Below are 144,179 nucleotides of genomic sequence, written 5' to 3' on the forward strand. Positions count from 1 at the left end.
AGAAGGGGCATGGGATTTAACCAGAGGACAGAGAGCAAGTGATGTAGGGTAGTTTCATAACCAAAGAAGCTTTTTTTTATTGTCCCTGAGAATAAGTCACTGAACTAAGCTCTGCAAACCGTGGCTTAAAGTAGGTGTTCCCTCCTACCATTTGGCAGATAAATAATAATGGTGTTTAGTTTTGTGCGCAAAAATATGTGTCTGCATGCATCTCAAATCCTTGAGTGATTAGCTAGAAGGGTGTGGCTGTCGTCCTGCAGGCCAACATTAAAGCGGCAATGACTATATTCAGGGCCTGCAGTCAGAAAATGAGCATTACATTGGTGCTACCTTCACAAATGTTATCTGCAGCTGGAGTTTAGAGGAAGTGAAGACAAGTGAGGAAGACAAACCACACCCCTGAAAACCACAAGCACAATTCAATTCTAAGCATGGGAGGAGTACAGCTACAATACTACCCACAACAAATTCTCCTGAGTAGTTTAAAAACTTTTGAAGTTGACTGATGAAGGACAAGCCGTTAAGAAAGGTATTCCAATATTGCAGAACTTTACTTGCAAAGATTAGGTTATCTTTCGATTTCTCCCCACTCTTCCTCTTTCCATACAGAGTAGAGGAACTCATTGGAAACGTGCAGCAGCCAGCCGCCAGTGTGATACCAAAAGCACCAGGCCACACTGGCAGAGGTCCCATCAGGCCGTTGTCCTGGGAACCACACCAACAAACACGCGTTTTGGCCGGCTAAGACAAATCTGTCATACACATTCTTGCACAGACCAGTGGAAGTTTAAGCCCTTCTTATTCTGCAAATTATGACACTGGTGACTCATGAGAAACAAGTGCTGATTATCCTCATTTGCTGGTGTGGTCCTGACAGAACCTGTTTCTTTGCTGCTGTAAAAACAGTCAAATTTGCTACAATTTTTTTTGCAAAACCTGACAACCCTAATGCTTCATAAAAAAGAAGAACAAGCTTCATTACTCATTATTTCTGTGACCTAACACCCATTTCTAACCTTTCCTCCCAGGAAATGTAAGGAATTTTTGCTGAGTGCAGAAGGAGTTGACAGAAGGGCCGGGAGGTCTCATCTTTACAGAGAAGAGGTCATAAAACCTGCTTACACTCTCTGTCCTTGCCCCAGGGCCCAAGTGTTGCCAATAAAGCTGTGAGGATCATATGGTTGTAATGAAGTGGTGGGAACCAAAGTGGCCATTACAGCCCAATTAAGCTGCCATCAGTGTCTAATGGAGGCCCTAGACCTAGCTCTTACTGAAAGCAAGTATTTACACGTACCCTTCGAAGCTTGGATACTTTGACTGACAGTGTTTGTAGCTGATCATAAATTACAAATCACTGCTGCATTACGTATGTGTGTTGTGTGAAACATCGGTAGAAGCAGAGTCATATCGATGTCACCTGACCTGTCTGACGGAAACCTCCGTTGTGCTAAAGCAAACATCCTGAGGCCCCTGCAGCAACGCACTAAACACCAAATTTTCCACAAAACAAATGCTGCCATGATAAAAAAAAAACAAAAAAAACATATGAAACAGAATGCATCATCTTGCAGTAAATGCAAACACGCACTTTATGACTAGCTTTCATATTGTCAGTTTCAGTGGAAAAGACACAAGGTCATTAAGCATGCTGAGCCAAAAAACTCTAGGACATCTGTAGAATAATGCTAGCTAATCTTTTGTTGCTCTAAACACAGCAGCCAGATGACTTGTGAACACCAGTGCTGTCTTTGGCAAAAAGAAAAATCCAGTTTGTTAACCAGCTTCAATGGAAATATTTGTTTTCCATGTCCTAACTGACAATATAAAATATTTACAAGAAATACTTTGCAAAAATATATTCTATGAGTAATACTAACCCCTAAACATTTCAGTGACAATGTAGTGTACGCATGTCTGCTCGAACTAGGAAGAAGTGCATACAAGCAGCAAGAAAGTCCATGTTTTAGAAGTATGAATTGAACAGACTTGAAAACTATTCCTAGTCTGCTAGTTGGTACTTATGTTTGTGTTTATCTTGTAAGAGTACACACTGATTATTCATGGTACTACCCTTGTTATACAGCTTTTGGCATTTTCAAAGGATGTAGAAATGATCTTAACGTGGTCATGAGAGGCTCCTTAAAAAGTAGGACATGTGTTCCCATCAGCAGTTTCTCCAATATATCCAACAGGCAAACTATATTTTCACTTAATCACAGAGCATTACTCAGACATATTCGAGTTTTCATTTCTGAACAGCAGGGCTTCTATTAGGCAGCTTGAATAAAAGCAACCAAGACTTTTTTTAACTGCTGGTCCCAAGCAAAGGCAGACTCAGGAAGTTACAACTGACAGCTCAGCATCAATTTAACTATGGCTCACAAGCAACATGCAACATTCAAAAAGAATTCGCAATTCAGCTGTACATCTCCGCTGCCCTTCCAAATGCCATGCAAACTATCGTGTGGCTCTGTTGTTGTTCCAAAAAGAACAGCAGTCGGGACTTCCTGTTTTGTACATTTCCCCCCCACATTTACTGGCAAGGGAACTGAGGCCAGCAACTTAGTCTAAGGGGTGAACGTATAAACATTCATGGAGAATACCACTGAGCAGAGGGAGAATTTTTAACACTTGAATTGTAAGCCTGAGTTTCTTGCACATTAAAATAAACTTCCTATTACATTTTTCTGCTTTTAGAAGTTTACCAAAACTTGAAAATGTTGTGTCAACCACCAACTACATTTACTCTTGAAAAAACAGAGACATAGAAGATTTAAAATCACTTTTTTAATAAGACATTACAATGACATTGTTCTGTACATGGTACCCCCAGTCAAAATAGGAGTAAGAGCTGCACCACAAGGTGTCATTCAACATTTCACCAGTAAACAGCTCCCTCTGACTGCGTGACAGATGGATTCTGATGTAGGGTTAATGTACTTTCGTACTCATGCTACAGATATAGGCTATCATATAATGTCCCATTGCTGAGGCTAATCAACTGTGGTATCAGATTGAGAGCTCAGAGCTGAATGACATTCCTTTGGAAAGATTGAGTCGACTGACTATGCATTACCCAAAAATCAAAAATGCATCCCGACAAGCATGTTTTAAAGTTACTGGAGGCCTATTTGTTGAATATTCAGCACAATTAGGTATCAAGACATGACACAAAAGGTCAATCAGTTAAATATATAGCCCACAAAAGGGTATTGAGAGGGGTAACAAAACATGTCCAAAGTCATTATTTTCCCTCCTCTGATGCCCCAACTGGTGAGAATGAAATGTAAGCATTGGTTTAATTTTTTTTCCTCAATACCATTGAGAATGAATACTTTTCATCACAGTACTGTCTTGAAACAAATGTCAAAGTCCTCCATGTAGGCTACATAACATTAAAGAGCTCACCTTAGAAGAAGAAGAAAAAAAAAATCCAAGTTCAATGCAACAGAGACCGAAGAACCTTGAAACAAGCTTTAGTCCAAGAATTAAGATAAAAACTTCAGCTTCATTAGAAAAATTATACAAAACAGGAGAAAGAATAGGCAAAGGCGGTGATTTCTGTGGCTTCAACCTTAGGACCAATTAACTCAATATTCATCAAGCAAGCCCCAGAAATAATGAATGTGATATAGGCCTGCTACAGAGTACAAGCAAACTTTAAGCCGGCAAACCCAGTTAGAGATAAATTAGTCATGGGGTAAACATAGTATTAAAAAATAAATGGGAAATAATCAACTTTTCTTAACCATACTCATTTTGAGAAGTTATTTGTTACTTGCAACTTTATTATAGTTTTGACCTAAAACAGTCAGCAACTCAATCATTAAGATTTGTAATTTGAGGTTAGCCATGTCAAGCCCTCATATAGTCCATCACCTGTGGTCGCACAGGAGGGCTGAACATACCAATTCCTATCTCTGATACGGGTCAATCCGAGCTTCTCTTGGATTTCGTGTGGCTTCATGGCATCCGGAAGGTCTTGCTTATTGGCGAATATCAAGATGATGGCATCCCTCATCTCCCGGTCATTAATGATGCGGTGAAGTTCCTGCCTTGCTTCGTCGATGCGATCCCTGTCCGCGCAATCCACCACGAAAATTAACCCTTGGGTGCCCGTGTAGTAGTGTCGCCACAGGGGGCGAATCTTATCCTGGCCTCCAACATCCCATACATTGAACTTGACGTTTTTGTAGGTCACAGTTTCCACATTGAAGCCGACTGTAGGGATTGTGGTCACAGACTGTCCGAGTTTCAGTTTGTAAAGGATTGTTGTCTTTCCAGCAGCATCAAGTCCAAGCATCAATATTCTCATCTCCTTGTTGCCAAATATTTTTGAGAGCATTTTCCCCATTTTGAACTCTTGTGCATATATATTCTGTGCCTACTGAGAAAAGTTTCTGATACCGTCTTGGTAATTACTCACTTAAGATTACAACTTCAGTTTTTATAATATCTTCACTGGTGAAAACATGACTCTGAAGAGGGACTGAAGGTTAGAAAGTCAAAAGTCCTTAGCCTTTGCAGTACTTCGGGACTTCTCGTTAAAGTCTGTCAGGATCCTGTTGAGAGCGGGGACATTTACCTTCAGTAAATCACACGGGTTTCGGGGCCTATACACAACATGGCACGGTGAGGTTAAGAACTTGACACCAGCTGTTGCTGTGCGTTCATTGCATTGTGTAAAACAACACAAAGCGGTGTATGAAATCTGGGCAGAGTCGATTTAAAAAGTGAAGGGAGTAGACGCTGTGAGTATATAAGGCCTCCCTCGAAAAGCCGCGGTGCTTGTGAATTCCTTGTGGTGTCTGTGTCTGGCGGTCCTCTTCACCGGGTGCGCCCTTGTTCTCTACCAAAGGAGAAAAGCAGCTTTCTGCGGCTATTCCATCAAGCGCTGTGCCGGGAAACTTCGCCGTGTGGGAAGGGACGACTTCGAGAATAACCTCTGTGACTCAGCAGCACATGTACCCACTCGCGTAACTCCTGTCCCCCCTGAAATGAGATTCGGTGGGAGGGTCAGACATGAAAAATTAGCTAGCTATCGCTCGTGGTTGTTTCACACAGGTAGTAGGCTAACATTAGCTAGCTTGTTGCCTGCCTAGCTAGCTAGCCGCGAGCTAACTAGCTAACGGTAGTTAGCTCCAGAAAACTAATCTTATCTGGACGAATAATACACACGTCAATGACAAAATGTCTGGGACAAATCTTTATCGGTTAAACGGTTAATTCAAATATACGTTACCTACCTCTTATCTACCACTCCTTTCTCCAGAAATACACCCAGCTTTCGCCTTTCTCCTTTGAGTGGAGCTGGTCGCAGTGCTGCTACACCGGAAAGGTGTGGAGCTGCATTAACAGCCACTTCCTCCCGTCTGCTTCATTCAGCTACTGCCGCCTAGTACAACGCTGACTGTCTGGGTCATGATGATAAACTATAGACAGTATTATAACGCCGTTTACAATCAAATTTCACTTCTGAAATAAAAATACGGCGCTGTTTTCTTTTACGCCGTAAAGTTAACAGTAAATTAGCTAATAACAATTAGGGTAACACCGCAACGTTATTCCTTATTCCAAACTGTTTCCAGTAACGACATTAGTATCACGTTATATATGAAAATGGTCTTTGGAATGAAAATATGGAAATACATACACTGAAATACACTCCATGCCTAACATGTTCAGTTTCCAATGTTTCTATCTGATAAGTCTACTGACACTGTAGTAATGTTAATTAAAGTAATGTAACACCGCCCCCTTGTGGCTGTTTAAAGTTACTATCCAAATATGTGATTGGCAATCATTTTGTGCAGTTCTCTTTGTCTGTCCTCTGTTGTGTGTGATGCAGCAGGACAGGTGTTTTACTAACCTTTGCTTTGCTCGTTGCTGCTGCCATATAACTATGTGGAGAAAAAAAGGTGTTGCATTTATTCATTGGAGTTATATGCAAACACTAGTGAACCAGCATGCATCCACAGTGCACCGCTGACATCTGTCTGCACTGACAAATGTACCTAAACCTTTAATGAAATAGTTTATGAACGCAGAGTGATTTTAGTAGACGTTAAAATCAACTCGTACACTTTAAATTGTCTATAAAATAGTCTAGGGCAGCGGTCCCCAACCCCCGGGCCTCGGACCGGTACCGGTCCGTGAGTCGTTTGGTACCGGGCCGCGAGAGTTGAGGCTCAGGTGTGAAATGTATGGTTTTCAGGGTTTTTTTTAAAATCAGTTTTCAGCGTTGTTTTGTTATCGTTTTTATCGTTAACTCGGTTTTCCTGGGTCTTTTCACGTGTGTTATGAATAAATCTTCTTTTTTTCGGTACCGGTACTAGTTTTATTTTGTTGTATTCATCCGCGACACCTTAAAGGCCGGTCCGTGAAAATATTGTCGGGCATAAACCGGTCCGTGAGGCAAAAAAGCTGGGACCGCTGGTCTAGGGCACAGGTGTCGAACTCCAGGGCACGAGCGCCGGAGTCCTGCAGGTTTTAGATGTGTCATTAATCCAATACAGCTAATTTAAATGATTAAATGTCTTGAAGTTCTCCAGAGGCCTGGTAATGAACTAATCATGTGATTCAGGTGTTTTGACCCATGGTGAGATCTAAAACTTGCAGAACACCCGCCCTCGAGGCCTGGAGTTCGACACCCCTGGTCTAGGAGAACAATGGTCATTTTTTAATTGTAAAATGAGCAGTGTTTAAAGCCGTAGTAACTCTGGAGATTTGATCATTTGCCCTAACTGTGTAAGTAATCAGATCCATGGTCAGGCAGGTGATTCAAGAATCCCATAGTCGTGTGAAACAGACCTTAGACAGAACAATGTTTGTTAGTAAAGGTCACACGAAAGCTTGCTTGGGGTTTAGCAATCAAGAAGGAATGTCTGTTCAAATATCAACTCTTTGGGCAAGACTCCAAATACTTTGCCTGCAGTACAAAAATCACTGTCACAAAAGAAGAAATCACAATGGAAGAAACCCAGTGGGAGTAGCATTCAGGGAAAAATGAATGAGTAACACTTTATAAAAATGTCACACCATTAACTATTAAGGCATTAGTGAGTCTCTAATTCATCATTTATAAGGCATTACTTCTCTCTAGTATGAAATTTATAAATACAGATAAAAAATGTTTATATTTTTCTGCATGTCCATTTAAAACAACCCTATAAAAAAGAAAAAAAGAAAAATTAAAATAATAAAATAAAGTCAAGATGGATATTAACTATAAAACTATACAAGAATTGCTGTGTCAAAAATAATGTAGCAGTATTTTGGGAATCCTGATTTTATTTACGTTATGGCTATTAAATATTGCTATTTATTGATTTAATGTGGCTGCATCCTTGTTTTACAGGCTGGGGATTGTAAGATTCCATGGAAATGCCCATTGATTTGGGATTCTCCATAATGAAGGAGAACCACTTCTTAACCAGATCACCTCCTTACCCCAAGGAACTGCTCAGAGTTTTCACTGAATGTGAAGCGGGAGGTGATCATCCACTACTTCTTTCATTTAAGCCGAGTTCACCTAATGTGAAAGCACTTTGGAAATGAACGTGACTGGACTTATCTGACTAAAAGTAGCTAACAGACTACAAAGCAGAGGAAAGTTGAACTTCAGGAACGAGCTAAAGAAATTCCAACAGCTGAGAGACATTTTCCTGCGTTATCAGTTTAATGTGATGGATGCTTTGTTTATGGTGTTCACAATGGTTGTGAAGCTCTGTGAAATATGCAGTTTTGTTTGTGAACACTATATTCACCTTTTTTTAAAATGAAGCAGCTTCAGTATATTTAAGTTAAATTACCCTGTGGCTCTAACTGCTTGGTGTATCTTTCACTCTTAAACTCCTGTTACTAAGTTAGACTCTGGTCCGAACTACGCTTCAGTATTCTGCAAACCTCGGGTGGGTTATGTTTGCGTCTGGCACTAATTATTTCTATGTTCTATATCTCTTTGTGGGTTTTCTGAATCATTTTCTGTTGTGAGTATAGCCAAGACTTGTTCAAGTCTTAAGGTACTTTCATTTTCATTTGTAAATGGTTTATAAGGCAAAATAGTCCTCACTTTAGATGAGGTCATGCAAATATACTTAATTAATAACCAGTAACTGTGTGAATTAATGATTAATTACAATATGAACTGAAGTATTTATCTTCTCCACCCATAAGATCCTGGTGTACTCAGCAAACCTTCAGACAAAAAATGGTTCAACCCAGGACAAATTGGGTGGACCTAAACTCAAGCTGAACAGTGTTGTGTAAGAATTGCAATGCAGTGACGAGTGCTCACACCACAGACACATGCACCACATAGCAGAGCCAGGACCTCAGGACTCAGTAGCACTTGAAGGACAGGAAATATCCTTAGAGGTTACTAAATGTTCACAGTATAGAAAGAGAAGACAGTTGATTTGAGAGAGATGAGTAAAGATGGCCGTCTATGTCCACTGTGAGTGGCCAGCACTGAACACAGGTTGTGGTCTGTCATACTAACTATCAGTTGTTTATGACATGTCGGCTGTCTGGCACCTTTTCTTAGGCAATTCAGCTCCCACACACACCTTGACCCGTGCGACCTTAATAAATTGCGTGATGACAGGTTGGGTCAACCACCTGCAGGACCACCTTCAAGGTAAAATCAAGGTAAACACTTGGGTTAAATATCCAGTCCAGTTGCCTTCAGCTCAAACACTTAACCCTTTAATGCCTGAACCAGAAAATTATTCACAGATTTTTTGTTTTTAAATAGAGTGTTTCTTGAACCTTCTCTGTATCATATTTGCTACATCCAGCATTTTACTGCTTAAAAATGTATTGTGCAATTTATTATTATTATTAATATTTAATAATTCTCTAATTAATTCTTATTCTCTTCAGTAACTTTTCTGAATACTTTATGAAGCTGTTTCATGTTTACTAGTAAGTTATTAGATTTAATTTATATAACACATTTTAAACCAAAAATCTTTACAATAGAAGAAACAAGCTATTTACACAAAGTAACACAACAACTTTCCTCCAACCACGTTTCCAGAGATCAGCTGCTTCCAGAAGCTTGACATACAGGTCTGTTTTCAGCTCAGGTTTCAAGATAGTCACGTTGATGCTTGTCTGAGGTTACTTGCGAGATCATTCCACAGTCTCGGCAAAGGCACACGCAAGACACTTTACTGTTTTGATTACAAACAGTGACAATTTATACCACACTCTCTAATGCACAGAGAGCCACTGGAGTAATCTGTCAGTAATCTGGCTGCAGGATTTTGGACTAATTGTAGACGAGCAAGAGATGACTGAATAGCTCCAGTATACAGTGCATTACAGGAGTAGATGCAACAGAAGTATCATTGATTCTTTTCAGATGGGTTCTAAAAATAAAGATTTTATTCTGAAGATTGTTCTGGGCTGAAAGAAACTGCAGTTCACCACAGCATTATGATGTGTGTCAAAGATTATCCCAAAGCTTTTAACCTGTGTTTTTATAGCCTTCCCTTTTTTCCAGTCAGTCATTTTATTTATTTATTTATTTTTTAACACAGACTTTGCTCTTATGACATATAAAGTGATTATATGTCAAAGGCCTGATACTAGGGTATTTTGTTAAAACATCGAGATAACAGACATCATGCATCATCACAAATTTATAATAAATGTACATTTAATTTCAGTAAGTGCACACTTCTTTTACAAACGAGTTTTAAATGTAAAAAAAAAATAAAAAAAATAAAAATAAAAAAAAGATGTATAAATTTCATGATGCATGTATATCTATTGCCCCAAACAAAAAACAAAAATTGCACAAATTGGAAAAATTGCACAAAATTATCCAGAAGGCAGAAAACTGAGTTGTCTGGACTCCTTGACAACACAGAGTGTCCTCCCAATGATCATAGGAATCTACCTTCATGCATAAGAGTCAGAAACTATAAAACAGTAAGCATTTTTTAAATGAACTCAAAATGTTTCTTCTTTAGCTCTGAAACCAAAAAGTGGAGAGTGCCAGGTATCCTTGTGGTTGACCCGTAGGAAGTTGACCCTCTATTAATCATGTGCGTTATCACACTCACTGTTTCAACTTAAAAGGGCCCGATTTGTCTATGTCAGATAGTGCATGCTGAAATAACCAAATAAAATATGTAGTGAAAATGTCAAGCTAATGTCTTTCTTCTTTTCTATATTGTACCCAAAACAAAGCTTCACATACAGGTTAACATGCAGCAAAGGCACCTTTCCGCATTTATGAGCCCACATTGTGAGAAAGGTGCACACAGACATTTCCCTGAAATACACACATGCCAGAGGGTGTTTCTCCCCCCATGCGCCTGCAAGGAGCTTTACAAGGAAGTTGCCTGCCTGTATTCTCTGTGCTTACTAATTCAGGCCTCTTGAGCACAGTGAAAAAACAAACTAAATAAAAGAGACAACTAAATAAAAATGGCATAATAATTAGTTCTCAGGCTGTTTGGGTGCATTTTACTGTACTGGTTTGAGTACAGAGTTCCTAAATTAAATAAACAGGTAAAAGAAACTGTGTGTGGATGGATAACATTTCAAAAAGCATTACAATACATTACAATACACAATAATTGTAATGGTAAGATTTCCTTCCAATATACAGCTACTACATGTAAGAATTTTTTTTAATGGTAAAAGGTCTAATTGTTCTGGAAGTTATTATCAGAACAGCTTTTCTACACGTGGAAATAATTGTTCAGGAGATTCAAATGCATCGTATGAAAATATATAAATTTATTATGTAAACTGCTTCTTATCAAGGTGAGAAGAGCGACAGCAGTTATCATCAGCCTTGTTCTGAAAATCTTATCTCACACAGGTTTATAGACCCACTGTGCAAATAGGAAAACACAGTTTAGCTGCTATTTGTCCTTGGGGCCCTCATGGAGCCAAAATGAAAGGGATGACAAACAGAAGACAGGTCAGTGTACTTCAAAAGGATCGATTAGGTTTGACCTTTTACAATTCCTCCCTAAAACTGCTTTTGTTTTGTTTTATTCCATTAGTTTGAGCATGCAAGCAGCGGTCATTTAGGGAAAGCAGAAAAGTTTCAAACTGCTTTGCATTTGGACACTGCTTCACCTCCACACACCCATACACAGAAACACAAAAACTTTTCCTGGTAGTACAAACATTAACCTTTTTGAAGTTAACACACTCTAAGAGTACTAAAATAGTACCACACAAAGTGCTTTACTCCAGTAACTACTTTGATAGTGATATGAAATGTGCATCTGCAGCTTTATAATAGAAAAAGATCAGTTTCAAGCTGGTTTGACCCAGAAGATTTTTAGTGTGGCGTCAGGGATTTTACTGTAATAATATGAAATGACAACTTATGTTGTATACACATAACTACAAGGTTATAAGGTTACATACCATATTTTATGTAACTATTATTTAGGTATTACAAAAGCCACCCTCACAAATGTACTCTACACTCAAGAGACACAGTATATTTCAACAACTTTATTGCAAACCGTTAAGTAACAACGTAAGTTAAATCGCCAGCATGATACATGTTGTAACGCAGGAACAGGAAAAGGGAGTCAGAGTGTCATTGTACTCGCAATATTGGTTGCTATGGTTATAATTCATAATTTAATCATAACCGTATCAGCCAAATAAAATATTTCCATATAAAGATATGAACTGCCTATATGAAAAGCGAGAAGACCACATATATGGGATGGGCACACGGTGTCCGGAGACTGTCCATAAAGAGTTTACATTTAGGTCATTCTTTACCTTTTCTACAGAATTCTTCACTGCGTAGAATTTGTGGATCAGCTTAAATAAAAATTCCTTGAACAAGGACCAAAACTTTATTACTGTCATTACTGCTAAAAGAGACACGTGCAGAACACGCCCACCTCATTGACGTCAGAGTGTGCGATGAAAATTGAAGACTCCGAGAAGTTGAAGAGTTTAAGTGGGTGGGGAAATTAAAAGATAACGGTAACAATGCGTCCCTCCTCTGTTTACTAAGCCGTTTTAACTACGATGAAAGCCGCTTTCCGTGTATAAAGGCAGACGAGGCTCATGTAATCCTGCTAACACTAAAGAAACCCGGGTTTTGAACACTTTTCTTAGCTACCGTATTTAAAGAGACAGCGCCGGGGCTTTCGAAAAGCATCATGGCGGACTCCAGCACCAATGGCCTCACATCTCTCGCCCGGGCTTTGTCACAACCATCTCTGGATCTGATAGAAGTGAATGATGTTTCCCCTCCACGAAGTCTTCAGCTTCATCCAGGACGAAGGAGAAAGTTGTCCAGTTGCAACTCGATTGAGAACGCCGACCTGATAACCTCACCCTGCGCCGCGGAGGCGCGGGTCCTCGTTATCAATACTGGAGGAACTATCGGCATGACTCTTCATGACGACGGTAGCTATGGCAATCATTGTCATCAATTATTCATTATTGTTCTCTGTAGCAGTTAGCTAGCATAGCCGGTGGCTTCCTCTTATTGCATGTTTGCATGTGGGTCTGAACACGAGGGGTGACAATCTGCACGTGCATCCGAAAATAGCATTGGGGAAAACAGCTTACCCTACACAGCTGATGCCATGTGCGACTGGCGACCTAAATAAACTACACCGGTGTACACATGAGCAGACTTTCTTGGTCTCGGTCTTGTGAATGAACATGAAAATGAAGATGCTAAATGAAGCTTGGTTTTAGTGAAATGCAGAGACGAAAGTTGAGAACAGAAGTATGTCTTTACTCTATCTGCGCATGATTCAGCGTTTTATAACAGACTTCAGTTTCAAAACAGGAGAGTAGCCAATGCAAATTGTACTGCAATGAAAACAGGTTCTCTCAATGAATAACCGGATGTTGACATTAGTCACTGTGTAACATCTGGGGTATTCGGACTTCGCCACCTGTCCCTATTTTTCAATCCATAATAAGCGACCTACTCATGTTTGTGGTTTATTCATTGCTTTGACATTTGCAATACAACTAAATATTCTTATATGTTATGGCTTTTCTAAATAAGCTGAAATTGCCTTAACTATATTTGGACAAATACTTTTCATAACTTTGTACACAATAGAGTAGATATGAGAATGATACAAGGCCATGCATGTTCTGGTAGCAAAGACAAGAAAAAAAGCAGCCATAAAGCCATTTAGGCGAGGGTCATCATCCACACTTGTATTATACATATATTATACTTATAACTAAATAGAGCCCAACAATCAGAGAGAACTCATAAAACAGAGCGCTAGATCAGTCGCAATGTACAGTAGATCAAGGTGGTTTGTTGACCAACTGAGATATTGACAAATGATCACAGGATTTATACCACAGCAGAAAGATCTTTTCCTCATCTAATCTCTCCCCACACCCTGGCGTTCTCCCAGCTCAGGCTTCATCAATATTCATGTCACTAACACCCCAAACCAGTTTTTCTTCAGTTTTTCAACAGATAAACAAAAGTTAAATTAAATACACTCTTTAGACATTACAATTAAGAATAAAATTGTTTTATAGATTTTATATGACACTGTTATACTTACATCAAATAATATAACTATCCTTCATTGTAGCATAGTAAATGACTGAACTGTTTTCAGTGCCATCACACTGCTTTCATTGTGTTGTTTTGCTCGGCTCATGCTTCCAAGCCTTCTCCATCACTCTAATTCTACCCTTTCTATTTTGAACCCAGTGAATAGTTTGGAGCTTGTGATGAAGGTCTCCCGAGGTCTTCTCTTAATGGCTGACTTGGATAATGATACGGCTGCCTTCTGGAGAGTCTTTTTCATTTACATGGATTTTCTGAAGTGTTTTTCTTTGTCATGGAAAAGATGCTGTGACCATTCACAGCTATGGCGATCTGTGGGGGGTCCAGGCCTTTTTATTATTTACAGAGCTGACCAGTGTATCCTTTTTTCTTAGGATGTCCCACACTTTTGATTTGGCCACTTATAATATCCCCATTGTCTCTATGATGTTTTTTTGTTTTTTGCAGCCTAAGGATGGTCTGGTTTTTGAATCGAGAGCTTCTTTGATTATATATTGTGGGTTTTATAGCAACTGCTTCCAAATACATTATGCCGTTAGAGCCGTAATTACTGTACTCTTCCTACAGTTTGGATGTAAACAGCCTCAAATTAAAGCTGAAGGTATTACTTTAGTCATATTTTAAGCCCATATTGGTTGTAATTGTAACTTGAATATGTTTTGATAAAAGGCTCAAACAACAAAAATTGCATGGACTTAACTGTAGGTCAGCTCCCTTAATATACAGTGTTATGAAAAAGAGTTTTCACATGACTTCTTTACAGCCCTGTGATAATGTAACTGCACCCTTGTTGCTTCTGTACAATTTAGAGGGAAACTAGGAGCCACTGCTGACAAATTGCACTTGATTAATTGATCATCATGAAGTGCTGGTGTGGAGGATTAAGTTTGTGTTAACACAATATGAATGATCTTAGAGAAGAAATTTGTTGCTGCCCATCATTCAATCGGTCCATCATTCTATAGTAAGAAAGATTATTCACAAGTGGAAAACATTCAAGACAGATGCCTGGTTCCCCAGCAAATTCAATCCAAAGTCAGACTGTGCAAGAGAGAAATTGCAAAAAACCCAAGAGCTACCTCTCAGATGCTACAGGTCTTAGTTAGTGTGTTCAATTTTAAGTTTGTCTGTACAGTATAAAAAGGCTGAACAAATATGGCTTTTTTGGAAGGGTTTCCAGAAAAAGAACATGGCAGTATAGCGTAGGTTTGTCAAATTCAATCTGAACAAGCCACACGACCTCTGGAACGATGTCCTTTGGACAAACCAAACCAAACTGGAGATGTTTGGCCATAATCCAGAGTGTCACATTTGGTGAAAACCAAACAAAGCACATCAACCCAAACACCTTACCAACCGTTAAGCACAGTGGTGGAGGGGTGATGATTTGGGCTTGTTGTCCACTCACAGTACGTAGGCAACCTTTCAGTCATTGGGACAATCAGGAACTACTCTTTATACTAAAGTATACTAAAATCAAATGTGAGGCCATGTGCCGGACAGAAATGGTTGTTAACTGAAATAGGATAATCATCACTTATTCAGATTGCCAGTTTAAAGCTGTATTATGTGTGTGAGTTCAGTGTATGTGTTTATTTTGCTTGACAGTTAAGATTGCATGTCCATATTATATTCTGTCTCCTAACCTTTGTGTTATTGTTTCTAATAGTACATTTAATGTTGTCCTTATATGTTAAACTCAAGAAGATCATGTGTTTTTAAAAGTGTGCTTCAAGTGTATTTCCAGCCGTAATGTTATTTTTTACAGTAACCACTAGGGTTCAGTATGAGAGTGTTGTTGTGGTGTTGAGATGCCAGTATATCCACTGTGCTCGCTTTCTATTAATAGTAATCCCACTAAAAGCAAACTGTTAAACATTAAAAATCTCTGTTGTTTTTCTGCTCTTTAACCCACAGTTCTTGCCCCACAAGCCAATGCTTTTGTGAAGAGCCTGCGTAAGCTGCCCATCGTCCATGATGAGACGTATGCTCAGCAGACCCGCATGTATGAGTACTATGGATCTGACACCTTGGTCCTGCCGTAAGTGCACCCATTAGTCAACATGTAGATATGTATATTTGTATTTAACAAAAAGAAACCACATGCTGTACTATTGGTTGCCATATGTATCAGAGGAAGACTACATGTTTAACTGTGTTTGTAATATTTTAAACATGTTTCCTTATACTTATTTGAAAACAGAAAATTAACAGTATTTTCTGTTGTCACAGCCATGAGGCATGAGATTGTTTAGCTCATATTTTGTCTTCAATATTAGCATCTTGTGAGGCCTGTGTTACTGACAGAGCAAAAGTAGGTCGACAACAAAGAAAAGATCGCTTGTAAATTTGTAATGTTGCTTATTTTGAACTAAAAGTTTGAAATCCTGTGTGTTTTTTTCCCCTTATACCTAATTTATTACATTAATTATGTCGTTCATTTAACTCGAGACCGTGCAATGTACAGTGCTTTTCCTGAATGGCTAAACCTGACCGCTGTTTGGATCTTTATAGATCCAAACTTTGTGTTTATAGTATGTGCAGACCATCCTCAGGACAATGAGATATAATGTATTTCAGGTGTTTTTGCAAGAGCATTCGTTATGCAGGCTAAATCGCCTCACATCTTGTATCTGCTCAAGATGGTAACTGCACACAGTGCAAGATATGTTTCTTATCTGGAAAAGCAGAGACTGAAAATAAAACAACTCACATTCCTATTAAGAGATGCACTTATTTTTATTACCCTTAACTGCTTTTGTCACTTTAACAGGAAGCCAGCGCCCCATCCCGACCTGCAGTTTCACGGGTGTTGTAGTACTGGTTGCATTGTGTTTGACTTCTCCCTGCTTGAGATTGGTTTGACGTCTCTGCTGTCCTTAACACCACATGCTTGGGTGTGCTTCCCTGATGGGAAGTGCATGCCCACGTGTCTTTCGGCAGTTGGAAAAAATGTTGCCTAAAGTAATTCTGTGTCTCTTACTCCGGCTAATTTTGAACTCTGTAACTAACAAGGCAGCGGTACAGCGTCTCGTTCCTGATATAAACAAAAGATAGATTGCAGTGTTGCATGTTTAACTTTATTTCGTCTTGTTTTCTGATGCTTGTGTGCAGTTAAGTGAATTGGGCTCTGAGCCCATTGACATGCCCTTTAGGGTCTTCATCGTAAGTAAAAGTAGCCTTTTCCAGAGACACTAATTTCCTCACCGCCCTCATGTTGACTGCTATTATGAAAGTGGGTTTAGTCCTATATTATAGTAAAGATATCAAGGTATATATGGCCCTTGAAATGGTAAGTATTTTCTAAAGATAGGTTGTTAGAACTCCCTCTTATTTTATTATCTGTGAGACATATATACATATATAAGCCATCTTCTTATGTTTTTCATTAATATTCTACTGATTGAGTGTTTTTAGGTGTTCAGCACGTCTTAACACTTGCTCATCCTTGAGTTTGTAGTGTTCATATCAACTGAATTAAACTTACATGCAAATTTAATAGGTATACTGTTGATCCTATGCAATAGCTGATCCTACGTTATTTCAGAGGGGAATTGGTTTATTGATTAACTGAAAAGCTTTATTCATGTGATGTCGAGAGGCAATGCCACAGGGCTGTTTGCTTCCACCTCCAACCTCCTTCCATGCATTTATTATTCTGAGCATATAAAGTGTCTTAGCATGGGTATGGTAATGTGTGGCTTTGCTAAACCTTAGGGCACACTGCCAGATATATGAATAATTGGTGATTTGAATAGTGTTTCTTTTTGAGGCACTTTTCTTCTAGAAGATCGACAACATATGTTCTTGGGTCATGTGTCGACTTGAGGCTAATTAGAAGAGTGTCTATAGGACCCCTGCTTGGATGGACTGGGGCTCACCCGCTCTTCCCCCTGCTGTTCCATTCACCTCCTATCTCTATGTTATAAGACTGCCCTATGGTAATGTGGGGGGGTGTTCTATGGTGTTTCTTTAAAAGGGAGATTAAAAAGAAAATCGCTTCATGGCCTTTTAGTCAGTCACGCTGCCTTACATGGAGCATGGCAGGTGGGGCTGTGGGACGCCTGCGTTAAACTCCACTTACAGGCAGCATAAATATGTATGCAAGACTCCTTCCCTATTATTTGTAATGAAAAATAAATACAGGCGTTTTGCTCATACATGATACAAGTCACCAAAAAACCTTCAAAATATATCAGATAAGCTATCTTGTATCCATAAATGTATTTGAAGTGTTCAGTCATGTAGCTGCGCAGAAAAGTAGGACTGTGCTAAACAAAAATGCTTAACTTTAAAGTGCTGCACTGTTTAACTTATGTGACTTTGCCCCTCCCTTTTACTCTTCGAAAATTCTTTGTGTGTGTAAACCTAAAACAGGTTTTGGCGCCCTGTTGCTCAGACAGAAGGCCCAGCTAAACAGACTTTGAAGTCAGCGTTTTTAACATTCCCTTACGCTTCTTTAAGCTCACATTTCTCCTTTAATCAGAACCTGATCCAACTTTTATTAAATGTGCACCACAATACATAATACGTAGTGATTTGTCCGAGTAAAGTCTTTAATCGCTTGTTAACTGCGTGAACTTTTGGAGTTGAATATTTGCTCTTGGAACGACTAACACCGCTGCTTTAGTATTGGCTGTATAATCTGTCACTGTTTAGCTTTGTGTAAATTTCATATAGAGGATGCAGCTCATAGATAAACTGGACTGTTTTCTCTTTCAGACTGAGTAAACAAAATAAGAGGATAGTCTACACTATCTTGGAGTATAATCCTTTATTGGACTCTTCCAATATGACCACAGATGACTGGGGTAGAATTGGAAAGGACATTGAGGTACTTGCTACTCTTTTTAATTTGTTGTTGTGGCTTTTATATTACTTAAATCCTGCTTTTAAAACCTATCTGGCCATTTGAAATTATCTCCATTATGATCATTTTTTTTTCTTATTTCACCCCAGAGAAACTATGAAAGCTACGATGGTTTTGTGATTCTTCATGGCACAGACACTATGGCTTACACAGCCTCTGCCCTGTCCTTTATGTGTGAGCATTTGGGCAAACCGATCATTCTCACAGGCTCACAGGTAAGAGCTGCTATCCTCAAGACACTAACTAACCAGCAAATAAACAAGTGTTTACTGCTTTGTTAAAATGAGACACTTTCTGTCTTCAGGTACCCATCTATGAGATGAGGAATGATGGCAGAGACAATCTACTTGGGGCATTGCTAATTGCTGGACAATTTGTCATTCCTGAGGTGAGATAAAGAAGATGGCTTATAGCTGCTAATTGACTGCAAACCTTATTAGAAATGCTGGATTGTAAGAGAGAAACTGACTGAATGTAATACCCTGATTACCAGTTGTTGCTTTGTTTTCTCTTAGTTCTGTTATATGTTAGTGAATGTTAGTGAATTAATGAATCAAGAAGTAAATAATGAAGGTCATCTTATGAACATGCATTTGTTAGGTGTGCCTGTATTTCTACAACAAACTGTACAGAGGGAATCGAGTGACCAAAGTGGATGCTGGGAGTTTCAACGCGTTCTCATCTCCTAACTTGCCCCCCTTGGCCACTGCTGAAGTGGATATTGCAAGTAAGTAACCAATAAACTGCTTATGTAGAAAATAAATCACTTTTTTGCTTCTAAAGGATTATTTTTTAATGGAGTTTCTTCAACTTTCCACCAGTCAACTGGGATACAGTGTGGAGGGCAAACACCACAGCAAAGTTTCAAGTCAAGACTGAGCTGAACCGCAACGTAGGCCTGCTTAGGCTATTCCCAGGAATCACTGCGTCTACTGTAAGTTTCAGGGAAATATAGTTTATTTAACTTTTTATGAAAGTGGTATAAAATGTCCTTTTGGTTTAATGCTACTGGTGTAGCCTGTGAAGTGGACCATGGTTGTAATTTTGGAATATTTACCAGATGTTCTGAAGCTACCGCTTGTCATTAGGCTTATTTGGATAGAAGAATAAAAATTATAAAAACTAAACAGCTTGCTCCATAGAGTGCCTCACTAATCACTCAGAGCGGCCGCCCCGACAGTTGTGTATAACTTTAAGTCTTAAATGCAACCTTGTACAACCTTACAGCTAAGGTCACAAAAAAATATTAAAACACTCATAGCACCATAAACAAACAGCTAGCTTCATGTAACTCAGCAGTCGTATTGTCTCCTCCGATGTTGTCCTTTTAAGCATGAAAGTCTGTTTTCTCACATTTTGAGACAGCCTCATATGGCTGCTTGAGGAACTGCAGCATTTGGACTCGAGCCTTGGCTTCATTTCTAAGCCTCAGAGGTTCCAGCTTGCTTACGCTGTTTCCAATTAAAACCAAATGACATGCAGTCAAGTGATGAAATGAGTATGTTAAAATTGCCAGCATGCTGCAAATCTTTAAGCCGAGAAAGTTGTAATTGCCTGCTTTTTTTCTGTTGTACTAAAATGTAGTTGAGATCACCTGTTCTTCAAAGGTAACAGACTGTTGTTTTGTCTGCAATAAAATATAGTTAACTTCAATTTAATTGCGCTATTAGCCTTCTTCTGTTACTTTCCCAGTCATGTAAGCTGCCATCAAAGCTCAAGCCAGAGAAAGATGAGACGGAGTTATGGGCCATGTCCAATCACCCTGTAAAGAGGGAGGGTTGCTACAGATACTGTAACATTTAGCTGCACCTCCCCCTGCAGCGCCTGCTGGGGGAGCGACTTTACTGTCTCAATCTGCTCCCACTGCCCAACTCTGCTATCAAGGCTTTCTTACAGCCTTTAACTGCTTTTACGAGGCACCGTTTTGATTAGGCACTTGGCTCTCGTGTGTCCGCACTCTGCAGTACGGGAGCTTCATTGGTAATCTGCGTCACACCTTTCTTGTCAAACTGCTTATCGCATCAAAAAATACTGAGTGAACCTGGAACTTTTAATGTCACCTTCTTCTCGCATTTTACGGTAACGGCCACGAACTTGCCAAGTGACTTTATGCTTGCTAACACCTTCAGATTAATTGCTCTCCTTTCTGCCATTTGAGTCATCTGCCATTCTAGTCATATGCCATGGCTAATGATGTGGTATAGGGCTTCCCAGTGCCAACCAGCCAACCAGTGACTGAGATACTCTGGTTGCAGAGATGGCACCAGATGGGCTTTTAGGAGAGTGAATGGGTTGCATGGAGTTAAAGGGGCTGCAGGAAAAATAACACGGAATACTAATTTCTCATCTTGATTCTGCACAGTTGAGTAGCCAGTTAAGATGGCCATAAATTTTGGGTGTTTATAACCTGAAACTGCGCTCATCTTTGTCCAGGTAAAGGCTTTCCTGCAGCCACCCATGGAAGGAGTGGTCCTGGAAACCTACGGCAGCGGAAATGCCCCCGATAACCGCCCTGACCTCCTGGAACAGTTAAAGAAAGCCACTGATGCCGGTGTCATCATCATCAACTGCACGCAGTGTCTGAGGGGGTCGGTGTCTACATCCTACGCCACTGGCAAGGTAGTTCATGACACTTGGTACAGTTTTGTTAATATGTTCAGTTTAGTTGAGTTGGAGAGAGAATGAATGAATGAATCAAGTCACTTATTCCTGTGATTTATACTACAGGTCTTGATAGAAGCCGGCCTGATAGCTGGAGGTGACATGACTCCAGAGGCTGCGCTGTCAAAACTGTCCTACGTATTGGCCAAGAAGGAGCTTGATCTGGAGGCGAAGAAAAAGGCTGGTGGCACTTTCAACACTTTCTTTTCTATAATGTGGAAGCTACAAAGTGCTAAAAGATTATTATGTTTTTGTGACTCTGTCCAGATGATGGCAGAGAACTTGCGAGGTGAAATGATCGCTGACTTGGCAGGAGCCAAACTGTGCCTGAGTGACAGCCGTTTCATCCAAGTCATTGCCAAGTCTCTAAGCGTCAGCTGCAAAGAGGTAAGAGTAGCAGTACATTTCCGCAGACTTTCAGCTCTGGGGCTAACTTTAGGTTATTAGGAGCTTGTCATTTTGCCATACTTGATACTTTTCATATTCAGAGAAATTGCGGTTTTTAAAATTCTTGGAATCTGGTTTCAAAAGGAGCTGGAAGCCATCCGAGATGCTCTGACTCCCACGCTGGCATGCGCCGCTGCTAAGATTGGTGACATTGAGGCCTTAAAAGCTCTAAAAGAAATGGTAAGCAATCCTACGACCTTCACCACATGCTGTAAAGTTAATCATTATTTCCTGTTTTTGAGATCTCCAAAAACATTTTACCCATTTCTTTCCTGGCCATGTTTGGCTGTAAGGTCATTGAACTTCGGTAAACCTTTCCCACTGGTAGATTTTCAAAACATTTTCAGGGTCACACTTCCATTTTGTATTAGAGCGGTGTAGTAAACACGGAGGCCCTCAGACAAGCAGAACTAGAGGACAGACTGGTAAGGCAAGCCTAGAGTTGTCTCCACAGTCGCATGTACATGTCTGTATGTGGATTGACTGGTATGCAACTGCTGCCTAGATTACCTTGCAGTTATCAAAAATATATTCAGCCCTTACGTAAGGGCATTGGCTTCTTTTCACTCATTTTCGGTCCCATTCTTGTTTATTTTTATTTTTTGTATATTTGTTAAGCCACTTAACACTGACCCATGAATCATTCAAGCATAAAAAACCAGCAGATGAACAGTATTGGAAAGTCATGTCCTTAAAAAATAGTAAAGTAAATCCAGCAAAAACCTTTCAGTTGATGATCCCTCTAATGTTCACTGAAGGCTCTGCAGAAATGGTCTCAGTAGAAGGGTGGCTGTCAAGCAGTCATTCTCAAGGAAAGTAAGCAGAGAAAAAGGACTGAGATATACCACATTAGACAAGAAATTGAGTAAAAATCGGTAACAGCAGGTCTTATGAAGTGATCAAATTGAAATCTTTGGTTCAAATCATTGTCGGTATCTATAGAGGAGATCAGGAGAGAGCTACAGCAGTGAGTGAATATAGCCATCTATATAACATGGTGGATGGTGACGTTGTCAAAATTGATGCAATTATAAACACAGAAATGTACTGTCAAATTTTGATCCGATGTAATACTATCTGGAAAGCATCAGATTGGCAACGGCTTCATTTTTTCAGCATGACGGTGATCCCAAACACACTGTCAAAGTAAAAGCATACATGGATAAAGACAAACAAAAAAACAGTGGAACACTACCAGGCATGGGCTGGCCCTCTCAGAGCCCAGACATTAACATTACTGAAGCAGTGTGGGATCATCCTCACAAAGAATGGAACAAAAAGCAGCAAACATCCAGAGAAGAGCTTTGAATGTCCTTCAAGATGCCTGGAGAAGTATTCTTGAAGACTACTACTCAAACAGTTTGTCACTTTAGATCCTCAGATGAGTGGAAAAAAAATCAGCCACAGATTTGGCATCGCCCAGTGCAGTGGTGTAAGGCTTTTGGATCATTCTAGTTGTACACTCAAGTTTTAGTCTTTTTCATGAGATTTGTTATTATTATTTTTGTAATTTTGTTAGGCTGTCTGAAACAGGTTTCTCTTGTGATTGAGCAATTGAGTCTCACTGGGATTACCTGTATAAATAAAAACAAATAAACAAAAAGAACAACTATAGATTAGAAATAAAATCAATACATAATCTCACCACACTAACTTTTAAACCACCAGCACATACACTGATTATTTTCCCTTTCCACAGGGCAGTAACTTATGTCTGGGGGACTACGATGGACGCACACCCCTTCATGTTGCTGCCTGTGAGGGCCACCTCAAAATGGTGCAGTACCTACTGAGTCATGGAGCTTCAGTCCACGCTAAAGATCGCTATGGCGACACACCCCTATGCAATGCTGTGCGTTTCAGGTAAGACTTGTCTTGTTTCGAAACAGTAAGGGGCAGTGTGTCTGTCTTTATCTGGCTGTTAAAGTAATATTGTCATTTATGAATTTGCTAACACAACAATTTAGATTCCCCCTCTTGGCCATAAGACATCTGAGGATCTCCTGCAAATATGTTTAATAGCTGCTACAGAGAGGACTTCATTACATGAGCTGCTGATAGGTTCTGCTCAAATGGCAAGAAAGCAGCAGCAGCTGGGGGGAGGGTGAAACCAGGAAGGGGCTCATAATGGAGTTTAGAGGCCAGGCAATAATTATAAACTAATTAGGCTAATTGTCATCTGACAATTTAGGCAGTGTTTATTTTTACCAAAGCTGTATTTTTAATTTTGTGTCATTCACTGAGGTTGCTCTAAACGTCTGTCAGGGAATAGCCAGGCGTAATATTTCAGGGCTATGTTGAGCCTCAGGGTGAAAACGTTGTATGTGTCAGAGCTGCGACAAATGGCTCGTCTCTTTCAACGGTTGGTGCTGCAAGTGTGGACTTGTTTCCTTTGTGATGGCAGAGGGATGCACTGGAGCGCAGACACCTGTTGTTACACTTCCTGTAATGTGCTGCACAGCTTGGGTAGCTATTCCCCTTCCTGATATTTTCACTGAAATGACAATAAGTAATAAAAATGGAGTTTTAAGTTGCTGTCAGGGATGTGTGAGCACATTGTGAGCCACATTTCATACTGTAGTAAGAGCCTCATGCCCATATAAGGAGAGGCAGAGAGGACAGAGAGAGAAACCTGAAAGAAATGTGGGGAGTGCCCTCTGAACCAGTCCTACCAGCTTGCTCCCTGGTTCACTGATGAGAGTTACTGGCTTCTTTATGCTCCGCAGGAAGTTCCTAATAGCTTCTCTGGCTGTTGCTCTCCATACAGCTAAACAATTAGGCATAAAATTGAGCTCTTAGTAGCTTACTCTGTTGCTTTGTCGCACAGTTCTTATTCAGAAAGTCTGCGGGTCAGTTGTGGAAACTTTTCGGCCTTTGCTTTTAATGCACATTTCTTGTCACAGTGAAAATCACTGCAGGTGACTCCTGCGTGGGCGGCTCTTTGCAGGGGACAACAAACTTGTTCGTACTTGCCAAACGATGATTACTGCCACACTGACTCTTTCGCTCCAAGTCTAAATTACAGTGTCAATGAAAATGTTGTTTAAAATTAGCATTATATCTTTCCCCTGAACTGTTAATTACACTTAACAGGTAATTATGTCTGTTTGTTCTGATTCAAACGAATATGCTTATTAAACATAAGCCCTTTTTAAATGAGATATAGGCTCTCTGGCATCTCGCTAAGTGAGGGAGATGGAGTGCCCGAGCATTATTTGGTTCACGTGCAAAGGACTTGTCACACTTGTTGTAACAGAGATTATCATCATTACTTCTCGTGAAGTCTAGCCAAACTTCTGAGTATTTCGGCCCGTCATTAATAGCAGGGTCTATGTGCGTGCGCTGCAGCAGCTGCTCTCGATTGGACACAAGCACCGAGAGGGGAAGATCTGACTTTTCAATTGGGAATAGCAAAAATGCACCATAATCTAATGAGAGATTTATAGTCACAATGTTGTGTTATGTCATTACATTCCTTGAAACTTGTGCCATGTGGAATATGTTACTAGCTCTGTCGTTTAAGGTTTGCAAACATTACAGAAAAGTGATCAGTTGTGATGCCCTTTTATTAATAGAAAAAAGTGCATGTGTGAAAGGTGATATACAGTAACAATAACTCTCTGATTACATGCTCTCTAACTTAGACGCAAGGAAGTTGTGAAGCTGCTGAGAAAGACCGGAGCCCATTTCTCCAGACATGAGTTGGAGGAAGCAGGAACTGAAATGTGCAGGTCAGACACATTAAAAAAAAAAGGAAGTATTGAAACAATTGTACACAGCCACAAAGTTCTTCATCGCTCCACCGTCACTAATGACCCATCCTACATAGCTGACACAGGTACAACCAGTTGTCCCACTCTTACATAAACTGTAGGAATGCTCCCTAACAGCATAGCTTTTTCTGTTCTCTATCTGTAGTGTCAGTGAGTACGTGTCACACTGGCTGGCCCAAGTTGTTGGGTATTTTTTTCCTTTCTTCCTTTTTTTTTTTAATCTGCCCGAGACACTAAACAGGTTTTGTTAAGACCGTTCCAATTTCCAGTTTCAGGAACACACCTTTCATATGATAAGCATTGCATGTGTCACTGTGAAGATAAACCTCAAGCTCCTGTGGCTCCTGTGGCTCATGTGGCTCAGTAATACTGTATGTTCCACTGATATGCTTTTGCAGTCTTTCCACAAATTTCCTTTACACAAGCTGTTCTTTGCCCAGTGTACATTATATTAATACTGATTTTGGAGAAATGAACCCCGTTGCTGTAATAATGCTTTTACTTTGTGTGCGTCAGCCTGGCAGCCAATGGTGACATGGATGGTCTGGAAATCTGGAGCCTTGCCGGAGCAGACTTAAATCAACCAGGCTATGACGGGCAGACTGCAATTCAAGTGGTGGGTTTGTAGTAAGGCATCTTTCTATTTTATTAACACTTAGCAGTTCACAAAGTTACAAAAAACCTCTCCATCATTGCCTGTCACAGGCCCAAGCTATCGGCAAAAAGGATGTGGTAGCATTTTTGCTCCGACTCATGAGCAAAAAATCAAAGGTATGCTCTGTTTTCTCCATTTTTCAGCTTTACTCTTCTGCAGGGCCCGCTTGGTTTCTCTGTCTATAATTTTCTCTCAATTACTTTGTTTAATTCCAGAAAGTATTGGGTGAATTTAATGATGATGATGATGAGGATGATGAGGAGGAGGTAAATAAGATGTAGCCCAAGTGTGTGTGTTTCCCTGTGTCTACATTCCCCATACTCAGCATGAGATCAAACCCTGTGCATGACTGCATTGGCTCCCTTTTTTCTTTGTCTACAATACCTTTTGCTTATTATCCATCACGACCTGTTGGCACTGGGTTGTGTGTCCCAGTGCAAAGTGCTAAAGAGGAATTGCATACACTTGGAATGGTCACCAAATTGGGTGGGAATAACGTGCCGAATCTACAGAGAAATGGCTCTGATCTGGAAAGCCATTGGCTAGCATGCTGATTGAAAACCTGGGGGAAGCGGGCTTTTTTTTGTGGGTCTGGGTTTCTGGTGTAACCAGGACATCCAATAGAAGTATATTTTAATAATTCCATACTTCCTGTTCAGTTGTAGTTTACAAATAGATTCCTTTTGAAAATCAAATTAAAACCCTAAATTTATGTCAGGTTATAGGCGATTATGTCCACATAGCATTTTGGTCAGTGCACTCACTCTTTGGGTCTTCACACACCTTGTTCACCTGCATGTACCCACCCCTGCTCAGATCCCATTGGTTGAACTGACACACAAGCTCCTAGTGCCAAAAATATATTATATTATAACCAGGTTGACTGTGGCTCAGGACATAGAGTAGGTCATCTGCCAACTGGAAGGTTGGTGGTTAGATCCAGTCTGCATGTCAGATTAACCTTGGGCAAAAATGAGCCGTGCGTTTGATTCATTCATGAGAGTGTGAGTGTTAGGCAATGTGTTTAGGTATAGAGAAAAGCACTGTGTGAATGTGTGTGTGATTAAGTGCATATGGCTTGTAGTAAGAAAGCGCTTTGAGTGCTCACTTAGACTAGAAAAGCAGTATATAGGGAGTAGTCCATTTACCAGTTATATTATTTTTTATATATATATCTATATCTATCTATATATCTATCTATATATATATATATATATATATATATATATATATATATATATATATATATATATATATATATATATAGAGAGAGAGATATATATATATATATATATAGATATATAGAGATATATATATAAAACGCCAATAATTACAATTTGTAATACAAAAAGAAAAACAAAAAACCACAGCACAGATAAAATGCACAACCCTGAAAAAAGAAAATCTCTTCAAAGGGTTAGGCAGCTGGATAGCATTTGGAGCAGAGGATCGCAAGTTCGATTCCTGCCTGTATCCAGTAAGGGTCCTAAGGCTAGACCCCCTATGCTAAGCGAGCCTACCGCAGATATGAGCGAGACAGATAAATATGAAGGCATGCCGGCTCGGACGTCGCCCGGATCAACAAGGTCCGCGTCAGGTGTTGAGGAATCAGGGCACCCTGACGAGAAGTGGGCTACTGGAACAAGAAGGCATCGGTGGGCAAGAGACGAAAACAGGGCGTTGTTGGAATGCTACTACGCAAGTAACCCTGGCGGAAGGGGCTACATGAATAGGATGAGGGAACTGTGGATTCTTCGATACCCAACATCCACAATGACGACGAAACAACTAGTAGCTCAGTGTTCCAACATTCGAAAGAAGGGACTGCTCTCACAGCTAGAGATTGACGAGGTACAACATAAATGCTACGGCAAGGGGGAGCCAGGACGCCAGGTCAGGGGGGAGATATCATCACCCCACCCGAGATTGGGTACCAAGCCCCAAGTGCGATAGGAGAAGGATTGTTGAGTGCGACAGGAACTGACCTGAAAGATAGGATCATGGCCAAGCTTGAAACCTGGACCCCCCGTAGCCGGTTACCAAGATTACGTGAAGTACCCTCAGAAGGTCTGCTAGATGATGTTAATGCAGCACTATGGACGATACCTACAGCCACGATTAGCGAGACTAACAAGCTGATCTACAATACGGCAGCAGTGATCAGTGAGATGCTTGGCTACAAGTTGAACAGCCACAAGGGGCAGTACCCTCCATGGAGAAGGAGGCTAGAGGCTAAAATCAAGGCAGCACGGAGGGAGGTCAGCCAACTATCGGAGTTGCAGAAAGGCACAGTGAAGAAGGTGCCTAAGAAGTACAGCAAGCTGTCCGCACCTGAGGCCTTGGAAACTGCCAAGCAAAGACTCACAGCCTTGGCCAGCCGCTTGAGGAGGTACACCAGAGAGATAGAAGGCAGGAGAATAAACCAGCTGTTCTCCACAGAACCAGCAAAGGTGTACTCTCAGTAGCAAGGGAACAATAACAGAACAGCACCACCAAGGCTGGAGACGGAGCAATACTGGAAGAGCATATGGGAGAAGGACGCAACCCATAACGGCAATGCTCAGTGGCTAGTGGATCTGAAGGCAGACAATAGCAACCTCCCTGAACAGGGTCCAGTAACCATCACAGTGGCAGATATCCAAGAAAGGGTCTCTAGTATGAAGAGTTGGACAGCACCAGGCCCCGACATGGTTCACGCCTACTGGCTGAAGAAGCTGACTGCACAAATGAACCAGCTGCTAGTTGACGAGAGACACCCGGAATGGCTAACCGAAGGTCGGATGGTCCTGATCCCCAAGGACCCCAAGAAGGGACCGGTCCCATCCAACTACCGATCCAACTCCTCAGTACTACATGGAAGCTCCTGTCAGGCATCATATCGGCTAAGATGAACAGACACATGGGTCAATACATGAGCGGGGCACAGAAAGGGATTGGCAAGAATACCAGAGGCGCAAAACACCAGCTACTGGTAGACAGAACAGTCAGCCGAGACTGCAAGACCAGGCTGACCAACCTGTGCACTGCCTGGATTGATTACAAGAAGGCCTATGACTCGATGCCCCACAGCTGGATACTGGAATGCCTAGAATTGTACAAGATCAACAGGACCCTAAGAGCCTTCATCAGGAACTCAATGGGGATGTGGCGTACAACACTAGAGGCCAACTCCAAGCCCATAGCACAAGTCACCATCAAGTGCGGGATCTACCAAGGAGATGCTCTGTCCCCACTGCTGTTCTGCATAGGCCTGAACCCCCTCAGTGAGATCATTAACAAGACTGGCTACGGATACCGACTACGGAATGGAGCGGTTGTCAGCCACCTCCTGTACATGGATGACATCAAGCTGTATGCCAAGAGTGAACGAGACATCGATTCACTGATCCACACTACCAGGATATACAGCAATGACATCGGGATGTCATTCGGGCTGGAGAAGTGTAGTCGGATGATAACAAAGAGAGGGAAGGTAGTCAGAACTGAGGGGATCGAGCTACCAGAAGGCAACATTGCAGACATAGAGGACAGCTACAAGTACCTGGGGATCCTGCAGGCGAATGGGAACCATGAAGAGGCCGCTAGGAAAGCTGCAACCACCAAGTACCTGCAGAGGGTCAGGCAAGTCCTGAGGAGTCAGCTGAACGGTAAGAACAAGATCCGGGCTATCAACACCTTCACCCTGCCCGTGATCAGGTACCCAGCTGGTATAATAAGTTGGCCAAAGGAAGAGATAGAAGACACTGACATAAAGACAAGAAAGCTCCTTACCATGCATGGAGGGTTTCACCCCAAGTCCAGCACCCTGAGGCTGTACGCTAAGCGGAAGGAAGGGGGCCGGGGACTGGTGAGTGTCAGCACCACAGTCCAGGATAAGACAACGAACATCCAAGAATACATTGGGAAGATGGCCCCAACTGACCGAGTGCTCAGTGAATACCTCAGGCAGCAGAAACCCAAGAAAGAGGAGGGAGACGAGGAACCATCATGGAAGGACAGGCCCCTGCACGGTATGTACCACCGGCAGATAGAGGAGGTGGCTGATATCCAGAAATCCTACCAGTGGCTGGACAAAGCCGGACTGAAAGACAGCACAGAGGCACTAATCATGGCAGCACAAGAACAAGCTCTGAGCACAAGATCCATAGAGGCTGGGGTCTATCACACCAGGCAAGACCCCAGGTGCAGGCTGTGTAAAGATGCCCCAGAGACAATCCAGCACATAACAGCAGGATGCAAGATGCTAGCAGGCAGGGCATACATGGAACGCCATAACCAAGTGGCCGGCATAGTGTACAGGAACATCTGTGCCGAATATGGCCTGGAAGTTCCGAGGTCAAAATGGGAGACGTCCCCCAAGGGTGATGGAGAATGACTGAGCTAAGATCCTGTGGGACATCCAGATACAGACGGACAAAATGGTGGTGGCTAACCAACCGGACATAGTGGTGGTAGACAAACAGAAGAAGACGGCCGTAGTGATCGATGTAGCGGTTCCGAATGACAGCAACATCAGAAAGAAGGAACACGAGAAGCTGGAGAAATACCAAGGGCTCAGAGAAGAGCTCGAGAGGATGTGGAGGGTGAAGGTAACGGTGGTCCCGTGGTAATCGGAGCACTAGGTGCGGTGACTCCCAAGCTAGGCGAGTGGCTCCAGCAGATCCCGGGAACAACATCGGAGATCTCTGTCCAGAAGAGCGCAGTCCTGGGAACAGCTAAGATACTGCGCAGGACCCTCAAGCTCCCAGGCCTCTGGTAGAGGACCCGAGCTTGAAGGATAAACCGCCCGCAGGGGCGCGCTGGGTATTTTTTTTGTGTGTGTATATATACATACATATATATATATATATATATATATATATATATATATATATATATATATATATGTATATATATATATATATATATATATGTATGTGTATGTATGTGTGTGTGTGTGTGTGTATATATGTGTATATATATATATATATGAGAGAGAGAGTAAAATGACACATTTGAAAATCATTTAATCATTAATAGAAGTAATCAGGAAAAATGTTCATGAGGATAACCTGCTTCCTTACTGAGAAGACTTTTCCCTCTGGCTCTGAGAAACTATAACTGGCAGCTTTACCAGACTAAATAATAACTTAATCATTGATTAAAACGAGCTAATTGCCAGCTTAATTTGTAATCTGCTCACTTTGAAAAACAACTATTGCATGAATTTGAGCCAAACGTGTGTCAGACCCGTTTATCACCAGAGATACATCAGATAACATCTGATCATCTGTGTGTGTAATTGTGGTTGGAGATGAAGCGTTTTATTGAATTCTGCTGAAACACCAGCCACCCTTGCATATTAATCCTGTCTCTGTTTGTCCCCGTGGCAGAGCGGAGTGATCCAATTCAAGGCTACCCCACCGGCACTGTGAGCTGACGCTACCTGAACCAACAAGAACTGTCCTCTGTTGGCATCCATTTAACTGCCGAGGCGTTCTCTGCACAATGTCCGGCTAATTTTCACAAAATTGCTCTCTTCTTGAATGTCATCTGATTGCATGTGTTCTTCAAAGCCATCGCTGCTGCAGTCTTCCTCTCCAAAAATATTAATAACACAAAAGATTGTGTAACCGCTGAGGGCATGGTGCCCAGAGAAAATAAGTGGATGTATGTACATGAAGTTGTTGCAGACTTGTCTGTGTATAAGGAAACTGGTTACAGTGCTGATTGTTTTAATGAAATGTTTTATTTCTATGTATGTAGTAAATATGATGTCCGATCAGGGAATTATGCCATTTGAGCAGAACCTATATATACACACGAACATTACAATATAAAGTAGTATTTTCTCCTTATGTAGCAATATATGTGTCATAGCATAATATCTGGATGTACAGGGTACATTCACAGATTTTTATGCTGTTTCTTTTATAGTGACATGCTGCAAAGTCTCAGTTCAAATGATTCTGGGGATTTTATTTTATTTTATTTTATCTTGGATGGTGTCCAATTGTACTACCCATGCATTTCAGCCAAAGTATACCTCTGCTCCCAGAGCTTTTCATTTCCTCCTGCTACAACAGGTATTTCAGAAACCTGCAGTTTACCTTTGCAACTCATCCAGCGTGTTTCTTGTTCCGATTGTTGAGCCTGAAGTGTCACATATCTCTTTCTTTAAGATGGAAAGGGGAAATCCAGAGTATTGTGTGAGACATAAATGCTTTAAAGTGTCACGGTTTCTGTTTTCCTTAATGTGTTTTAAATGTCTTTTCGCATTCTTTACATTTGTGATCACAAATGAATAACATTTACTTATTCGTTACTTTAGTTAAACATGAGGAAATGTTAAACATTGCTACTCCTGTTTGGTATTAACTTTACTGAAAACCAATCTGGGTAAAAGTCGTTCACATGTAAATGCTTTGTGATTACGTGTGTGTGCATATACATCTTAGTTACTTTAAATGTATCCTGTTGTTTCCAGTGCTGCTGTTGCCTCTGCTGTCCGCTGCTGCAAATCAGAAACTCTGGGAGATTTAGTTTGTTCTATGGATGAAAAAAGAGGCAGAAATAAATTTCTTCTTTCAGAGAAATGTCTCCTGTGATTGCTCCCATGTTGCACAAAAAAGAAAAAAAAAAATAATACAAAAAAACACATGCACTGCTCCATGCCTGATTCTTGAGTAGTTATGACTTTTACATGATTCTTTTGTATGTATTCATGCTGGGCCTTTGTTGTATACTACACACGAAATGTGACATGACCAATAATTAGGCTTCACAAAGCAGGGCGGATAACTCTGAATGTCAAATCTCACACCACTGAAACAATAAAATATTTTAAAAACTTAAAAATGAAATTACAAAACAATTTTTAAAAAAAGGCTGGAAAGTAAACGATTTTAAAAGGCAAGGTTTAGTAAAAGCCTCATCTAAAAACATAGTGGGGTTTTTCCCCCTATTTTTTTTTTTTTTTAAAGAAAAGTCAAGTGAAACGGAGTCCCTCTGATCCAAGAGACCACTGAAATGCCGTGTCTATGAAACTCCCATCTATAATTTATCTCGTGCAGGCCATTCAGTGATTTAAAAGCTAGTAATACAATCTTAAAACTGACAGGTAGCCAGAGTATCTGCTCAAAATAGGTGTTACATGACATGAAACCCAAAGACAGCCCTTAAGCTCACACAATGTAAGACTTTGTGAGATAATTGATAGTTTCATCAGAAATTAAACAAACTACAAAGACAAAGATAACATGAAATTCCTCATGTTCATGTGATAGGAGTTGCTATCTTTGTCTTGAGCGTGGCTGCCCCGTCGTGCTCCTACTGGTGGAACCCAGCTCATCCGGTTGGACCTGCACGGGCCTCATTCCTGTCTGAATGTGAGGCTTGTACGAACCAAGCCCCAAAACGCTATATAAAGAGCTCTTAACCCTGCAGTTAGTCAGTCTGGACTGGGATGACACAAAGTAACACCACCGCGAGGAAAGAAGTATCTCTAGGTGAGTCTTCTCGGCGCACTTTGGCTGAAACCCCTTGTTAGTTTTTGCGTATTTGCTCTCCATCAGGCCCAGTGTGAAATCTGCTGTCGTGATGTGTTTGACTTGAGCCTTAACTGAAGGATTAACAGAATCTTACTCTGTCTGTTGTTTTTTTTTCTTTCACTAGTGAGATCAACAGTTTAGATGACGGACCTTGCTATGAAGACGTGCGTAGTCTCTCTGATTAAGTGGTTCTCAACAGTTCAACAGTTCTTTAACAAAATTGTGAAATGTTTAGGACCACTTGACCAGTACGACAAATGCTCCCACCTTTGGAAAAGAAGCTGCACTGTTCTCGAGTGACTCTATACCAGAAAGGCCTAACGTTTGACTTTTTTTTTTTTTTTTTTTTTTTTAAACAACAGAGTGAATTGCTCTGCTTTTCTTCTTCCTTAATGCATGCCTTTGTCTCCTACTCTCATTGTGCCCCCTTGTGTTGCAATCACACCTGCAATCCAGGAGCTGCGGGGAGCTGTAAAAATCTTCAGGGTTCAGTAATTTCATTCTGCTGGCGCACATACAAATTTTTTAACAGCTCTGCTGCTCCTGCTGCTGTAACACCCGTCTTTTTCACTGCTTTACTGTTGCTGCTGTTCAGAAGTCAATAAAGAACCATTTGTCTCTGATGGGTCTGCGTGGGATTGTGTACTTTACGTCTGGAGGGATGGTCGCTGTCCAAAGTACTGAAAATTGCAACTGTGGTAAATATGGAAAAATCACATCTGTTGCTATCTAATTTGCCAAAACAGAGAAAAATAATTGCTGGTAAGACATTTTAATCAATGCGGATAAATAGTTAAGCGTGGGGCAGCTATTTCCACATTTTACTTGGTTTCAGATCATTTTTCCTGGGCTGTTGTTTTCCCCTCTGTATTATACTGATTAAATCATTTATTAGTCTAAATTAGTTAAAAAAAAAAAAGCCTCTAAACTCAGATAGACTTAATTAAAGCCACAGGTTTGCATTCAGGTCTCTTATCTGCTTAAAAGTTTGATGAGAAAACCAAAGCTAAGGACTCACAATCTGACACAAGTAAATCCAAATGCTTTTTCCCAGGGAAGGGAACAGGCTACTCTACATTGCATAAATCATTCATGAAACCACTGTGCAACATTTATTCCCCCTCTCCTTTTTAGACAGCCCCCTTCCTTTTTTTTCTTTTGATCTCCTCCATGCGCCAAGAACTATCAATATTTGCTAAACGTTTCTCACAAAGCCTGTCCGTGCACCGGGAGAAGCTGCAGATCGAGGTCTCACAGTCAGAGGATAAGACATAGGAGAGGACTTAATGAGATGCCCAGAGCGATTTCCCTGTACGTGCGCAAGGGCAGCAGATGTAGCAGCACACGAAGTCCCAGGGGATCCCGTCTTTGGAATTTCATCAGCGGCCAGAGGAGACTCAACCCAGACCTCCTCCAGAGGGGAGGGCTGGGTGACGGACGTGGTAAATCATCTTTACTATGAATTGCAATTATTGCTCTTCTCACAACCCCTGTCTCTCCATCACACAAAAGAAGGTGTCTGTGTTTGCTTGCGTGCATGCGTGCGTGCGCAACAGCGGGTGTGATGAGTTGCGTTGTTTTGGGGACAAAACAAATGATTAACCCCCCTCTGCTTTGCTGTCAAGTCATAATTGTTGCACCAGAGTCACTCTTGATCTTCTCTGCCCTCCTGAAAGACGAAGAAAAACTTTACTCCAGCCGCCGCTCTCTCCCGGTGACCTTGCAACTTTCTAGTAGTCAGATCAAATACGTCACACTTACATTCACCGCCACTGTGAATAAAAGTTTACAGCATTTGGGCTCTGATACTAATGAGCTAAACTAATAAAACGATTAAAGGTAAAGATAAATTTCACCCCAAGATATGATTTCCCCTCAGCTATTTAAGTTAAAGGAACAATTCACAGATTTCAACCTCAGCCAACAGGTGTACTGCTGTTTCCAGTGGCTTTGAAGGCACCTTTTAAAACTCAGAACTAAATAAAGCTAATCATGTCATAGTCTTATACCACGGAGCCCAAAATACCGCATACCACACCAGCTTGTGGTGTTTCTTAATTTAAACTGCACTCTCAAGTGCAACATATAGCCTATCAAATATTTGTTTCTGCTCTTACGGGCTTAGGTGGAGACACTTAACCCCATTATATCAATTTAATCCAAAAGAAATAATGCGGATTCTTACAGCTGTAACATTCAAAAAAACACACTTTGTCAATTTGAATTCAGTTTTCAACAACAGATAGAAATGCGAGCCAGTGTTTCGGTGAAACCACTACGGGTGCCGCGTTTCACAGTGACACGTTGCTCACCGAGGAGCGGCTCCATGTGCATGACATCATCACTACAGTTTGTTTCCGTGCAGTCCAGTCTGAGAAGAAAAACTGGTTTATAGTCATAAATTAAACCCGGGCAGGACAACGCTCTGATTATTCTGTTTTAACGCCTGTTTTCATTCTAAAAACGAATCGTCTCTAAATTGTTTTTACTTTTGTTTCTAAAAGACAACTCATTACTTTTATAATAGGTCCGCTGGATCACAGGGAAATCACCCACTGGCCTCATTCTTAATCTCAGTATCTTATCCGCAGCTTGCTCGAAGAGTTGAGGCTATTCGCTGAATATTGATTGGCAACCATGCGATCTTACTCAGTTATAACTGTTAGTTCCATTTTTAAGCAGCAAACACCTTAAATTATCAGGAATTTCAGACAGCACTCGAGAGATTTTTCCGTCTTGGACATCTCACAGGAAATTTGAGCTGATCTGATTTCGATACAGACTGTAATAAAGTAAAATCAATCAAAAGCTGATCTGTTTCAATCCAAACAAAACTGGCTATCGCTGCAGATAACCGTCATCACAGTAAACAAATCAAGTGCCTCATATTTGATTATATCCCAGACTGGCTTCTACAGCAACACTTTAACCACAGAGCCGCGGTACATTCTGCTGCAGGAAGATTATAGGAACATTATATATGTATATAAGACAAACATATAACATAGAAGCTTTGATTGGGTCGTTACTGCAAGCCCCTACATGAATAATACAGGAATATTACAGGGGGACTGTCGTTAGGGGTTATAGCCGGATTGTCATTGTGTTTTACGTGTTCGTCCAGGAGGATGACAACGACGCACCAGCAAATCGGCTATGAGAACAGGTCATCTCTATCTGAGGGGAACAGAGAGAGAGAGAGAGATGGAGAGAGAGGGAGGCTGAGTGAGGGGGAGAGAGGAAGGGAGGGAGGGGGAAAGGAGATGAGATGAGAGCGCAGCAGATGCACAAGGTGCTCCTTCTCTCTCAGACCTGCAACAGCACTCAAAGATCATGGATAATCTTCCTCAGGATGGCTAAAAAAGTGTTTCAGTGGATATAAACACCTTTTTGCGCACCGGATGGATTGCAGTGCTTGTTTCCCTCCCTCTTATTGGGCTGCTGGAAGTCGTGGCTATTTTACGCACACGTGCGAGCGCTCAGCTTGAATGACTGAATGTCCGGATTAAAAAAACCTTTGGATCTTTTTAGGGGGTACGAGACATATGAAATAGATGGCTGTAAGAATCAAATAGGTTTTCCAGGGAGTGGAATATTTTCTAGGGTACACTTGCAGCCCACATGGCTTTACCAAACTCACCGGGGTCTCCCGAAGCTGGGAAGCCCAACCCCAGTGTCATAGACCTGGGGACATTCTTCGTCGACTCGGACATTATATTTGGGTTTACAAGTCACCTGCTGAAGAGAAAAACAAAGGTAAGAGTTTTCTCAAGGGATGTTTGAAACAAACGCTATCTCAAAGAGCATGTTCTTGCTGGAGCGCTGTTTGCACAAGTGGGAAACAGTGACGAGCCAGACAAATGATGCGCGTTTGACGGCTCCTGTCCGCTATTCAGGACCGTGAACAGCACCTCGTAGCATCTGCGATCCCTGTTAACCTCCAGCTTCATTCACTGATTTCAAGAATCTCCAGTTTTCCGTATCAATGCTTTCTTCAACATTTTGCAGCAAATAAAAGTGCCTTAACTTTAATTCTCTTTAACTGCTGTTAAAGTAAAGGAGGAAAAATATAAGGCTTGGCAGACAATTCAATGACCACTCACTAACATATTTAAATATGACTTATAAGCTGGTGTGGAAAAAATGTTTATTACATGGTGTATTGTTTAATTTAAGTCTTAATTTCCAAATAATAAATCTTCCAGTGTCTTTTGACAAGCCCCTTTCATCCCCGAGAAATGTTGCAGCCGACGATAAAAACATATATTGGAGGTTATATTTACGTTTAAAACGTCACCTTTGGCTGATATGGCTTGTGCAAAAAAAGTGGAAGAGAAAAAAGTGAAATAAATTAAAATCTTTTTATGGGGAGAGCAAAAAGAGAAACCGTTTCTTATGTACAGGACAGCAGGGCATGTGGCCACTGTCGCTTACATCACCCGCATGAAATATTCAAAGTTTACCAATTAAATATTTAACCGTGGAGAGCCCACCCTCTTCAGTTTGAGAGATGGTGTTCTGTATTTCTGACGGAGGATGGCGCCAGAGTAACATCAGCGACACGCATCTCTGCTCCCGGACAGGCAACAGTTGACGGTGCACCCTGAAAGTGAATACAGCACAAAATCCTACAAGAAGATTCATATTATCATTATCATTCATGTAAGATGTTGTTTTTGAAAGCGCGTAGTTTAATTAAGCTCCAATTTATAGATTTATGTAGCCCTAACTACCAATTTTACTTTGTTATGTGACAAAATTCCCCCAAATAACAGACTGGGTGCTTTAAAGTGATTAAGGCATCTAGTGTTATATTTTTTATATATAATATCTTTATATCTCTTAAGATACTTTTACATTTAACACAGTTGTAAAACTTTAAAACTGTACTCTGGGGTATGGATATTTAAATCCGCGTATGATAAAGTGAAGAGAGCAAGCTGAGAGAGCAACTACTGAGATTTTCAATAAAGAAATAGTGGAAACGTTTTAAATTAGTATAATATTCGATCACGGTTCACTTCACAGACAGCTCATATGCCGCATGAGCAGGAAAGTTTCTTTATCCCTCCCATTCGGAGAGTAACACCGCCTCCTGCGCACGGCTGAGTGCCCTCCTGTACCAAAACTCCTCCACAACTTTGGAGCTTCATGGGGCGCACTCACAAGTTGCCTTCGCTCAGCCGCCGCCGGTCCGGTGCGATGTGACAGATGACTGATAACCTTCAGTCCGGTCTTCGGTGCAGCCTATGGCTCGGTCTCGCATTTTTCAGCCACAGTATCCGTGAGTTTCAAGACGTTCTCCTGAAGGTGCAACCTTGAGTTGGGAGAATGAGCTCCCCTTGGGGCAGTTCAGCTTTTGATGGTGGAGACCATGACAACCGCTTGTTCACTGTAAGTGTCTCCCTGCACAGGGTTAAAAAAAAACTAATTTGCTTATTCTTTAATACAGTTTGCATTGTTTTTATTTACATCTGCTTTGTGAGGTGCGCACTTGAGCAGGTGCTCTGTATTCAAACGGGTTGTCAAGGTACAGGCAAAACAGTTTCACCGTCACAGTTGGACGCTTTTTAAGTGCAAACTGCTCTTTTTTGAAACCTCAAAAGTTAACGAAACCTTTGCTTGTTCCGAAGGTGGAGGGATGTCCGGGTGGAGAGTCTCCCGCGACCCCCAGGAAAAGACTTCACTCCGCGGAGGAAGCGCAATGCAGCAGCCGACCTCCTCCTGAGGGCGCCGGGTCGGTTCCCATCTCCGAGTCGGAGGAGAAGGGAGGCTTTTGCCAACAATGCCAGAAGAAAGTCTCAGAGCTGAAGAAACAAGCGCTAGCTCTGGCTGACCAGAATTCACTGAAGGTTGGTGTTATAATTTGTAATCTTTGCAATCTTTTAGCCCATTCTGTTGCTCATATTTTAACTTTTTTTCGTTTGCATTGAAAAGTACTGTGATCACCTAAGTTGCACTAATGCTTTACAGTAATTCATGGTAAAATTTTCATAAAAAGCTATCAAGCAAGCAAATTATAGTAACTATTACCACAGAATAGTGATAAGAGCTCTGAAATGATGCTTGTGTCCACCTGCACCTGCTCTTCACATTGAAACATGAACAGTGAAATTAGATCCAGCTAATGTTTCTGACTGCACCAAGAAAGCTCTCACAGTCCACTTGCAAAGTTGTTTATTGCTATACTTGACTTCAAAATGCTGGCTCTGGATGTGAAAATGGAAGCTTTTGAGACTTTGAAAGTGGCCTATTGTTTGGCTAAACAATGCTTATCTTTTTATTTTGCTGCCTGGTGTGGGGGGGTCGAAGGGGCCGAAACATGCAGGCCCCGCTCACGTTGGAGACTGAGGAGGAAGTTAAGTCCCAGTCGACCTTCGCTGTGCATTGAAAGTGTTCCTGTGCTGCTGCTCCCACAATTCCCACCGCTGTTAAATATAGGCCCTGAGACCACTGTTGTTGTGGCGCGCTGGTTTTGCCCCAGGGTCGGTTCTCCTTTGTTGTACCATTTTAGAGGGAAAGTCTCAAAGTTAGATTGGATTACTGCTCTTCAAGGTTCACCCTGAATACGCCTGCACCTGATGTTCATACAGGAACAGAATACATAAGGGAGAAAGAGACATTTGGACAGCACCTGTGCTCCAGTTTGAACCACCTGTATGTGTGGTCTAATCTTTAAAGGTGGTTTTGAGTGTATCAGATCTATAGTCAGGTTTCAGGTTAAGTCCACACATTAGCCAAACCCTAACTATTATTATCTGCCCTGGGAACTGACCTCCCCTTTTTTAGTGTGGGACCCTCCAGCAGTACTTTGTGGCCTTCAACAGGTGCTCTGGGCTGAAGAAAGAGACGGAGACTTCCTCTCTGCCCCGTATTTTGCACTTGTTGATGGCTAAATTGCGCCTTAATTCCGGGGTGGCAAACAGTGATGGCAGGGTGCTGTTATTGTACCAGCGTTATGGTATGGGTTTCCCCTAGGTGAAGGATAATAAAGCCATTGTCTTTGTGAGTTTGAGCTGCTCACCTGTTGGGCCTCATAGGATGGATGCAGTTATGGATGATCGCTTCCAAATTACTTCCTCCATGGAGGGAAGAAGGTCAACACGGTTATTCAGGTGGCCTGCTGGGATACCTGCTAGAGTTCAGCCAGTGTTGTGTCTGCGGTCGTCATGGGAAAAATGAGTGCGGAGACTGTTTACTGAGGTCACACTTCCCCTCCCTCCCCATCCGCCCGCCGTCCCGTTTTTGAGAGGAGGAAGTCAGCTTGGTCCCCAGGCATCCCTCTCCCCCCCCTTCTCTGCCGTAGACTTATTGTTTGAATACAGTAGTAGTAGTGAGTAGATAAAAATTCAAGGAAAAGTTTTTGGGTCAAGTGAATGTGCTTTCAGACATGAAGCCACTGGAGGGAAAGTTGACTTTTCACACACAGTGAAGTCCAGACAGCTTTTGCATTTTCCTGTTTGGGTCTAAAGGAACAAGAAACTCAGGGAAGTAAAGCCCTTCTCCCCTCCACGCTGTTGTTTATTGTGGCTCTGTGGAGCCCAGTGGTGTAAGTGGACAACTGCAGCAATGCAGATGTTTTTGTGCACAGTCTACTTGCTTTCAATGTTCAGCAGCAGCAGCAGCAGCAGCGATTTTTGCATAATATTTACAATGAATTTCTGATTATAACCATTTTATGACATCACGCTAAGGGGGTCAAGCCTAAATTAACTTTTCTGAAATTGGGTCCTCGAGCTACTACCCCTACATTTTAACTGCCTTGACACATTTTATGTTATTCAGAGAGAAGATAATGAAAAGTCTCGTGGAAAAGTGCCCTTTCCTGAAAGGACAGGTAAAAAAAGAAGAGACACTGACAACCACCAGACTTTATTTAATCAAGGCACTTCACCTGCTTAATTTGCATAATTAAAACCTACAATAATGAATGCCTTGACTAGAGAACAGCAGAGTCTGGATTTGCTAATTCTAGCATGCTTATTGTGGCTGGACACAGCAGTTAGGTGAGGTATGACACAAAGTAAAACGATTGCTTGAATCTCAGTTTCAAAGAAACCTGTTAATTTCTTACTGTAAGCTAAATTAGCCAGCTTTCGGCTAAAGCTTAGCACCATATGGAGAGGTGAGGTGTCAATTTCCATCTAGCTTTCAGGAAGAAAGTAACTAAGTGCATCTGCAAAACCATTAAACTATTTTTAAGATCAAATATAAAAACTGTTATTTGCAAATGATGTCTATGACTTTTGTACTTTTACTGATAATATAAATTTTGAGTCGTGGACGTACTTTAAATATTTCCATTTTCCAAACCATTGCACTGAGGTTTCACTGCAGGTCAGTGCTGACAGACAATCATAAATACAGATGCCTATGAATGTAAAAACCAGCCTTGGACCTTGTGGAGTGCACAAGTGTGCTGACTGCTTAACAGAGAATGTCCTGCAGGCCTGTGAGGGTTTGAAGATTTGGATTAAGATGAACTGTTGGTGGCTATTATTGCAGCCAGGCCTCACCTCTGCCATGAGGGAACTGAGACACTGACCTCTGCCTCGGCCACCATACAGATCAAAGTATAATGAGCAAGTGAATCAAGTTAAATCTTGTTGATAGAGAGCAAACCACAAGCTAATCAAGAATACAATGCACTGCTGATATATGCACAATGTGTTCCAGCCTATTTTGGATAGGGTGAGTGAATGTGACTATGAATGTGGCTGCACAAATTAATTTGAACCACGAGGCCTTTTTGCCAGGTTTTTCATGATGAATTCATAAATTACAGGAACGGTAATTTTCACAAATGACTCACTGGGATTCATGTTTGATTTGTTCCTGCTTTGCTCCTTATTTGACCCTCGATCCATTTAAAGTGCAGCCTCGTTAGTGAATCCATATAACTGTCTCGGATCAGGTTTTATTTCCCGAAAAACTGCAGAAAGGAAATTAATCAACCTTATGTCATCCAACAAATGTTTCCAGACCAAACAGTCACTGGCATAGCATGTTCTGAGCATGCTTGTCTTTGATTTGTGATGACCAGAGATAGGTGAGGCACAATACACAGCTAAGGAGTCAGGAATGATATTTTGCTATTTTGCGCAAACGAGCGTGTGTTTAAAAGTGTCCAAAACATATAGGCGAGAAATGGGTAAATGACTGCAGCTCTGCAGGCCTGGCTCCCGTTACCTCTCCTTTGTTGACTGCCCTCTGACCTTTCTGTCACTTCTCCCAGCTTTTATGGTGGGTTAAGGTTTCAAAGAGCTGACCTGTGCAGGAACAAGAGCACGCTGCAGCTTCGCTGTAGGAGGGCAGACGACAGATGACAGAGTGAAAACCCAAACTGACGTAGACTTAAGACAGAGCAGGGCCATATTATTCTATTCACCTCTAATCACCTGAGCCCCCGAGGCCCTCGCTGATACGTGTATGTGTGTGCCTGTGCGGCTGCTCAGCAGTGCGAGCACTGCAACGGGCCTGGGAGGAGATGAGAGACGAGGCAGGAGAATAGAGGAGACTGAGCTGAGCTGTGCTCTTGCTTTATCCCTGCATGCGGTGTGACTTCTGCTTTATGGCATGTGGCTGTATTAAACTGTAGGGCAATAATCTGGTGTCAAGTGGTGCAGAGACCATAGACATCAGTCATGCTGGTACCATGCTGTACTATATATGGGAGCCTCAGCAGCATGCAGTTGTGTACTGCCACTTTACCCAGTCCCCACAGCTTCATTTATCCAGTGCTGGGTGTTGCGGGAATGGCAATACTTTTTCAGTATAGACCGAAATTTGTCTGAGACACAGAGTATTGACAGGCGCCTTTTTCTTTTCTCAGTGGAATAAAGCACAACATTAGTACTGTGAGCACTGCAGGAATTTAATTGCCTTGAAAAAAACTCCCAAAACCTTCATCTCCATTATTTTTCAGCCTGTTATTCATCTTCATCTATACTTCTGAACTGCCCAGTGCTCCCAGAGCCCTTTAAATTTGAACAGTGGAACAACTCTGTCAGTAGTTAAGGGAGTATAAAGAATTTCTCATTCACTTTCTTGCTTCCAGATTTTCACAGCTGGTCCTGCTTTCAGAGCACTTTTACTGGTCACAAACCTTATTTTTTAACCTCCAGGCAACTCTGGAATGAAAGCCACATCTTCACTGTGTCTGCTGCAGTTTCATTTTACATCTTTAATTTAGTGAGCTGAAAGTGAATTGACCCCAATTGTCGCTGGCCAGTCTACCACTTATCACAATTGCAAGGGTAAATTGGTATGAGGCAGAGAGCAGGAAATGGGTTCAAGGTGCACAGATTCAAAGTCTGATGGGTCTGGATGGAAAGTGAGCTGCAGTGAGGCTGATGCTCATCACCTTTCATCAGGAGGAGACCGCAGGAATCTGTTGGAGGAGGTTGCGGAATTCTCCACCTGGAACTTCCATTCCTCAAGTCTGCATGTCACTCCTTGCTCAGAGGAGCAAGATGAAACAGGAGCTGACTGAGGCTCCCCAGCAGATGCCCACTAACACACATACACGCATAATGTACGCACACAAGCAGGCACATGCACATATTTGCTTGAATGTGTCCTCCTTTGGCCATCTGGCCCTTTCTGCTGCTACTGCATGTCATTGCAGTGTCTACAGAGAGCTGTGCAGATGTTCCCACAGTTACCTGTCAAGGTGAGCAAAGCTATTTAGAGCTGTTTAGATGTGGGGATTTACCCTGCTGCTTCCAGTTATCTCTTTCCATCTTAGATCTTCACTGTAAATATACACTCCCAATAAGTGGGCTTTGCATTTAGAAAGAGATAGAAATGTAGACAAGAACAGCTCTGTTTAATAAATGACCTGAATCTTTTTGTTTCTAACCCATCTTCTGTATGAGTAAAAGCAACTACCAGGCTTCTGCAGCTGTAAAATCATTATCGGCAGGGGAATATGCGGTATTAACAGTAACAAGACTTAATTTAAAAATAATTGCACGCCTCTATTAGAGGCATTTCATTTGTCATGTTTTGGCTGGCCATAGTTTTGTCACTATTTAGAAAAGATCACCTTAAATGACTCAAAAAGAGCTTTCTCTGGCTGTGGCTTACCTGGAAACGAAGAATCGCAGCACCGTCAGTTTTGACCTTTGGGCCTGGCCTCACCAGATAGTGACTTTTTTGTCCTAACATGAATCTTGTGCCCTTAATCATGGGCTAATATGCTGACTAAATACAAATTCTCTTTTTTAATAAAAAGCAGGAAATCTCACTTTTCCTGACACTTCTTAATTTATTATCTTGCAAGGAGTTAAAGGTGAATGTACCCTTCTTATGACATGTTAGATATAAAGCTGCAAACCGTTTGCATCGTGGCATAACACACCACCTGAAAATAGGAGGTGATAAATGAGCATGCATCTCATTTGTTTTATCTGCAAGAAAGGAACAGTGTAAAAAATGACAAGGCAATGTTTGACAGGAGTAACAATTTTTAAAAACTGGATAGAATTATAGCTGTTTCCACCTGCTTCAGTCGCTTTGCCAAGCTAACCTGTCTGTAGTGGCATGAGTAATTGAAATTAATGAGAGGGAAACAGAGATGCTCTTTATATCCCAAAAAATGTGAATAAACATATGTCCCCTGGAATCGAAATACTTTGTACCGCTCTGTGTTCTTGACTGAATGTTAATTAAGTGCAGTAATATTTAAAATGTCTGTCAACAGTTGTTCACAGATACATGTTTACTTTACTACGCTAGTATCCAATTTTTTTATGATCAGTCATCTTTACAGGATTAAGCTGAATCAAAGCACCCTGTAATGCTCTGACTCTGACAACACCTATATCCCGTGTCGGCTTCTTATTCTTAGTGGGTTTGAAAAATAATTGCCATACATAATAACATGTGTCTGAATGGGTTTGCTGCTATTTGGTGAAGGATCATGTGTTACAAGGAGCCAGACTGAAATGAAACAATGGATTTGCAGTCTAGGCTGACAGGCCAATGTGTTACGGCACGGCACAGGTCTGCAGAGCATGAGAACAGAACAACAAAGGCAGAAATGTCAGTGAACAACGAACACAAATGCAACAAGAAGTCTAACCAGTGGGAATTAATCAGTTTGACTTGTTCATTTAGGGTGAGGGGCGCGTGCGTAAATACGAGCGTGAAAAAAAAAATGCACGTGTGTGTTTGTTTCACGCGCTCTTGGTACTCCTGGCGCTTGGATCCATATGTCATGTTGAAGTGAGATGTACACAATCCGGGCAGACTGCACTCCATTATTGAGTCTGATTCAGAGTATTGGGGGGGAGAAAAAACATAGTTGTTGAGATAAATTTTCAACATGGTACACAGACACTGAGGAGCACTGAGTTGGAGGTAATCTCCTGCTGGCTCCATAAAACGCACTCAATTGACAGAAGGCCTTGTGGTAGCAGACAAATCGCCTGGCTTATAGCAATGTGCTGAAAGAGAATGCCAGCACTGTGTATCCTTGCCAAGATGGATGTGCAGACAGCAAACTCGGGGCTGTTTTGGGCGTGGCTCTCTTGCTGACAGCAAACAGTGGATCAGTTGAGTATGGTGCCTGAGTTAGACTTGACATTGCCTTGTTTGTTTTCCTCTTTGCAAGATGTTAATGGAGCATCTACTTCTCACCTTCCAGTTCAGGAAGTTGCCAGTGTGTGGCCTCTTTGGGAATATTGAGCCACTCAAAGAGTTAGATGCTACAGAAGCAAGTGAATAAGAATAAGAAAGATTAGAGATCACTAATCAGGACATGTCACAATTTTTTTTTAAAAAAACAGGTAATTTTTATCCACAATTGGCTTGTTTAGAGAATTTAAAGCAATCCTAAAAGACTTTTCTGCACCTCCAAGCAAAGTAATTACTCTCTGCAACATGCCTACAATCATGTTTGTTGTTTGGGCAATGTAATATTTCTTTCTTTTTATTCCCAGAGGAGCCCCTGAGTGGCCAAGAGTAGTAAACTGTGGCTGCGGTTTGCAGCTGCTCCATAAGTGCACCAGTCTGCTTTCATGTCATATTTCTCCATATGTGTCAGAGCGATAGCGTGCATGCATCTCTCTCTGATTCTATTTGTGTTTGTGTAATAGCAGATGGATGGCGACGAGTTGTGTTGTGATTGGTAGATGGCTTGTGTTAACTCATCTCCCCCGGACTCCCCAGCTATGCTTTAGGCTATTCTTTATTGTCAGGAGCTCATTCAGATACGTATATAGTGCTCCATAAATCCTGGCGCGGTATAAAAAAAAGATGCCAGTCAAAGTTCACCCTGCTCATGTTCATTTCATGCTTGAGTGTCCCGCTCCATGTGTGAGGATGAGCGTGGGTATTGATGATGTGTGAATGTGCGTGAAAGTACCAGAGGAAAAAAAGATAGAGATGAAGCACATTCAGAGTCCCTCCATCCTTTCCAGTTTGCTGCTGAATGCATCCGTCTTTCTGATCTTAACTACTACCAATTTATGATTGCTTTATTATTGTCGGCGTTTTATCTTCACAGGCCTGGTGGTGGCCATGGCGAAGGTGACCATCCAGTAGCATTACTCTAGTACTTGCTGGGGTTAGTTATGATGAGCTTTCTTTACCCCTTGTGTTTTATCACTAGCTTATATATCAGGGTCTAAAATGCCATTAAGCATCTAAGTATTATTATGTATATGAATATCAATAATGTCAGCTTAGCATCAAAGCAGGTAAACCTTCTGTAGTGAGAGGAAGCTAAAGTAAAGGAGAAATGTGTTTCAATTTGGACTTTTCTCTCATTATCAAATGACCTGACTTGGCAATTTGTCTGCTGACATTTGAAAGGAAATGGCATAGCCCTGCGTTCGACAAATGGCGTCAAAGTTGCTTTTATTCCAATGGAAAATTGTTGTCGCTGAATTTTTCAACAGGCAGAACAACGAAAAGGTCAACCGCAGCTGTATGGATTTTCATAATGGATTTTCAACTGAAAAAGTCATAAAATAGCTGTGTTGTTTGTCTGTGATTGGCAGCTGGAGTCCTTTTCCTTAGACTTTTATACTTTGGGAAAATGTGAAAAAAAAAGTTTTATTGATTTTGTTTTGTAAAATCAACATTAATATAAGACGATGTTTTACTGCTAGACAAACTTACAAAAGTGTGATTGCAGACCTTTTTTTTTGTATCTCTGTAACCCTGCTGATGATTCTTCCTGATGAGCCACAAAAAAATGATAAAACAGAAAAAGAAAAAAGTGCTTGAAATCTGTAGCAGTGTGTTTTGAACAGGCTGCAAAGTGAAAAGAGTAAGAGCTAATGTATAAGCTACAGTGTATCACGATAACAATCACTTTAGAGGTCACTGGTTGGAAAAAAAAACAGAAAATGAAGGGTAATTAGATTTATATTCAGATCAGCAGATATGTACTGTCTTGATAAACTGTGCCACCTCGAGCTTGTCATTACTCCCAAGCAGCAGATGCTCGTGGAGTAAACCTTCCCCTGCCTCTCTCCTATGAACCATCTCTCCCATTAATAGATCCGTCCTTTATGCTTCCCCTCTTGTTACGGCCGCTCTATTTTATGATGTCACTCTCTTTGCTGAAGAGCTCTGGGCTGTTTTATCTCCTTCGTGTGTGTCGGGCACTTAAACTTAAACCTCTCTGTTTACGAGTCCCAAACTGCCTCTCCATCCTCTGCGTTTGCTGCTCAGTATCAGTTCAGTACCACCTATAAAAGCAGAGCCGTCCTGGCTGTTCTGGGAACTTGCCGGGGAGGCCTCACAGTGCAGACTCAAAGCTAAGTGCCCAGCTACCATGTTCAAGTGAGTGTTTGTATATGTGTGTAGATTTACTGATAGCATTGTGTCTTTGCCACATTCTCAGTTGACAGCAGCTTCTACCCCTGATTACTGCTCTGTGGCTTAATTAGAAAAAAAATCACTTTCATTCAGAGATGCTTTCAGTTTATATTTTGTTCCTACATGCTGTTGTTTTGTTGCCCGAAATTGTCATCATTAACGTGCCGTCTTTTAGGTACTCAGCTGTATTCGCTTTGCCAGTGGCTGTTTTGGCAGTGTTCACTCCCGGTGCCTCTATCAGGCACCTCTAAATCAACATGATAGATGGCAGCTTTTTGTTTACCGCTCTAAATTTATGCATCAAACAGAAAAAACATTGCTGGAATACCTTTGAACATGTCTGTGCGACGCGGAAATGCTGTCCCTCCTCAGATGAAAAGGAGGGAAGCTCCTGGGGAGAACACCTGCACTTATAGCCTTGGCAAATTCCTGCCAAGTTTTACTGTTCGGAGCAGGAGTGGATGCTGTAGTTGTGTTTCGCGCTCTGATCCTTTGCTCTGTTCAGCTCAACCCTCCCCTGTGTCTTTCAGGAGATGCAACAAGGAGATCATAAACGCCAGAACTCACAGTGCAGGATCACGCTTTAATATCATTCAAAGTCAGCCAGAGGGCCTGCTATATGGTGTTAAACACTACATTTTATTGTTTATTTACAATTTTTGCCATCTTTAGTTTCACATTTAAGCAATCCTGTTTAAGCTATGCTGACCTGACCTCAAACGCATCTCTTTTTACAAATTTAATTTGGCTATGAATGATAGTTTGAACTTCTCTCTCCATTTTTTCTTTTTCATGTGCTTTTTCTGACCTCTCTGCACCTGTTCACCGCCACGTGAATGCATTCCTTCCTACACAAAATCCACTCTTCTACTCTTTATTTACTGTGAGCAATCTTCCACAAACTCCATTGCTGCCACACGGTCATTACCACATCTATGTAGTGAGACGGTGCCCTCCTCCTGCTTTTTCTGTCCAGCCACTGAACCCTTAACCTCACTGTCCCACGCTGGGCGTTTATGTCTTCATCCCTTTTGTGCGAGAGGATCTGTTTGGGTTGTGATGTCCAGGGGAGAGGTGAAATTGGGGTACACTTGAACTCCCAAAGAAGCAGTAACATTTGAACTGAATTTGACCTGTGGGACTACACGTGATGTGTCTGTTTTCCTCTCTTTTATGCATTTTCTCTTTTTCAGCTATTGCCAGGCATTCAGGCACACAGCATATGCATATAGAGTTTGGTTCCCACACTAGATTGCAGTTTAGAAAGTGGTTTATACGTTAGTGGTTATGTTATTAGGGGTGCTGTAAAAGCCCTACAGTAACCATTCAAAGTCATCATGGTGCTATAGGGATGGGGGGGACTCGAGGTTCCTGCCGCAGTTGAACAATGCTTAATTAGCTCGTAAACAAAGGCTACAGGGGAATCAGAAAGGGCAATCAAAGTGTCCCGCGCCTTTGAGCTTCTCACACCATCAACAAAGCCTTCTCTAATGGCCCCATCACTCCACTTGTTGTGTCTCACCGCAGTGTGCTTCCTGACAACATAAAAGGCACACATTCCAAAAAGAGCCTCGGACAGGAGACGCTACTCATCTTCACCTCCCTTTGCCTTCAAAGCTACCCTGCTGACGCCAGTGCCACTCCCCTCCCTACCCTTTCCCCCCCTGCCAGATATTGACATTGCTCCTCTGCTCACGTCCTCCGTGTATGTTTGGTTCCCCGTGGCGACCACCGCAGCTTTCATCTTTCCTCTTTCAGTCTTGTGTCCGTGACTTTGGTGGTCTGTTTTATTGCAGCTCTTTGTGTGACGCTGTGCTGGCACGCCGCTGGGATCCTGTGAGGAAGTGCTCAGCGCACAAAAGACACCGTGCCAGGCTTTGGAAAGGTTACTCAGGCTTGATGTAAAGACAGGTGTGAATTTGATGTGTGTGTCAGGTGTGCCTGCGCGAAAACCCGTGCGTCACGGCGGCCTCATGCTCACGCTTGCGCGCCAGACAGCGAGTGCATGTTTTCCTATGTTCGGACACGAGGCCCTTTAAAGAAAACAGACATTCGCTGCCACACGAGGACAGCACGGCAGCAGGTCGGAGGCAATCTCTGCTTGTTTGTGCGACTATGTTATCATCTCCTGTTTCCTGTCAAAACAGGAAAAGAGAGGGGCGAAAATGGAGGCTTGGAAAGTGCCGCCTTGATGTGTGTTGGCTGGAGGTCCAGCTCTGTCTGACAGTGACCCTCCCGGCCAGGAAAAACAGACCCGTTCTGGGCGTAACCCACAGTGGGGTACTTCAGTGTTATTTTTATCACTTTCGCAAAGCAGGGATGCTTTTCCCAGCTGTTGACACAGGTCTGGGTCATTTTTGTCTCTCAAACAGTGCAGCACAGGAGAGAGGGAGACGTCCCATCTGGTTGTGTCCTTTTGGCTATTAGCCTCACATGATTGTAATGTCTGTTTAAGAAGGGAAATCCTTTTCGACATTCTGTTAATCATGAAAGCGAGATGCTCTTTTTTTGTTTTTTTTGTTTTGTATGATCCCTAGACCTCAATCACAATGGCTTTTTCATCAGGCAGGGCTCGTCAAGTGATTTAACCATCCGTCACACTTATTTGTTAATTCTTTTCAAAAGGATGATACACACACGCGTGCACACACACACACAGCAACTATGGGTACATTCCAGCAGATTCACTGTGGTTCAGGCTGTGGCTTACTGCTGATTGCATGGCAGGTAAAAGCTCCAGTGCATGCATCAATATTGCTTAATAAGAAGGTATGGACAGGCGTACTGCACAAACACCTGATTAGGGAGCGAGCTAATTATTGACTGGTGAAAAATGATAATCATCTCTCTCTACTTTGATGAGTCACTGTGTAAAACTGAGAGTTGCCCTTGCGGCATTCCAAGAGTTTGAAGGCAGGGCTAAGTTTAGCTCTTTATGGCGTTTCTAAAAGCGAAACAGCTCCATGCACAGGAATCCTATTGTTACACCGAGTGGGTTTTTCTGCTTTTGTTTTCCTGCAATTTGTGTGCACAATCAGGCCAGTGGAACCACAATAATTCTTTAAGTTATACATGAAGGAACGCACCAGAGTGCTTCCTTATTGAAAAAAAGAAACACAAAGCATCAGCAGCAGCGCCCTTGTCACGTCACATCTGGATCAGCGGCAGCCGTCTGACCCTGTCTCCGAGACCCAGATTAAGATGTGGCGTGTGCTCGCTGGCTGGGGTCGATGTCATCAGCAGTGGGGGTCGGAGTTCATTTGTCTTTCTTGACAGACCTTCAGGTGGTGTTCCAGTGCTTTGGCAGGAGGCCACACCAATGCTGACCTCCATGAGTCGCGCAATTAGTTACCCTTTGACCCCTCAGCCCTGCAATCAAACCCCGAGCATGGACCGGGCATGCTTCTGCATCCCCAGACCCACTTATGTGGGAGCGTGTGTTTCTGTGTGTTTGTAGCTCAAACACACACTGGCGTAACAGCTGATTCAGTCTTAAATGATGTAATTGCCAAGTCCCACTACCTGTTTCAGTGGACTTCACAAAATGAAAATAAACTTGCATGAATTTTGCACCATGAATTGAGTGTATCTGACTCTTTTGCATTCTCCTCCATTCATAAATATTTTCATTTTTCAATGGAAGCGAATGAAAAAGGGTCAGATACATTCATTCTGCCGTAGACTGTATAACTCCTCCCGCCTCGCTTAGTGTCTTTGGAAACAGACGGACTCAGATCTATGCCATTGTGCCCTTGAGCCAAAAACACACGGACTGTGCCGACTCTCCCACTGTTCCTTTAAGGATCGTGAGCGTCTCAGTCAAGCTGAATTCCAAAGCTTTTACTGAGATTTGCATTGTTGTGACATTTCATACAAAAAACACCCCTAAAAATGTGAAGAGCACAATTTTAGAGACATAGTGAGAATTCAAAAAAGTTCTCAGCAACTCAAAAGTTTATCCACTGATTTCATTATGTGAAATGACAGCAGTGATATCCTTGTCCGCCCATGCTGACATCCCAGACATGATAATAGGGACAGTTTTGTAACTTGTTTTGTCCCTGGTTATGCAGACAAAAGGCTAGATTGGCACCAAGCTAAGCCATTCAGTCCAGACAATTTCAGGAAAATCGTTTTGGCATTATGTGAACTTGCTTTTCCTCAAACATACCACACAGCAAAAGATTCTCTGTGTTTCATGTGGTCCTACTAACTGGAATTACTGCATTTGGTTTAGGTAAGGGGCGACACCTGTGTAGATGATGCAGGAGGCCCTCTTATTGCTGTGAATTCTCGGGAAATTTAGCTGCACCGTTCATACGCGGGCACAATCGTGTGTTATGGTGTCCTAGGGAGACATTTACATTCAGTTCCTCTGTGCAATGTTTAGAAAATTAGGCTGCAGTACATGTGTGAAAATAGCTTGTGTATTACTTTCAAATTGCTCCACTATTTCCTGCATCTGCAAGTCTTGTTTCAATTTAACTTCACTGCATCTCAAAGGATTACAGAGTTCATCTTAACATAATGTTAAATCTGTGTTTTGACTCAAATGGATACTATAAAATTGAAAAAAAGGTTGAAAAATAATTTAAAATCGCCTTTCACTTCAACTAGTCCTCACCGGCTCATTTGAATATTAAGTGAAACTGCCGGAATAGCTTAGTGTTGTAGGGCATAAGGCCATTTGCAGGATGCTATTGTTCCTGAAAAACAAAGTGGCAAAATGTGCATGTGAAAGAATTTTGATAAGCTAAGCATTTTCGAGGCTTGTGAATGAAAATCCTTCAGACTCAATAAGTGGATTAGTATGCGCTACGCTCCTCCGAGATAGTTCCGCCTACCTCCTTATCTTGCTGAGATTCAACTGAATGTGTCTAGACATCTCAATTAGCAAGAAAACCCCCCCCCAAAACAAAACAGATACTGGTTAGTGCTTATCTTTGTGTTTTCTTCTATCAGTGCTCTCACCAATGTCTAGTTTGGTGTCTAGTTCTCATAAACACAACAGTTTTCCATTAACACACCACTTCCTGTCTGAAAGCCCTGCGCTGATGTTTAAATTTCTATTATTAGCGATGATTGTGCTCGCTGAGAAGTCATTGGCATGGTAATGACATCTTTCATGATAAATTAGTATTCCCCCCCTCTCTCTCTGTGCCGTACCTACACGAGGCTGTTGCGCCAGACTGATTCCGCCTCTCGCATCTCTGCTGCTCCATTGTTCCTCCGACACACAGCAGTTTTGTGAAAACACAAAGCGTGTCACTCTCTGAGATAATGCTCTGCAGACTGGGGAGCGGATGGGACAGGAATGCTCAGCACTGCTCACCTTGGTTCAGGATTTGTTCTTCACGAGGCAAAAATGTCGGCCTCACCTTTACCTCTTTTTATACTCCCTGCACATTTGTGATGTTAATCGGTTAGCCTGTTGCTCACATAATCCTGCACTGGCTGAGAATTTAGATATCTGCCAAACGCAAAAGTGCCACGCTCATCAGTAACCAGTTACTGCGGCTCAATACAAAGATACAGAATCCGTCTATGAGGAGACAGAGAGGGGGAGGGAGACCGAAACTCACAAACACTCAGGAACGGAAAAATGAATAATAATTATCCACATGGCAGCCTGCCAGCATAATTACTGTACAGTCCGTTCTAAGGGGAAAGTGGGCAGAATTATTGTTGGAGGATGCTCAACATTTCACCTTGTCATCACTCCCCGTCACTTTCTTTTTATATCACTAGGAGTATGTATAGCTTTGCATTTTCTCCAAAGGGGAGGGACGAACTATTGCAATGAGGACATAAGATGAGGTGCAGAGAGACCTTGTAGATCCATATGTTATACCTCATGCATTCTAAATGTGCTGCTTGGCATGAAAAAAACTACTTAAATGTTGATCTGAAAATGATTAATTTTAATTATGTTGTTGATGTTTAGGCCCAGAGTTTTTCCATTATGCGATCTGGAGGATGTTGATCAAATGCTGTGTGCAATTACTTCTGTTTGAGCATGAGCAACTCCCTTTGCATTTTTTCTTTGATAATTAACTACTCATATGTGCACTCCACGCGTCTGGCTGTTCGCTGCTGTCACACTTTACCCCTCCGATGGAGATTAGTTGCCGTGAGCTTTTAGCAGCGGTTTGTTTTTCTCTCTAAATAAACTGCGGGGACCTGGGAGTGCTCGTTTTCCAGTCGAAATGAAAATGTTCCCCCCGTAGAACATAACTGCAGCGACTGCAGCTCTCTTGGTGTGACAGTTCAGACAGAGGAGAAGCAGGTGGCTGTCATCGCTGCGTTTAGACTGAAAAAATGTTTTTAAAAAAAGGATTTTGAAGTGAAGTACAAGTGAAGTGGCGGTTTGGACTGTTGGAGAGAACTATTGTATCAGGATCATGTGCTCTGTGGTGAGAGTTTGGAGTAGGTACTTGGACAAAAATAGATCTTACAACGAGCTTTAGTGGACCGTTAGGAATACTGATTACAAGTTCAGACCTGCACACTGTTGAGGACTTTACAAATGCATGGAATAAATTCAAATTTCCACTCTTTTTTAAATGTATAAGAGTTATATGCCTCATGCTGTAATCTACTGGTGAATGTGACCTTTTTAGCATTTTTCTCAACATCTTACTTACAAGAATTAAATATAAATCAGATAAGCATCGATTATACAGTGTATAAGTGTATTCAGTATATAAAACAAAGATTGGAGGCAGTAGGATATTCCTTCCTATGCATTTTCCTTTTTTTCCCATATGGAGAAAATGGTAGAGTATATACTTTTCATTATCCCTGCAGTCCGTGTAGCTGCCAGACTATTTTAACCCTCTTCCCCTCCCTCTAATCTCACCTTCCTCCCTTCTGTCCTTGCTTTCACCTGCAGTTTACAGCAACACCTGGCTTCTGCCTTTACAGCTTGCCTGTTGAATTTTTCATTACACACTCATTTTGGCAAGTCTGGTTGGGGGAAAAGAGGAACTACCTTGAGAGCATCTCTGAGCCAAAAAAATCAGCCATTTTAATTAGAAGTGCACAATCGCTTGTGCAGGTATACGTAAACACAATTCACTGCGTCTCTGGCGAGGACAGCATAGCAAGCAGCCCTGCTGCCGCCGCCGCCGCTGCCAGACAGCCTCTGCTGTAGCACTGGGCAGGGGAGTGAGAAATATAATGTTTTATCCTGCTAAATTGAAAAATACTTTTTCCACGAATGCGAAACCTTCAGAGGTCGATGTTGTTCTCGCTGTGCAGTGCATCAGCACTCAGATCAGTTGCCGCTGAGTTTAAGCAGTGATCATTCACTACCGGATGTCTTATGGAGACCTGTTAAAGTCTCTCACTGCAGTGCTGCTGGATTCAGTTTGACCCTCCCGGTACTCTGACCCGGCCAAAGCTGATGAAAGCTTGACGGATCTTGGGCAGTGAAGGCTGCCTTGTGTCCACAGAGGAGAGAGGAAGAAAAAGATGTTGGAAAGGGGGCGGCGAGGGAGAATGAAGTCTGTCCAAACAGTCTGAAAGGGGCTTGTTTTCTTTATGTGCGTGAGTGAACAGGAAAAGGTAATTAACTGGCCAAGTGGCGAAAGGCTGGAGTGATGGATGGGTGTGGTGTAAAGAGACACACAAGGGGCAGCAAACATAGAGACACACACACATCGACTGACAGTTTTCACCCATTTCTCCTTCTTATGTAAAGACGGGGTTAGTGAACCTTTTATGATATTACACGTCTATAAATGGGACGAACATATGGAGGAGTGACATATCATTATATGGCATCATTAATGGTTACAGGGTGGTTTGGAATACACAGTCATGAATGATTACATCTCACTCTATCTGTTTTTAACCTCTGGGTCAATGTGTGGTCCTTTTTATTACTGATTGACAGCAACATCTGGTTTTCTGGATGACAGAGAATCTGTAGGATGCGATGTAGTGTACAATGAGCTGTATCGTGCTCCGAGTAATCCCCAAACAAAGCAAAAAATCCACCCAGACCTCCACGATCTCAAAAAACTGCATTTTATAGGCTGTCTTGTGTGCTCGTTCCAGTGGCAGATTATTTGCCATCTTGGGTTGGTTCATCAAAGAGTCTATCTCTGTGATATTGTGGACAGGTGGTGCTGAAAGTGTCACTAAGGGGGAAAGCCTATTTGCATTTTCTGTTAGCAGTGCACTGACGGTTCAAGGCAGGAAAGGACTAAATCACACAGGGCAGGCAGACTGACATCAGTCTCCTCCTCACATAAGCTCTTCTTGAACAGATGCGCAATACAGGAAATTTTGGCTGCGCTGAAGATCAAAAATTGGATGCACTTTTCAAAACAAGGTAATCTTTTTAATTTTTATAGGGAGACATTTGTTCATTGTAATTTTATTTTTGGCATTGTTATAAGCAGTTTTTCATCATGATAGCTGGAGAATTATGTAAAGCTGTCTTTTTTTTCTCAGCAGAATGCAAGAATGAAACGACTTTTTGCAACATCACATTTAAAAGATCGTAATTTAGAACATAAATAATACCGGACTTTCAAGATATCTTAATTGGTATTCATTCCTTTGGCATTTTACATTAATAAAACCACAGGGCGTTCTTGTGATTTATAGAAGTTATTCAGCTTAAAATATGGGATAATCCCAGGAGAGTAGGAGGCAAAGAGAAAGGGGAGCGGTGAGACCCCGGCTTCGGAAAGGCAAGAGCAGAATCGATTTTGTAACCGCATCTCTCACAAAAAGCTTAAACTCAGATAATGAGATATGTGCCTAAATGTAGCCGCGCTTAGACAAAAGCCAGATTTCGCATGAGAAATGCTGGAGATCTACCAGAGATATTTCATCATCATTTCATGGAATCCTATTGTGCTCCAATAAAATCCCAGAAGAGCGGCTGAAAAATGAAGCATTCAGAGTTTTTCACACAGCCACAGAGGATGAATGACTTCATTACTGTATTGGTGTATGCTTTTGTGTGTGTGTGTGTGTGTCTGAGGTGGTATTATCAGGTAGGTAATGACAGTGTACTTTTGTTGCTGGAGATACTGTTGCCTTGTTTGGGGGAAAAGCCTTATTACAGGTTTGTTTAATCTTGTCGAGTCAGCAGACGGGGACAAGCATCTGTTTGATGTGATTTGTTGAACCGTCCCATTTTGTGTTCTACCAAAGGCATTCCCACAGAGTTAAATAGCATGCTAGTGTGACATCCTGAGTCATTGTCTTCTCTGCCTCCGAGCAGGCAGTGGTTAAATTTAATGGTCTGTATCCTAGATATGCTGTGGCACTAAAAGCTCTACCTGATATCTAATCAGAGTTGCAGGCCTTCCGGGTCTCCGCTCCTTCAGGGGATGTGAGTAGAGTCGTAGAAGTGGAGGTGGTGGGGATAGTTGAGAAGGAGCGGAGGGGAGGGCGAGAAAGGGATTACACCACTGTGGTTGCTTTTATCCTGGGAATGTAATCTGCCTTAATGCTCAGTGCTCACTCGGGGCAAGGCCAGCAGCTGTGCTCGTTTTTCTCCGACATGGCTGTCAGATTGAGCCGTGCTACCTGTGGGAAAGCGGGCTTGGTGGAAGCTCTCGTCCTCAACCTGGGATCTGAAGCGGGCTCCTGTGGTTTATTGGGGGGGCAATCTGTTTCAGGAGGCCATGTATGGTTTAGGTCAACACTATCTCAGGCTGGGTAAACAGAAGTGGCTCTGTCACATCCTTACAGAGAAGGAGAGGAAGGGAAAGTCAGGAGTTGAAAGGGCATTAGATTTGGCAGCTGCTGTGTGGTCTTGATTTTACAAGAAAGTCAGTAGGAAGTACTTAAGAATTGTGATGTGTAAATAGGACTGGTGCCGGTGAGAGGACAGATATAAAGCAGCACGACATTGTACTGACTCGTATTTAGGAATGCTTCCAGTGTTCACAGGATGATAAAATAAAAACTTGAAAGAACAAGGTAGAAATCTTAAACTGAATTTAAGAGTTAACCTGGCAGGTCTTTCAGTTTAATGGATGCTTGAGGTGAGCACACAAAGGACTTCGGAGTAGTGAAGGACTTCACAGATGTTACGAGTATGAAAGCAAATCACCGACAGCAGAATGCGATCGAGTGCTGGCTGCTCTAAAACTGCTCAGATATGAGCTGACAGGCAGCTGGCTGTCGCATGTCAGAACTTTCCACTTTATTTTTCCCGTCATCGATACATGTTGGTACGATTTGGCTTTGTTTTTATTCTGCCGGAGCTGCAGAGGGTCACGGGGTGCTTTTATGTCTGGGAAATATCTGTTGAGCTCAACTGGAATAGAAAATATGGTTTCCCAGAGTATTTTACTTTCAATGGAGCGTGCCTAAAAGTGTCTCGGCTAGCGAGGGGCCTCATGCATTTCAAATCACTGTGACCTTCCCTTGATTTAAGTCAGCCTGCAATATCTGGCCTCAGCGCTGCACATGAGAAGCACATCAGAGACAGAATGCGGAAACCGTTAGATGGCAGTTTTCCTTTGTCTGGTTAGAGTGAAGGCACTCTGACAAGGCAAGGTAAATGAGGTGTGATTTGAGGAAAAACCTATGTGTGACTTTGACCAGTTCTGCTTCTACCCTGAGGACACACAGGAGTGAAATCATGCACATCTTTCTCCCTGTCGCCTCATCCATAAGTGGTTACGGCTGAGCTTGTTTCCATCAGCCTCTGGGCATGGGATGTCTGTGATGACACTCTCCATCAACCCAGAGAGCTAGTCAGCCGGGTGGCTCATCGCTCCTGCTGCTGCTATCCTGCTTTTCATCACAGTTAGTGTGAGGGACAAAGACAAACTTATGTCTCTAAGGGCTGTGAAAGGTTGAATCCACAAGCAGGGCTTCTCTCTAGTGTGCTCACCACAGCTCCTTTCCATAATAAGGCTGCAGCATCTGTCCCCAGAGTTTAATAAAGATCCATGCTGTCAGGCAGTAAACCAACACAGCCACCCACAAGCCTCCGGGCAAGGGCCACAACCCTGGCCTACCTCCTCCCACTCCTCACTGTCTTTTTATCCTTGCTTGTGCTGCTTAATTTTTCAGTGGACAGGCCTTGGGTTGAAAAACCAAAACCGTCTCCCACAGTAACAACGGCCAAGAGGTAACAGCCCCAAAGTAGCTTCCATGCCTCTTCTCCAACCAGAATGATTTGAGCGTTTGAGTTGTGTTGATGCAGAGCGTTGCAGACTTCTCTGCAGCAGCGCTACTCCTCGCTACCACTTGCACCTGTCAGTAATAGATCAAATGGATAATAAAAGAAACAATATGGCGTTGGGGGTGGGTGTGCTCATGTATCATACATTTCATGTTTTCTCTGATATACTTATCCACAAGCTCTCACAGGGAGTTTGCCTAAATGTGAAGGTACAAACCTGTAGGTGAAATAATTCGATGTCTAACTATGGCCACTTTTAAGCTAACTTGAGATATTTTTACATCCAAACCTGCATTCTGATCTGTGTGTGAAATATGTACCACATAAATATGGATTTGGCCTTGTGTTTCCACATACCCACATCATTCTCTTCCATATACCCATCATCATCATCTGTGCCATCAACCTCATAAGCCTTCTGGCCCTGACCCTTTATTCACTCCAACGAGCATACGTAAAGCTTACAGACAGCTTTACAGGAGAAGCCTGCTCTCTAACCTCCAGAATCCTAACTGAATAGCAGATGGGCTCAGCTTTGTGTGTCATTTTATTAGCTCCCCTAAATCAACACCTAACAATGCACGCTGAGAGAGAGAGAGAGGAAGAGAGAGATGGGGGGGTGGTGTTGATTTCTTCGATGTACCAGCGCCCTGAGGTGGGTAAGGAGTGGTCGAAAGGTAAAAGGGTTAAGGGGTGGAGTTGGTTTGTTATGACTTTGGTTCAATTTCCTGTCTAAGAAGCATATACACGAACCCAGACTCGACTGTGGAAACGGCAGCCAGCGGTGTTTCTCTCGCTCTGTTTCATATTTCACTCCAATTTGTCGGAGACCGTTTGATCTTATTTCAGCAGAACTGTCCTGTCTTGTGCATAAATATCCTGTCTGAGCATAACAGCCGGGATTGTTCACGTGTCAGGATCAAAGAGCATTAGATATCATTTTTAAAGCTCTATCGTATTTCATATATCTTAAGCTTCTTACATTTAAATCCTTTCCTCATTGGGATGTACACCAGCATCAACAGCCATTTGATAGACAGCTGATCAACCATAGACAGTTGTCACCCCAGAGTTCTCATTTAGAGTCGGATTTATGGGATTTTCTGACTGCATTTCTTAGCCGTGCTTGCGTCCTGCACACGTTTGTCCATGTGTAAAGTAAGTAGCCAATATAGCAGATCATTAACCAGAATGGTTCGGTTAACATTAGCCCAGTCCAACTGTCGTCCCTTTGCATGATTGATTGAATTGAATTGAATTGATATACCTTTATTAGTCCCACAAGGGGAAATTTTGTGCTTTAGGTAAAGAATAAAGCAAAGAATAGATTGATCGTGACTTAAACTATATTGCTTTTTGTGTATTTATGAGATGAGAGGAAATATATGGCATAAAAGAGTCTGTTTTTATTTGTAAGGCTGCAGAAGGTTCCCTTGGAACGTTGTGTGATCATACTATTAATGCTGTTTGCAGGGAAAGGTAATCTAAAAGTCTGTGTATTGAGTGGCTTTCATAGGGAGGAGATTTAGAGTCCCTCTGCCTGCCTCTTTGGTCTCTGGGCCCATCTTGGGTTAGCTGTATTAAGTGGCACTGCATTAGAGCAGTGGATTGTTGTTTCCCCGCAGCTTCACTCCTCCTGATCACCTCGGAGGTTCTAAGGAGCAAAGGTCTCATAAACATTTATGTAGGGGCTGTGAGCTCCTGTCTTAGGCCACGACTCCTCTGGGCAGAATCCTATAGTGCCTCTTTATGCCTCTTAAGAGACTCTCTCTAGTTCTGTGTGTGTAGGTGTGTGTGTATATTTCTGTGAAGGTTAGTTTCACTAAAACAGACAGAAAGTTATATTCTTTCCCCTCTTATGCCTTTACTTATGATAGGTCTGTATGCTTCCAGCTTCCTGGAGAGTAGCTTGTCATATGTTTTCACAATGGGACACTTATTATATGTAAATTTTATAGCTTTAGGCGCAGAGTCCCCAAGGCTGTTTTATACTTTTGTTAGTTCTCACAAGCAGCGATGGAAACCGTAGGAAGCCTTCTTAGAGAGGAAGTGAGAGGACAAAGCTCTACTGGACACCATCTCTAAAAGCAGTAATAAGCTGAAGTCTGTATGGTGTTCTCTTTTAAAACTGCAGAAAGTAAATAGCAGCCACATTTCACTTGTTTTTTTAATGCGAGGAATGTCTCTGTGGGATGCTCGGCTAATCCCTCTGAGCATTATAGAGTGCTGCAGGGATAATGTATATTTTTTCAGGCCAACATGTTAACAAATGCTTTCTCTGGGATAAGTACAAACTTCAGAATTCAAATATTTGACTTTGAATTCATGTTGAGAAGCAAGAATGTGAAAATGCATAGAGCTGATGCATTATTTCATGCATCTAACAAGTTTTTAACAAGTAGAAAATGTTAACTAATTTCTCAGTTTAGCACTAATTTCTGCAAACTCTACTTCATGTCTGATTTATTTTGGGGGGATCAGCAGTTTTAAGTTGCATGCAGGCTGGGCATCTAAACTAGAATGACCTTGCAGAGGGTGCAATCATCCACCAAAGGTTGATGCCTTATCTTGCAGTTTTAAAGGTGATTTGGATAAGCAGCACAATTTAATGGGTTCTTCCTTTCCCCATGCTGTGCCTCTTCACCAAGTCTCAGGAAATTCAGCCTGGTAGTATTTGTGTAGCCCTAATCTCGCTGACAGAGAAACAAACAAATGGTACTGAAAACACACCTCTACCTTAGCTCTCTGCACTGAGGCCACTCAGGGAACAAACAATCATCCAAGAGAGGGAGTCGGCAAAAGCTTAGTGAGGGTCTCAGAGGGGAGTCAGGGACCGCAATGCTAGCAGACCACTGAGACAACAGGAAATAGATATATACAGAAAATTGTAATGTGGTTATGCTTTGGAAAAAACATGTTTCCTTCAAAGTGTTTCAGTTTTGAATGTTGTGCTTTGAGCTCATTTCTTGTTTTTCTCTGCAGGACCCCGGATATGCAACCTTCCTGTTCGAGCAGCTCCAGACTCCTGGGAATCATGAACCTGGATGCTGCCAAGTTTGCTCTACACCTCTCCACCAACTGAGGCAGGAGGCCTTGCAGACACTCCATGCTCCTGTCCTGGCCTTCAGCTCCAACATGGCTGCCTTGCCCAAAACATCTTTTATACCACAGCCTTCTAGATTCACTGTGTCGTCCTCCAGCATCCAAACAAAACAGCTCTCGAAAAGTCAGCCCTCTCCCCACTCTGTCCTGCCAGTAGGGGGGCGCCATGGGGTACCAAGCTGGTCCCAGAACGCAGCTAGCACTGGGCCAAAGACCAGTGTCCAGGTGACAGTGGCAGAAGGGCAGCTCACTGGATCTCTGAGCACCGTCACCATCCAGGCCCAGCAGTACCTCGAGGGCATGTGGAGCATATCCAGGGTCAACAACTTTCTCCCTCAACCCAAGTTGGTATGTGTTCACTTTGACCTTTTTTTTTCCTCATGCAACTAGCATTTAAAAGCAACTTTAGAAATAGTATAGACCGTTAGAAGAGATGAAGCCCTGGGGGAAATTTGTGTCGTAGAACTGGAGCGCTGACCTCTTATTCCTCAGAAGTCACAGAGCCTGAGCGATCTAATGTCAGAGGTCATCTGAACACTAAACTCCTGACGTCTTCCTCAAGGGCATTTTAAATTATCACAACACAGAGTCACCATAACTCCTCTCTCATTTTAGCTAATCAGTGCTTTAATCTGTTTTGTTTATGCATGGAAGACATGCAGCAAACCAAACATTTTCAGGAGCTTTACCTTAAAAGGTAAATGCTGAGGTTTCTATGTGCACGTTGTAAGTGATACGAGGGCATCTTCCTGTGATGACGACCTAAGTGACAAACCTCTGTGACATTCTACACCAGGCGGGTTCAGTGTACAAAGCAAACAGCATGTGCTAACATCATCTAGTCCTTGCACTTTAATATTTTCCATCTGCTTCATAAGCTGTAAATTGTGCCATTTCTGTTTTAGCTGTGCTGATAACTGCAGTCTATTGCAGGTCTTGGCAGTGTTATTCCTTCTTCCTGCTTGAAAAATTAAAGACAGATTTTCACTCCTCCCCTTAATGTCAACAAGTGCCTGTAGAGATGGTTTATGGGAGGCCATCAAAAGCTTTTAACTGCATGTACGCAATCTAGGGCAAATCAAACAGCCTGGCACTGAAGGGAGAGGCGGGCTTGTGTTCTCCATCTATGTGTCTAAAAGCAATTAGCGGCCCTTGGAGCCAGGATGAGTTGCTCGGTTTCTGTAGCTGTGGCTGAAGCCTTCCCTGGACAGAGAGAAATGTCCCTTCAGGACATTAAGTTACAAACACAGCAGAAATGGTGTTATTTTCTCAAGCTGGGTTCTTTCATTAAAACCAGATCCTTTAGAATGACAAAAACCCACACACGCTCTCGAGGATTGGAGGTTACACAGTGCCGAAAGGCACAAGCTTTAATTCATGATTCCTTCTTGGTTTCTTTGTGAGGAAAGCGTGCAAGAAGCAGAGATGGACTGTGTGTGTTAGACAGAAATTCTTCAGAAAGTGTCAAGCCTGAGGCACTCCCACACACAGACCATTATAGAGCACCTTGACACTCCCATTTGGGAAAAGGCTCTGGTTAACATCTGAAGCTATGTTTGTGGTTGTCTATTGAATTGAAAACTATGTGGCTCCATCTTTATAATTGGCTGGCAGTGGTTCCTGTGAATGTAGTTGCCTCGAACTGGGCAAATGAGAAACATGTGCATTTTCTGAAACAGTCTATTGCAAGTCTAAGAGTCGGATACAAAAACCAAAGTTGACATGCTCCAGCTTCACAGTTGCTCATGTAATCCTCACTGTTATTGGCAGTTTGAATAAAGATCTTAAAGTAGTTAAGATAATCTGTGAAATCACATTACGAGGAATGTGATCCTGCTGCTGCTAACTGCAAAAATTGATTGATCCAAATCTGCATTTCTTCCCTTTGCTCAATTAAATCCACCACCACATGTGCACTAATCTGCAAAAACCAAGTGTTCTTGACTCATGAGGGTTTCCGTTGTTGGCCCGGTGGTTGCCTGCTGCCATGGTGTGCTCCATTGCCACCAATTTGAAGCCCAGCAGATGATCTTGGCTTCGGCTGCTTCGGTGCAGCTGGGCTCTGATGGCAATGCGCCACAGAATGAGAGAATGACAAGAGAAGAAAATGATACAGAAATGAAGGGGAAGGAAATCCCCACTCTTCACAGATTAGGAAAGAATTTGAATGCTGTGCTGTTACACTATATTTTCTGAAAGACGCTAGAGAACTTTTAATTATACCGGCACTAAATGAGAAGGTGTGGTATGCTAGTCCTACATGGTAAGAACTCAGCTTTCACCTCAGTTGGTTTCTGGTGGTTACAGAAGCCAGCCAGGCACGAAAGCCAGATTAACGCAAGGCCTATTTCGCCTCAGCAGTAATCGTCTGTTGACTGCTGGGATCAAAGGTCACAGAGGAGTCCTAGTAGTCTAGGGTGGAGAAAGAGCTGTCCTACTCTGCTCACTTCACATTTCATAGGAAGCATTCTCCCAAACCCTTTTCACTCTTGTGATTCTTCACTTTTTTCCATTATGGTTACTTGCTTTGTCTCATTCCCCCCTTCCCTTTTCTTCCTTTTCTTTCCAAGGCAAAAGGATCAGGGAGGGCTAGGGGTTAAAGGGTGTAAGGCCAGCTCATTACTGACTTTGGGTGCAAACGGCTGAACACACATGGCTCCAGTGACACAGCCTAATTACTTGACCAGGGGATAGATTGTACTTTTCAGCCAGAATCAGGGCCAGTGCAGGTCCAAGGCTACAGAGAGCAGCTTGGCTGTGGAGCTTAAGTCCTCAGTTTTAATACCGAGGGGAATACTATTTGAAAGGCACTGTGCTGAGTGTGTGTGTACGAATGTACATGTCCATTTCAAGGACACGCTGAAACCCCACCTGTGACCAGCTGTCCTTGTGTGCTCCTGAAACTGTCTGCCACTTGATTTTTAAACCGGCACTGCACCTACTCAGTCAGCGACAGATTTGATAAGCTGTACACATCTGCTTCCTGTATGGCTGTGCGTGAAGTGCTCTAGTCATACATGACAAAGTGCAGCAGGTCTACTTCGCTGGTATGCACCAAGCTAACACCAGCAGTGCGCGGCCTACTGCTGTGGTTTGCTTTCAGTGTGCTGCCTGGTTTTCAAAACTTTTGAACGCCGCAGCTTGATATCTGACTTAGACTCTATGATGAAGCCCCAAGAGAGCAAAAGTAGACCTTTAAAGCAAGGCTATGGCTCTAAAATCTGATAACAAGCTCAAAAGGAAGAAAAGGGAAAGTGGGAATTCATGAAGACCAAACACCACAAGGCTACTGTTTGACAAATGGTCAGTGGAGCGTTTCCGGGAAAAGATAATGCAGCCCTGCTTTAATATAGCAGCACATTGTACTGCATGTAAAGCTAACAGTAGCAGGAGTCCAAGCAAGAGCCAAGCCTGTCATATATGAATGTAACTATGTCCTCACATCCTGATGTATGGCATTCTCATGTCAGGCTTGGCATATAAATAGTGCAGCTGTCAGTGTGTGTAGACAAATGGCAAATGGTGGAAGGCCACACACTTTATAAAAAAGATTGTAAGGGGTGTTACTTTTGTTGCCAAACATGAGTCTAGGGCAAACCCCGATGTGGTAAATATGCAGAGGGCCTGAACTGTGTTTATAATACACTTCCTGTCAAATGGCACTGAGGCTGCTGCCCTGTGTTGGGCTGAATTCAAGGTCGGTGCTGATTACAAAGTGTCGTGTGTCAGTTTCATAAATGTTTTTATGAAAAGCTTCAGCCTTTCTTTAATTTCTGATGCTAAAACCTCATAGAATGGGTTCTCGTCAGCTAGGATAAACGTGAGGCTTCAGTGAGGATTAACCTTTTGTTTGCATGGTGACTCCAGCTCCAGTGTCGTCTCAGAGTCAGCTTTTGACTTGCATAATTAGCTCTCTGCACTCCATGGCTTGGTGTAACCAAAATAAGTGGATCACTGAAGGCTCCAGAGCTCCTGCTCACCATTCCATGCTTGGAGCTTTCCTGCAGTATTCCCCTCAACTTTAAAAATGAACTTAAAACCTGAATTCTGAGAGCAAAAAGGTAATACTGCATGTATTTCATTTTTGTTACATGATGCATCTCAAACTTTGTGTGAAACCTTTTTCTTACACAATAAACCAATGCCAGTGCCATTAGATATAGTTAATGTTATTTTCACAGCTTAATGTTGCAACAATTTTCACAAAAATCTCGTCAAAACTTCTTCAATCTATTGTTAATTTATTACGCTGTAGACGCACTTAAACTTGTGCAACTGGTTCTACTGCAGAATGTCTTGCTGCAGAAAATATTTTAAAAAATATGAAGACACACAGGTGCTATATCAAGTTTCTATCTTTAATAGATTTGGCATGAGTCGTCAAAGCCGAAGGGTTGAAAGAGATGCGGCTTGTCTCAGTTTTGTCCTTTTCGTTTCCAGGGTAAGGTGAGTCATTTAAGCACAGCTCACATGCCTCATAAACATTTAAGCTATGGAAAAAATGCCACCTGTACACCACCTGTTGTTACTCCCTGTGAAACTCTCTCAGATAGCTTTACTGAGTCTGCAGGATGAAACGTTCCTCATTCCTGAGGAGTGAAGTGCTAAACTTGCAGGTATAGATATAATCAGGAGCAAAGTGAGGTAAATCGCTAGTGATTTAATTACTAATTAAATGTGGGTTACCACTTAATTACAGTAGACTGCAGCCAGAGGAACCTTGTAAAGTGTTGCCAGAATCAATGAATGGTCCCGCATCCTTGCTGTTCTGTGGGGAGCTATCTTTGGATATTGCTGACTCCCACTAACTGGTACTGGCTGCAGCAGCTGCCCATCCATCTGTGGCAGAGGGGGAGTAAATAAAGTGGAAGGAAGGTGAGCTGGAGTGGTAAAACCATTAAGTGGCGGTTGTGGTCTTATCTCTGTATCTGTGTGTACACAGGCCCATGGGTTGATGGGAAATGCAGACAGGGATGTCACAGCCCTGGAGGCCCCCGTCACCACCATGACCAGCACCAGCGGCAGCACCTTGACGCCCTGCAGACTGAGGAGCTCCAGTCAAGCGGGACTCCCAGCGCCCGTTACCAGTACATCAACCTCCCCGTCTCCTTCCTCATCTGCAGCAGCCTCCTTCTTCATTAGGTAAGCACCTCCCCCATGCTGTCAAGTCACTGCATGGTTAATTGAAATGTGTTTGCATACACACCTGCATGCATTCAGTCTTCAGAGAGCTGAAGAGGAGATATGCACAGACTCGCGTGGTCTCATGGTTTTAACCTCCATGTGGGGCACTTATTCACTGGAGATGTTGTTCTTGCCATGCTTGAATTATAGCATGCCTTGGGATACACATCATGGAACTAAATGAACCTTTTAGTTGCAGGCACCAGTGCCCATGAATAGAAAACAGAATTGCATAATTTGATATGAGGAAGGAGTGTCTCACGAAAGGGGTTTAGGTTAAAGCTAGGTATTGTCCTGAGGTATTTTATGTTTAGTTATTTTTTTCTTTGTTTTGCCTCGCCAATTTAAAACGGATCTTGCAATTTTCCAGCCATAGACTTACTGGATGCTCCCACAGGTGTAGCGCAGGATGTATTTTTTGTAAAAGCGTTTTGGTCCCTGTGTATCCAAGGCTGAAGAAGCCTGTTTTTAAAGCAGTGCTTGGCTTTGGTATTGTCGTTGCCCTGGAGAAGACTTCACCCTCTCTGTGCGGGAGCATGGTTGGGGAAATATATATTGTCAATGACAGATTCCCTGGCAGGCCAGTGCATACATTCCCTGCCTCATCTCTCCAAAGAGTGCTGTGTTGTAATGAGCGTTTCTGAAAGGGAAGCTGGCTAAGAATGATGCATAGGACCATTGACGCTCTGCACCACAGGAGACAGAGAAAACCGGTGAAGGGGCTTGTGGAGTGTGACAGGAAGCCCATGGGGGATCAGTATGTGGCTTAGCTTTTCTTCAAGCACCCCAAATGGAGTTTGTGTTGCCAGCTTTTACAGGGTCCAAGTATATCAGTGGGACCATGAGGTCTTTCCTTTGACTAAGGGGATGTTCCAAATCCTCCACCTAATATGCAACTTCCTGTGTATCTTGCTTCCTGTCGCAGGAGCACGAGGTTTAAACAACAGTGAGGCATGACCTTCTGCTAGACAGGTTTAATTCCTGACATTGATTTATTAGCTGTCATGTTTTCTTTGGACTTGAGCTAAAAGAAAAAGAGAAGCATAAAGAGCTGCGTCTAGCCATTCAGTGTGGACAGGAAAAAAGAGGAAGGTGGACTTGTTCTTTTCCCTGCAACAGGGCCTGGTGGAGCACACGGGGTGTAGAGAGTGCGCTCCACCACCACCTTTTATTTTATCCAAAAGATAATTTGCTGCCAAGAATGTTTTGTTTGACTTGGCCCGCAGAAATACGATAATGATAGACCAGCCTCAAACAGCATTGGGTTCTGCAGAAAAAATAGGGTGGAGGAGATGCACTGTTCTCCATTTGAAGCACACCCACTTCCTGACCCTCTGCAGCTGTTATCCCTGCAACAGGGATGATCAACATCATCGTGAAATCGTTGCTGCTCATTTTTTTAAACATCATTGCTGATTGAAATGTAAAAGAGTCAAAACGAATTGACTCATTCAACAATATTTCCCATTTGCTCTGGTAGTGCTGTAGCTGCAAAAAAAAAAAGCAGATGAAATTATCGTCCCTCATGTTTTAGACATGATTGAAAACTCAGATCTGATTAGTATTCTTTTTTTGTTCTCCGTAGATACAATTAGTGAGATGCACGTGCAAATCCTAAGAGCCCAGGGTGTAGGAGCAGAATAACCAAACAGCAGTTTTTTTTTACCCCAGTGGCGTGGAGACAGCTCCTTGGACACTTGTCTGACATTCACTAACACTATTCCATTCACAGATGAAATTTTAATTAGAATGCAATTAGCCGGAGTCTAGGTGTTCTCGCTAGGCTGTTGGTGAGAGGAAAAGGAAAGCGATTAACAATGTTTAATTTTGCAGCGGAAAAATAAGTCAACCATTCAACTAGTTAAAGAAGCATTTAGTCTAAATATGTCTGGTAAAAACACTGGTTTGATAACGACACAGCATTTGCATCTCCTTAGATGAATTATTTGTGCCTGTGAATTGACTAATTGTGCCTTCAATGTTTTATTATTTTAATTTATTCTAATAGTGTCAAGTTTACAACAAGTAAACTTTGATATTTTTATGGTTAGATTGTTCTAAGAGCAACAGCTTTGCCTCAGATTTCTAGTATATTTGGGGATTTTAAATGTTAAATTCAGTCTCTTCTCGCCACATCCCTAAGACTTATTTAAGTATTTAATGAAATTTATGGACAGATCATTTATTTGATAGATTATGGAAAAGAAGCTACTCATTAATTTAAGAGACCAAATGACTCATTTGTTCACATGAATTTATTTGATTAACAGCATTACAGAGATGCCTTCCAGGCTGTGTAGACAAATGCAACTAAAAAAAAAAAATCCAAGTGTAGCTTTTATTCTCTGAATTTTCCCATTCCAAGTCCATCAGCCTTTTATATTATCTTGATGCTTCTTTTTCTTCCACTTCCAGAAAATAGGAAAAGTCTTTGATCATCTAATGAATGCTTCTTTCAGGCTTATGTGAAATTCCAGCTCAAAAACAGTTCTTTTGTCCCACTTCCTGTTTCTGGTAATCTTAGGAAATAGCTTGAAACCAAAAGATGACCCCGGGGCCAGTAACGACCAGTTAGCAATTAGACTGACTTTACAGTTGCAGAGACAGGAAGAGTCAGGGGTCAAACTCTGACTGGATGGTGTGTGTGTGTGTGTGTGTGCATATCATTATGTGTGTTTGGCTACGTCAGTGTGTTACTTGGGGTAATGAATTTAGAGTCATGTGTTCAGCTGACTAGCACGTTAACCACTGATTGCCTTGTGACAGAGCATATGATTAGTGTATTGACACAGCGCTGTGTAATGAAACCAGGCGACGCTCACAGCAGGGGCTAGACGGTGCGGCTAACTGCTGCCTCGCACAACCTTCTCCCCATCTTTCTCTTCCATTAACACCTGCTGATTGTGGCAGTGTGTCTATTACACACCAGGCCCATGAGATGAGAGGAGCTGGTTGCTCAGTTTGCAGCCAACTTTGATCAGCGGGCACATTTTGTGTATAGCAGTATGAGATAGTGTTGTCTTACATTGTTGGGCCGCTTTTAAGTTTGTCCATCTACCGTCTCTTATCATACCCCAGAGATGGACAATGAAGTCACTCTTAAGATGCAAGGAGATAATGAATAGAGCAGTATAGAGGACCTCAGAGACACAACAGTCGGTGGATGCAGACTTTAGAAGTGGCACGCAGGATGACGGGTCGGGATTTGCAGGGGTTGGGCGGACAGCTGTTTGCTGGAATGCGAAGGAGGAAGTGGTTTCATGGTCATCCACCGGTGCCTATAGCTGCTGCCCAGGTGAGTGTTTGTGCACTAATGACTGTGATTGTGCAGAAGGAATCCTCCTGTAATTGTGGCAGCAGGGCCATTTAGCCTCGGCTCTCCTGCACACACACACAAGACCGTGCCTTTGTGTCAGGAACGCTCACTCTGCCCTTCATCCCCCTGGCTGCTCTGAGTAACCATAGAAACAAGTCATTAGCTTGTGGGAATAAAATGTAACTGATTTTTCTTTCAAAAGTGAAGATTGGAAATCAGGAAGTTGAAACAGCCCTCTCTACTCCACTGGACTATAATTTAGTCAGATGGAGGGAAGAGCATCTCTTCAGTAATGAGTCCTGCATGCTGCAAAGTGGAAGCGCAGCAGGATGGCAAGTAGCTGTTCTTGCTCTGAATAACAGATGACTTGCTGAAGGCCAGTGTCCAGTTATGTTTATTCTGGAGTTTGCGCGAGAAACTGTGCCGGCCTATTCGGTTTGCTTGTAAAGGAGACAGTAATGCAGTCGTATGGCATCTATAGAGAGGCTCAGAGCAGACAAAGCAGCTCACTGCTGGCTTTGGTTGGCTGTGCTGTGATCGACAGCAGGGATCTCAGTGAATGACAAATAGGCAGGATAGATTATGTGAAGCAGAGGGGTGCACCGAGCACAGCTGATCTGGCCCACATGGCAGGGAGGATAAAGAGTGGGGCAGTAGCAGCTCAGGATGAATGTCCTTATAAATGTTGTCATTCAGACGATGTGCTCGGGCTGATGCTCCTTTCTGACAGCACCAAGAGCAGGAGGCCTGTACCTGTGGAGAAGAATATTGGATTCACTACCATGAGAGTGAAGTAAGCTATTTTGTGCACAGACATCATTGAGCGCACTTGGATATGTGATATTTGTATGTGTTTGTGTGAGAGAGGTGCCCTGTTTTCTTTCTCTTCCCCTCCCCTCTCACCCCTTTCTCTCTCTTTCTCTTTCTCTCGCTCTCCCTCTCAATTTATCTTTCTTTGTGTGGCACGTGCTCTTTTCCGCTCTGTGGAATGTGCAGTTTTGTGCAGTTGGAGTTGGACTGTCTGATCCCTGGAGGTGAGAGGCTAATGGTTTTGTTGTCAAGCCAGAGCGAGATGGATTCCACCACGAGAGCAAGAGTGTGAGTGGAATGTATAGCATGTGTAACATACTGTAGAAACCTTGGCTCCATTTTGAGAAAGTAGCCACAGTGGAGCTGAAATGTTAATACTACCTCTGTCTCCAGAGCCTGACAAATGAGAATTGATTCATATCAATCTGTTGAATCTGAGCAACACATGCCCAGGGCAGCGAATGGCTCATCAGAAGTATTGAGTGGGTGGTAGCTGGGATGGTTGAGCTGCTCTCTGGTATTTGTCTTTGTTTACTGTTGGATAAAACACCAGCTGGTATTTTCCTGCCATAATCTGGCTGATGGGACTAATGGCTGCCTCTGTGCAGCGGCGGACCCAGTGGCAGCTGAGGCCACAAAAGGGCTGGGGCTCAGTAGATAAACCCAGGTGTGAACCTGTGAACCAAGGCCTGTCGGGCACCGTCAAGGCTGAGGTGTTGATGGAGATCCTGCCTGGCCTCGGAGCCTCGGGCATCTGTGTCGGGTAGATACATCTCACTACCCACATCCACCTTTTCATCCACCCGCAAAAAGCAAAATGCCGCTTCACTCTGACTCATAATCCTCCATCGTTCTCAGGTAACAGAAAATTTGTCTTTTGATATAAAGACTGACATAGAGAAAACTGTGTTCAGCCTGGGTGGATATAACAAATAAATAGAAGTACTGATTTGCATTTGCAGAACTGCTCTTGCATTTGCAGATTCCCCCTCACTCTCTGGGCATCTGCATCTTCCCTGGGATATGATAACATGGCGTGATAGTGCTGTGCCCCCTGCAGCAGCAGACCGATGTGCTGTGGTGTGATGGGCAACATAGAGTCACTTGTGCCTGTCATTATGAATGGCAAACAGCTCCACTGAAAGAAAAGCAGAGGGTTTGTCCCAGCCTTCGTGATAGCCTGATGCCTTTTCCCCCCCGGTACGCCAAATAAATCCCTGAGTCAGGAAGTCTGTCTGGCCCACTCACATAGCCTGCAGGGGGGCAGTTAAAGTGGGAGGGGGGTGACAAACAAAGAGCTGAAGTGCTGACTCAAGTCTGTGTGCTCACCCTGGGTCCACGTGTCCTAAGCCCTGGGGGAGAGGGGAAAGCGCTGCCATCCTCGCCTGACAGATTGATAACATACATGAATAAATGTGGAGCATAGACCTCTGTCCTGCAGGCTTCTCACTTAACACAGGGCTGCTTTTGTCACTCAGGATGGTGACAGAGACAATAAATAAGGTTTAATTGTTTGCGATTGCTTCACGTGGGCAGGGCGAGGTCACGCTCCCAGCATCAATCCATTTCCGGCTCTGTTTGCCTGCCCACGTCCAGCATTCCCCATTTAACGGCATAATGTTTCTGATAACTGCCCACTGGGCTCCGTGATCAGCGCATTAGCGTTTAGTTATCGCGTTAGACTAAATTCTCTCAGCCCCAGCCTGTTGAATGGATATTATGCATCATGCCTGTAGGGGCTGAGGGATGCCATCTAAACCTCTTTAGTGCACCTCAGTGAAAAGTGTCATGCAAATGGAGTCTATTATCTCTGTCATTACAGCCACTTCCTCTTTAACATTGTGGGTGTGAGACACTGTGTGAAAGTATAGAGGAATAAGAAAGAGTAAACTGCAATAGCTGGTGGCAGGGAATATGTGTTGAGGAATTTTATGACCTATTGTGTGCAGTTGTAGAGTGACGCCCGTGGCCTCGTGAGCTCCCACGAGTGCCTTTTTTTGCCTCAGAATCCAAGGAAACAAGGATGGCTCCTAGTGGGGCTTCTCAGGCATCACTGCTCCTCAATGCTCAGCCACGCCACAGACTTCTATTCAACATGAATAACTAATATCTGCCTAAACACTGGTTGTAGGCTGATTTCCCCATGTGCTAGAGCTTTATTTTGTTGTGAAACACATAAATATACATATGCACAGCACCACCTTGCACCCGCTGTCCTTCGATAAGTCAATTGTGAGGCGCTAGCTTTCCATGGATGTAGCTCGGATTACCACTGAGGATAAGGGCATTGTTAGGACAGGTTTCCCTCATTACCCACAGCCATAGTAGCTGAATCATTTCATTCAGATAACACTGTCTTTTTTATTTTAATCTCCATCTATATGTAGCTTGGCTCCAGGAGGTTGAAAGGGTTCACACGGGTTGATGGTAGCTGTGGGGAATTTAAAACAAGTAATCACAGGGCTTGTAAGGAAAATTAAACATAAAAAATATTGCTGACAGTTTATTATCAGAACATTTTCAGTATTAACTTCTGGCTTCACTACAGTCTGCAGCAGTTAATACAAAATAAGCTACATTAAAACAGGATGGTCCTTCTAGTACATCGTCCATGTCTTATTTGCACCACAGTCTACTTCTTAGTGGAGAATTATGAAGATTAAGAGTAATTGTATAGGATATTGTGCCCCACCTTTTCATGTCCACTTATGTATGAGACAAGCGAGCGGCTTGGACGTGCAAAACCACCGTATCAAATTAAAAGCTGCGAGGACGGTTGATCTCCCCTGTGTTTCTGTCACTGTTTTCCACATGCACGTCGTCTTGAATGGAGAGGATTATAGCCTATAATCGGTTCACGACCCAGCGCATGAGAACCAGCTGTGGTGTGCTAAAATCCCCTTTTCCCCATACGCTCTATGAGAACCAGCGAGTGTAGCTGTGTGTGTTTCGGTGACTCAGTTTATCAGTATGTGATACAGGATAAACTGCTTAATTTGAATAATGTGGCTACAGTCGCTGGCATCTTGGTGACTTTTCTCAGCCATGCGGTTTCTTTGCTTTCCCAGCTTTGATTTTCAGATTGGTCTCCACTTTTCATTTGATTTACGTGGTCTTTCGTGACAGTACAGCCAATTTCACCTGATTTGGACGTTTTCTGGTTTTAGTTGGGTTACCGGTTGACCAGAATATAGATGAAAGATTAGGAAACACATGTAAGACCTCCCCTCCCCCTGCTTTCTGTCTCACCAGGCCGCCCACTGATTAATCACTCCCAAATGTTCTCATCAGCCTGTGGGCCTGTTTGTTGTGATAGCCTCTGTGTGGGAAAGTGCAAATAAATAATAGCTAGGTGTCTTACTCAGGCAGCAAATGATTAATGAAGTGGAGAAGTGATCCAGAAGTATTCGGACTTTTCCCCCCGTTGCCTGTCTCTCCTAAAGTTATCACGCTCTCACGTTAGTTTCCCCTCTGACAGCGTTACGCTACAGGGGCGTTATATTTGATTGAGGAATTGTCTCCTAATTGTCTGATAGCAGACCTCATTTGTTGCTTGTCTATCAAATATCCTGCTTCTATAAAAGCACCGAAGCGATTTCCGAGACAGGAAACGTCACTCAGTCAGTGATAACTTCATGTGTGTTCCAAAAGTTGTGTTTGTGTGCCCTGAGTGCAACAGCCTACCTGATGTTTTGAAGGCAAGACGTGGGTGGGATGACGGGTGAATCGCAGTTCAACATATGAAAATATGGAGTTATTCCAGATTCTGTGCAGCCTGGGAGAGGAGCATAGCAAAATACCTGGAGCGGTGTCTGAGGAGCAGAGAGAAAATGCTCTGGAAGAGATGAAAGCAGCTGTTAATCTTTGTCAGCAGTGCCAGAGGTGGGGAGACTGCAGTCGGCGGAGCAGGGAAGAACATGTCTTCATTATCATCTGTCACCCATCAGCTGAAAAGCGAATGTTTTTCCAAAGACTTTTACTTTTGCTGCATGAACCAATTTTGACACATTAGCGGAGCATTTTACTGACGCTGCATTTTTGGAAAACTCTTGTAAACAATTTAGAGTCAATTGTTAGAGATTTCTGTTGGATGACCTTTGAATTTCAATGCAGTTATTTCCAGTTATTTTCACAAAGGAGTTTAATTGGCCCATTGATCAAACAGGTCAATTTAACAAACAGGTCCTGCAGAGCTAAAACCCCGTGCTTTCTTCACCTCGTCATGGCCCAGTGTTCAAGCTAGTTAAGGCCATATTTGCAAGACTTGATCCTCAATGTTAGAAGGAACAATAAAGTGAAAGTAAATGCAACAATACCCTACCATTTTCCTTCCTTTGCTCATCTTAAGCCTTCCTTAAGACCCTAGCTTGGCAGCAGAGTTTTGCGGCCTTTCACTCCGGGGTTGAGGTGAATTAGTGGGTGTGTGACTGTGCAGGGTGTCTGGAGACACAATGCTTAATATTCAGCGTGTTAAACACAAAAACCCTGTGTGTTTGTCTGCCAAAAATATTCCCACCTCTCTTTAACCTTATTGGCAATGGCACAGAGCGCCTTCTCTGTACTGCAGTGGGATAGTGAGGGTCTACTGGCATGAGCCAGTTCTTCTTGATCTGACATCCAAAAGCACAGGAGACAAATCAGCCTTACGTAGTTTCTTTGATTTTTCTCAACAAAATCAGAGTAAAACCAACAAAGAAGTTCTTTTTACATCTGCGCTGGTAGAAGCCACTTCTTAAATTTGTGTTGTTTACCCTCATGTACTGAATCACCAAACCAGGTTTTCTTGAATATTGATGAGTTTTTTTCACTTTCTGGGCCAACTGTTCCATTTATTCTTGGCCGACTGGGAATTCCCATCTTTGGGAATAAAGTAATTCCAAGATGGCTGTGGCATACCCCCACCAATCATTTTTTTCCCTGTTTCTTTCTCAGGCAGAAAATGATTTACCTCCTCATGGACAGCGCTTCACTGGCACAGAGCCAGGCCCACTGATCGAAGAGAGGACTTGGCTCTACAGCCTGCTGCTCCCTCCCTCGCTCTCCGTCTTTCTTTCTTCCTTCCTTACGCTTCCTCTGCAGCTTTCTCTTACTTACTATCCCCCCAATTCATTTTTTAATGCCTTCCTCACCTCTACAGTGCTTTTCCCTCCATTTACCACTCACAATTCTTCTCTTCCCCCATGTTCCAAATGATCCCCTGTTATTCAAGCAATTCTCCAGAGGATACCCTAATCCCTTGTTTTCCAGCTCAGTCCACAGACCGGTTGAAAAGAGTTCTAAGGAGATTGCAACAAAACAGGTTTACAACCTCCAGGAAGAATTTGGGATTTTATTTATGGAAAGCTGCACTCTTTTTTCTTCTTCTGACAGGAAACCTCCCTGAATCCACATTATGATACAAATGCGACAAGTCAATTGCAAAAAGGCGACATCAGTTTTTGTGCGGAATCCTTTCTTTTCTGTGATGACGCATTGTATCCACAGATGTTACATGAATGCATTTGGCCTTACTTAATTGGCTGCGGATTGGTGCAGTGAAGATGCGCAGCCTTGGGCCGTCAGCAGTCAGCACACAAATAATGATCCATTTGATATTCTGTGTCCAAGGCCAGACGCTAAGCAGGAACAAAAGGCTTGTTGAACACCTTGTTGGAACAAAGAGCTTTCCTGAAAAGCCTCGGTCCGATGTGTTTGGAGCGTGCTGTGCAGGGTATCGCTCAGCTAACTGGACATTGCATTCATTGCCGTCTGGTTTTGCCGGGATTCGTTTATCTATTTCTGAGGATTTATAGAAAGTCTATAAATCTTAGCCTGGAGGTGTTTGGCCACTTCCAGCAAACTGCTGCTGTGTAAGCCAATACAGCACAGAGGAGCTCTACCTTCAGTATACTATTAAAACAGCCAAGCAGGAGAAAGCAGCCTCGCAGTCAGTTGAAAGCTTCAGAGCTTTGGATTGATAAGATTTAACTGACAGCCCGATAAGCCTGATAGGTCTCTCTTCCATTTTAATGTATCTGGGGCTGCCAAAGGAGAGAGGAAACACATTTTTCAAAACTACTGGAAAGATCTTGGTTTGGAATGATGCTCATCTGAATCTGAATCTGAACGATAAGATAACCATGCTGAACAGAGGAGAATGTCTGTTTCCGTAGCTCCAGGTGGGAGCTTTATTTTTTTTTTTTTTAGCAGCGTCTGTAAAATAAAATTGCATATTTCTGTGCTTCAGTTACATTTTTTTAAAACCATATTCGGCATTAATTTCAGTGTCCATGCTGCTGTAGCCTCAGGCAGTTGTTTTGAGTGATTTAGGATAAGAGGGAGGAAGTGAGAAAAACTAAATGAATGTTTATAGCAGAGGTCTTTTAATTGCAGGGAGACTTTCGAAAGAAAATGGGCTCATTATCAGACTAAACGTCTGTGCCACACAGGAGGCTTTGTCATCTCTTCAACAGCCAGCTCTAAAGCATTCTCCCCATATGTTCAGTGCTGCGTCTCAGGTAACCCAACTATGTCTCTGTGGGGCAGCTGTGACTCAGGGAGTGGAGCGGGTTATCCACTAATCAGAGGCTGGTGCTGCATTTATTGGCTTTTCCGCGTCCTTTGGTGTGTCTTTGCACAAGATACTGATTCCCCAAAATGGTCCCTTAGTTACATATTTATGTAAAGTACAAGTGCTATATGTATGAATGATGCTTGCAATGCTTTAAGTATTCAGCAAGGCTAGAAAAGGGGTGTATAAATAAAGTTCATTGACCATTTCTCTGGTTAGTTTAAGAACCTACCTTATGTGACCACCGGAGCTTTTAGTGTTAGGTTAATGCATATGTTTATACTCTATCATCTGAACGATGGTGACACTTACAGCTTCACAGGGCAGTCAAAGGGTCTTTTCTAATCCTCTGAAATACAGCTACAACGGATGAACTCTCAGGAAGCTTTTATGGCATGGAAGCATTTGTCTCATTTAATGATCGGCATCCTGACCTTGTTAGCAAATCTTGTCTGGGTGGGCCTTCTCGCTGCCAGCGCTGGTTGGCAGAGTATGACATCACCTCCTCTCGTCTGCACACCGTATGAATGTGTGTGTATGCATGTGTGTGTGTTCACAGGCTGATGTCATGGTCACTTAATCACTGCCGAAGCTTAACGAAGGCTGGGTCAGGCTGTGGGTGACCTGGGACCGCGACCAATGAGGCCAGTGCAGAGATGCAGATTTGCTTTAATCCTACCTAAATGTCTGCCTGCACACAAAACTTCGGTCTGGTGCTCTTGTTTTAACACAACTAAGTCTGTATTTCTCCTACAGACAGTAGATTTATGTTATACCCCCACACCTTTGGGGCAGAGAGCTGTTTGATCATGTCAAGGGCAGCCCATCAATAAGACAGCCTGTACTGATTTTAGCTCTGGGGAGGTTTCCTAATGATTATCTTTTGACTCAAAAACACAGTACCTGCTCTGATATAGATCAACAGACATCCAGCGCAGTCAATCATGACCATCTGCTGATTTGGCATTTATGGCGAGGGCAAAATACTCAGTATATACAACAGCAACATGGCTATGCCGGCTTCAACTAAAGAGAAAGTCTCACGAATGCCGTCACTGGTTTGGGGTAAATTCTCAGTGTCTCTAGCAACCAGTGAGCGAGTGAACTCATTGTGCCGTAGTCATTATCCCTGCATGGTGTTGAAGCTGGCTGTAGCCCCAGTACTCCCATCTCCCATTCGTGAAGAGCTATGCCAGCCTGCTAATCAGCAGCAGTGGGAGACTCGCTGTGGGTGGGGTGGCGCGGGTAAAGCACTCTCATATCAGCCTGAGTGATCTGATCCGCGCATGAATGGTCAGAGCGGCCTTATCTTGTCTGCAGAGGGGAAAAAAGGAGATTCACAGAAAGGAAGTGTCAAGGATAGTAAATGCAGCCAACATGGTAATTAACCACAGAAAAGAGGTACCTAAAGAGCTGTATAGCTGGCGTGGAGAACAGAGACAAATTTGTACAAACAAGCTAATGGGCGCACCAACTAATGTCTCTCTGGGTCAGAGGAATTTCTCTTGTTAATTTGACAAAGCAAAGAAAAAGGGCTGGGAACGTTATTGACAGGCTACAGTGAAGCTTTGAATCTAGTCAGAAAATACAGCCTAACCATTCTTTCTCTGTCGTACCACCATTGACCACCTCCGCTCCTCCCTCGCTCTCACTCCCTCCTTAGGTAAAGGATGAAATCTACATGTCCTTTCTCGAACAAAGGCACCGGGAGACCTTTTCATTTAAAGGGTTCTTGATTTTACATCTGTCTTGCTTCAGCTCATTTATATATATTACTCTGATTATCTGTCCCTAAGGTCTGTTCATAAGAAGACAGTGATGGAGCTGAAAGACTATCAGGACAGTTCCAACTGTGGCTGTCCCCTATTTTTATGTCAGTTTGATGTATAACAGTGAAAAGCACACTGGTGGTAGCAGCAGTAGGGATGAGAATAATTACCGGTTGCACTGTCAGAGTGACCAATGCCGACATTAGTATTGTCTTTTACTCATCATCTGTTGCCAATCATTGCTCAAAGGGATTCGATGGTGGTGAAGCTGTTAGGAGACAGTCCTGGCACTTTAAAATAAGCCCACCTCAGAAAAGCAAACACTGCAGAAAAGCAAAGGTAACCATGCTATGGAAGGGCAAAAAGGGAAGAAAGAAAAGGTTATGTGATATATCAAACAGCTTTATTACTGTACGAAAAATGTAGGTGGTGTTGGTTTTATTGTTTGCCTTCAAATTTAATCCAGCAGAGTTCATATAAGGGGCACTGTGTCAGAAGGAGAGGAGCCGATAGAGCTTTGTGCTGCATGTACTTTCATCTGGCAAGTCTCACACCCACTCTGTTTGCCGATATGCTGTAGTAGGCACTCTGCAGCCAAAGTAGCAGCCTTTCAAACAAGACTGGCTGGTTGGGGGGGCTGAGAGGGCTTACTGGTAAATTGGCAGCCCGGGGAATACAGGGTACTCTCACCCCAGCGCTCACCCACTCACATGCTTTCATTCCCCTTTTTACCCTTGACCATTGACTGACTGTATTCTCTCTCAGTGGCCAGCATAAATCTGCCTTTCTAAGATGTCATCTGTTCATTGTCTGTCCTATTTTTTTTGTTTTGTTTTTTTAAAATCTCCCTCAGCTTTCCAGTTGAGTCAGAGCATCACTCATTGAAGAAATCCATTTTTCTCCTCTTAAGTACATCCTTCCTTATCCTGTCTCGCTCCTTATGATTAATGCCGCTCTCATTCTTCCGGCTAATTACATCTGTTAGCAACAACAAAAAAATAAATAAAATAATACAAATATGTAGTGTACACATGCTACTCCAAAAAACACAGGAACACACATGCACACTCGTGCTCATGGATGCATACACTGTAGGCATACTAACCAAATCTGTTTGAAGTGTGGGACCCTAAAAGAAGAGAGGGCTCCTGCATGCATTAACTATTCATGTGACGTGTGGTGGGGTGCATGCATGTGTGTTTGTGCAGAAGGCTGAATGAGACAGTGAGTGTGTGTGTGTGTGTGTGTGTGGGTAGAGAAAGAGAGAGAGGGAGAAAGAGAGCACTCGCAAATTGCGCCGCAAGCAGCCAGCAATCGAGCGCTGACACCTCGTCTGGCAGTCGGAGGGAAAAGGGGCTGGGCTGAGGAAAGAAAGGGAGAGAGAGAGGGAGAGGTGGGAGGCAGGGAGAGAAGAGGGAGTGTGTGTGTGTGTGTGTGTATGTGTGTGTGTGTTAGAGAGAGAGCCAGGGAGAGAGAAATAGAGAGAGACACGGCAGGACAGCTGCCAGAATTTCTCCGATTGCAGGAGAAGGACCAAGAGGTGGAACAGGAGCAGGAATTCTTCTCATTCTCAGCTACTCAAGGAAATCTTGCAGCCCAGCCAGGAGCGCTGATTATTTTCCCTGCCTTCTGCCTGTAAGCAGCAGAGCGTCTGGGAAGGACCGAGGCATAAGGATCTGTAACCACTCACAGCAGACAAGTACGGTGGATTAACTGGATGAGGGAAAAAAAGCAGCCTGTGGGATGACTGAAGAATTGGATGTGAAGAAAAAGTAAAACTGAGTTGGAGGACAGGCCAGGTTTCTGCGGTTTCTGAACTGCATCTGAACTTTTGCAGGTGGAAGAGACACGCAAGGAGTTAGAGATGCTTTCGTAGTGCATGAACACAGGAGGTGCACATCCTCATCCTAACCTCGTCCTCACCTTCTCTTAAGAAACTCTCTGGATTACACCTTCACTGCGCACCTACTGGTTTTCCTGAAGGGCACTCATCCTGCCTGCCCACCTCCACCCAGCCCCACCTGCCGCTTGTTCCATTCAGTTACTATGACGCCCACGCCTCCCGCTCGTCGCTCTCCCTCTGCCCCCCGAGCTTCACGCAAGCCTCTGTGAAATTAAGTGGAACGTTGATGACTGTGATCGTAGCGAAAAGGACCTCTGTGCCTGGAGTAGCGAGCAACCCCACCTCGCTGTGTAATTGCTGAGTGTGCCGGCGTAGCAAATGTGCAAATAATGGAGAAAAGTGACAACACGGACAAGGACAGCAAAGTTGAACTCTATCAGTTGCCTGTTTTTTGACTATGAGCATAAACTAGATAATGGATTGGAAAGAGCTGTAAGTACCTCACTATGTGTGCATGTCGGGGGGTGGGGGGGTGAAGCTTTGGCTCACTTTTCTAACATTCAACAGAATTCATAAAGCATGAGTGTATGTTCAAGTGTTTTCGGGCTTCGCTTCCTCATACATATAGAGTCTCCTTTGAGCATTTTAGAGAAAGTTGTGAAGGAAAACAGCTTCATTAGCATAGAGATTGAGTGAACAGGTGGACAAGCTGTTGTGGGCAAAGAAATCTGAGCCTCTCTTCACTGCCTCTCTCTCTTTTTTTTCTCCAATGACTGATCATATAGTTGTGTAAGGAGAAGAGAGAGAAAGAGTGCAGGAGAGAACGTGGGAGGGAGAGGTGGGGAGAGACAAGCAGTTAATTTACCTGTGTACGTGTGACTGTGTTGAATAAAACAAAGCCCTAGCATAATCATCCCTCACCTTCCATTCATGAACATGTGCACTGATTGTCATTGTGTTGCATGAATTAAAGCTCAAGGTTACAATCGCAGCTTTGGGCTGTGAACGCTACTCGCTGGTCAAAACAATTACAAATGAAGTGGAGTGGCTTTTTTTCTATGCAACTCTATGGGTGCTGCATGATTTATGTCTAAACTGAAAGAGAAGAGAGAATGAGGTGAGGGGGGAGAGAGGGAGAGAGGTAGAGAGAGACAGAGAGACAGGGTAGATTTATCTTGAATGAATGTGCTGCGGATACCTCTCATAAATGCGCGTGCACACTCGCAGACTCGCGCAGCCACGTGTACTCTGCTATAGTTTCCCCTTTCTTTCTCTCCATCTCGCATTCATCTATTCCATCTCACTCCGTGTCACACGATCCGTCTCGCATGCTATCACACATAGGCAGCTCCCCGGGGAGCGGCTTCTCCTGTAGTCTTCTTGGATGCAATAATTATTCCATCAGCAAGCAGTGTGTTCGCTGATTGTGCTCTTGGGCTGTCACTGCAGGGGGTGTACAGAGGAGAGGGGAGGGGGTGGAGAAGAGGAAGCGGGGTGGGTTGTCACTCCAGGACACAAGGAGATAGGGACGAGAGGGGGGTTCTGTTTTTGGCAGCAGCCCACCCAGTCCTGTCCAGAGGAGCCCAGAACACGGCTAATGAGCTCAGGCTGGCCTTTTAGAAAAATGCTACTCACCAGGACATGGATCTGTTCCTTTTTGTATTCCAGATTTCCTCTTTTCTCCTTTTCATGTTCTCTATGTATTCTACCTCTCCTCAAAAGCCTTGCTCTGCAGATTTTTCACATTCTATTCTCCACTTCAGGTCTTCCTTAATTCCGCGCCACACTTTCCTTCATGTTGACAACCGCCCCTTTGTCTTCCCCGTACTTCTCTGAAATCTGACTGCTTAAATGAAACCCATTTGAGTGCATTTGAATTACCTTTGGGTATTACTTTCCTTGCTGACCTTGAATTACTGCCTGAGGTGTGTGTTAACTGATCTAGGGCAAAGCAAAAACTAGAACCACTTGGACCGGGGTCCCTGCAGGCCAGGCAGAGATTTTGGTGTTGCCTATAAAGTTGAAGAAGTTTGCACAAAAAAGAATGACTCCTTCTGATTGTTCTATGGAGATCTTCTCCTTGACTTTGAAAAGAGACCAGAATGACAGTGGAGTTTAAACTGTGAAAAAGCTCAATTCACTTACAGAACTGGGCTCTGTTTGGTATCAGCAGAACTGTCATGTGACTATCTAGATATCACTAAACTAACATCTGATTATCGAGGTTGTTTACAACTCCCAAAATACATAATTGTTTCAGGTTTGTCTCAAATACTAAAACGACTGGGTCTTATATTGCCCTTTACTAATGCTTTTCTAGCTAACAATTACACATCAGGAGAAACTCAGTGCTCAGTATCTTGCCCAAGGGTACTTTGGGATACAGCCAGCGATTGAACCACAACTTCTTATTAGTAGATCATCTGCTCTACCTTCTGAGTCACAGCCACCCAAATGATACTGTCATCATTGCTTAGCTGCAGTGATTAGCAGAGAAGGACACGAGTATGTGCTAGAGGGAAGTGTTTCAACAGTCCTCAGCTGTCATATCCACAACAGTTTTTCTGCTGTGTTTGATCAAAATAAGTGCATGTATTTCCTGTGGCTTTCTGCTATGTCTCTACAGTCTGCGTCTGGTCCCTTTGAGCAAAGAACCTGGTGATCATTTGTCTTAGAGAGCTGTTCTGTATAAAATCATAAAGGTGTAAGAGAATTCCACCTTTAGTTAAAGTCAAGAGCTGAAACATTATCCTTCTTGGTATGGGAGTATGAGTTGGGAGTTGAGGGAAAAGCATTTTTAGAGTGGAGAAGGGTTGGGAGTGGTGGCATAGTGTAACTCACCTCCTGACTTTGTTTACTTTGGCAGACTAAGAGCAGATTGTTGACCTTTATGTTAAAGTGTTAGTGTGTGGTTTTTGTCAAGGTAGACATTTAAAATCAATAACCTCTTGGTAGGGTACCTCCCCAAGAAAACATTACCTGAGAGAGAGAAAGAAAAAGGATTTGCTTAACTTTACAGCTTGGTAGTTTTCTAAGTATAGCTTTACTTTCAAGGTTTTTTTTTTCTTCCCACCTCCAGGGCAGCTCAGAAGCTGAATCTTTCCTCCAAGCGGAAGAAAAACCTGCCTTCCCTGCTTCACCCGCAAGAACCCTCCATCTACCCGACCAACTTCAGCGGTATCCTGCAGGTCTCGCCACCCCCTGCCCCGCCATGTCTGCTACGTGCTGTTTCCAAAGTGAAGGAAAATCCAGGGATGGGAAAGGTGAGAAAAGACACACACAGAGGCACCAAAGACAGAATGCTTTTAATGCACAACAGCTATACGACACGTGCTCTCACAAGCCACCGTTCCCTTCCTCCCCTGCAGAACTGCATGCGCCAACATTTATGGATACACACAAACCCCTATTTGGAGGGTTGAATGCAGAGTGGCGACAGACTGGTCTGCAGGCAGCGTGCTGTCTGGTCCAGTCCATGCAGATGCAGCCAGATAAGCCTGCTGGAATGTCATGAATTCACTCAGTTTGTGTGACGAGCATTCCTCTCTGTGAACACAGAAAAGACAGTAAAAACTGTAATTCACCAATCTGTGGTCACGTTAGCGTCAAGACTCCTAATTCCATTTTAGGTGCAGTGTGCAGTGTTGAAAGTCAGGCTGCCAGCGATAGGGCAGTCATTAAACAAAGCTGTATAAACACATCTCTCTTCCTTTGTGGTTTATTGGGTATTGTTTGTCTGAGCTGGCGTCCTGTATTTATAAAGCAGAAGAAGTCCCCTAACAAGATTAGATCCCACCTGGACAGGAAGTGCTCGCTTCTGTTGCCAGGTATCCAGACGGTTGAAATTTTGCCACATATTGTAAATCTCCCATTGACACGCGGACTTCATAAAAAACCTGTGCTATGAACAAGCCTCCTCAAGCTCACACCTGATGTATATGATCCATCTGTGCCGTTTAAGCAGCTGGTTTTCAACGGGAGATCGGGATTTATGATATTTTATGATATTGTTCCAAGTCTGCTTGAACAGATTTTCAGGTTTTCTTATAGTAAAGTAAACAGATCTTTCCTGGTCCCTTTGTGTCTGCCTCTCTTTCACCTGTGGAATTGCACGTGAAATAACACTTTCAGTCGCTTTCACGGCTTCCCCGGATCTGTTTCATACGAATTCAATCAATGTTTCCAATCAGGTGTAGGTGGGTCACTTCCACTTCTCCACTTTCGACCTAGACACAGTTCTTTCAGGTGTAAGGAGCTGAGTGGATGGAGTCATGCCAAGCCTCACTAATGGATTTTTTGGGGGATCAAGGGACAGGGAACCAGGGGCCATTAGCACGGAGTCCGAGGTGTGAAAATACTACAGCCAATCCTCTGTGGCCTCCACTATCTGATCTCTGCCAACGTAAATAAAACAGAGACATTAGCTCACTTGGTAGCCTCTGTCTGGTGGACAGACATGTGGTTGTCATATATGGAAGCCCAGTTTAAATGACATAGCAAATATAATTCACTCAACATATGCACTTGTCAGTCACAACAAGAGCCCCCTGTGGAGTATAAAGAGTGCTTGCACTTGGCCTGTGGTATCCAAGATGAATTCACTCACTGAAAGAAAGGGTTTTCCAGCCACATTGTTTGTGCATGCCGGAGTCTAGATCTGTAGCAATATTAATATACGAGTCAGGGAAGAATGGTCCTTTTGTGTAGGCGTGAAGATGGTGGAGAGTCCTGAGCTGAGCAAAGCAGCCTTATGTCAAAAAGGGAAGAGAGTTGGTTGTATTTTAAGGGTTTTATTTCAGTGCCTGAGAGGCACCATAGGTACTTTTTCAACAAGCTTTAAAATGACTCTGGATTGAGTTCCCTGTCATGTATACTATAGGACAGAAGCGATTCAGCTGATGTAATGTTAGGCGCAGCACTAAATACTCTGGGAGTTGACAGGGACTCTAAAGGCTGCTAAACATATCCAAAGAGCCATTTCTGTTCCCTGTCAGTCACAGATATATTTTCCAGAGAGCCTTTGGAGAAATAGAAGTGGCGCTATCTGACCATCAGATTGTAAAGCAATATAGAGATGTCAGAATTTCTAAAGAGGTGTCATATAGCCTGACACATAAGCACATCCACACAAACCACAAACTGTGCATCTATGCATTAGAGACATAGATTGTCTGTAAGAGGTCCTACCACAAGGCATGAATGGGCATGTTAATGAATCAACATCTTTAGATGCAAGATGCGATCATGTTTAGCGTACCATGTTGGCATCAAGAACTATATGTTGACCTGTGGAAGACTCTACGCTCATTTTATAAATATAATAAGTCTCAGAATGTAGCAGGGTGGGTCACTTGACGGCCAGTCGTTTTGCAGGCAATAGAGGGAAAGGAAAGAAAAAGGAGAGTTAGGAGGTGGAACAACAGGCAGGGAGGGCATATGCTCCTGCACTCCCACGCTGGTGAGCTGTTCCTGGTCCAGAAAAAACAATCTCTAGTGGGATAATCCCCCAGCAGGGAGCTGCACACACACCAATTTCCAACATTTTCAGCTGTGACTTTCAATACTCACCTTGCTGCCTTTTACTAACACCATTAGCCAATGTGTTGACCCAGGGAGAGTTTCCATGGTAACTTTCAGTGTCCATCAGCTCTGACAAAGTGAACGTGATCTTAATGCATAAACGCTGAGGGACCTTCAGTTTGCAACTTTTATATTGAATGCCTGCCATATGTTTTTCCTGTCTCTTCGCTTAGTGCACAATAATCAAAATGTCTGTCTTTTTGTTGTGTTTTTGTGCCATCTCAATTTCTAATGCACTGCTGTTTTCTCTTTTTGCTTATTTGATGTTGCTTTAGGTGAAAGTGATGATGCGTATCTGTCCATCTCTGGAGGCTGCAGACTCCTCAGAGTCTCAGTCTTTCTTGAAAGTAGACAGCAGGAAGAAGCAGCTGACCCTCTACGATCCCGCGTCCAGCCCACACTCTAGTTCAGGGCACAGGAGATCCGCCACTGTGGCCGTCCCAAAGATATTTGCCTTCGATGCCGTTTTTACCCAGGATGCTTCACAAGTAAGGGCCAGTGTTTGTGTGTGTGTGTGTGTGTGTGTGTGTGTGTGTATTAGAGCAAGAGAGCTATTTTTCTATGTGTTATCAGGGAATTCAGCCTCTCAAGGGCAAAGGGACGTCTTTATACTTGCAGGGTGTGACCAGAGGCTTAGAGAAAAAAATGCCTTTCTTGGGTCAAGGGGCATTCTTAGCAACATGGGCCTAACAGCTGGGCTTTTAAGCCCTCTAAGGAATGATTTGAATCCACTCCACTTATATCTAGCCACTCCTTTCATAGGACAGCTATATCTAACCTCAGCCATTTGGAAGACACAGCAGGCATAAGCCTGAGATCAAAGTCAAAGGTCAGATATACAGTATGTTTAGTACATGTGACTTAGGAGCGGATCAGATTTGCTCTCTTCTCAGATTAAGACAAACACCATAGTCTTTTAAGAGAATGACTCAATCTGTTTTTGCTCAAAGACAAAATCAACAGAAAATCTAAGGTAATCTGAAGTATTGTTTGCATGTCGCCATGGTGCAGCGAACTCTAAATAACTATGACAGCAGAGTGTAAGATGTCATCACCTGTGTAGGATACCCAGAAAAACCTCAGATTTTGTAGCATGCTACCTACTTTGAGCAATTTTTTTTAAATTAAGTAAGCTGCTGATGGCCAAAGACTAAATGTTTCTGCTACATAGTTGAGGCCAAGCTGCTAGATTGTGCTGCTGGGACGGCACTGCTGGTGGCTAACAGAGCTGTTCTGCTGTTAGAGGTCTTGTTTGCTGTGTGATGTATGGGAAGGGGCCTTTGCTGCTGAAGCCTTGCCCCAGAGGACCTCTGCTGAAACAGATTGCAGAAATAAGCCTCGACATGCAAGACATGGAAACAGACATTAACAAACAAACACACACACACACTTGTGTCATGAAAAATACTGAAACTAATAACATGAACTGGTGTAAGCAATGCCAAATGCTCACTGTGCCTGTTTTACAGTGTTCCTCGAATTGCAAACTGACTGTGAATGCCCTGTCTCTTTGTGTTTTTCCACAGGCTGAGGTGTGCTCAGGGACAGTAGCTGAGGTCATCCAATCTGTGGTGAATGGTGCAGACGGCTGCATCTTCTGCTTTGGCCAAGTAAAGCTCGGTAAGCTTCTCCACTGGCAACAGATTAGAGAAGTGCCTTTGTTAGCCGAAGAAAACTCTCATTGCTCTTTGTTAGCTACACTTGATGTCCACAATTGGCTTAGCGGTGCACTGGGGTGAGTCAAGGAATGGGTGATTGAAGGAAAAGGAATGGATAGTGAGTCTGGTGTGGGGGTGAGGGGTAAAGTGCTGCATTCAGGCTTCAGGGCTCAGTCTGTAATTAAAATCTTAGTAATTGGCCTGGCCAGTGTTCTTAGGCTGAAGGGCCTGCTTTTCTCATGCAGCTGTTTCCAGTTTCTGTAATTCTGTGCAGAGTGGCTGTGTCTGGAACAGGTCCTTGGATTAGCATTTGATTTAAAGGAAAAAAAGTTATTATTATTTTATTTTTGCCTTTCCGAATATTACCTCAAATCCTCCACATCTGCTGTTATTAATTTTTTCAGCACCATTTGTTTAGCAGAATAACCCTTCAGAAAATATCCAATGCCAGCGCCTATTTCTTTGTGAACTTCAGGCCTATTTCAGACAGGTTGATAAAAGAAGCAATTTTATTTTGAACATATAGTGAGTGCAGCCGGCTTCCAGACACAAGGCAATATTTTCATTTCCACCCCCCCTCCTCCTTTCTTACATCCTCAGGCAAGACATACACCATGATTGGCAAAGACAGCTCCACTCAAAGCCTAGGCATTGTGCCCTGTGCCATTTCTTGGCTCTTCAAGCTCATCAACGAGCGCAAGGAGAAGACGGGCACGCGCTTCTCAGTCCGCGTGTCTGCCGTGGAAATCTTTGGAAAAGATGAGGAGCTAAAGGACTTGCTGTCTGAGGTGTCGGCAGGCAGCCTGCAGGAAGGCCAATCCCCGGGAATCCACCTGAGAGAGGATCCCATCTGTGGCACTCAGGTGAGAAGTGTTCCATCTCTCCACTTTTTCTTTGTTCACTGATCCTTTCATTCTCTCTGTGGGTTATAAAATATTAGTCTGACTGAGTATTGATCTTTTACTGTCTAGGCTCTAGCTCTTTTTTTTCCCTCAAAGATGTTTAAAGTTCTTCGAGTGCAGTGTGTGTATACATATATATGTGTGTGTGTTTTTATCTCCCGTGACTTCCTACCCTACCTGCTCTTAAAACCCTTGCTTTATATTTCTACCCAACCCTTCTGTGGTATTGATGGCTTTCTTCTTACCTTTGTATTGACTCTTCTGTCAGCATCCGTCAGCATCTATTACTGATGTATTAGTGTCAGCCCTCTATAACACCATAGAAGTATTACTGGGTGTGTGTGTGTGTGGTGGGAGTGGGAATAGCAGAGGGGGGGTTGTGACTGTATGTTTGAAGGCTCTCACAGGTGTTGCTGTCAGATGTTGTTTTTGGTGGATATGCATGGACTCTGACTTCAAAGGGTGTGCAGTACTATGAATCTCCCTCTTGCGCTTCCTTCAGCAGCTATGTGTGCCTTCTCTCTTCCGCCTCCTCCTTCCTTTCCTTCTGTATCCCACCACTGCCATCATCACATCATGTTGAGGTGAAGAGCCCCTGCCTCCTGCTCCACTATTACCTCTCCTAATCCTCCTCCCACTGTGTGCATATCTGCTGTTTTAATAGCCCCTGAGACCCAATCTAATGGGCAAGAAATGCGTGGCAGAGTCCAATTAACTGGTTACCTTCTCTTTCTCGTTTCTCTCTCTCTCTTTTCTCTTTTAAACATCAGTCCTTTTTCGGATACCCTGACCTTATTCTCTGGTTTTCCTTTCCGCCCTTCAGCTTCAAAACCAGAGTGAGCTTCGTGCCCCAACTGCTGAGAAAGCTGCCTTCTTCTTGGATGCAGCCATTGCTGCCCGGAGCACCAGCAGACCGAATGTTGATGAGGACGAGCGACGGAACTCCCACATGCTGTTCACACTGCACATTTACCAGTACCGCATGGAGAAGACTGGAAAAGGGGGAAGTTAGTATTATTGCATTACTACTGCCCTGCAGCATAGGACCAGAAAGTTGTGCCTACAAATTTATAGTAGAAAATTATAGAGTGAACCATGCGCAAGCAGCCAGATTAGTGAATGAAGTCCACACTTGCTCCAAAATGTACTAAAATACAAGCTAATCTAGATTAACAGGTTCCTCCATTTAGTTATTGCTAATTGTTGTTGGGTTTTTTTAAAACATAAGCTCTTTAGATGGCTAAGTGGATTTGATCGCACTTTAGCTTTTAATGGAAAATCGCAGGCTCTTTTTTGCAATTGATGAATTAATTCTGGTCTCTGCAAAACAGAAATGTATTTGCATGCTTGTAATACATTGTGGTTAAGAGTAAGTAAAGCCTGCTGGTGTATGAACAACATCAATCACCAACAGGAAAATGTGTAGCTCTGTGATTTACAAGGACAGACGCTGGCATTCGCTCTGTCTGCATTTTTAAATTATTAGATGGGGGACTGTGTTTCTAATTGTCAGTAGATTCTCTCGTTTTACGTGTCTCACCAAAGGAGACTCCTTGTTGCCATGAGTTACACATCTGGTGGAGGTTTAGCAGTCTGGCTTCAGTCTTACTCATAAATAATCCAGACAGCTCAAACACAGCTATGCCACTCCTGTCATTGGGGCACTTTGTACAGGCAACTTACTCCACATAGGGAGTGTTTGTTTTGCTCACCTGGTTCTTCTTCTGCCGTTGGCAGTGTCGGGTGGACGGAGCAGGCTGCACCTTATCGACTTGGGGAGCTGCGAAAAGGTCCTGAGTAAAAGCAGAGATGGAGGAGGAGGCTTGTGTCTTTCCCTGAATGCACTGGGAAACGTCATAATGGCTTTAACAAATGGAGCGAAGCATGTACCCTACAGGTGAGAACACCAACATGAGGTTTTAGAGTCGGCTGCGTTTTAGCTTCCAAGAAACTGTATCTATATGTTAATTGTTTCAGGCAAGTCACCGCATGTGTTGTCAACCTTGCAGCTTTTTCTGTGCGACTGTTTAGTTTGTTTAGTTAGCTGCACAACAGCTTTCACTGGGGTTGCACAAGATTATATTGTAGTTACTCAAGTATGAAAAGATTAATGACTTGTCATTTGGGAGTGTTTTTCAGCTCGGAGGATTTAACGTGCCCGCCCCAGTAAAATATTACTGGGCTGTTTGCTAATAACAATGTAAATGCTCCCTGTAGAGACAGCAAACTGACAATGCTGCTGAGGGAGTCCCTTGGCAACATCAACTGCAGAACAACTATGATTGCCCACATCTCAGATTCCCCAGCCAACTATGCTGATTCGCTCACCACTATCCAGCTGGCATCCCGGATCCACCGAATGAGAAAGAAGAAATCTAAGGTACCGTCTGTAAACATGTGCAGTAACACACTGATAAACCGATGAACAAGCAATATGAAATTCCAGTGACACCACTAACGATGCATTTGTATAATTTAGGAACTTATTATAATCCTTATAAATCTTAATAAAGCTCCATTTAATGTTGCTCATTGTTTATAAATGATAAATGAAGAGTAATCGTTATTAAACATTATTTCATCATTAAGTGTTGCTATTGTAGCAATTACATTCCTAATGTGCATGCGTAACTTTAATTACCTTCATCATAAATCACGGCATTATTAAAGTCCTTAAATTTGTCTTCCTCGTGTAATTTTGGAGCTATTACGCAAATGAATGTGTTAATGCTCCCACAAATGAAATATTATTAGTGCAGTAAGTCAGAGCTAGTTTCTCTCAGCTCCTCAGCACATAATCATGTAATCAATACCACTGCCTAAGGAAGTGTGTAATGTATTCCCTTAGATTAGAGAAATATATGCTCCAGATAATTAGGTGAAATGACAGCATGTATTTATGTAGTCCCCATTATGATTATAATACAGGCCGCAGACAACAATTTGCATTATTAACATTAGCTTCTGTGGGGCTATTGATGTGCACTTTTAACCTCTAGATAAATATTGACCGGTAATATTGTAGGAATTAAAATATGTTCTGAAATGGATTTTGCTGCAAACTAGTAAGATATGAATCTGCTCTAAATTATAAGAATTAAAGTGATTTTGTAAATTGCAAAGTCTGTTATGTTAATTTTCCTTCCATCATTTTGTGAGATCATTTCCAAATCTCTACTCTGTTCTAACTTGGTTTTGCAGTATGCATCTAGTTCATCTGGAGGTGAAAGCTCGTGTGAGGAAGGGAGGATCCGGAGGCCCCCCCACCTCAGGCCTTTTCACCCTCGGACAGTAGCCCTGGACCCAGACCTGCCCTGTTTGCTCAGTGACCCAGAATACTCCTCTAGTAGTGAGCAGTCTTGTGATACTGTTATTTATGTGGGCCCTGGGGGAACTGCAATCTCAGACAGGGAGCTTAGTGACAATGAAGGCCCACCTGCCTTTGTTCCAATTATCCCTTCTCTGAACAAGAAGAAGTCTGCAAAAGAGGGCCCTCTGGACAGAGACCATTTCTTTAAATGCAACACATTTGCTGAACTGCAAGAGAGGCTTGAGTGCATAGATGGCAGTGAGGAACCTACTGCTTTTGTTGGAGAGGGAAAACGATCCCAGGCTAGCCCCAAGATGGACAAATCTAAAGAGAGCCAAAGCTCTGTTTCACCAAAGACTGTAGCAAATATTTCTTACAACCAAGAGGGTATCTCACCCAAACAATCCCCTAAATTGGTCCCCCCGCAGCCATCTTGCAGTCCCAGTGCCAAATCTAAAGTTGACAGTGCCAAGAGGCAATGCATGCCTGTGGAAAGGGTACCATCAGAGAGTGTTCAAAATGTTTGCAGGACCAGGGCTGATGGTGAGAAGGCCTTGGTTTCAGAAAACAAGGTTAGTGCAAACAAACTGGCACCTGCCGCTACCCCACCTACTGAACCTGTGGTGAGAGAGAAGATTTACTCCAGCAAGAAATCCTTGCCAAAGCCAGCCCCGCCTCCTTCACAGCAGAGAGAAAATACTGACAATGAGGAAAGATCAAGCACCAGAATGCCACCTGTGGGAATGAGCCACCAAGCTGCGAAAAGAAGGGATCCGTGCACTTCGCCTTTACTTAGAGCTCCGGTGGAGGTGTGCCAGGTACGCTCGACGTTGAGGGAAAGATGTCTGGACCGGGACATCCTTAGAGCGACCGTCACCCTGCAGCAGCCTGTGGAGCTGAACGGAGAGGATGAGCTGGTTTTCACTGTGGTGGAGGAGCTATCTATAGGCAGTATAGTAGATCAAGGCCGGCCATCGAGCATTATTAGCTTTAACAGTGACTGCTCTCTTCAGGCCTTGGCCTCTGGTTCTCGACCTGTCAGCATCATCAGTAGCATCAATGATGAATTCGATGCCTACACATCAGCCGCTGGAGGGTCAGAGGTGAACATTTCAGTGGTCACAGCCCCTCAGGAAGGAGGGATGGCGTGTATAGACAGCAGAGGTTCATCTATCAGTTCTTGGCTGAGTGAGGTTAGTGTCTGCACCTTGGAAAGCGAAGGGGCTCATTCCACAGACGTCTTCCTTCCACAGGCCAAACACATGGGCCCAGAGGCCACCGTTTACTTTGACTCCTTGGACATGTTTAATTGTGTTTCCTCGCCTAGAAATGCCAAGAACTCCCTAAATGACAGCGGATTTAGTTTTTCTGAACTAGACAGTGATAGCGCCGCCTCAAGCAAGCTGTCACTGACAAAGTGCCCCCCGTCACCGGAATCAGCAAAAGGCTCCCTAAAATTTACATCCAAAATAACTAAAGCTCACTCGCTTAGCTCCTCCCCACAGGGCCCAACTATAGTCCACTCCAGTCTTCCCAGGAAGATTAAACCTACCTCATCTATCTCTCATAGCAGCAGCAGTAGCAGCAGCAGTAGTAGAGAGCCACTAAGGCAAGAGGTTAAACAGGAAGATCCTTGGAAGTGCATTGACAACCACTCTGAACCTCAGTTTTCTGACTCCAGCAACACCAGCAGATTTCTCAGAAATCCCCCCAGTGGCATCCCTTCCAGCAAAACGTCCAGCAACACCAACAGTGTACCTCGCTCTCCCAATGTGCAGGGGTCTACCTCATCCCAAAGGGTGGTTGATGGCTGTGAGAAATCAGCCAGCAGGAATCCACCCAGCAAAATGCCTCAGCTGAGACGAGGTGCCACCACCCTGGGAACAGTGCCCGTCATTCATTCCAACGCGGACTACAAGGGAAGCCAAGATATTGTTGCATCTGCCACAAGCCTTAAATTTTCCTCTCTGGGGAAAAACAAGGCCAACTCACAGAAAGCGAGCAATTCCGCTAAACCCGACTGCACCATGCCTCCTCCCCCTCCAGTGAGAAAATCCAGTCTTGACCATAAGACGAAGACACTGCTGCCCCAAAGTGCCTTAAAGACAGCATATGGGGAGGCAGGAAGGACCTATGGAGCGAGGGCGGCTGTATCAGAAGATGAGCTTGAGGTATGCCACAGAGTAGACAGTTTCAAAACCTCCAGCCTCAACACGGCCAAAGTTACCTCCAGCTTGAAGGCCAAAGGGCCTAGAGGAGAGGCTGGGCAGCACTATGGCAGTCAGATATCCCTGGAAAGGTGTGAAAGTCTGTCCTTATCAGGTTCCAGAGCTGCGCTTAGTAGAGAGAACAGCGGGGCAAGTCTTGGCAGCAGTAGTAGCAAATCAAACAAGTCCATTTCGCGATTCGGTATTCCTAATTCATCCAGCGCTCCTATTGCTTCCTGTCCATCCTCCCCAAGTGGAGGAAATGTCAGCAAACCTGGACAGGTAAAAGCTTCTGTAAATCCCAGATCATTGGGAGCTGTTAATGGTTCTAAGGCACGTTCACTATCAGCCAACAACTCCAAGGGCTTAAGCTCCTCCACAAAATCTTTGGCCGCCCCGTCTACCAGAAACACTAATGCCAACCTCCCTCCTTCTGGACGGACATCGGCTCCTCGGACCACCGCTGCAGTCACCAGCAAGCCTGGAAGAGGCACTATCATGGGCACAAAGCAGGCCATTAGAGCTGCAAATAGCCGTGTGAGTGAACTGGCAACAGGCAACATATCAGGAAAACACGTGAAAGCTTCAGCAGACTCAGACAGTGGGAATGACAGCGGGGTGAATGTGAGTGATGACAAATCCCCAGTAGCCATGCTGCCTTCTCCATACAGTAAAATCACAGCACCCAGGCGGCCTCAGCGCTACAGCAGTGGCCACGGCAGTGACAACAGCAGCGTGTTGAGCGGGGAGCTGCCTCCGGCGATGGGACGCACAGCTCTGTTCTACCACAGCGGTGGCAGCAGCGGATATGAAAGCATGATCCGTGACAGTGAAGCCACAGGCAGCGCTTCCTCTGCCCACGACTCTATGAGCGAGAGCGGCTTTTCAACTTCAGGGAGAGCAAAGAGCTCCAAGTATCCCAAGAAGAGAGCAAACGGTGAGAAACTAATTTGGGTTTTGAGGGTTTTACACATAATCTAGAAATGGGTAATATTCACAAATATTGTGATATACATATCGTGGCGCACAGCCGAGTAATAAATATATGCTGTCTCAGAGGAAATCAACCATAAATTTGTGGATCCATTGTTATTACAACCACAAATGGGCATTTCATCGGATTTTGTTTCCTTCTGAATCAGCAGCATGCATAATTCATACGCAGAGTAAATGCGAAAAACGTTAATGAATGTTTCAGACAAGGCATCTTTGATCTGTGTATTGATCAAATAAGAGTTGAACATGGGGATTTTTATGTAGGCCATTGCCTCGTGTTTAACTATTTCAATTCATGTGAGATAAACCAACCTTTTGAATCCACATATCTCATGAAACTCTTATAAGTATGCAGGCGCCACAGCTCAGCCAACCACTGTAAAGCCTGGCATCACTTTATATCTCAGAGTGGGATTTATATATATTTTCCTATAGATCCTAGCAAATGCTGCTGTTGTATGTTAGCAATCTAATTGGTGCCTGTCTGCCTGGTGCTTTAGGCTTCCAAAGAAGACGGCTAATCCCAGCACCCCTGCCAGACACAGCATCTCTGGGGAAGAAGGTGAGCACAGCAGGTCAGTGGGTGGACTTGCCTCCTATGTCTGGACCACTGAAGGAACCCTTTGAGATCAAGGTGTATGAGATCGATGATGTGGAACGGCTCCAAAGGCGGCGTCAGGAGGAAACCGCAGAGGTGAGCAGACACAGGTCACAGCTGGCTTGTTTTGCTGGTTTAGTGGTTCATCTTTCTGAACCCTGTTTTGGGTAATGTGAAGTCTGGGTTGAGGCCATGTAAATCCCACTTGCTAAGCCTTAGCAGCATTTTGCATCTGCAACATCGATGCCATACATCCTTTAAGATACAATCACATTGACTTGCAGTGTGGGAATTTCTTAGCTCCCTTCTCCCCAGCTTCTTTTTAAAGAACAGGACAGGAATAATATGTCCCAGACGTCTGACCTTCAGCCAGCTCGGTGGCAAATCCTGGAGTTAAAATGTCTGCGTCTCCAGATTCCCAGTGCTTGGTATTTTGGCAGCACTGCTTGGGAATGTCAAGACTTCAGGAGGCAATTACCAATGAGGGTTAATTGGTCTGAGTATGACTGATGACTCGCCTCACTGCTGAATGTGGTGGTGATACGGTGGGGTGTAAAAATGAAAAAGAAGACTGCGGTGAAAAGATTGGTCAGAGAATGTGCGATGATTGCGAGGACACCTGACACCAACCCAAATCAGCTCAATGACGGTGGTCATCACTGAGCAGTTTGCATAGCTGACTCCTCCTGGGTCATTAACTGCTTCCATGAAGTGCAGCTGGAGGGGGATTTTTTAAACTTATACATATGAAATCAACGACAGGTGGTAGTCTGATTTACTTTTCTCCTCATCATCAATGTCAGTTTAGTTCTTTTACTGTTTTTTGCACCTATTACAAAATTCCAGTTAAAATCCATTGCAAACAGAATATGTTTTAATATACAACACACTGTCTTGTCCAACACACTAACTAGTTTTATTTGTTTTATTTTTTCCAATCCTGTGTTCAGCAACCATTCCAAGACGTTGACAAGGTGAGCTCATTTTTCAGAGAAACTGATGTTTAATTAAAAGCAGCACAGACTGTATTACCAGCGAGTAGTATATTATCTGTTTGACTTTATTTCACGTTTATCGATGAAGTTTACTGATAGCTTCTCTTTTATATCTAATGCAACTTTTTGAACTTTTTAACTGCATTTTTGATAGTTACTTAAATCAGTATAATCTGTCTTTTTCCCCGCAGGGCCTGCTGTATTTTAACAGTAAGCTGAAGATGCTTGAGAGAAGGCAACAGCAAGTGAAGGAAGTGAGGGCAAAGCATCAAGTGTTATTGGAGGAGCTGGAAGACACGAAGGCCAGATTGATGATGGACCCCAGCAAGTGGACAGGAGAGTGTAAGTCACGTCCTTTGAGAGTAAGATGACAAATAAACTTTGGTAGCAGACAATGTAACTAAATCCTGCTTTCCTCATTCCAACAGTTGAGGTGGACCAGAATTTGGATAAAGAATCTCCAGAGTACCTGGAGGCCTTGACACAGGCCACAGAGGAGCTGGAGTTCTGCGTCAACCTGTGCAAGGCCCGTGTCATGATGGTGACGTGCTTTGACATCAGCATGTCAACACCTGGCACTCAGGAGGGGCTGCGTGAAGTCGAAGTCTGAGGACAAAAGTAAGTAGGAGCGGGAAAGGAAAAGGAAGTGAGAAGAAAAAGAAAGATGAAATGTAGCAGTCAGTGTGAAGAAGAGCAAAAGACAGAAGTGAGATGAGAGTGGATCTTAACATGTAAACAGAGGAAATCTTGACCACCTAGCTACAGTGCCTCGTTACCAGGACACGGCAGAGGAATGACACGTGAGCACAAACGCTGTTGCCTCTATGGCAAAGCAGTGGCCATCACCTACTCAAGAGTCAATGAACAACACCTGGAAGTGCCTTTTTTATTGTTTTGTTTCGAGTCGTTATTTTTCCTATGGCGCAGGTATCTTAAGCGTACCTACTCCCTGAACATATGGCTTTTAAGAAAAATATTTTATATTCCATTGTATAGTGTATTAAATGAATATGTGATGTGTACAAATGTCCTTTTTATGGGGAAAAATAAAGTAAAAAGAAAAAAGCAATAAGCTAATGTTATTGCTCTCCCAGACTGCCTTTTCTCTTGTTTCAAACCTCAGTCAGCATTTTATCCATGATCATTCAGCCTCCTGCGCCTTATGTTAACTCTCTGGTTCTGTAGTTTTCTAAATTTTCAAACTGGACTATGTTATTTCATCAAGGACTGTATTTGCTGTCATCACTCACCTCCTGCCAGCTGGCCTGTGAAAGCTGCTTGCAGGGTAGAGTGAATGTTTTTTTTTTCCTCCAGTTGCCTTGTTCAAAATGGGTCTCAGTGGATGCACTTAGGTAGAGCAGCAGTTTTGTTGTGGGAAGGAGAGTTTATTCAAGCTGTGCTTGCCCATGTTTATCTCACTAAAATAAAAGTTTAAGCCAAAACATATCAATCAGAGGGGCACTGTGATGGACGATAAGTGATTGTTCTTGATTCAGCCATTCTTTCTGGTGCCTCAGTATGTGGTCATGCAACGTAACCTTCCCTCCACTCACCTACGATGATCATATGATGACTGGTTACACTTCTACCGGTGCCCATCAGTGAGCCCACTATTTCTCTAAATGGGCTTTGACTGGGGGCTTTTTATATACTGTAAAATAAAAAGGAGCACTGATGAGCACAAGTCAGCCAGTCTGTTAGACACTACTTTTTTTTAAGTGCTACCAAGCCTCAGCTCTATGCATTCCAATACATTTACTGCAACTACTATAAGAACCTCATTACCGAGTAAGGGCAACCACATAGTTTGTTCTCTTTTGTCCCAAAATCTACTCTACTAATCTTCTAATTATTGACGTTGATCTAATGTCTCAAATGAAGACTCTAGAATTTGTCCATGAAACGATTCAGTAAAAAGCGGCATTATTTAGCAAAATCAATCATGGCATCAGCTCTTCATGGCTGCCAGAATGTGCTTATGAATCAAACAGCTGACACAGAGACAACAAAGATGATTGGTGAAAATGATTGTTCAGAAAAACAGACTGGCTTTGACGTATCTTGCTGTGTTTGACTTCTATATCTATGACAAATACGACTTTGTTTTCTTTGTTTTACAAAGATGGACTATCTCAGGCCCTCTCTGAAGATGCTGCATGAGATTTTTTAATCACTTTTAAGAATGATTTCTACTCCATTTTTTACCATTCTAATTTTTTACAATAATTTCTGTGTGTTCACTAATGTGGGGTTATGCTCATGAATTAAAGAACTATTACCAAACCAAGACCTTTTTTCCAAGAAATTATTATATGTAAGGTCATATTTCATATCAAAACCCATATTTTCTAATACCTTTGTTTTTGTATAGGATTTTCAGACCCTGTGTATAAATGTACAATATGGCAGCTTGTGTTTTACTTTTACAGTACTTGTGAATAAAATGTTCCTTCTTACCGATGATTCAGAGTTGACTTTTTTCACCCATTCATGTGTTTAATACTATTTATTCTACAATTATTTTCACACAACTCCAAATAAATACTTTTATTTTATTTATGTTTGTTTATTCAGCATCTTCTCTTTTAAAATGAATGCGTGTAGAAAAAAGCGTTTGTGTGAATGAGCAAGTTGTTACTCTATGGAAGCCCGTTTGCGCCACTAAAAAAAAAAAAGTATCCGTAACTCGAAATTTCGAGAAAAGCAACTTGAAATTTTGACTTATTAACTCAAAATTTTGAGAAAAGTAACTCGAAATTTCGAGTTAGCGCTGCCAATCAGTAATCTATGTGAATGATGTCATTTCCTTGTTACCTGGAAGCTGAAGCCCTCAGCTACAAATGCTACAGCTAAACTACCGGTATTACAGCCAGTCATGAATGCACAAATTGAGTATTTTCAGCGTGGCTTCACAAATGATGAAATCCTTGTGTTATTAGCTGAATCACATGGCGTTACTATCAGCAAACGTACTCTCGAAAGCGCCAATTTGTTGCACATTCCTCTGCGCAATATCCTTCCCGGTAACAAGAAAATTACGTCATTCACGTAGATTACTGATTGGCAGAGCTAACTCGAAATTTTGAGGAAAAATAACTCAAAATTTCGAGTTAGCTCTGCCAATCAGTGAATAACTGATTACTGTCAGTGAATAACTCGAAATTTCGCCTCAGCTCAATTTGAGCTAAGTAAGCTTTGAGCTTTTTTTTTTTTTGTGGCGGAAATGGGCTTCCATATTACTCAGATGTATTCAGAGTATAAAAGCACTATACATGAACCAGTCCATTTACCAGTATGGATCCATATACTTTTACGTTCACATTGCAAATGTCTGTTTTCTGTTTTTAAGAGCTTTGTAAAATCATTCTTAGCTTTAGGCTGTATGGTACTGTATGCAGTAAACATACAGGTATAACAGTTACATATTAAGTTGATTTTCTTCCACAAAATAAAAACGGGGCTGTGATTATAAAAAATAAAAAATCACACAACAGACTGTATTGTCCTTGTCTAATGAAAGCATTGATATTATTGTAACATCACCAAAGCACAGAATTTATAGCGCAAAGGACTGAGGCAGATCTGAAGACAGAAGGGGATGTAACTAATAAAGTGGCTCCAGTGAATCTAGATTTACTTTATAGAAACATCTATTTATAAGTAGCAACCCTGATAATATTCAACATCTTCTTTCTCATGAAATCCTTATCAATTAAGCAAAAGTCCATTATGCTGTTCCCTGAAGATTACAAACCGCTGTTATTTCCCCCCTTTTGGTTGACAGGTAACTTAGCCGACTCTGCACTGAAATCATTTTCAGCAAAGGTCTAATTAGCCTGGAGATGAGAATACCTGAGCAGATCATAAAACTGGTTCAATTAAATAGGAAGCAAGATGCTTAATGTCAGATTACAAGTGTGTTCTCACAGCAGCCAATTCAGTGTCCTTTTTTCCTAAAAGGACATTATTGTTACCTCCCAAACAAATTATGAATTGGTAATTTGGCTCAGTTTTCCTCTCGTTTATCGCCATGTTTGCACTTTGCTTATGTGTTTGCCGCAAAAAAACCTAAGTGAAATGAGAGACATTGACATAAATGGACTTGCTGATTCAATGCAGCTACATTAATAGCAGCTACATGATACAACTGTCAAAATGTTGAATATTAGGGAGCGGGGTAAAAAGAGAATGTGGAGGACTACAGCGATTAATTACTATCAGGAGAGCCCTCGGCTCAGTGTGAAGTCCTGTTGAGTAATATGCTGTTGCTGTGTGGATGGAGAGCCAAACCGGACCCTGCTGTGCAGTAACATCTTGTCTCCCCCTTGTTAATTCTGTTTTGATCAAACACACGAGGAGTTGGTTTAGCTGACTGGCAAAGAGCAGCTGGTCACTGTGTTTATAATCAAATTCTGCGAGTGACCCATGTGTGGGGTTTTGACACATTTCCACACCTTGTAAAGTTCACTGTATGGAAGAACCACATCAAATGCGCCACACTCAATGGAGGCATATAAAATGTAGGAAATTGTATCCTTTAAAAAAATCTCAAGTTATTCTTTAGCCAGCAGTGATTTGGCAGAAAGTAAAAGCCTTCTGACAAATCACTCAAAAGCCTGTCAGCTCTGTACCTTGTTGCTCTTGGGAAGCGTGTGTCTGAGTGGAAACATTCGGCCAAGGCTGCTGCAGACGTCTGATGGCCCCTGAGCACAGTCAGACCCGTATATCCCAGCCTACTTGCCTGGGGGCTCTGATCATAAGGAGGGGAGCTGGGTGTTGTGTGAGAATAAAAATGAGTTCACTGAGAAGTCAAGAGTCCCCCTCTCCTTCACCCCAACTTGGCACTGACCCTGTGAAGAATATATACTGACATTTTTATTTGATATTTTTTCATCAAGCACAATTCCAGTCTACTCAAATTTGAGTCCATTTTATATTCCTTTCTGTCTTCTTTGTTCTGTTATCTTGACTTCAGTACTCGGAGCGGTTTCTTCTGTCAAACTGTTTCAGAAACTATTTTGTAATTGGGGGTTTTTTTTCTCGCTATTTCAACACTTAGAAGTTTAAATCCCCCAAATGTCAGCCTAAATCCTTAAAAGACACTTCCATTTAGATTAAGGAAAAACTCTAATTGTCTTTAATTGTATTTTGTCAATCTAACTGTATTTTTCATTTTAGGTGGCCTCGCGTTTGCTGAAAGAATGTGGATTATTACTAAAGCAGGCTTATTGAACCCTCACTCCCCCTGCACCCCTGTTAGGCTGTCTGAATGTGCCCAGGGCATTGTTAGTGTGGGTAGTTGCTCAGTTTTGGATTTACAGCCCTGCAGTTCCACAGATTGGTCTGCCTAAACCAAGCCTGCTCTTTGAAGAAGACCCATAAACCTGACCACATGCTGCCACTTATTCACAGTAATTAAAACAAGCTGGCGTGGAGAAAAGTCCTTAAATTACCAGAGCCTAGGCAAGATGTAAGCCTCACACACAGTCACTGGTCATGCTTCAGGGAAGTCGTAACTATTGACATCTCCATCCCTAAAATGGATTGCATGTGTGAGCAGTTTTGCACCGAGACAGAAACCTTAAGAATCCTGAAAGCTTCGCCCCATACTCTAGATTTTTTCAGGATGGGTGGCCATACAAATCCAGTAATTTGGCACTGAGCTTAGTTGATGCTAAAGGGAGAAAATCTAACAAAAGCAATCAGTTGTGTGAAAATGAATTCTCACTTTATAGTCAGAGTTAAACACATTTGCTCAGTGATTTTGCCAAACATCGAGGCTAGGCTGGCTAGAAAGGCCGTCATCATTATAAGTTGTGTAGTGTGGGGCTAATAATTTAACATATTGGTACAAATTGAAATGTGAATAAGGTAGCTTGTGTCACTATCACTGGACTTCCTGAGTCTGCATTCGAATTGCCTGGTTTGGATAATAATGAGGAACCGGAGTTCAAACGGGCTGTGAGCTGAAATGGTAATGAGTGTTTCGGCGATGATGCATACACAGTCACACCTACATAACCTGATGCGGTCTGACTGTGAGCTGGCAGCTTTTTCCTATTCATTATGCGGTCTGAAAAAGTAAGCAGAGAGGAATAAGTAGGGATAGCAGGGTGGGAAATTTCATATTGTTTGGCAAAAACATGTGTTCCTGCTCAGGTAATTTTCTCTGTCTTTGCGCAGGGACTGAATAAATGTGACTACAGTGCATAAGATATTTTTATTATATCTTTTTTAACATGCTTGTTATTCATTCAGCAGTCTATCCCTTATCATGGTTGGTCAGTACATGCAGTACATGATGCACTGACCTTGTCAAAGCATGATAAGGAGAACTACTCCTCCCCACCACGTGCACTCACCTTGTTTTATCTGTGGTCTTGTAGTCCCTTGGTCCAGATTGCTTGTAGATAACCAGTGATTTACATAAAGGCTTTGTTTGGAAACACTGTTTTAAAATGCTTTCAGAATACTGATGTGAGCAGTCAGTGTGTAATGAATATTCATTATTTGGGGAAAATAGGTTCTACACAGTTAAGCAGAAAAAATAAACTATAAAGTCATTGATTACAATGTTCTTTGGACACGCTACCGCGAGGTTAATCACTTACATGCCTATCAAAGCGTTTGCTGTTTTTCTTTTTAAGGTTTCAGGACTCATATAAGCCTGCAAATTGCACTCAGGAGATTAGTGATCATAAAACATTTCATTATTTCTACAGAAGAGGTGAAAGTATTTGATTAAAAAAAAAGCTCACTGAGATATTGTTGTTAATTGCATAGAGAAACAGCCATTCCATCAGGTTGTGCTCTTAACAGATGGGTAGGCGTGGCGAAAAAGACCTTTTTTAATTAGTCTGTCTGAAGACATTTCTTCATAACAGACAGCCCCCTCTGTGTTAAGTCTGAGTGGCCACCAGGAAGGCTCTTAGCTGGCTCCCAGTAGCAACCATCTGGTGTACAGCAGAACCGGGGCTACAGGGTGGATCCTCACTCCACTGAGCCACCACATCGCCCAAGGACGCAAGCAAAGGCTCATCCTGTAAGGTCTTTAGTCCGTTTAATCCAGTACCTCTTTGCGCTGTGTGGTGATCAGGGGTCAAACTATCAATCTACGCACCAAGATATGTACTGTAGAGATGGATCAGGCATAATGCAATCTTTGCAAGTGTTCTGTGTTAAGTATCTATTTATGTATTTCATGCTAATAAATCAAAGATTAGCATGAAATAGACAGATAAATAGGCTTACATTTATAATTCTTCAGAGATCATTTAAAATTATTTGTCAGTTACGCCTTTCTGAAAGGTAATACTCATCATCGTTCTGCAAAAAAACCCCAAACATTTTGTTCAGTATGATCAACTGTTTCTTTTTGCTATGTAGCTCAGCACATTTCAGTTGTAAGTGCATTAAATGCTCCATCTAGTTCTAGATTAACTGTAACTCACAAAATGCAAAAGCAAACATGCTTCAGGCATTTGTGAAGTGTACTGATAAGATAAATTGGATTTCCTGCCCTTGCCTGGCACAATACGGTTCTTTTTACTAAAAAGATAAAGTTATTATATATGCTGTTTAATAAGACCTCTTTTCTTTAACCTCTGGATGCCTTCTGCCTTCTTCTTGCATTGACTCAAGCTCTCTGGCTACAAACCTTCAATTGTGAATTAAAAATCTTATCAGTGTATACTCTTTGATTTTTGCACTTAGCTGTAAGTGCAAATACCAAGTTATAGTACACTTTGGCAGGTCAAAAGCTACAAATGTAACCTCAGTTGTGTCCGTAAGATCCTGTAAAACAATCTAATCTCATGACATTTGGAGGTTAAAAGAAATGGATCCAGTATCGACACCCTTATGATTTTGAGTAAACCATAGTTTAAAAACAAAAATACTGAGGACTTTATTTGTTTCAGAGGAAGAAATGTTGGCATAATATACTCCCGCTCTCTTTGTCATTTTTTGGCATTTGCTTTCCTCTGTGTGATAGTTTTTTGTATCGCATTCACATTTTGCAATTCTGCCTTAACTAAAAGAATGCAATCAAAAGACACGGTCCAATATTCAGGTTCATTTCAATCACTCATAGCCATGCTCTATCTATCATGCTTTCACCTGGCAGTCACTCACTCGTTTAACGTGGGCTGTTTTCATTTACAGATGTAGATGATGATTATATCTCTGAGGCTTTTTTTTCTTCAGGTGTTTCCATTGCAGTGAGGGCCCATTCATTGTAATCATGGAGATGGAGCGCATTGTCTTGTCAGACGGTTCCAGAGGCACCATACTGGTGACAACCCAAACAGGTCTTTGTGTTCCCTCTCTGTCTCCCACATTAGAGTGTGAATGGTGCAGGTTGATGGCAGGAGCCTGTCAGCCATTGCAGTGTCTGAAGTGGAATACGTGCAAGTAAAGGGTTAATCAAACAAAATGCAAGACCTTTCTTTGCCACACCGTTCATACTGTAACCAATCACATCCCAGGCGCACACTAATCAAACATAGACTGGCAGCTCTGCGCCGCGGCAACAGTTGCTCTGATGGCGGCTTGTCTGGCAGGGTGCGTATGTCCTGCTGTTTGCCTGTTGGAGTTGTTTGGCAGACCGGTGCGGTCCCTCTTTTCTTTAGCTCATATTCATTAACAGCCAAAAGAAGGCGGGCAAATAATGTGTTCTCTGAATTACTGACACACTGAATCATTCCTACTAGTGTGTGGTTTGTGTAAAAATAGAAATAATTTTGTCCAATGTTTAATAAAGATTAAAGGAGTCGACAGATTTCAGTTACAGCACCTCAGTGTATATATGTATATATATATATATTTATATATATATATACACTCATGTAAAGGTCTGCTAAAACAGTTCACATGCACATGCATTGTTTTCATGCAAGTTTTCCAGTGTACTATTCTTACTTGTTGGTTTCACATCTATCTGAAACTTTCCACAGTTGCCGATTGTCTCCCCACATTACATTTTGAATGTGGCTCTGTTAGCATGCTGTCAGTGCTAACTGTAATTTCCTATTGTAGTATGGCAATAAAAAAAGGCAATTCATTGGGTGTTGCGTGCAAGAATACTTAGGCTGACCCTTCAGAAAAGTGACAGAAAATTTGGTGTGCTTTGCTTGTGGCTGAGACCTTTTAGAGTTTCAGAAGCAGCTGATTTAAATGCAATACAACTCTATAAAATACTAAGCACATAGCTTATAAAAGGTTCACAGTGCTACGTCTTGACCCTCTAAGTTGTTTCCTAGTTTTCTTCTGCTTTCTACAGACCATCTTTAAGCTGAGCCCTCCATATATGCTGACATCGACTCTCATCCAGAGCTTCAAATTTGGAAAATAAATGCCACTGTCACTGTTGCCTGAACTGATACCTATATTGATATAGTTTCCTTTTAAATGACCTCCTTGACCTATCAGTTTCACACATACAGCCCGCTCTTGTCACACCATCATTACACCGTCACTATTGCAGCAGTAAACAGAGGTGTTCAAACACAGGGTACAGGCTTTGAATGACAGTGATAGTTTGTGAGAAACCCTGGAGAAAACATAAATTTGTGAAATTGTAGAAGGATATACGCGGGTGACTGTTATAGCGAAATAAATTGTTATGAAGTGATGAATAGCTTATAATGATCTCTCGAAATCAGAAGATCTATTGACGCCCTTTATTCTTCAGGAAGACTTGCTAATTATTTTTTATATGATTGTGTTGCCCCAGATAGTACAGTTACGCAGATTCCCAGAGGGATTAAAATCAGAGTAGAAAGCATTTTTACGATTGTTTTTGCGGTTGGTATCATACATACTAATTCTGTTTGGTTAGCTGTAATATAGTACGAATTGTTTTTACAACAAGGTTTATTTCGAAATGTGGTACAAGAAAGTAATTTGACTTTAGTTCTCTAAGAAAAAAGAAATAAACTGGATGAAAATCCGCTGAGGATAAAACAAAACATAATGTCCTTGAAAGTGCTCAGCCTCTTTCTCTTCCAGACGAGGAACATTGTTCAAAACAGCAGTCGCGAGATTATTTTTGGTGCCAATTTCCACAAGGTAGTGTTCATTGTGTTTTACTATATGTTGTTCCATAGCAACCGAGATGAAATGGTTTTATTGATTTTTCTCAGGAGCAAATTAGGCCTCATGTGGGAGTAACCATGCAGTTCACTCTGCTTTGCCTCTGTTGTGGTATGAGCAACCTTCAGCAGATATTTCTTCCTTCTCTTTAATTACTTCTGGTTACTTGAATGGCAAAATCTGCCCTCGTGATTAGCTGTCAGCTGTTTTAAGGCACAGTGCATTGATTACATCATGATCGCTAATAGAAGGTGAAATCTTCTCTATTGATATAGAAGACAATGAATGGAGGTTTTAAATCAACACGACACCACACATAAGCGTATAAAATAAAGCAATAGCAACAAAATAGAAAAATGTGTTATATGACCACATAGGTAGGTCATTTTTCATCACCATGTCTGAATTATTACCCCTGATTATCTGCTGTATGCACATCATATCTAGATTAATAAAATCAACCAAAGCTGTGAGGTCTACCTGCCAGATCTTTTTAGCCTGAATTAAATATAAATAGATATAAAAAGCTGCAAAATAAATAATTTAACCTTAATTTAAACTGACATAACAAACACTCTGAGCCATTTCTCTGTTAACATGAGTTTTCATATTCAGCTTTGATTAGGTGGAGCTACTGCGGGAGCTGGAGGCACGTGCCACTGACTGCCCGATCGACAGTACATTAAATATTAAACAGACATTGGCTGAACATCCTGCCACAGACAAGTTAGAGCACCATTTATAGATGTTATTCTTTGTTTATATGAGTCCATCTGAGGATTTGAAAAGTTTATTCTAGGCTTTTGGCTGCCTTAAAATAGGACTATAGTGCTGTACTGTTTTTTAAGAACTGTTTTCCAGTCTTTTATCTGGCCACCCTTATTGTTGGTTGTCTAAGTATTACTATTTCAGATCATTTGGACACTGAACGTCTCCAATTTTCTACATCTTGTTTTTTTGATCATTTGTAATCATTGATCCTCTCTATGGGAATGCGACTTGACTGCTTGGACAGGTGTGTCTATGCCTTCAGGCACACGAACTCGAAGCCTCTGAAGCTCCACCATCCAGACTTTTTGCTTGGGAGACTTTTGGCGCTCGTATGGTGGTCCCTCCTTCCATCGCCGCAGCTCCTCAAACACAGTTGTTCATGAATATGGATGCAAGCAAGGCTCCCTGGCATCATTAATGTGCCACAAGCCCATATAAATCACATCACCATAAAACCTCCAAATGCTCTGTTAGAGAAGGTAACAAGAAGACAAATAATTCTCGAAGAGAAAAAAACCCCAGTCTGCTTTTATTTCTCATCCTTGTTTTGTGTTGTCTCAACATTACTTTACAGTTGTGAAGTAGTGTGCACGGCCTCAGACATCATGTGACATGGATGAATGCAGTAACACACAGACGGTATATCATGGCTGAAATGTTGAGGGGCACTCCTGCACTGCTGCAGCTGATTTGAACCATTAGAGGGAAAAAAGCTCTCCATTTCACTTTGAAAAATGAGCGCACATCTTCAGCTCTCAGTACCACTTCTGTGACAATCCTGTACTAGTTTTTTTTTTTCATATGATGGTCAGATTTTGCAGTAATATGTGATTATTATTATGGGACTCGATGGGAGCCCCATAATACTAATATAGGGGGAAAAAAGGTCTATCCTGACCAGAAGGGATGTCCTGACCCTTTGCAGTGTGTCTGTGATGTATGTTGGCTTTCCTCCAGTTTCAAAAACAGCCACGAAATTTGACTCTTTATGAGAGGATTTAAAGAATTCACATTATCACTCTTTCTCTTTGCAGAATGGCAGTACTTGGCTACATGAAGCAGGTTATACTTCCAGCAAGTGGAACGAGAGTGGGCAGGTTAGGTAAGCAGGTGAGTCTCAGGCAGGCTTTCGAGCAGAGGAGAACACAGGTGAGATTTAACTCGAGCAAACCGATCAGAAACTAAAGGTCTGGGAAAGCTATCATATGAGCAGGTTAACAATCTGGTGAGGAGTAGTGGTGAAGACCAAGTTTAAATGCCGTGTTGATTGCAGGTGGATGACGTGTGCCTGCCTGGGATTCCTAGAAGACCACGCCCACCACTAGAAGAGAGAGAGGTTAATAGCCATTCATGGCAAAACAAGTACAGGTGTATATAGTCGCTTGTTAAGACCTACTAACCTGAATCTGTAGTGTTCTTGAATGGGATCATTTTGACTTTGGTCTATGTGTGTGTTCCACTTAAAAAAATTTATATGTATTTTACAGACATTTTCTGTACAAAGCTGCTTACTTTCCCTTTAGTGGCAAGGGGGTGATTTAAAATAACTAAATAAATAACTGGAGGTGTTTCCATCAAAAGCGGCTGCCACACACTTTTGCCACACTGCAGTGTAACATCATCCATTTATGGGTTTAGGTTATTAGTGGAGGGGAAAAAATCCACTTGACCTGTCTTATGTTTATTTCACAACTGTTGGATTTTAAAGTCCTTCTGTGGAGCTTTTCTTTTAGCTTTTGAACAGAACCTTTTCTGGTTTATATTTCAGTTTCAGCTATATGGGCTGATTCTCTGCACTACAAAAGAGAACACAGCGATATGCCTCGTATGTTTTTTTCTTTTCCTTTTCTTCCATGACAGTGCCACCCACCCCCCTGCAAACATCAGATAAGCCCCCATTTCCAAAAAAGAGTGCTTGGACTTTAACTTTTGCTCTCTTTCACTGAGCCTTCCCCATTTGAAATCCACACATGAATATGAAGTAGCATGGCCTGGAAGAGGCAGGCAGGCATCTTCTCTCTTCTCTGTGAAACTTCAGAGGAGGTTCCTTGCGGGGGGTCTGGACTGGATGGTGGGGGAAGGGAGGTGCCAGTGCCAGCCTCCTTCAGAAACCTGGCACTTTTGTCTTTGGAGAGAAGCCATGCAAAATTCATTGTTTTCACCCTCCAAAGACAAACGGTGGATAAATATTTTTGAAGCATATGTATAGGAAGAAGAGAAGGAGTGATGCCCTAACTTTGTGCTGAAGCATATTTATTCTGTGGGTGTAGACATTTTTACATTTGGGGTTTATGTCATCTTTTTAAAACAGAAATAGGAGATCTTTAAATCCCTTTTTATTATATAATTAATCAGGACTTAGTTTATTGCAATGATGATAAATCACACACTGTGGATTTTCCTTGTGTTGCGCAGGCTTACTCAACATAGTCTTGTAAAATAGAATTGATCCTTCAAACTTTCTTCACTTTAATAAAGTATGCATTGCTCATTATTCATGCAATGTGTTGTACAGTAAAGCAGCTGTAAAACAACAGTGATTAATGTTTTATTTTGATGCATTGGTTCTTTTGTCACTTATGTTTTACGTCTGATTAAGCTGTGATTTCCTCGGGGATGATCCACACAAGCGAATCATCCTTTTAGAGATGTGGAAATCCCAACAAATTTGCTGAAAATGATACCCCGTAAGTGAATTAAGACAACTTTAGAGCAGTGCCCACCTACTTCACAGCAAATTGGATTAACAGTAGGCGAATGCTGATTTTAACCAAGTGATGTAATTACAACTACAGGTTGGGTGCTAACGCAATTATCAAGCTGAGTGAATATTCCCAGATCCGATTACGATGGTGAACTTCAACCCCCTTCAGACTGAATAAGACATAATTTATCTGTAAAGAGCAGTGCTGCACCTCCATTCGTCTTTGGCTTGTCTTTCATAGGACGACTGATACTTTTGATTTCTTTAAATGTAACCTTCCTCTTAAGTTGCAATTAATCTAATAAGTTATTTTGATTTTTCAGATAGTTCCAACACAGCTACAAGGAGCAGATTTGGGAAATATTTGACTCATTGCTAAGAAGAGCCGAATATAGGGAAAAGGCATAGCAGGGAAACCAAATGAAGTGTTTAATATTTGCAATTTACTTCCCCTAAATCATAACCCAACCTACGAGAAGAGGTGACTAGACTTGTTTTCTGTGTTAAGGGGTAGGGGTGGGGTGGGGTAGCTCCTTGGACGCAGGTCATTATTATTGCCTTAGGTCAGGATTATAGAAAAGCTAACAACAAGATATGCAGTGGGGTGAAGATGTACATGGAGCAAGGTTGAGCACGGATTGACTCCTTAATGTAATTACACCTACTCAGGGGAGAGGAGGAGACAGAAGTGGGCTGCGGATTTGGGAGAGTGATGTGACAGCCTCACAATAGAGAGCAAAGGAGTGTCAGCAGACTTGTCTTCCAGGGTGAGGGTCGGCCTGATGGCCTTAGGCCACACACAAGTGATTAAAATATCCTGGCCCTAGGGCCTGGAAACAGCACACACAAACGCACAGCGCAGGACCTGAAATTTGAATAATGGGACATGAGTGCAGTGCATACAACCCATTGTTATCTCAGTGCTCTTCCTTCAAGCTCATCCAAAGGACTTGACTTGCATACAAATTCCTGAGCTTGAGTTTGTGTGCACAAAATTTAAGATAAATTGTGCAAGTGTGTGATTGATACCTATGTTGAGCAAGAATTCTTGCAAAGCACATTATTTGCGTCAGGTGTTATTTCCTGTGCAGATAATTTAGCTTTTGCTGCCTGACATGCAGTCGCAGAATGGATTGCCCACTCTGGGGTTGGCACTCCCTCACACACTGAGAGAGAAAAAGCGGGAAAGAAAGGCCCTTTGATGAAAGGACAGAACCCAGCCCCCCACTTGCACTCCTTTCCTCCCTCCTTCTTTTCCTTGCCCTGTGGAGCTAATCTGACAAAGAGGAGGCAGCATCAGCCAATTTACACTAGCAGCAGCTTTTCTTGTGCTGCGCCGTCTTTCAGTAGCCTTGCCTGTGTCTCTACCGCCATGCACCTCTCCCCACCCCCCCTTCTTTGTGTATATACTTGTTTACAGTGTTTGTGTGTGCACAGTTGTTGCTATGCATGCAGTGGTGGAATAATGTCATGTACAGTAACATGAAAGACGGTCCAAGCCCTGGGGCTGGCAACACCTGCTTCATACCAGCTAAGGTATTGCCACCTTCACTTGTGTGCCCCCAGTTATTGTGCAGTCTGTCTCTGGTACACACGTAGCGTAGGTTTCCATTATGTCTTTGAATGTGCCTCTGAACAAAGAAAACAGATTAAGAGTCCTCCATGATTGAGCTCCACCCTCCCACCTGCCCACCATTTTGCTCAGCCTCACTCTGGTGTCAAATGATCATCCCTTTTGGATGCCTGTGCATATCAGTAACTCAAGAAAGATGAAAAGTGGACAACACACCTTTTAGTTATCAAGAGGATGTTTATACAGTAAAAAAAAATCTGCATGTCTTGTCCACATGGTAGATGAACATAATGCTTTCTCAGTGTAAACAGTAATTACTTAAACACGAGCTATTCTTGTACTGTTTATAGTGGCTTCGGGCATGCTGGTAAGAGATCCCTGATTCTGCTTTGTGTTGTTATCTCAAATAAATCCTTCAGATACAGTGACTCTCTCTCAGTTTAAAGCAAATGCAAGCATCATGGTCCATCAATTTTTCTCCACCAGGCTTGCCCATACCAATTAAATCAAAGTTCATCTCAGCCAGACATTAATTATTAAATGAATGGCATCTGGACCTGGTGTGGCAGTGTATGCATCTGAGCTCAAACGGGAAAGAAAGCTAAACTGGTATAGTCTTTTTTAGTTCCTCCCTCTCATTACCATTTCTAAGTAATATGTCTTCCTCTCTAACAAGGATATATCAGCTTTGTTATCTGTGATATTAGTTGTATTAGAAGGTTTTGGATAAATTCCACAGCCAACAGTGGTTGCTCAGAAAATCCTGAATTGTTGTTAATGTATGTCATTTCTTTCCTTGTACCAGTGACAAATGTAAGCTGTTGGGTGTCAGTGGTAAGGCATTTTGGATATAATAATACTGGAATTAAGAATCAGAATGCTCTGTTCCTCTGAATTTTTTTTTGCCTAGTTTCTCATAAGATGCTGGTCAAAGGTGAAGGATCCCAGACTCATCCTCATTTACACAATGATGCATCAGCAATTTGTCTGCGCCGGGTCAATAGAAGTCTCCCAGCATCCAGTGCAGCCTGTCAGAGTCAATAGACTGACTGACATGACATGTCCTGCACCACTGATTGAATTAGTGGCCATTTGTCTGCCATGATTGTCTTTCTGTCATATCATTGTTAATCTTGTAGTGGGTGTGGTCTATTGTAGCTTCATGAGATTTGACAAAGCGGAGAAGAACACATTGGATTTTTTTTAATCATATGGATGCCACATATTACTGTTAAACCTATTTAAGTTCCTCGGTATTTTCATTACTTGAACAAATTACTTGAGAAACTTGAATATCTGTCTACTTTGTAAACATTTGACTTTTCATTTAGCAGAAATAAGAAAAAAAAGACACCCACAAACCTCAAAATAACATATTTATAGAATAGAATAGCCCTTTGTTGGTCTGAGTAGAGTCTGTGTGAGTGGCCTGGGCGATGAGGGTTACTCAGACCATACAATTTATTAATTAAAAGCAATGCTCACTGGAGACAAGTTAGGTTTTTATTTTTCTGCAGGATGTTATTCAAAATGCATTAACTGTAAAGTTAGACTTCTGTAACAATGGTGGCATCAAGACGCAGGTGCATGTCCTTGTAAAGCCTTCATCATAATGATGGGCAAATGCGCTGCCTTCCACCATACTCGCCTCATTGCTGAAGCTGTCTTGCAGCTCTGCAGCAAGGTGGGCTGGGCAGTATGCATGCTGCAGTGTGTGTATATATATATGTATATATTTGTATCACTTTACATCTTCAGTATATATGTAAGAGAAATGTTCATGTGTTCTAGCTGCTGCACCACACTTTCAGTGAATTAATTGCCACCAGTGTGCAGTATGTAGTAATTACTGTGCTGAAAGAGTGTGTGTGTTCTGAATTGTGATTAGTGTGTGTAAATAAATAGTCACTGATTGTGTCAGCTGGAAGAAATGCTCCTCCAGTAGCTGACATTTACAGTATAATGGGTGTTGGCCTGAGATCAGCAAGAATATTGAATATTTTATGGTTTGTTTTTTTTTAGCATATAAGCTGATATAAAATTGCTGTCCATAAACAAGTTGTTTCTAAAATGTATTTATATTTTCAAACCAAATATATTTGAATACCTCCAAATACCTCTTGTTGAGAATTTAAATTCACATTACTGCCAGCAGCCAATGTTGCCTTTGTCCTCTCATAGTCCTGACATTACGCTCCAATAGTGAGACAAACCATAGAATTGTTAATAATTCAGACTTAGCGGAATATGCATGCCTATTCTCTTGCAGACTGCTTAAGATGCACAGACTGGGTCTCTTCAAATATTGATCTTTTCTCTCACTCCAATAGTGTTTTTATGCAGAGAACCTGTGATTTAGCCTTTCCTGTGACACGTGAAACAAAGGAGTCTGTTTGCTCTCCAGCTTTCCTCCAGTTTCTTTCCATGCATGAGTTCTGGATTCGAATGTGTACATAAAACTGTAATTTTGTAGCTACCTCTGTAACATAAAAAAATTAAATGGAAGAAAGAGATTTAGTGGCTCTCTAATCTAATCACAGTGAATGCCTTTTAATGTAAATTTTCTTTTGACAGCCCAGAGCCAAACGCAGACACTGGCACAACTTTAGAGGAACTCTATGATGGCAGTAACTCATCTGCTGCAGTTTTCAAATCCTCATAGCTCACCTTGCTCCTGTGATCTGCACCCAGACTGGCACGTATTATTTAACAGTGAGATGAATGGCCGATCGGGTGTTGCTCGAGCGTCATGGCGTAAGTCGTGATAAATAACACGAGATGGCTGACAGGCGGCCGGACAGTAAAGAGTAGAGATATCAACATCAACACAGGCTCAACCAACCGCAGTGTAATTTTGCAAGTCGTTAAATCACTGCCAGAGAAATATGAGTCCAAGGTTATTGGGCGCTGCGTGAGTGATGGAGGCTTGGAGTGGTTCACAAGGCTCAAGTTGCTGCGGAAATGAGATTTAACACTGTGTCATCTCATAGACCTTAGCTAAGCAGAGGAGGGGAAAAATCAGAGTGGAACTGAATTTTATTTGTTGGTGTAATGCTGGAGATGTTTAGTGCATTATACTGCTGAAATGGACTGAAACTTTATCTGAAATTAATCGACACAGTGATGCTTCACCAGCGCTCTATTTCCTACCACTGGGCTTTTCTCTTTTTTTTCTTTTTAATTCACAAGGATGTTGTGTGTGTGTTCTGATGGACAGCATCTATCTACTACATAATGGAGGAGGAGAAAGGCAAGAAAGAGTGAGGTGATAGGGGTTGAAGATTTGAGGCAGGGGGAAGGAGGTAGAACACACTATCCAATTTGTGGTGGACCAGATGCTGTACCCTCAAGCGAAGTATTTTACCCCAAACGCTACCTGTAAAACTCCATCTGTTGAAATGGGCTCTGGAATATGTCAGCACTAGCTGAAGGCTCTCTTGAAGCACTCAAGCTGGCTCTCTGGCTCTGAGGATCATGTGTTGTCAGCGCTACCCCATGGGTAGAGAGAGAGAGGGGGGGGGAGAGAGAGCGAGAGACAGAGATGCTGTTGTGACTGTCTGGCAGCAAGGTTGTGGCAGCCAGAGCCTGTAGTAGTGGGGCAGAGGGAGAAAGAGAGGGGGATTCTATCATCAGTGAAACCAATGTTGTTGAATGTCAATTTGGTTGAGGAGACTGCAATCTCCTTTTTATTCTGAATGTCAGGAAATGTGCCATATGCATACAGCTGCAACATTTGCTCACTTGGATAAAAATAATGGCCGGCAAGCTTCTACACGTTTGTCACCAGGTGTTTACTTCTCTGATGTCAGAGGAAAGCAAAGCCAATAGGTCAGTCCATGTGAGTTTTACAGGGCAAAACTGTTTATATACCTACACGTCAGTATGTATTAAAATGAGCCTATAGGTTTGTACTTATTTGCAGTTCTCTTAAACGTGCACGTTCCCTGTGCTTATATGCTTACAATAATTCAGAGAGCACAAGCCCCGCAGGGTGCTCAAAGGAACCCTGAGGCACAGTCTCATATTGTATAAGGATATGAGTGCTTGTAAACCATGCAGTAAATGGAAGTACAGTAAATCCCTGCTTGCAACAATAATCCACTGCAGATACTTTTTGTACCTGTGCACTGTCCTGAAAAAACAGTTTCCCTTGGGGTGGTATTTGTTTGTTTCTTCTCTATGTTTGAGTCTGAAACAGGAAGCAGAGTTTCAATATCTGATTAACTGCTATTAAATAAAATCGCCTTTCCGTTAGGGTGGGGCGTCATTCCAACGTATGCTATTCAGCTCTTAATACTGCCGGTTCAGACTGCATAAAACCTTAAGGTGAGGCTGAAACCAGAAAGTTTTCTTTTTTTTCTCAGTAATTCCACATTCGGGAAGTGCTGCTGAATCAAACATACAAAACACATTACCTCAGCACCGAGAGGCACAACATGCCTGTGCATTTCCACTTTAACCTTGCAGTTTCTAGTTTGAAAAGCTCATCTTTATACAGGGCTGGGTATGCAGTTTTACCCACTCTAACTTGTCTTCTCATATATGAAGCAAGAAAGAGTTGAATAGGTGGAGTAAATGCAGTTCTAAACAGATATTCTGTTGCTGGAGTTGTGCTGCAGTTTGCTTTCACCTGCTGTGATCTGGGGCTAAAACTGTAGCGATAGCCGGAGAACTGTTTCCTGTCTCAGCGCACGCATTTATACCCCCACTAGGAGAGTGTTTCAAATAAGGTCAGTCGTTTTAATTAGACTCACACACAACATAATGTCTATATTTTGCTTTCATTTTGTCATAGTAAAGATTTTGCTTTCCCACAATTTTAAAAATTTGTCATAGAGCTAGTTTTACACCAACAGCGGAGCGTGCCTGTGTGTGTGTGTAAATAATCAATCCCCATAGCAGTAATCAATGGAGGGAGAAGTATGCAGTAATTTTGTTAATTAAAAGCTGGGGGGCATCAGACATGACTGCGTGTTGGAACTCCATTTTAGAGGTGGCATAATTAGGTGCCATACTTTGTAAAATGGCTGATAGGGATTCCCTGTCTGGGCAAGAGAGCTCTGAATATTCATCAGGAATTGTTAAATGTCGTTTGTAGACTTATTACCACTTCAGGAGATTTACCCTTGCTCTTTAGTCATTCTTCCAAAGAAGCATTAGCAGAAAGCAATTGTATGAACTGCAGTGTTTAAGTCCAGGTTATGGCTTTTAGAACTGTTCAGGCTAACCATAGTGTGCGCAGTTAACGCCTGAACAGTACTTGTACTTGCTGTAGCAAGACGACAAACAAGACAACATCATAGATGCTCAAGCTATGTGGCAACCGTCCTGGAAAGGAAAAAAAACACCAATTAGCAGTAATATGTTGAGACTAAGTGGGCTTGGAGTGAAAGCCTAAATCAAATAGGAACACAAGGGATGAATTCTCTCTAATTTGAAGCCATTTTGATGGGAAACCTGAGCATGATGGAGCATATGGCAGACAATTCAGCCGTGTTTTGATAGTGTTCATAAACGGGGACCATCACCATGCCTCATTTCAACCCAAGTGCACTTTGCTAAAGATAAATGCAGCATTGGAACATGAGGGGGTGTAAATTGGTGCGTAATTGCATTTCCCAGAGAAAAACCTGCACGCACATCTTGTCCCATATGCATTTGCAGTGTAACACCTACAAATATGTGCAAGTTATTTGCATTTGAGCAAATTCATGCAAATGTCTGTTAATCTTTCTCACCTCTTAAGGTTAGTTTAATTCTAAGGAACAAAATTAAATCTTTAAAATCCTTTGCTCAGATATTACGGAGGTTGTGTTGACTGAACGTGATTTCTGCCCTGACTTTCCCACCGACCACAGAAATAGCAGTGTGATTTCAGGAGGCTCTCATGTTGGTTGTATACATAGACTGCTTGAACTTTCTTATACAAGCCGTCTTGTAATTTCTTGAAGTAGTCTTCAGGAGTAGTTCTCCTTCTTTAAAGACATTCAAAGCTCTTCTTTGGATGTTGGCAGCCTTTTGTTCCATCCTGTCAAGATGATCCCACACTGCTTCAGTAACGTTGAGTTCCACACTCTGGGGAGGCCAATCCATGACTGATAGTTTCATTGTGTGTTCTTCTATCCAGGTAGGCCTTTATTGCATTGGCAGTGTGTTTGGGGTCATTGTCACGTCTGATTGTGAGGCGCTGTCCAGTTGATGCTGCATGGTGAACCAAAATCTGACCGTACTTTTCAGCGCTGATAGTTCCATCAGTTGTTATAAGATCCCCAACACCACTGGCTGAGCCTCCACTGTGTTATACTGATAGCAGAAACCCCGGGACAGCATGTTGACCATCCCTGACATATTGTATTTATATCCATATATGACCTTTATAACAACAAGCATATACATGATCAAAGCATGTTGCTACTCTACAGGAGGAGCAGAGAGCCGCAGGGCACACTGTGACTCCACATGTAGTCATCAGTTTGTATCAAATGTACATAAAGCATGATTAGTTGTTTCCTTTGTCCCACCATAGGATGGCAGGTGATTACATCTAAAGTCTGCAAAACTTTGTTAAAAAAATAAAGCTGACTTATATTTTCAAAATAAATCCCATGATTTATCTTGATTCACTCTGTTGCCTGCAAATTTCTTGTTTGTTTTTCTGCTCCGAGTTGTTTTTGCTGAGACAGCTGGACCACGAGTCTTATCTCCATGTCCTCACTTCCCCTGCAGCGAACTGCTTGTATCATGTCCACTCTTATCAAATCTCTCTCGCGGCAGGCCCTTAGGATACTTGCAGGTTGATGCTGGGCTCAACCTGCCTCTTTAATTGAAAGGGAAGCGTTACGCACAAAGATACAGTACAAGTACAATGTTTTAATTAAATGACCTGCTCCAGAGGAGGGAGGCTCAGGGAGTAAGAGGTGGACCATAAGGTGAGAGACATCTGCCCTCACATGCACAAAGACAGATGGACACCTTCATGGGGTCCTTTAATGCTAATGAACATGAAGATGAGAATATTTTAGTTGTGACCAAAGTATGAAAGTATTATATGCCCAGTTCAACATAAATGCACAATAAACTTTTAAGCAATAAATTGCACAAAAATCCAGATTTTGCAATTTGATATCTTCTTTTCTTGTCATTCTTGAAATTGTCATTAGGATCAAAAGTTTGAATTTTCTGGTAGTTATTTGATGGTTCAGGCTTTCCAGGGTTAAGTGATTCTTGTTGGTTACCTTGAGCCTAATCTGCCTCAGAGGAATAGAGTTTTGTGGTATCGGATTAAAACCTGGTGATGGCTGCACCTCACCAGAATTTGGAAGGCTTTCAATTTTAACAACTCATACAAATAACTTTGATTTTAGAAGAAAGGCTTAACAAGTCTTAAACGATTTTGCTTAACCCCCCTACTTATTTTCATTTCAGTCAGATATTATGCATGGGGTGTCCTTTTCCATTCAGAATACTCTTCTTCTGAGGAAATAGCACAATAATGGTGATAATCGTGTTTTTCCCAGTTTTAATGTAAAACATATATGTTTCTATTACCTTATTTCTAATTCATGAGATCTTCAGATGAATAATAGATGATGTCCTTTGAGACCAGTGCCCTTGTGCCTGCACTCATTATTAAGAGAATTCCAGATCATATCAGGCCGGCACGTTTACTTTGATGTCCTTCTGGAAAGCCCTTTTTGAAACTGACCGCTGATACATCATGCTGCCTTGGTATTGCACATAACATACATCATCATGTATCATATTGTGTATTTTTTAACACGTTTTCTATACTTTTTGTTGCTGCTCACTCTTGAATTTGCCTTTAAGAAGGGGAGAGCAGGAACTACATTTGCCCCAAAGCAAGAATTAATTTAGAGGTTCTCTCAGTGCGACGAAGCACGATCTTGAGAAACATTTCACTAGTTCAACATGGAAATTGCTAAGGAAACAATTACTCTTAGCCTGAATGAAATGTGTGATTATCTTGTTTGTTAATGTTTGAATGATATACTCTACATTACGTTCTGCAGTGTTTAAAATGGCAGTAATTAAACATTTCGCCGCCACATTTCAATTATTTCCACTTGTGGGTAGGAACGGCCCTGAGCAAACTGGAGGCCGTGTCCTTTGCATCTTGGGTATGAGATCCTGAATAATTGAGATAATTATCTCCCTCAGCAACAGGGTTTTTTTTCTAAAAAAGAATTACCATATAACATTGCTAATTTTAATTAGAGACCTAATGCAACTCAAATAATTATAGGAAGAGAGGAGAGAGAAGCAGGGGGAATCTTGAATCATTCACCCTGATTTAGAGGATGAAGAGGGGAGGAGATGGTTTATATAATGGTTTATATATAAAATGTTAGGGTCAGGTCTGTTGTGACGAATTGATTCTGCTGAAATGATGTTTAGATGCTTAGCAGGTGAAATAAGTAGGCGAGCGATCAGCCATGTGATGATTATCTCTAATTTATTTAATTAAAAAATTTATTGTCTTTTGTGACGAAACTGTGCAATTTGAAAAATTGGTACACTGAGTTTTTCATCTTCTACACACACAGAACCTCTCACATGGCCAAAAAGGTCAAGGAATTAATCTAACTGTAAACCGTAATAAATTACAAAGACCAGTTTTACAGAATAATCCATATTAATACCACTGCAAGGGAGCCAGGCTGTAAATACAGAGACTAGATGTTGTGATGCATGGCTGCTGAAGACTGGTGGAAATAATCTCTTCCTGGTGTCTCTTAGTGAAGGGATTAAATTCAGTTTCTCAGGGTCAAGTTCTCATTTCATCATCTCTTTTTTGCTTTCACTTGGTTGCAGCTGATTTGTTGGCTTTGCCAGCCTCTTTTGTGACACGTCATGTGAAGTTCTTCCTTTTTGTTTTCCCTTCTGTCGCCGCTTTCAAGTGCTCGAGGCGATAACGACAATAGAAGTAAGCTGAAAACAGTGGATGCTTTCACCCCGAGGAAAGAAAAAAAATGTGTCAGCCTCAGAGGGATACTGATTTTACATGTCACCCTCTTTCAACACGCTTGCCATATTTTCTAAAGATTTTACAATAAAAACTACTCATTACTGTTTTTCGGAGATCAAAAGTGTTTCAGAGAACTGTTTTAACCCAGTCACTCATCACTGATGGACCGGATCTTCAATGAGTTTTGAGTTGTGTAGGAGAGACGCTCCCAAAGGCGTTAGTTCCAGCGCTCGGTGTACAATATCACTTCACCCCTTAATGAAGCAGCTGTAATCGCACTTATACAGAAATGTCGTCTCTCATTAGCAATGCAGTTGGAGAGATGCTCTGCAACTCTTTGATGTTGTCAAAGATTCTCACCAGTGCGTTCAGAACAAAGGCAGCCTTCCTCTAAGATAAGGGGAGGAGTATGCCTCCCTCTGTTATGCCAAAGATGTCAGGAAACTGTGTGAGTTAGGAAACTCTTTGTTTTGATTCCGAAACAAATTACATACACACACACACAAAACCCTCTGACTATTAATGCTATTTTTTTCTAGTGTTTGCTCTCTCCAATAAACTAGTCAACTGTGCGGCTTGTCTACCTTCCTGTTGCCCAGTTTATGCTAGCGAAGCTGTAAATGGATGATAAAAGGATGGATGAAAAGGCAGCGGCCCACAGATCTCTAAAGCATTTGTATGGCAAGATGTTGATGTTTCTGAACCTGTTTGAGACATCAGAGACATACCTGGCATTTGATAAGGCTCCACTCCTCGGCTGCATTTGAGACGGGATCTTGTGTTTTCCACACTTTGGCTGTCACTGCCAAGGCTGCTGTCTGTAGATAACACTAAGGGAAGAGTCACCAACCAAATGCTACAGAGTAATGGGAGGAAAACAGGAGAAGGAAAGCAACGTGATTGCACAGGAGTATGGGAAAAAGCGAGGGACTTACATTTTTTTTTTTCTTCACTCATTTGATTGTCTCGAGGGGTTTTGGTCACACATGGGAACCTCCTACATTGATGCTGATTAAAAGGCACCACCACTCTCCTGCCTTCAGCAGAATGACTGCAGGGAATAATACCAAACAGAGTGCCTTTTCTAATTGTTTGCATACCTGTAGGGCAGTGGAACTTACTCAGCTTGCCATGCACTGTTTACTATGCATGAAAGAAAACAATTAAAATAGGCAAAAATCTGTTAAATAGATCTCAGCATTGAAGACTGGCATGCAGCCTACTGCCTACTACAAGTGCTGGGAAGCTTTTATAAAGGTCTTAGTTAATGTTTGGAAAGGGGGGAAGAATTTTCAAGTCTATTTTAAAGTCTATATGATTTTGGTGTATGCATTAGTTCAGCTTCCCAGATTTACCTTCACCTTGCCAATCAGAGTCATGCCTGGGTTTGTAATGGGGGGTTCTGAACGGCCATGAACCAGGGGCAGCTCCAGGATTATTTAAATGGCGGCACAGAGGGGGACCAGGACATAGACTCGCAATTAAATTCTATTGCATTATCATTTTTGTGTGAAAAAATGATAATGCAAAAGAATTTAATCACAATCTTGTTTTGGTTAATTCCTTTGCAAAGTGGAAAAATGTATTTAGGCTTTTTCTTAAAAGTAAAAGTTTTAATCCTGCTTAACAGTCCACATGTTACATAATCAAAATGTAATTTAAATACCTAGTAATTCATTAAATATAATGATACTTTTCACTGGGTCATAATGATTTATTTTTTAATGTGCATATCTCTTAAATTATGCAGTTTTTTAATTACTTATATATTGTTTGCTGCCTTGGATCTATTGTAATACAATTCATCTACAGGTAAATTATTTAAAATGTTTATATATATTTTTTTTTATTAATTAAACCAAACCAAAGTGTAACAATAACAATTACTGCAAGCAACTTTAAAATGAGAAAAACAAGGTTCAAAACAACAAATTGGGGCAATTGCTTATTGCAATTAACTATTACAGAACTCACCAATGTCAGGTTTAAATAAGGAATGCCAAGTTTCTTCAAAGAATAAGTAATTTAATCCAGATCATTTGCAGTATGATCAATTAAATGTCATCCTGTCCAAGTCCAGGTTAAATATTTTCACACAGAGACCAGCAGGAACCAGCCATTAGTTCGGTTTAGTGTCAAGTACTAAATCTAACGCCTAGAAGTGTAAATTGTAAACTCTCTAAAATGAATAATAGACATAGATTAACTTCCCATCATTAGGATATTAAACTCACAGTGACTATGCATTACAGGGTCTTAGATGCCTCGTGCTGATCTAAACCAAGGCAATGATTATTCTGGGCTATGACGGTCAAGGATCACTGCTTTCAGGATAGACTGTCGTCCAGTGACCAAACACATCAAGTGCACACTTTAGACCAGCATAATTATACCAGGAGGAAATCAACTCTCAGTTGAGGGAAATCAAGGTTTTAATTTAATTAAGCTATGACTGCACACAGATTGCAATGTGTAGGTCTTTAGGACTTTACAAGCTGGTGGCTCAGGCTTGGCAGCTCTCTAGAGGAAAATTAAACACTGACTGCTCTACTGTTAACATGGAGAGCTATGGACTGTGCCACATAGTTATAGCGTCACCATTCACCAGCATTACAGTGTTCAATGACTAACTGTCTTTAAATGATCACATAGAGGATTTGGAGTGAGATTTATGCAGAACTATATCCCCTTTGTTAAATCTGCCTCTAGAATACCGACTCAAAATAGCTCCATTGACAGATGGTAGGCCTTAGACCTGCACTGAACAGAAACAATCGTTATATCCCAGTGGAGAGAAAAAGTCTAAATTCAATCTTTTTGCACTCTCCCTCCTGCTGTGCTGCACTCAGGCAGAAATGCATTAAACACACATTCGCAAAAGCGCACACACAAAGCAAAAACCCATGTTAGTGTTTGTATTGATTGTTTCACACCCACTGATGTCTGTTATTTAGCAGTATAATTTAGAGCCTTGCAGATTGAAATATCAAAATTCCAACGATACCTTTGTATCAACATTTTTTATATCCTCGCCATCTGTTCAATAGCCGGAAAGACACATCTTACATGTATATGCTGAATTAATGATGAATCTTCAGTCGCTGCTATAACTGCAGCTTTCTGCTGCTTAAGTAGAAGCAGAGTGAAGCTCTGGGCTTTACAGCTCTCAGGTGAAAAGCCGGCTATCGACAGAAAACAGGAGACTCTCCTGAATCCTGATTACAGCCACTTTGTGACACCTGGGGGACAGAGAAAGATGTCTTTTAAACCTGTCATAAATATTCACAGCAACTTAATTGTGCGTGCAGAAGTGATATAAAGACCCACCACTGTTGCACTTCTGGGAAATTGATGCCATAGAACAAAGTACTTTGGCACCTCGCACAGACTTGACTTGAGAAACTCACAGGAACAACACGTCTCAAATCGTGGTGCCATGAAAAATTCCCAATTTGCTGCTCGGGCTGTCACAAATTCTGCCCCACCATTGTGCCTCTGGCTTGTTTTAGCTTCTTATGCAGTCAAGTTTCATAAGACTCCACCCCTCACTTCCTGGCAATTCCCTTCCATCAAGGGTAACTCCCCCATCCTTTTTATTGACTGTTTCGCTAATTGTAGCCTGCATAAACAAAGCGTGGAGGACTTGGCAGTATAAAATGCTCAGATAATTAGTTTTGCAGGGGGGGAAGACTGTGTCTGTGGACATTGATCTGATGGTTTGCTGTATTGAATGGGTGAGGGAGGTACCCCTGTGACTGTCGTCAATACTTCTTCTCCTCTTCAGTGGTCTGGTGTGAAGCGTTTCTTAGAATGACACAGGTGCCAATTGATTCTGGGTATTGCTGGGGAGGCATCTGTTATAATTTACCTCATTATTCTGCTGTTTATTCATTCAATTTCCATTCTTTTTTCTTTTGCTTAGCTTTCATCATGACTTCATTATTGAAACTGGAGCAACTTTTGAGCCAAGACTGGAAAAACGCATCTATAAGCTGATCATCTACAGGAGTTTTGTTTTTGCACTGTTATTTTGTGTGGTGCGACATACACCAACAGAATCTAAATGGCTATTTTCTCCTCTGCTAACATGTGTCTGCATCGTGCTGTGTGCTAGGTGCAGCGGGAATAAAGATGGTGATAATGGGAGTGTTGGGGTGCAGCTGCACCATGCACAGGGGAGGTGACCTTGGCCATGGTGGCTACCACAGAGAGGAGCCAGCCATCTGTCTTGGGCCATGAGGAGGTGACCGAGCATCATTGTTTAGTCCAATGGAGTACACTGGGGTCACTGGGAGTGCTGACCTCCCGGGTGTGGAATAGAATAGGGTGTCTATGCTTTATCAACACTGAGTTTAACAAGAATACAGATGCCGACTAAGTGTGCAGAATAAATTATGTTTTTTTTATGCTCAAACAAGCTGTTATTTTGGGAGACTGCAGTGTAAAATATAGCAACTGAGTATTTCCCCCTGCGACTGCTATCTAATCAGATTCTTTTTTCATACCAGCAAAGTAGCCCTTATCCTAAGTATTCTTGCCCTAGAGCCCCTTAACAATTTGCAACAATTACTACAAGAACCAAGAGGAGATGCAATTTGGACCCCCAGCTAATTTCTAAACGGCATTTAATCTGTATTTTATAGGAAGAGTTCACCAAAAACATTTTATTTATATGTTCACTTTAGCACTCTTTTAGCACATAATGCTGGTAGAAAACCACAGTTGCACCTGCTTGTTGAAGATAAGTTGATACTTGTGGTGGTTAAAAATCTAAAAAGGTTGCTAGGAAACCATTTAATAACAGCAAAACAATATTTTAAAAATGGGTGTGTACAACAAGAGACCTACGAACCTACATTTTCTCTATATTCCTAATTCTTGCACCAATTGATGATCTGGACTTTCACAACAAATTTAACTTTCTGCTTGTTAAGAAACATAATGTTTTATCACATTAAGGAACAACATGTGAAACAATCTTGTATTGTTATTTAGCAAATACTCGGTGAATAAAACTATGATATTAAATGTTAGTGGACTAAAAATATGACTTTTCAAGTGTAAATAGAACCAAAACCACAAATAGCATGCTAATGTCAACATTTAATGTGAAGCATTAACACTCTTGTGATGACAGTGACTGACTGATGTTTAGCAGACATAATACTTCCCATGTTTAAAATCTTCCCCCATCATTTAGCTTAGCAAGCCTTTGATAAATGGCACAAATACATCTGGATGATAGAAATGGCAAAGATTAGAAGGCAAAAGAAAGCCTCTGACAAAATGAAATTTTGACCTAATGGTAACACCACAGCAAGAGCTGGAGGATCACCAAATTTATCAATTTAATTGTTCCTGTCTTACATAGCAAAACCTTCTTAAACATGATATATAATTCAGTCTAGACCAAACACCAGCCCAAAACACTGACAGTGGTATTCATAAAGCTGTGCTCCTTTGTATCTAAAGGTATTACAGAAATGTTATTGCCCCTGTGCTCAAGTGTTTATGAAATCCTTGTAATGAGATGAGGTAATTTAATTTAATATCTATTTGAATGTCTGCATGGGTTTATATATTACAGCCCTATAATCAAAGTATCTATAAAGGATATACTCTTGTAAATTTAGCTGTTTTTTAAATAAATCTGTATGGTTTCATAAAAATATTGTACGTTTTGGACAATTACTTTGTCAATTTTCTGTCTTTTTGTGATCTGGACACAGACTTAATGGAGTACCCATACCAGACAAAGGCCTTCTGATGAAGCAGTCAGCCTGACAGAGACGTGACAGACATGCAATCAAGGTGTTAAATGATAGGAAGGTCATAATGTCTGTCCTTTCAGTATAATCACAGCCCCATAGCTCAAGTTTTACCCCACACTTTCAATCACCCTCCCAGCTCCTTTCACATATGGCTTGACCCTCTCAGCTTGTTCCTCATATTCTTCACTCTAATGAGAAGTTTCACTTCTCACCTCATGCTCATTAGTCACCTTTCTAAAGTACTAACGCCACTGCAGCAGGGTTTTATAAATTCATAGGGACACGACTACATAAATGAGTAGCTTTTTTTAAAAAAGCTGTCAAATAGAATCAGCTCCGCCAGTGTGAATATGACCATACAACAGTTGTTAAGCTGTTGAAGAACTGGGTCGGTTTAGTTAAAAGAAATGTAGAAATGTGTTATTATGTGTGAATCACACTCTGCTTCAAAGGCTGAGCTTTCAACTTCATGGACTCCAGCTGGACTCGATTTCAAAGACAGAGCTCGCAAACAGCAAATGAGTGAGATCAGAGGTCGTGGTCAAGCTGTGGTCTGTTAAGGGGATAAAGTGACATAATAGAAGGAGCCTTATGAAAGTAACCATAAAGTGGGTTTACAGCTTTCCATAGTATAACTGCCCCTTTCACATCTCTTTACTCTGCAGCATAATGACACTAAATGCTGCAATGCTAACACACACCTACATGAGAACAGACGAGAGAGTGAACGGCCCTGCCTGGCTGGGATGACTAAGCATGGCTCGTTCCCATCACATCCTCTGTTTTACAGGAAAACTTTCTAGTTAATTGGTTCTGTGGCTCTTTAACTCTGTACTCTTTATTGAGTTTGCAGTAATGTGGCCTTTCTTTGACCCATAGCATAGATTTAATCAAAAGACAATTGTTTTCCCTGAATTGTATTACACAATTCAGCACTTTGACTTATTATATAAGTTAAAATGCTTTGAGGGACATCAAGGGCTGTTTAAGATAAGATAAGATAAGATAAGATGGCCTTTATTAGTCCCACAGGTGGGAAATTTGTTTTGTTACAGCAAAAGTGCAAAGTTATGTAGCAGAAATTAGAAAACACTGGAACACTTTAGTTTATGAAAACTAAAGGAAGCAAACATGAGTAAAAGGCTTCTTTCTTCCAACCTACAGTAGACATTTTTAACTTCTATAATTCAAATAAGTCTACACATTATATTGCACATCCTAAATTGTTCAAGGAGAAAAAGATGTTCAAACAACCCTCCTGTATTGGCGGAAGACCTTTTTTTTCTGGGTGAAAAATGGATAAAAACAAACAAACAAACAGTTAAATTAGAGTGAACAGCTGCAGCTATGGTATAAAATCTAATGATTCATTTTTATTGCCAAGTACTGTATGTTTTCATTGGGGTTTAGCGCAGCTGGAATGTGTAGCCTTCCAGTTGTGTTGAGCTGCACTCGTTGAGCTGACATGTCTCTGAGGTAGTTAATTTCATGGTTGGCACAGTGCGCCATCCCGCTATTTATTGAGTGAGGGTTAAGCCCGTATAAATGCATAGGTTTCTTGAACAGCACATACCTTGACATTCATTCTGACTGCTCTGAGGCCATGTGTGAAATGGTGTGTGGTGAATCCCACTTCTGATTCTTTTAGTGTGGCTAGCACCCCTTTAGATTTCATAGGCTCCATTACTCTTCAGTCTGGACCATACTAAAGGACAAAATGTATGTGGTGGCTGCCAGCATTATGAGTATAGAGTGCCAGCGTATGCGGTGTTGCAGAACTTTAGCCAAAAGAGAAAAAAAACCATGTAAATCATAAAAATAACAAGTTTTTCTTTCATCAAAATCTCTATTGAAAATATAATTATGGTGCATTTAAAAGGGGGGTCCCCTACATGGTAACCATGTGGTCTTGGTTGGATGGTTTTATGTCTCGGATTGAAATTTATGACTGCATGAAATACCACATTGCAATGCAAGGCAGTGGTTGTAAGCCGCTCGTGGAGAAGTGCGCTGTAGCCATCAAATAAATTTCAAAGTGTCTTGTCCATGACCCTCACAGCCAGCTCACAGATGGAGATTCTTTCAAAACACACTGTGTCCAGTGACCGTAATCTTGACTCTTGACCAGTGTCACTGAACTTGACAGAGTCCTGACCTCCTGAAAGATGGAATACGGAAGAGATGAGGCTCACGATGGCTCTGGCTTTTAGCCAAAGTGTTTTATATATGCACATGCTCCCGACACTGACAGATGAAGACCGTCCTTTTCTTTAGGGAGAAGCGCAGCAATTAGAGTAAGATCCTCACATATATGTAAAAAAAACAGAAAAGAAAAGCATATAAACAAAATGTCATCTTGAATACGACCATGTAAACCTCATACAAGCAATGTTCTTGCTCCTGTGTATTCAGATAAAAATAACATTTGAATGCGCTGGTGCCAAACGCTGGCAAACAGACAGCGAGAACAATATGAAACAGATGCCACCACAGATGGAGAATAAACAGACACATACATTTCCGTGACAAAGCCGACCTGTCACTTGCAGCAGTAAATGATTATTACATTTGTGGTGAAGTAGAAACTCTGAGTCTGTTGTCTCGTGGGTTTCGTTGCATCTGTTTTTTACTTCTGTAAAAATAGCAAATCTTCACCACAGCGTTTGATTTGGTTCGCTGCCAGTTGATTTCTCCTTGCTAAGTGCTTTGCATGTTTGGATCAAATCAGGGGTGCTCCCAATTTAGAATCCATTTAACGAAATATTTTAGTTCTAAAACTTCATAATTATCTGTTAAACAGCGGTATAATTTATTAGGAGTAATTGGTACAGGTATACAGACTTTCCTTAGTTTCCTTTTCAGAGCCTTGTTGTTGTGTTGTCTCTATATACCAGTATAGTTCATCATCTAACTTTAAATGTATCCCTACAGATCCAAATTACAAATAGTTAATAGTTTCACCTTTAGCACCTTCCCTTCCTTTACTTGATTGCATGCAGGAAGTTTTAATTGGTTGCCCGGACAGAGATGGCATTACAGTAACTGTCATCCTGCCTTTGCATTTATTATGCATGAGTGTTTATATTTCGTCCACTTCTGTGTACAGAGAAAGACGCGTGGAGTAGGTGAGATGAGGGCTGGAGCTGTCACCTATCAAGAGAACCCGAGGGAGCGCAGGCAGTGATTTACAGTCTGGCAGGACACCCACTGTTTTCAGCTGAGAGTGTCATGACATGTAATCACACACAGACTTTTAGTGTTGCTACTCTCTTTGTCTTTCTGCATTTTTAAAGCACAGAAAGCCCTTTTTTCTTGCCTTTTCCATCAGTATCTATGTTTATGCAAAGATTTTCGAGGTGTTTGGTTTGGTGCTATGGCTAAAATTTCCTGAAACAATATAAATGGTAATTACATGCATATGACTGTGCTAGAAGGATTTGAACAACTAGTAATCTGGCCACTGTTTTATACTGAACTCATTTGATAAATGGAACTTAACAGCTGGATTTAAATGTCTGGATTAGTTAGTGGTCAGCTGTCGGGTGACTACGTTGAATATTTTTGCTTTTGGCAACTAACTGCATGTAGATGTGGTGACCAACTGCTCACTAAGAGTTTGAGCAAGCCGCAGTCTTTTCAGATTGACTGCAATCTTTCTCAGACAGATTGTCAAATTGCTGTTTATTTTATAAACCCAGACAGATTACCAACATGCCACAATCAGTCAGAGTCTCAGTCTAAGTGAGGATACAATATAATGAATCAGACTGATGTGAGTTAATAAAGTTTGTGGCAAGCAATTTGCTGCAAAGTTTGATAAATTTAACCCTGAAAAGCATGTCTCATTTTGTGGCTGATGTGTGCGTGATAGTTGCTGCTAGAAGTGTTCATTTATTTGGAATGAGAGGGCTACACAGCTGTAACATTAGATTAAAATGTGAATGTTACAGTATGTAACATTGATTTTAAGGAGTACCTGCAAATTCACAGACCCTGCATAAAACCCCAGAGACATGTGTGTATTTACGTCACCCGCCATTGTAACGGTATTATCATTAACATGTGCACAGCTCAGGATCTGATGGCAAAAATTGTTTTGTGTTCTTTAACCCAATTTACATGTCAGTGTTTACAAACAGACTTCAGGTTTGGTGTGGAGCAGTTTGTAAGCGGATCTTTGGATAAATCCTGCAATCCACCCGAGTCTCAGACCACAAACAACACCTCTGACTGCAACAGATTTCTGATTTATCACAGTTAATAGCCATATTATCCCAAATAAATTGCATGTAACTTGACCATTTAATCCCAAACTGATAGCAGGCTGACTTTATCTTATTACGTCTTTATCCTTGTTTTATTAGTGTCCTGATGCACCAAAGTCATTTTGAAGATGACAACTTACTGCAGACCTGGTCCACGTCTTTGACGCTAAGATTTTGAAGACAGGGGGATTGCAAGCTGATTGCACACGGTTGCAATAATTTTGTTGTGCTGTATTCTCCAACTACTCTTATGTCTAGTGCGACTATAGTTTAAATGTATCTATAATCACACTAGTGTAAGACAACTTATATCTTACAAATATTACAAAATTAAATGTAAGACTTCACAGCACTTAACGTGGAGAAAATCCATTCAGTTGCAGTATTAAGTGTCACAGAGGTGTCTTAACAGGGTTTCCATAGACTCTTGACTGTTTTTAACTTTAACATATGTAAGAAGCCTGACTGATTTTTGGACCAATCCCAATTTTTGGGAGGAAAAGAACTATCTGATAGATAGTTGCTGATGCTCTTAGTGCACATACCCATGTTTACCTGTACCACCTGTACACTTATCCATACAAAATCTAAATTCAGTAGGCTTGACTTACAGTGGGCTTCATTCAAGACTAAAGTACTGATTCAAGCTGTTTAATCAAGTAAAAGTGAAAAAGTACAGGCTCTGAAATGTACTCAAACTAGCTCTTTCGATCAGCTAGACCTATACAAAGCTAAATGAACCTTATGCTATGTTAATATACCACTAAAATAATATTAATACATGGGAAAAGAAACTATTTTTTGGCTTTGGCTCCACAGCTAAGCAGACAACCTATCTTCACTGATTTCAATCCCCTACACTGACAGCACACAGTTTATACTGTCTTTGTAGTGGACAGTATACAGTTAGCATAAATGTTGAATTCAGTGAATAAATCTAAGCATCATCAGCTTAAATTCAAATTTATTTCTGCTACGCATGATGTAATCTAACTCTGACCATGAGCACCACAGCCACTGTGCAGCAGCCTAACCCAGTGCTCAACTGTAAATTCACCACCATATGGCAAACTAACCTGTTTATGTTGTACGGCTTTGTGTTTTCATGCAACCTTTTAATAACACAAATTTAGTATATATCAGTTAGCTCACAATATGAAAACCCCAACTTCACAACATATACGTATCCAATATCTGATTTAAAAAAATAAGGACTTACATGCAAGCTTTAACTTTTTATTTGAACTAACGTCATTGAGCAGCAATGACCTTTAAATATAACCTCTCTTCTTCCTCTCCTGTCTTTCCAACATCTCTCTCCATCTCTGAGTGAATGTATCTCTCATTCTTTTCTCTCCCTGAAAAATGCAGCAATAAATGTTGCATTTAAAATTACCTACCACTTAAAAAGCTTTACTTCCTTTATGCTCACTCCTGTTCTGCAGTGCTAGCTAGATGCTGAAGTACCACTAACCAAAACACGTGGACATCTGCACCAAAAATTCCAATCCAGATGTTTTTGCCCCCTGCTTCTAAAGAATTGTACATTGTCTATAAAAGACAGACATAAACAATATCATGTAACCCACTGATTTTTAGACTCTGTCATTTCTGCCTTTACCATCCTGTGTTTTTTCAAGCTGCATGTGATGTGTGAGGGATGGATAGAAAAACATGGACTTTGTACAACTGCACAGAATCTACATGTCAGTTAAACACTATCTAAGCTCCAAGCATACTGGGTTTCACTGGGTTTCTTTACTTTAAATAGGGACTTGATTGTCAAAATAAAATGTTTTCACTGAAGCTGTGCATACCACAGAAGGAATATGCTAATTGCAATATACCTGTGATAGGCCAATCTGGCTCTTCTTTTATTTAAAAAAATATTTGTATTGTTTCTTTGATCATTTTACTTGCTGCGCAACTCATTGGTGAAAGTCTGTTGTGCCTCGACTAGTACAAAAACACAAATGTTTGGAGTGACTTGGGAAAAGACTTTTGGTCTGTATCAGTTTATACCCCACTGTTGTAGGAGGGTATGTGGCTTTGTCACCACCCCTTTACAGGTCACTCATCATAGAGCCAAACTGAACCTGAAGCCTTCCTTCCCCTCTGGTCTGCTGACTCACTGTGCACATAGCAGACCTTTCAGTCCAGAAGAGAGAGACAGGTAAACAGTGTTGCTGATAGGCTTGGAGATGACAGCTACAGCAGTTTGGCTGTTTTTTAAAAAGCAAAGAGCAAGCACTTAGGGGCTACAACACCCACCCACACACAAATATATTTTAGTGTGCAGACAAATATTTTTGTGTAGGTGTTTGTAACTGTTACACACATACAGACAGAGAGATACAAGGAGACGGGGAGAGCACAAGAGCATATTTTCTATTTTCCATGCCCTGGGCGTAAGACATACCAGGAGTGCCAGAAATCTCGCCAAGTGGGATAAGATCATAAAACTGCATGGTACTCTCCTCTCATTTTCAACTAAATGGATAAAATGGTGTCAGCATGTTACTGCGAGCCCCTCAGGAACTGAAACACTGGCAAGGCTATAAACTAAGGCAGTTACTTCATGACAAGTCACTGAATCCTTTCCTATCAAGAAAGATTTTCTTTTAAAATGGAGTAGATATTGATAAAAAATATATCAGGGAATAAAGTAGAGCTGGGAACACAAACATGTTTTATTTATATTTTTGACCAGTTCACTTTTACATGACGATTTGATATTTTTAAAAGCAACTGCTGCTGATTTTGAAACACCAGACTAGATTTTAATGCTAACCATTTCTATCACACAGTCAAGATTAACCACATTAGTAGTCAATCAATACTGACGACTTTAACTATTATGCAACATAATACGTGCTCCAAATCCTGTGTTTGATTGTTTTACCTTAGTATTGATTCCTGTTCAGGTTTTAAAATTTTGACTGCCTCACCCTCGCTATGCTTTATTGACATGAGCTGTATTGCCACTTTTCCAAGTCATTAGGCTTTGTTAACCTCACAGACGGATGTTGCTGCTTTAGGCACCAATAAAGAAACAAGTGAAGCGGAAGTAGCAAGGAGTGATAAGGGTGAAATGGAATTAGGTCGAGGCCATCTTCAGGTGTCCGATTCTGTCAGAGAGGCTGGAGAGGTGTCAAATTGAAAACTAGACTGGTGGTCACAGTTTGTTTTTAGAAAATATTTGCTATACTTTCGCTGCATCGGCGTCTTCTCAGATGAAGACGAAGTGCAGCTCTGGAGAACTGTTAAATGGCCTTTTGTGTGAATGCACTGCAGACCTCTTCACCTAAATAAAGCCTCGATTGTCATAGCATAGTTGCTGTAACCACCAAGTGATCTGATAAGGAAGGTTAAATCATTTCCTCGCTGTAGCAAAATTTGGTGTCTTCACTTTTTTTCCAGATTTTCTCTCACTTAGGTTTTGATTATGCTAAAGGTTGCTGACGGCAAGTTTAAACCCCATTTGCTGGGTCTCCGTGACGCCACACAATTATCTAGGGCTTGATAGCACAACCTGACTTTGACACCTTCTCCTTCACAGTATTGAGTGTGAGCGCTGGGTGGAAATGGAAACTACCTGGCAAAAGCCTCGCTCGGAGGCATAATCCAAGAGCAGGAGAAATCAGCTGCTACTGCATAGTGAATTGCAGAGTAAGCTGTCATGTTAGCGAGGATTGTTGATTGGATCATCTCTTACCTAAATTTTCATATAGATTTTTTCTATTTAAAGCTAATATTCAAAAGCAGCTTGCTGTTTAGGCTAGCCTTTATGAGAGCTCTCCTTTACCAGTTGAGTTAATGTTACAGCCCTGCATCATTTGAAGAAAAAGCATATGATTGAGCGGCACCTGCTTGTCAGAGGGTTGCAGCAAAAATATTGCTGCATTGCCAGAAAGCTGTACTCCACCTGCATGCCAATCAGGCTTTGAGGCTAATCCCCTCCACCTACATGCAGTCACACACTTGCATGCTCTCGCTTTCTGTCTCTGCTCTGGTGTTTCTTTCACATCCTACCTCCCGTAGGTACGTGTACACATGTGCCCATCACAACAGCCATTCACGCTGTCGCAAGGCTTGAAAACAGGAGCTAATTAGATTTTATCAGTGTGTACTTTGCACTCAGCCCAGCACATATCAGCCTGTTTTGTCAGACGGATCATTTTACCTAAACATGGGAGATAAACTGACACTGACGCTATTTAATGTCTGCTCATTGTAGCATGACTGCCAGCATTTATTTGCCCGCTTTGGAAGTGTGTTGTGTATGAGTGTCTGGCTAGATTTGGTTTTTCTTTTATTTACAGTAGCTGACTTCCGTAGAAATCTCTGAAAGGCAAAGGAGGGAAAACAAGAAATGTTCTGTATTTTGTTTTTAAAGTTATCGATTTCCCCAAGCAGAGATGTGAAAAGGACCTTTCCTCGAGCTTATGATCATCTGTGATCACACAAGCGTGCTCATGTACATCTACGTGACTGTTGTTGTGCGTATGTGAAGTAAAAGAAGCCTCAGAAAAGGGGTTTGAGCATCTGTGTCAGCAATATGTGCTCAGTTATGCACACACAAACCGCAAGCCGATTCTCCTGAGCATCTACTCTGATCTTTATTTTCTCTGTCATGTCAAGACTGTAACAGGTGTCTCACCTAAGGCGAAAACAGTGTATCACTGTCTTCCTCTTCATCTAACTGTATTTATCTATTGTTGCAGCTCTCTGGAATAAAGTGGCAACATCACAGTGCATTCGGCACTAGGGCTACATGTCTGACGCACGCAGCACTGCCAACCTTGTAGCTGTGCTTGGCAGTGCAGTTTCATCAAGGGATTAACCACATGGCACTGTCTGGCTTGGACTAGTTCCCGGTGATACACCTGTGCTGGACTGGATGGACGAACAGAAGGTCAGGACATGCCGTAACATTGTATAATGTTGGGCTAGCAATAGCACCCAGGCCATGCCAGGAACTGAAGACCATATCAGGCACCGCTGTCAGAGCAGTTTCTGATACAGGTGACTCACTTGGGTATGATCAGTATCAGACTGATCAAATTTGATCTGTAAGAGTAGAGCTGAGGTTTTCCAATGATTGGAAATGGTATTGTGAAATGTGGCATTAACTGGAAAAACTGTGACGATAAAGAAACAGTCATGGATATTTCTGAAGAAAACTGCGACAGAAAGCCTTCATCTGTTATACGTTTTACACTGCGTGAGTCAAGGTGTTGTGTTTCTGCTTGCCCTTTTACCTCACTAAACCCTCTTCCCTCCTCCACATCCCTGCTCGATGAAGCGGGCAGATAGACTGTGAGACAATAGAACCCTGTGCCCTTAATGAAACACTCAGATTAATTTACATCTCAGTGGTGTTCGGCGGAGGAATGAGTCTTTCACAGGAAGACGGCATTATCACTCCAGTAGACTCCTGCTAGAGTACTCCAAATGTAATTTAAGCGAACCATTTATGAACATGATCGAGAACACCAAAAATAATATGCTGAATTATGCAGTCTGCACATTTTAACTATTACTGCATCAACTGGTAGTCATATTCTTTCACATAAACAGAATAAAAAGCACTGAGTAATTCAGCCTTTTTCTCCCCCTTTGCCCCAATAATGATCTCAGCACATAAATTCATCCATTTATTAGGTGATCAGGGTTTAAGGAGCCCAAACATGTTCTCATTTTTACAAAACTAGCCTTTATTTGCTTTGCCTTGTGGTTTTCTTGGGGCTTTATGGATGTTAGGTAATCTAATATTTACAAGCTGAAAATTACCCATTCACTCAAGATAAAGTGCCGGCAATTACACAAACAAAGGAAAGCTCTTCATAAATCAGGTAATGCCATAAGTAAACAAAGTCAATGATGTAATCAAAAACCCTTTCAAAGTGGGCATGATAATCCATAAATAATCAAATCATATTTAAGACTTTGTAAACAGCCCTCAAAGACAGCATATGGAGTTTTTAGAGAGTTAATATTGAATTCAAAATTTGTCACTTTATGCTTTAGGAGATATAATATGTAAAGAAAATGTATAACAGTGTGCTGCTGAATGTCTGAAATGTAACTAATAGATCAACATAGAGGAATTGTACTGTGTTGAAGAAAACTATTTAAATCTAATTCTGACAACTAAGGTTTTATCGGTCTGTTATGACTGTAACCTAAATATATTTTGGCTTTTGACTGCTGATCAGATAAACAGCCCATCTCGGATGCACATATTTGTCCAGTTAAAATGTAAAATTTCAGAGAACGGTGCAAACTGCAGGATTATAAAAATGCTGTGTACTTGTGTTTCCTCCATCTAGATAAACAGGATGCTTATAGAGCATTAGACTAATAATGGCCTAAGCATGGAAAAAGCAAACACCACCTGGCAAATGTCACAGCCGAGCCAACTAACAGAGGGGACGGACGTGCTGTTTACATTGAATCAGCCGTAATTGTGGGAGATTGATGTATTACAGACTAATTGTCTCTACACTCAGGATTTGTTCTGTGAAAATTGAAGCATTGCTCTGGGGAAGCACTTAAGCAAGGCAGCATATTTTTCAGATATTTCTCAACCTTTTGTTTATTTCCTGAATCACAACCGAACTGTTATGAAGATGAAGTATGCTTTAACAGTATTCAGAAATCACACTAGACGTGGATTTAGCTGGTCAGATGCGATTTTTTCCCCTCTGCGTTTTCTTCAGTGAAACCAGTCAATAAACAATATGCATAACTTTAGCACATCAATATTTAATGGCGCAGCTAAAGGTCTCCTCTCCTACAGGTCGCACTCGGTCCCAGTTTGATGTTTACTACTTTGAAATTCGCCACAGATGCAAACAGTCCTAAGGGGTTTACTGGTGTGTGTGTGTGGGTGTGTGCCTGTATTTGTGTGTGTATGTGTTTGCTTGGGTGTGAGCATAATGAAGAGTGTTTGTGTTCAGTATTGTTATTTTACTTCAGAGAGTCTCTTTTTTGTTTGCATGTCTGTGGGTGTTTCCATACATCACAGAGAGAGGGGCCTCAGAGCCCTCCCATACCGCTAGAAGCCATCCGCACCCCCAAATTGCTTACAGCCGGTCTATCAGTGGGGAGGGGAAAATATGAGGGTGAATATTTAACGATGAAAACAAATGAGGCAACACAGGCACACAATTAGGGGGAAGTCATGGCTATGTGTCGTCTTTAGATGAGCAACATGATGGCCTCTTTACCCCTGGTGGGGGTAAGGCCCTGCCCCAGGAGATGGCTCATTAGGGCTGAGATGGGAGGAGAGGAGGGGCTGCTGACAGTCAAAACAGTGGGCGTGGAGAGAGGGGGTCGCCGCCACTCAGGGAGAAGAGGCCTAGGCTAAAGTCCTTTTACATCAAGGGCCATTCTGATTCTCTGGAAGACGTTAGCTCATAGCTGCCCTTAAATCATCATATCACACAAAGGACAGCTGCCATAAGGGCTGCATTACCTCTAGTGCCTTATTAGTCGGGCTGTTTTGTAGGTACGGTGATCCATTGCTGTGTTTTTGTCATCATTAAATCTCTTAAATGTGTGTTAATATAACTTGATTGTTTTCTGAAAACTGATGTGTATTTAAAACTTGTGAGCTTCCAGATTATTGGCATAAACCATGCAATGAAAAAATGAATAATTGATGGGTTTTGATTGAAAGTAAAAATAATTGTAATATCTTAAGCCATTAAAAATGACACTAATCATGGGTCATGCTTAATGAAGAAGTGCCATTTACTGAATAGATCTTGATCACTGATATAATAATTAAATGATGCCTCTCATTCATCTTGGTGGGTGGTTGTTGCAGATGATGCATTTTGGACTTGGTTAAATTGGATTTGGAACTCAAAATAAAAACTCAGGAGGCTTCTACAGAAGTGGTATCAGTTTAAAGAGAAACAGTACATAGGTGTGTAACAGTAAGGATAAAGTGATTGTGATCTTCCTGACAAAAGCCTTTGTTCAGTGGGCGCAGCAGCTTTGGTCCCACCATGGGACTGTGCATGCAGCTCACTCTTGGGCCTTGAAAAGCTGGAAGAGTGCCACCAGATGGTGAAGAGCAGAAGTGAAGCCGTTTTAGACCTTGCATCTTTTTTTAAATAAATAATATAACTCAGCAATGGGAAAAAAAAAACCTGTAGTACACATTAATCAAATTAAATTGGCTGCTGCTATTTAAGGGCTGTTTTTGGAAGACAGACTCTATTAAAATGCACACTGACAGTTATTTTTCCTGAATTAAACAAATGGGTTTTAGTAGGAAGTTTAATTTTTTTTTAAAGCATGATTTGTTGTAGTGTGTTAACAGCATGTCTCTCATCAAGTCCCCCTAGAATTGCCTTAAATCTGTTGTTATAATAGCTTATTAAATATATCTCTTTGGAAAACATGTCCTTATTTCCTGATGCTACAGTAACGACTTGTCAAACTTTCTCATTGAAAATGACCGCCATGCTTTGCTTCTCTGTTGATCAAAGGAACTAAACCCAGACTGATTCATTTGTTTTCTGTCTCTCTCTTGTTGAATTAGCCCACGCTGCTGCTACAGCAAAATTTGCATACTGTGTATTAGCTTTGGAACAAACTGGGCTTCACACAAACAAACGCATACAGCTTTATTTAAGCAGCTAATTGAGAACCGAGTAAGCATCTCTAATCTGTTTAACCTAAAAAGTAAATAAATAGTATTTTCTCAGCTAATTAATATTCACAGTTTGGCTAATTAAAAATCCAACAAGGGGTATACACAAGTGAGTTCAGAGTAAACGAAGACTGACAGGAGTTTAACACTCGCATAATCACACCACCCACAGCACCCAAAGAACTGCTGGGATCTATATGTTTAAGCTCAAGTTACTTAAAGCTTGCTACAAGAATGATTTCTTTAATGCAAAGGAATAATCTCTCAAAGATTTCAACAAAAGTCGCACAAAAAACATAGTAAATAACAAAGATGCATTTAAGCCATTCAGCTGTTGGGCCTCTGAATCTGTGTGATTCTACCATCAGTATCTGAAATCTTTGTGACTACATTATATCACCCTGAAAGAACATTATACCAACTAAAGTGTTAGGATAGGCTTAGTTCATCAAATGGATTCTTTGTGACTCCTGCCCTGATGGGCCTCGTGTCTGCGGTGAATCATTGCTAAGTGCCATTTTCTCCGAATTAAATGCACATCAGTCCATGGAACCATTAACGGCTTCTTTATTCGTCTCCTGGCTTTTTACAGGTCATAGTTAGATGCATTTAGAAGTACTTGCGTGTCAATCTCACAGGAATATCTCACTGTGCCTCTGCATCTTTGATTTTCACCACCTTGTACTCTGACCGAAAGGTATATCTACCCACTCATGCCCATAATATCTCTGTAAAATGATGAGATCCAGCGGTCCTGTTCAAACTGATGTGTCAGCGATCCTAACTGCTGTAATAGTCATCCCTTTTTTTCCGTATTATTCTGGTGCACTTTCAAGGACACGTATGGGAAAGCAAGTTTACATCTAATATGCTTAGGTCTGTTGACCTTGGACAGAATGACCACCGCCTCTATCAATCACCAGCTCAACCAAGAACAAGAGAAAATGATGCTGGCTAACAACATTATCACAGCACTTGTTCACATCTCATTGATTTGACAAAAGCTATCATTCAGCAGTGTCAGTCACATGGGCCAGTGCTGTGTTATAGAAAGGATGGGTAAGCACAAAATATCATATATTGCAGTGGTCTCTGTCATTATAATTTAAAACCATTTCTGTCAGTCCAAAATGCAAAAGTATTATTTGCCTATAACGATGTACAAGTTGGTACAAATGCTGCACACAGGAAAATAACTCTACAGTTTTCAGATACATGTTTTTGTTTTGCTTTGGAAATATATTATACATGAATATTTGTTACATTATATCTACTGTTGTGCCAATCTTGTTGCTATTGTTATTGTTTTAATGCCAGAGATAAAGTGTAAAATACTCTGATATTCACTACATGCCTCAACCTTTGTATGTTTTTTGTATAAATAATTTTGAATCCGCTAATGCATCCTGAGAACTCTGTTGCCAAGTTGAAAATATGTACAGAGTCATCTGAAAAGGCATCTCTATAACAGTAGAAGTTTTGGCTGTCTGCTGCTATGGCCCATTGAGGTTGTGCTGGCAGGATGCTTCACAAGTGTGCACCTACTTCTTTCTTTCCAGGAGTTGAAGTACAATGTTCAGAGAAAACCCAAAAACCCAGTTGCTTCATCTCTGCAGACCTCAGCTAGCATGTAAAATGTTGACGTTAATGACAGAACAATTAGAAAAAGACTGAATAAGTATGACGTTTTTGGAAGAGTTTCCAAGAAACAGCCTCTTCTCTCTAAAAAGAGAGGAGCTTAGTAGGAATGGGAATGGAGAACCAGTTCTTGTAGAGAACCGGTTCCCACTAGCTCAATTCCTTGAAATTGTTAGTCTGCCTGCCTATCGATCCTGCTTATCGGTTCCACTTCAATCAGCTTTTTTCAGTTCACTGGAGGAGGAAAATAGTGACGCAGTCTGGAGTGTGGATATGAAAATTACTTTTACTTTTATTGCACAAAAGGACCAGTGTGATGGTGAAGGTAACTGCATCCAGGACGGAAACAGCTGCATTATGCTGCTAACAAAACTTTGGCTCTTTGCAAGCACCTGCACAGACAGCATGCTAATGGTAAGCTAGCCAAGAACCCAGAGTGATGATAAAACTGAATAAATACTGACTTTGCATTGTGTTCATACCTAAATACTAAGAGAAAGATCACGTGTGTCCTCATTAGCATACGGATTTTTGTTGCTGTGTGGGGCTGTAGCCTCAGGTTTGTACTGTTAAATGATAATTATGAGACAGTGTTTAAAGTCATTTTACATTTCACGGAGGAACACAGAAGTTATGTAATGAGTAGTGTAATGAATTACTTTTAAATAAGTAATGTGCTGCATTACAAAAAGTATTTAGTGCAATATGTGTAATACACATAAAAAGGGGGGAAATACCTCCAACATGCAAAAGCATTTGACCACACAGCATGTAATTAATTTGCACTAATGTAATGTTTGATATGACATGCTGCTTAGCATTGGTGGTGACTCTCAAAGCAGAGCCAAAGAGAATCCAATGAGAATTGATAAGAAAATTGAATTCATAAGTTATATCATCATGGGATATCGGAAATCACTAAATTCTTATCAATTCCCATCTCTACAGCTTAGGTTTGCATCTTAAAAAAAAGCAATGTCCATTGGACAGACAAGACCAAAGTGGAGGTGTTTGGCTACAATAAACAGCACCATGTTTTGTAAAAACCAAACACAGGACAGCAAGACAATGATCCCAAATACACCAGCAAATTTACCACATAATGGCTGAAAAAAGAAATAATCAATGTATTGCAATGGCCCAGCTAAAGCAAAGACCTCAACCCACTGGAAATGCTGTGACCACACCTCAAGAGAGCTGTGTATAAACAAATGTCTGCAAACATGGTCTACTGGCCACCACTGTGTATGTGACAACGATGTAGGGTGTTGTGCTGTGTTTGTATGGTGTACTCTCACCCTGCACGTCATGTAGATGCAATATATTTACATCAACTATCTAACATTTTCAGTTTGGAGTTTTAGATGCATACACCCTTAAATTTTAAGTGGATTGTTAGAGGACACTG

The 144,179-nt window shown here is 41.9% G+C and overlaps 3 protein-coding genes and 1 long non-coding RNA gene across 9 annotated transcripts; 3 read left to right on the forward strand and 1 right to left on the reverse strand.

Moving 5' to 3' along the window:
- Positions 1–2,768: 2,768 nt before the first annotated feature.
- Positions 2,769–5,560, reverse strand: arf6b (ADP-ribosylation factor 6b). The gene is made up of 2 exons (XM_025901069.1): positions 5,247–5,560; positions 2,769–4,992 (listed from the first exon to the last, which is right to left on the reverse strand). Exon 2 carries the CDS (start codon positions 4,352–4,354, stop codon positions 3,827–3,829), a length of 528 nt encoding a protein of 175 aa, XP_025756854.1. The 5' UTR covers positions 4,355–4,992; positions 5,247–5,560; the 3' UTR covers positions 2,769–3,826.
- A 6,337-nt stretch (positions 5,561–11,897) lies between these two features.
- Positions 11,898–32,386, forward strand: aspg (asparaginase homolog (S. cerevisiae)). 4 transcript variants are annotated; one of them, XM_005476975.4, is made up of 18 exons: positions 11,898–12,408; positions 15,473–15,596; positions 16,329–16,364; positions 18,278–18,389; positions 18,515–18,640; positions 18,730–18,813; positions 19,026–19,152; positions 19,247–19,359; positions 20,859–21,044; positions 21,153–21,266; positions 21,354–21,473; positions 21,618–21,713; positions 23,233–23,396; positions 25,178–25,264; positions 25,823–25,922; positions 26,012–26,077; positions 26,177–26,227; positions 31,334–32,386. In XM_005476975.4, exons 1-18 carry the CDS (start codon positions 12,159–12,161, stop codon positions 31,373–31,375), a joined length of 1,998 nt encoding a protein of 665 aa, XP_005477032.1. In that variant the 5' UTR covers positions 11,898–12,158; the 3' UTR covers positions 31,376–32,386. The 4 variants fall into 4 exon arrangements, with proteins under 4 accessions (XP_005477032.1, XP_005477034.1, XP_005477033.1 ...); XM_005476977.4 differs by lacking the exon at positions 26,177–26,227 and having other exon boundaries at positions 11,899–12,408; XM_005476976.4 differs by lacking the exon at positions 16,329–16,364 and having other exon boundaries at positions 11,899–12,408.
- Positions 32,387–33,276: 890 nt separating this feature from the next.
- Positions 33,277–34,113, forward strand: LOC109195861 (uncharacterized). The gene is made up of 2 exons (XR_002057334.2): positions 33,277–33,448; positions 33,615–34,113. It is a non-coding gene; the product is annotated as an uncharacterized LOC109195861 (long non-coding RNA).
- Positions 34,114–36,761: 2,648 nt separating this feature from the next.
- On the forward strand, positions 36,762–100,764 carry kif26ab (kinesin family member 26Ab). Of its 3 annotated transcripts, none has more exons than XM_019349088.2 (16): positions 36,762–37,246; positions 39,124–39,342; positions 62,466–62,933; positions 67,528–67,727; positions 85,137–85,320; positions 87,913–88,125; positions 89,164–89,257; positions 89,896–90,158; positions 91,021–91,204; positions 91,935–92,094; positions 92,415–92,577; positions 93,399–96,651; positions 97,211–97,404; positions 98,259–98,282; positions 98,495–98,645; positions 98,732–100,764. In XM_019349088.2, exons 1-16 carry the CDS (start codon positions 37,112–37,114, stop codon positions 98,911–98,913), a joined length of 6,087 nt encoding a protein of 2,028 aa, XP_019204633.1. In that variant the 5' UTR covers positions 36,762–37,111; the 3' UTR covers positions 98,914–100,764. The 3 variants fall into 3 exon arrangements, with proteins under 3 accessions (XP_019204633.1, XP_005477036.1, XP_019204634.1); XM_005476979.4 differs by lacking the exon at positions 36,762–37,246 and adding an exon at positions 38,586–38,884; XM_019349089.2 differs by lacking the exons at positions 36,762–37,246; positions 39,124–39,342; positions 62,466–62,933; positions 67,528–67,727 and adding an exon at positions 81,550–82,549.
- The last annotated feature ends 43,415 nt before the right edge of the window (positions 100,765–144,179 follow it).

Source organism: Oreochromis niloticus, linkage group LG19 (genome assembly GCF_001858045.2).
Source record: "Oreochromis niloticus isolate F11D_XX linkage group LG19, O_niloticus_UMD_NMBU, whole genome shotgun sequence".
NCBI classification, from domain to species: domain Eukaryota; kingdom Metazoa; phylum Chordata; class Actinopteri; order Cichliformes; family Cichlidae; genus Oreochromis; species Oreochromis niloticus.

What these genes read in the sequence shown, in the direction of transcription:
- arf6b (XM_025901069.1), bottom strand. Translation starts at nt 4,354, where the DNA reads ATGGGGAAAATGCTCTCAAAAATATTTGGCAACAAGGAGATGAGAATA.
- aspg (XM_005476975.4), top strand. Translation starts at nt 12,159, where the DNA reads ATGGCGGACTCCAGCACCAATGGCCTCACATCTCTCGCCCGGGCTTTG. An exon ending in TCATTCTCACAGGCTCACAG is followed by an intron (nt 18,641 to 18,729) that starts GTAAGAGCTGCT and finishes TTCTGTCTTCAG; the next exon opens with GTACCCATCTATGAGATGAG. An exon ending in CATCCTACGCCACTGGCAAG is followed by an intron (nt 21,045 to 21,152) that starts GTAGTTCATGAC and finishes TTTATACTACAG; the next exon opens with GTCTTGATAGAAGCCGGCCT.
- kif26ab (XM_019349088.2), top strand. Translation starts at nt 37,112, where the DNA reads ATGGCTTTACCAAACTCACCGGGGTCTCCCGAAGCTGGGAAGCCCAAC. An exon ending in CTGACCAGAATTCACTGAAG is followed by an intron (nt 39,343 to 62,465) that starts GTTGGTGTTATA and finishes TTTTCTCTGCAG; the next exon opens with GACCCCGGATATGCAACCTT. An exon ending in TTACCCAGGATGCTTCACAA is followed by an intron (nt 88,126 to 89,163) that starts GTAAGGGCCAGT and finishes GTTTTTCCACAG; the next exon opens with GCTGAGGTGTGCTCAGGGAC.